The 144,179-nt window shown below is 38.8% G+C and overlaps 7 protein-coding genes, 1 long non-coding RNA gene and 1 pseudogene across 12 annotated transcripts; 7 read left to right on the top strand and 2 right to left on the bottom strand.

The window, feature by feature from the left end:
- Positions 1-5,249: 5,249 nt before the first annotated feature.
- Positions 5,250-7,521, top strand: NTT (C2H2-type zinc finger family protein). Its single transcript, XM_077371275.1, has 2 exons — positions 5,250-5,970; positions 6,987-7,521. The coding sequence occupies exons 1-2, from the start codon at positions 5,437-5,439 to the stop codon at positions 7,419-7,421; spliced, it is 969 nt and encodes a 322-aa protein (XP_077227390.1). The 5' UTR covers positions 5,250-5,436; the 3' UTR covers positions 7,422-7,521.
- Positions 7,522-33,834: 26,313 nt separating this feature from the next.
- LOC143860575 (uncharacterized) lies at positions 33,835-35,622 on the top strand. 2 transcript variants are annotated; one of them, XR_013239754.1, is made up of 3 exons: positions 33,835-34,116; positions 34,667-34,855; positions 35,262-35,622. It is a non-coding gene; the product is annotated as an uncharacterized LOC143860575 (long non-coding RNA). The 2 variants fall into 2 exon arrangements; XR_013239753.1 differs by lacking the exon at positions 35,262-35,622 and having other exon boundaries at positions 34,667-34,976.
- A 3,446-nt stretch (positions 35,623-39,068) lies between these two features.
- Positions 39,069-56,248, top strand: AUG5 (HAUS augmin-like complex subunit). Of its 2 annotated transcripts, none has more exons than XM_077358527.1 (10): positions 39,069-39,990; positions 41,423-41,965; positions 44,025-44,166; positions 48,472-48,648; positions 49,976-50,185; positions 51,177-51,362; positions 51,555-51,714; positions 52,255-52,435; positions 53,628-53,760; positions 55,581-56,248. In XM_077358527.1, exons 1-10 carry the CDS (start codon positions 39,458-39,460, stop codon positions 55,710-55,712), a joined length of 2,397 nt encoding a protein of 798 aa, XP_077214642.1. In that variant the 5' UTR covers positions 39,069-39,457; the 3' UTR covers positions 55,713-56,248. The 2 variants fall into 2 exon arrangements, with proteins under 2 accessions (XP_077214642.1, XP_077214632.1); XM_077358517.1 differs by having other exon boundaries at positions 39,070-39,990; positions 52,249-52,435.
- Positions 56,249-56,924: 676 nt separating this feature from the next.
- LOC143849497 (thylakoid lumenal protein (Mog1/PsbP/DUF1795-like photosystem II reaction center PsbP family protein)) lies at positions 56,925-57,813 on the bottom strand. The gene has a single exon (XM_077358538.1). It carries the CDS (start codon positions 57,754-57,756, stop codon positions 57,058-57,060), a length of 699 nt encoding a protein of 232 aa, XP_077214653.1. The 5' UTR covers positions 57,757-57,813; the 3' UTR covers positions 56,925-57,057.
- Positions 57,814-59,419: 1,606 nt separating this feature from the next.
- On the top strand, positions 59,420-70,797 carry LOC143849500 (Peptidase S41 family protein). The gene is made up of 12 exons (XM_077358549.1): positions 59,420-59,900; positions 60,314-60,395; positions 60,690-60,820; positions 61,625-61,711; positions 65,298-65,376; positions 66,714-66,802; positions 67,729-67,764; positions 67,989-68,108; positions 68,352-68,438; positions 68,529-68,678; positions 69,426-69,533; positions 70,385-70,797. The coding sequence occupies exons 1-12, from the start codon at positions 59,520-59,522 to the stop codon at positions 70,631-70,633; spliced, it is 1,599 nt and encodes a 532-aa protein (XP_077214664.1). The 5' UTR covers positions 59,420-59,519; the 3' UTR covers positions 70,634-70,797.
- A 1,743-nt stretch (positions 70,798-72,540) lies between these two features.
- On the top strand, positions 72,541-75,795 carry G1 (transmembrane protein G1P-related 1). The gene is made up of 4 exons (XM_077371298.1): positions 72,541-72,692; positions 73,606-73,705; positions 73,932-73,999; positions 74,284-75,795. The coding sequence occupies exon 4, from the start codon at positions 74,629-74,631 to the stop codon at positions 75,487-75,489; it is 861 nt and encodes a 286-aa protein (XP_077227413.1). The 5' UTR covers positions 72,541-72,692; positions 73,606-73,705; positions 73,932-73,999; positions 74,284-74,628; the 3' UTR covers positions 75,490-75,795.
- A 6,771-nt stretch (positions 75,796-82,566) lies between these two features.
- LOC143870120 (5S ribosomal RNA) lies at positions 82,567-82,685 on the top strand (annotated as a pseudogene).
- Positions 82,686-102,941: 20,256 nt separating this feature from the next.
- On the bottom strand, positions 102,942-112,396 carry LOC143849508 (serine/threonine-protein kinase Nek6-like). Of its 3 annotated transcripts, none has more exons than XM_077358573.1 (14): positions 112,274-112,396; positions 111,645-111,769; positions 111,473-111,539; positions 109,540-109,605; positions 108,784-108,830; positions 108,338-108,383; positions 108,155-108,235; positions 107,882-107,924; positions 107,729-107,778; positions 105,614-105,695; positions 105,363-105,412; positions 105,174-105,247; positions 104,878-104,929; positions 102,942-104,792 (listed from the first exon to the last, which is right to left on the bottom strand). In XM_077358573.1, the coding sequence occupies exons 2-14, from the start codon at positions 111,761-111,763 to the stop codon at positions 103,434-103,436; spliced, it is 2,136 nt and encodes a 711-aa protein (XP_077214688.1). In that variant the 5' UTR covers positions 111,764-111,769; positions 112,274-112,396; the 3' UTR covers positions 102,942-103,433. The 3 variants fall into 3 exon arrangements, with proteins under 3 accessions (XP_077214688.1, XP_077214673.1, XP_077214681.1); XM_077358558.1 differs by lacking the exon at positions 112,274-112,396 and adding an exon at positions 112,074-112,206; XM_077358566.1 differs by lacking the exon at positions 112,274-112,396 and adding an exon at positions 111,881-112,046.
- An 18,674-nt stretch (positions 112,397-131,070) lies between these two features.
- LOC143860592 (MSF1-like family protein) lies at positions 131,071-132,010 on the top strand. Its single transcript, XM_077371310.1, has one exon. The coding sequence runs from the start codon at positions 131,141-131,143 to the stop codon at positions 131,696-131,698; it is 558 nt and encodes a 185-aa protein (XP_077227425.1). The 5' UTR covers positions 131,071-131,140; the 3' UTR covers positions 131,699-132,010.
- Positions 132,011-144,179: the final 12,169 nt, after the last annotated feature.

Consider the following 144,179-nt stretch of genomic DNA (forward strand, 5'->3'; position numbering starts at 1 on the left):
GTACCAGTAAGCTTTTGATAAGGCGACTCATAACCAAGTTGTTGTTGCGGAAGACGATTAGTTACGCATACGGCCGCGCGTATACACTCCCATGTAACATACTTCGGCACGTCTCAACTAAGTGCCTGTTCTTTCTTTCCGCAACTCCGTTCTGCTGTGGAGTTTCAGGACAAGTGAATTGCCTTTTGATTTTGTGATCTCTTAGATAGGTGGAAAGAAACTGAGAAGTGTATTCTCCACCATTATCGGTTCTCAAACAACCGATCTTAAATCTTGTTTCAGCTTCTACACATGCACGGAAATCTTTGATCTTTTCAAAGACTTCAAATTTCTCCTGTAGAAAATACACCCACACATATCTTGAAAAATCATCAACGAATATAAGAAAATAACAGTTTCCACTTACAGACTTCTGCTTCATTGGACCGCATACTTCAGAGTGAACCAACTCCAATGGTTGTTTTGAGTGAAACTCTGATCGAGGAAAAGGTTGACGGTGTGCTTTTCCAAACTGACATCCAGCACAAACCGTATCTCTCACGTTCTTGAGAAGTGTGACAAGGTTTCGTTTCGCCATAATTTTTAATTTGTCATATGCGACATGAGCAAGACGCGCATGCCACAACTCGGGAGTTTCATTAAGGCGAACTTTATCAACATACGGCGTTCTTGCTGATAGTACGTACATCGAGTCCATCCGCTTCCCACGCATGATCGAATTGCCATAAACATCCACTTTCTCGAACACCTTTACATCATCTGGTCAAAATAGCACATATTTGCCCGCTGATGTGATCTGCGCTACCGATACTAGATTCTTCGTCATACCCGGTACGTGATACACATCTTTGAGGATGCTATTTTCCTCATCACACCGTGAGGTAACCGTCACATCACCCACATTCTTCACAGCATGGACAGAATTATCCGCCGTGACAACCGCATGATTTCCATCATATTTTCGCAACCGCATAAACTTATTTCGATTTCCAGTCATGTGGTGCGAACATCCAGAATCAATCAACCAATCATTCTCGTAGTTAACAGTATTCTTTCCAGAAGAACTTGTTGCGCACACTTGACTTTTCACACTAGGAAATTCTGCAACATTCAGTGCAAAAGAAATCTCCCCCTCAAAGTCATATTTCGTAGCAGTATCTTCCACTGCCACATCACATGCAAATGAAGCTTGCATGTCCCATTCACCACCACCATCATCCTCATTGTCTTTTGATTCGACGATAAAATTCCCATCATCGGTCTCAATTTTAGCTCGACAATTTCTTCTAATATGACTAGGCTTGCCACATCTATAACAATAAAAATCACGTTTTTCTTGTAATTTTTCATTGTTATTAGCCCGATCACCTTTCTTATAGCCATCCTTTGGTTTCTTATTTTTCTGCCACTTCCGCTTGTTATTCACCGCAAGCGCTTCCTCACTTTCTTTCACAGACAATCTGGGCATCTGTCTTACCAACATCTCTTAATTAATCAAGAGATTCTCCAACTCCAGGAGAGACGCTTGCATTGGCCAGCCACGTGTAGCGGTGATATATCCGCTAAACTTGGGCCTCAAGCCGCGGATAATCATTCTCCTCATCCGGCTTTCACTAATCTTAGACTCTTCATCTAATTGAGATATCTCATTACACAAGTTTTTAGCTTTAATAAAATAATCAGAAACAGATAAATTGCCTTGTGTTAATGAGCCGATCTCCTTCTCCAAGAACTGCAACCGTGCATCGTTCGCCCGTGAAAAGAGAGATGAGAGTGCCTCCCACGCTTCTTTCGTAGTTTTCGCTTCTCTAATATGCTCGATCAACTCCTTCTGTATTGACGCCTTCAATACGTACAACACTTTTCTGGCACGGATCTTCCACTTCTGCAGCATATCTACTCCTCCCTCTATTGGTGTTTCGGTGTCGTTGCCATTCACTATCTCCCATAGATCCTGGCCTTCAAGATCGACTCCAAGCACGACTTCCAATAGATGTAATTGGTATTGTTGAGCTTTTCAATCCCCGCCAACATACCAACACTTTCTGCCGTCTCTTCTTCCAACCTCGATATCACCTCGAAGCAACCAAAGAACAAACCGGTATTCCCACTTCGATATCCCCCTCGAAGCAAATCCAAGAACAAAGCGGTATTCCGATCGAACACGTGCTCTGATACCACTTGTAAACTTCTTTGGTTAATCTAGGAAGAAAAAGAATTCACGAGAGAGTTTCTATACACAGAGTTGAAAAATTATGATAAAAACAACTTCAAAACCGTACAAGCATTGTGAAGAAACGTTGAACAGCAACCAAGTTTCACACTAATTCTTCATTCTAAACAATGATAAAATAATAAAGATAAACTTCACTACCTAATTTTTATAAAACCATACTCTTCGACTAGAGACTATAGGTAAACACAATCTGCTCCTATTCGGCTATCCAAGTGGCTTTTAGGTAAAGTATCAAACAAAACAAAAAACTCTAAAGCTAATAGCTATCTAGCTACAATTCAGAACCAAGGACTCTTTAGAGTCGGTGGTGACTCACGTTCACATATTTACTCTCCTATTTTTATTCACATTTATAGTGTTCCTCCAAGATGGACAGGGGGGAACCTTTATAGATGTTTCTACTCTAATATTGGCTACCATGTCCATGTATCTACCTTCTTCACTAAAAATGTGGGTAATTTTAAAGCAAGGGCGTTTGACCTTTGATGTAATATTCTGCTTGACAAGACTAAAAATATGGGAACAAAAAGAATTGAAGTATTATTTGATAAATTCCACAATTTTCAGAGTTCTTTGGGTCATAATGCATTCCTTTCTTTGAATTATGTTTGTTAGTAGATATTGTGTGGCTTGGCCGACCGACAAGAGAAGGATGGTACACGTTTTGAACATAAAAATGTAGGGCCCTCTCTATCCAATGACAATTTTGTACCTTCCATAGCTTTTGTCTTCATATTCAATGAACATCCCAGGTGTTCAGGCAATGCAATCAAACCCCGCCTTCTCCAGTGCCATGTGTGTGTTAAAAAGGTTAACATCCTCTTAACCAGCAGAAGAAAAAGCCAAACTTGTTTAATACCAAACAATTTTAAGAAAATGAATGCAATGAATATATGTGAATGTGATTGATCTCTGGCTATTGTTATTGAGGTGAGTGTCCTTCACTTAAATCATTCGAGTGTGTTGTACAATACTTGCCTCTCTTTGTTTTACTGCTCTTTACTTAAGGGGAGGTGAACAAGCATTGAATGTTGTGAGTCTAGCTAATGACCTACTTTATAACAGGAAGGTTTGAGTGCAATGCTAAGAGAGTAAAGCCTAGACGATGGGCAATCATTCATGCCATCTGTTGGTTTTCCATTTCAAAGAAAATTACCAATCATTCCTATTGTCTTCATGGCCTTTCCACTAAATCCAATTCCTTTTTGGTCCCACTGTCAAGCTACCATCTTATTTCCTTATACCCTCAAATGGGTCCCATCCAAACCCTAAAAAAATTTGCCCAACTAAAATTCTCTCTCTCTCTCTCTCTCTCTCTCTCTCTCTCTCTCTCTCTCTCTCAGGATCGAGGGAGCTTTTGATGGTGAACTTTGGTACTATGAGCAGTAGCTCTAAGAGGAGTGACTTTGGTGCCCACATGGGTCAGTGATACAGCAAAATGTGACTCCCCATTTAAGTTGTTATGTACTTCCTTTTTAAATCTCACCCACGTAGTTCCTACCTCTGCACCAGCTGTATCCATCCCTCCTGCCCTTTCTTTCTTCGGCTGCTCGATCGGCTTAACCCTTTCAGGTAAAACTGAAAAAAGGAGAGAAAATGAAAAATTTTACCCCCCTGTTTTGATACTGGCACTCCTCTGTTTCTCTAACTACTAGCACAAGAATATATCATGAATTAGAATAAGTTTCTTTTATAAAAAAATATTATCATAAGTTAGAATATATATATATATATATATATATATATATATATATATATATATATTTTATAAAAAAATTGTCATAAGTTAAAATAATCCTGATCCTACATTCAATCTAGAACTTGAATGTAGCCTTTTACTCATTTCTTAGCCATCACTGGAAGCCCTTGATCAAATAGTTGTGATAATGAAATGGGTGTGATCTCCTTGTCGTGTCATCTCCATGGTGGGCCCCAGCTAATGAAGGGTCTAGATGACACCGTCGTCGGGTAGCAGGCCCGCATTAGGCCTCTAAATGAATGGTCAGAATTCCAAATCTTCATACTGAAAAATTCTAATCAACGGATCCAATGGTTACAAATCATTCAATCTGAATGGTTAGAATTGTTAAGTTGGAGTATTTTCAGGCTCATATCAGATGGAGGTTCTTCTCATATAATTCTTTATCATTAAAAAAAAGAGTCAGATGGAGGGTCCAGATCATTCTGAATTTAATTGGGTGGAAATTATCATTAAAAAATAAATCAGATGGAGGGTCTAGATCATTGTGAATTTAATTGAGTGGGTCCTGATCATGGCTCTCAAGAAAAAAAGCGTGATTTGTAGTAAGATGCATGAGATGAAAGGAGCCAAGCGGAGCCATAGAAGCGGAGCCAAAGATTGGGGTGGTGACGAAAGGAACAGTATAGTCTGGGAGTCTGGGTTAGAGGGTGCAGTATGTAAGACTTAGAAAAGACAGTGATGATGAGAGGTCTTATTTCAGCTCGTACTGAGCCGAGCCGACCAAAGCACGCCCACCGAAGCAAATGCCGGGATGAATAGACACTGCTTGTATCCCAAGCAAAGGATGGGAAAAAAGTTTTAAAAAACAAAGGTTTTTATATTGTATTGTACACCAACAAAACAAAACCAAACAAATCTCTCTCCCTCGCTCTCTTGTTTGGGAGACAGCCTCCACCCCCAGTATCTGACCTTGTCTTCGGATTTTCTCATTCCTTTTTACTCTTCCTCTCTCCTTTTTACACTCTCTCTCTCTCTCCTCATTTTTCTCTCTATTGGTTGTGGGTTTTGGGCCTCTTCTTTTTGTTTTTCCACACGCTCTCCAACAAGGACGTGGTTCTTTCAAGTCCCAAGATTATCTCATTCTCCATTATCTCCATCCCCACTCCTTATGGCCCTCTCTCTCTCTCTCTCTCACACACACACACACAGATGGCTTTACTTTAGTAGTTTTGAGTTGGCATTTCTTTTCCTCTAACTCTACACTTTTGTGCTTAGTATTTTTCTACTCTCTCACACTCATTTGGGTACCCTTTGCTTTATATTGTTTGATTTCCTAATTTTTTCTCAATTCACACTTTTTGGTGTAGTGATTTCCTTCTCTCTCTCTCTCTAGACTTTATGGGTTTCTTTTTCTTTTATTTTCTTGGTTAGGGTGTATTTTCTACTTGTGTTTCCTCTATATTAAGTCATCTCATTCCCCCATCTCCTACCTCCCACAATGACAGATCCCTACTCCAATTTCTTTCCTGGATGGTTCAACTTCAACCCCCTCTTCCACCACTTTAACTCCAACCCAACCCCTCCCCCTCCCCCTCCTTCTTCCTTCTACAACTTTTACTCAAATACCAATACTACCCCTCTTATTCCCTCCCCACCATCCTCTCCTCCTCTAAGAGAAGCCCTTCCCCTCCTCAGCTTAAGCCCTACAAGACATGAAGAAGAGGACCCTATGGAAGAAGAAGGTGATGATGACAAGAAAAGGGAAAGAGATGAGAGCTTCTACTCTACTGTTGGGGATGAAACTGTGACAGTTGCCCTCCACATAGGGCTCCCTAGCCCAAGTGCTTCTGATCTAGTTTCTAGGGTTTCTTCTACTGAGAAGGATGGAGATGGAGTTATTTCTGGGTATTCAACAAATAGACTCAATAAGGGTCAGTATTGGATCCCTACCCCTTCTCAAATTCTCATTGGTCCAACTCAGTTCTCATGTCCAGTTTGCTTCAAGACCTTCAACAGATATAACAACATGCAGGTATGTTTAATATAAACCATGATCCAAAGCAGCCATTCATTTTAAAAAACATGATCCAAAGCATTCTTAAGAAGAAGAAAACCCTCCTTGTTTCCTTGACTGTGGTCCATCTCGGGCCCCCTGTTTCTCTCTCTTTTTTATTATATATGTGCCATTTCAAAAAAGAAGAAGAAGAAGAAGAAAACCCATTTCTTTCTTTGGTTCACACCCTTCTCTGTTGTTTGGTTTTGATGTTTTAGTGTTAGAGTTTTCTTTTTTAACCTGGTTGATGAGATGGGATTTTTTTAAATATATTTTCAGTTTTTGCATGGCCTGTGTGTTTTGGAAGTTCAACACATCTAGTCCAACTGAGACTTAGACAAATACCCCTTTTTTAATTATGTGATTGAACAACACGGCCAATGTTCCTTAATACTTTTGGTACTTTGAAATTTGTGTTTTATGCATCGGCACTCGTGTAGGACTGAATTTTTTTTTGTTTCTTCCAGGGTTCAGGTGATTTTGAAATAACAGAACTTCTCAATCTGCACTCTAGTCCCTCCTCAGACTCGTCCATATGAAAACTTTACACATGGATTGCTTCCCTGTCTGAATTTTTAGTACCCGTCCTCTCATTTAAGCCAAAAAAAAACATGAAAAATCTTTTATCCAAGAACACTTGTCTTCTTCTTTTTTTTCTTAAAGAAAGAAACCCATTTAGTCGATATATTTCCGGGCATAGCAAGCTTCTTATAGGATTTTTAAGTTGCAAATAATTCCATTCAAATTCAACAACAAACTGTGCCTCTTATCTTTTCTAAAATTTGTATCAAGCTCTTCAATATCAATGGCTAATTTAGCAAATTGAATGATGATTCGAACTTGATTCCAAAACTCCAATGGAACCCCATAATAAAATACTTTCAACAAGACTTATCTAGTATAGTTTTACAAGAACTGATGTTCTTTTTATCAGATTTGGTATTGATTTTTGGTATTTGGATCTTCTTTTTTCTTTCTTTTTTTGGTTATTTCAGATGCATATGTGGGGGCATGGATCTCAATATAGAAAAGGGCCTGAATCTCTAAGGGGCACCCAACCAACTGCCATGCTTAGGCTCCCTTGCTATTGTTGTGCACCAGGATGTAGGAGCAACATAGATCACCCAAGAGCTAAGCCATTGAAGGATTTTAGAACCCTTCAGACTCATTACAAAAGAAAGCATGGGATCAAGCCTTTCATGTGCAGAAAATGTGGCAAGGCCTTCGCGGTAAGGGGTGACTGGAGAACCCATGAGAAGAATTGTGGAAAGCTTTGGTATTGCATATGTGGGTCTGATTTCAAGCACAAGAGATCTCTCAAGGACCACATTAAGGCCTTTGGTAATGGTCACGCCGCTTATGGCGTAGACTGTTTTGAAGAAGACGAAGAACCCGCCTCCGAAATCGAACAAGATGAATCATCGCAATAATTTAGAGTAGAGATTGAATTAGAGTTGGGTCCAAGGTAGTAAATCACCATCTTAAGTCACAACCCTTTTGATATCTGGTAACTTGATGAACTTTTTTTTTTGGGGATGGGGGGGGGGGGGGGGGTGTTGTAAACTAAAATACAACAATATCAATCTCATTTCTTGTAAATCCAGTTTAGTTTCGACTTAGAATTCATGCTGATGGAATATGTATGGATGTCTATGTTTATTTTATTTTTTCTTTTCTTGATGGCATTGTTCTCTTGAATTCTCAACCACTCAGTTCTTAATTAAGTATCTATGGGACTATTAGAGTTTGCAACTATGGACAAGTTTGTAAAACTCTAACCTGTGATTGATGGGTAAATGAAGTAGAGATGGCACAGGGAGATGGCATAGGAGATAGGGAGACTAAAACCAATAGCTATTACGCATTCTATCTTTTTATCTCATTTCAAGGAGTTGAAAGCTTACCAACACTCACAAAAGAGAAAGTAAAGGAGAAAGATGAAAGGTTTTCAAGCCACTAAATTCTATCTTTTAAGCTTCAGTTTATTGTTTTCTTTTTTCCTTTTGTAGCTTAATCACTGAATTTCTCATGTCTAGGTATAGAATGAATACGAAAGGTAAATAGTCGAAGTTAGCAGAATTGTTCTATTTGTAGAGGTGTTTTTAGATGAGTTTCTACCAGCTTTTCCTTTTAGATTATCTGCCTGTGTCACTCCTCAAAGCGTAGGACTACAGTTGATAAAGCCAGGAACAAAACCCACAAGTATATTTCCTTACAAATGTAGTTGGATAAGCTTTTTAGCCTGCAAATACTTCAGCTTTTACTCATACGATGCTTTGCTTTGGATAGTGGTCTTGATGACTTGATGGATGTAACATATGGCATGTGAGATTCACTTTTCATGGAAATCAAATCAATGATTAGTTTGAGAGAGAGAGAGAGAGAGAGAGAGGGAGCAAATGGAAATAAAATTTATGGAAATAAAATTTAAACAGGATGGAAAGGATCTTGGATTGCAGTTTTTGTTCAAAGAATAGAGAGAAATCAGTCAAAGGGGCTTTCGAAAGGTCATTTCAACTACAATCCATCCATCAGTGTACTCGTAAGGAAGTATCAGTGTATGTCGCAAAGAAGCCCACAAACAGTAATTGGGCTCCACAACTCCCTGACTTCCTGACCTCACCCATGTTTTCCTTATTCCTTCCCTTTTTATTGCTCCTCTGGCTTTTCTTTTTTACGTGACAAGCTAAGGACAGCAGAAACAAAAAGAATATCTATCAAAATTTAAAAGTTACAAATTGTTCGTAACAAAGTTACAATTTACTACTGATATTAGTCATCAATATTAATACTAGCATTAGTGTTTTACAATAATATTACTAATAATTTTAGGGTTTTGTTAAGCCACTTGTTAAGGTGCATTGGAAATGTAAATCTACACATTGTTTGAGAAAAAAAGACTCAAAAGCTATGTGAAACTCTTAATACCTATGTAAATTTATTGTAGATTTACATTTTCAATGCACCTTAACAGGGCACTCGTTAACAAAACCTATATATATATATATATATATATATATATATATATATATATATATATATATATATATATATATGAGAAAACGGTTCCTACACATAGGGTTGGGATGATCCTATGGATCTGATTTTTTGTAGACACCCTATCTATGTGAGGGCCTTTAAAATGGATGGCTTGGATCACCCAAACAATGTGAGCCCCACTGTATTTTAAGCTAGTGTGTAGAGAACTCTCTACACATATGTGTAGGAACCGTTTTTTTTTTCTCTCTCTCTCTCTCTCAACCACCAATACATGCCATGAGAAGTTATTAACATATACATTTTATAAAACTATTAAAAACTATGACACAAAAGGAGATTATATGTGCACTCCCTTGTTTTGATATTGGCAGTTATTTTAAACTTTCTCTAGTCTAGCCATACTCACGGCGGTGTTGCCGTTGTAATTGTTATTTGATGTAATTTTTTCAGCCTTATTATTGTCAGGGAGATGATTTCTACACACATTTGCTTTGATATTCTCACCCTTTCTTTACTTGGAACTTCTGAAGTTAGTTGTTGATAATTTGTGGGATGTAATAGCCAATGTTAAAAGTATAAAATAGAGAAAAGAGTGAAAATATTAAAACAAGGGATTTCCATTATCATCTCCCTCCTTTCATTCTATTGTTTGAGACTCAAATCCATGTCCCTCCTGGTCATGTTAAATCTACGACTCTTTTCTCTATTTATTATCAAGCATATAACTATAATAATTCCCGTTTTTAATGGTATGTCACAACAGCTATCATTACAATCAAATTCAACTCTCTCTCTCTCTCTCTCTCTCTCTCTCTCTCTATTGTAATTAGGGTTGTAGTGGAGTTGTGGACATGTAAACTGATATGTACATGTTATGGTGTATGTGATGTAGTTACAAAGTAGTTTTTGTAGGATTATGCATTTTAGATTGTGGGTGTTAGCTATTTATTATGTGTCATGTATTTAGGTATATGGGCTGGTGATGTGGCACACCTTTTGTGTTTGTTTTTAATGGGTTGTATCTTAATGAAAATGTAGAAAATTTGCAACCAAAATAGAAACTTATGTTTCAGGAGAGGTATGGTTCCTCTCGAATCGAACCGTTAGGATGTCCGGTTGCCTCAAATTAAACTCCCCCCTCTCCCCCTCCCCCTCCCCCGCCCTCTCCCTCTTTTCTATCTTTTATTTTATTTATTGTGTTACAACAGATTAGGCACATAACACTTGTTAGAAATAAATTTTCTTATGCTATTGCTATCTTATATGAGGTTTCCTTATTCCCTTTTTTCTATTTTGCTGATTTCTATTTCCATATTTCGCTTCCCTTAATTTCTATATAATGTAGATGTCGTAGGGTATTCAGCAAGGAATAATCAAATTAAGTGCAGTATGCATCTTGGAGGTCGAGGTTCTTCGAATTAACTCATTGGAGGCCTGAGTTTCCTCGAATTAACTCATTCTTTCCCTTTTTCTATCTTCTTCTTCCCCATTTTCTTTTCTGATAGAACGGTGTTCTATCAAGTTGGTATCAGAGCGGTTTACGGGATTGGTATCGAGGATTTGAAGGCGTATTCTATGGCTACAGAAAACAAGAATGGTTCATCATTAGAAGAATAATCCTTGGAAGCAAAGCTGGTAGCTAAGTTGGATGCAAAGATCGATTCGAGATTCCAAGCTTTAGAAGAGAAAAATAATAAAGATGTTTAGAGAATTTCTTTCTCAAAATCTCAATTTTCTTCAGGTGATGGCACCGTCACCTGGCGTGAAGTTAGGAGAGCCTCTAAGTGAAGACTTCAGCGAGAGCACCGTCGTGAAGGCTTACACAATAAAAAAGAAAAGACGCAACAGAAAAAGAAAGAAAGAAATCGGATCGAAGAAAAAGCGAAAAAACTACAAAACAAAGTGGTCAATTATTATCAGTGTTGTAGAGTCAGAAAAAGTCGACGCTGAAAAACTTGTCGCTTCTCTCAACCTTTCCAACGCCAAAGAGAAGATCCTCACGCACAACCATCCATGCATCAAAGCCCCAATCATTCCAAAAAGGTAAAACAAAGAAGCTTTGATGAGTGGCATGATTTGATCAATTTGCAAATAGAGATAGTGACATGGAAAATGGTGACTAATTATAAGACAAAGAAAATGTGAAAAGCAGGAAGAAAGAAAAAAATAAAATGAGAAAAGAGAAGAAATTTGGAAAGTCTTGCGCAAGATCAATCACCAACCTTGGGGACAAGGTTGAAATCAAGGACGGGGGAATGTTAGAAATAAATTTTCTTATGCTATTGCTATCTTATATTAAGTTTCCTTATTCCCTTTTTTTCTATTATGCTGATTTCTATTTTCATATTTTGCTTCCCTTAATTTCTATATAATGTAGATGCCGTATGGCTATTCAGCAAGGAATAATCAAATTAAGTGCAGTATGCATCTTGGAGGTCGAGTTTCCACGAATTAACTCATTGGAGGCCTGAGTTTCCTCGAATTAACTCATTCTTTCCATTTTTTCTATTTTCTTCTTTCCCATTTTCTTTTCTGATAGAACGGTGTTCTATCAACACTAATACATAGCTTTTCTATTATCGCAAATGCAATATCTGATTAACCCTAATTAATCAAGAGGGTTATTACAATATCCATTAATTCCTTCTCTCTAATTAGCTCTAATTAATTAGGGTTAGTCGAATTGTGGAGTTGATAAACTAATACATAACCTCTGTATGATAACAAAGGAAAATGATATGTGGTTAACCCTACTTAATCAATTGGGGCCTCTCTCTCCCTCTCTCTCATGCATTGTGGTCGACTCCTTTTTACATTGGGCATGTTCTTGTCCAATCCGCCTTTTGTCCTTTAAAGTCAAATCAAAACTCATTTGACTCTCCCAAGTTATGATCGAGTCAACAGAGTACTCAGCCGTGTCAACAGAGTATTCAACGGCATCATGCGAGTCGACTAGAATTTGCTTTGGCCGCATTTTTACCAGCATCCACATTTTGAAACAATGTCTAATGTAAAGTACAAACGTGTGCCCATCTCCACCCCCTCATCAACGTTTTGAGCTGAATACCTTTTCTCTTTCCAAGGAGTTCTACTCTATAAATAAAAAATAAAAAATGAAAGGCCAATCTCTGATATTCCATTTCGGACCTAATATATAAAAGAGAGTATTGATGGGCAAGAGTCAATCCTTCGGAAAACACCCTACAAGATCCTGTTGACAATTTCTTACTTTATTTTTAACATGCAGCCATGCAGGTATAGTGGATGGAGGAATGGGAGACTCACAAGACGAATGGCTCACATCCTGACAACAGAATTCATTGTCCCAACTTAAAATCCCAAGACCCCCTTCCTTTTTCTCTTTCATTTTTCTAATAATACTGGTTTTAATATAGTCTAAACTTGTGAAGGAGACCAACCTTTCATCGAAAAAGAATATATTAATGTCTCTTTTCATTCGTATTCCAACACAAGGAGACAACTCTGTCTCCCTTGAGTCGAATCACGAGGCCTTTGTTTTAAGCTTCAAGAAAATTACTTAGCCAGTAAACATGGTATCTTCTCATCTCGAGAGAAAAAATTATCTTTTCATCTCGATGAAGGGTAATTTCTCGGCATTAAATACGTCATCATATCTATTCTATACTGTGTTATTTCCCCACAATACCGCCATCTAATTTATTACAATTTGACCCCATTTGAGCATATTCCCAAAATTCAGCCATTCAAATAGATTTTAAAATTATTGTCCTAGCTAGGATTTCTCCTTAACCATCTAGATTAAAAGTTTGTACCCAAGATCACACTTTCACTAGATTTGAATTCCTAGTTCTCTTTAAATAATTGCTCAGCTTATTTGAGAATGATCTCATTCACTAGATTGCTAATTTAGAACTCTATTGAGTACTTCAAACCTTTTATAACCCATTTGGTTTAGTAGTGAATCTTATTAATATGATTTGAAACCACTTTATTTTGGAGAATCTGTTGGAGATTTTGTCAAAAAAATCTAATGGAATTTTCTTATAATATTAATTATTAAATAATCAATAATAATTAATGAATCAAAATAATGAAATAATTCTTTTTTTTATGAGTACAATAATGAAATAATTCTAGAAAAAAAAAGGTTTAGAAATAGCCTGTATTGAGAGCGGCATGATGAAAAATGCGAACTCTAATCGCCTGTCTCGCCAAAAGAAAGATAAAGTATGAGAAACTGAGAAACCATGGAAATACAATTGTTTTCAGGAAAGAGATGAAGAAGAAAGCAATCCATTTGAGGTTCTCTTTTTTGTGTAGATGATAGTTTTTAGGGATTTGCTAGGGTCCATTGCAAAAGGCATTTAGCAGCTGGTCTGTCGCATGTCACACCAGCTACCTCGTGAGTTGTAGACTAGCCACCTCTTGAGTTGTCTCCATTCACGAGGTGGCTGGTCTGACATGCGACAGACCAGCCACAAAATGCCTTTTGCGATGGACGCTAGCAATTCCCTAGTTTTTATATGAAAGAAGTAAATAATGAAATACTTTTTTTTTTTTTTTTCTAAAAATTTATGAAGAAAGAGAAAGAGGGTGGGAAGTTAGAAATATCTTCATTCTCCCTAGAATCTCTCCATTCCAAAACCTTCTCCTAAAGTTAAAAAAAAAACAACAATTGAATACCTTTAAATTGGTAACTGCTAAAAACAATAAAATCCAATAAAATTTTAAATTAAATACAACAGAATCCACCCAAGGCAGGGAAAGTGGGAGTTAAATAAACCAGACACACACCACCTTTTACAATAAAAAGGAAGGGAAAAGGAAATGCCTAGAGCACACTATTCCATTATCTTCCATGCTATGTGCTTGGTTTGATATTTTCATCTGGTAAAGTTAGAAAGGTTTGGGCGTTTGGAGATTCTCCAAGTTGCAGGTATTGGGTCTATTTGTTGGCGAATATTGGCAGTCTTCAACATGAAGAAAGAAAGCATTTCAAGAGAAAAAAAAAAAAGTGCACTTCTAAGCTTTTTCTAGGTCCGACAAAAAGCTATGTTTGACGTTATTGGGCATGATTCTATGTCTAACTGATCGAATCAAAAGAAAAATAATAATAGAATCAAGGTCTTTCTACGAGTCTTAAGGAAAAACTCAAATGTAAAAGTAAACGAAGAACACAACCCAAAAGCCTAATTTTAAAAATACAAGCATTATTGAGAAGATTGCGTTTTATCTTCATATTTGTGAAGATGTTGACATATACTTTTTGTATACTTGAAAACAATAAAAACCTAAGACCTGTTTGGATTGCAGGAAAAATATTTCTAGTGGAAAAATTTTTCCTAGGAATTTTTTTTTTTTTTACATAATTTAGAGGGAAATGATATGTTATGGCTTATTTAGAGGGATTTTAACATCATGAATTGAAGTTTTCTCTATATAAAACTTGAATTTTCCAAACTTTTCCATAAAACTCCTGCAATTCGATCAGGGCAGAGAGATAACTATATAGTGTGCCTCTTTGAAATCTGTAATCTTCTGAATATAGCTTTGATCATATTTAGTGCTCTGTAATCTAATGAATATACCTTAGATCATATATAGTGTGCCTCTTTGAAATGGATGAATATGTGGTTTATTTATTCTTCCGCTATAGAGCAAAGTATGCACCTGTTTTTAGAGGGCTATAGGAAGTAGTGATCGATCTTGGACAACAAGAAGGTCTCGTGTATTGGGAAGTTGCCTTGTTTCCCACCACTAGTTGCCCAAAATAACTAGGTGGCCTAGTTACAGTGAAAAACAAAAAACCCTCTTCTAGGTTTTTGGGTAAAAATCTATGATAGAAAAGGGGACAACACACGAGTATGTGTGTGGGCATGAGTAAAGAAAGAGTGAGAAAGCGTGAAGGACATAGAAAGAGAGAGAGAGAGGAGAGTTTCCATCTTGGCTTTACTTTTTCTTTTCGTTTTGTGTGTGTGTTGCAGATTAATCCCGTTATAATCCTTTAATTTTGTTTTCTCATAGTGAAAAATCATGTTCTTGCCCATCGACGTAGCATCATGGCTAAAATATCGGTGTTCTTCTTCTAGTTTGCTTTTATTTCTACTTTTCCATTTGTTTGTCCCCATAAACAACAAAGGAATGCTAAACTAAAAGGCATCCTTACAAAAATCAGTCACAAGGGCGTCCTGTTGGATCCACCTAACCAAACTGCATATATAATAGCACTAAAATATGCAATACTAAATGAATAATTAATGCATTTTGATTACGTGGATCTAATGAGGGTGCCCTTGGGGTTAATTAAATACTCCGTTGATTGGCTGCTGAAAATTTAGAGAAGTATTGTTGCATTTAATTGTGTAACAATTAATTAGAAAAAGTGTGATAATAAAAAAAGAGTACATTATTAAAACAAGGGTGTGCAGATATCATTGCCCTAAATAATTATGTACGGTGTAAATGGAGATTCTAAGGGGACCCTCTCAAGATGAGAAGCAATTGAGAAACTGGGGATGTGGACGAGATTAGGGCTGCACCAAAAACGGGCCAAACTAATAAATCGAACTGAACTGGGCCTTTCGGTTTGGTTCGGTTCAGTTCGGTTTTGCTAGGCATTGGTTTGGTCAAACTTTTACCGAACCGATCCCATTGGTTGGGATCGGTTCGGTTGACGGTTTTTGAGTTTTAATTTCGATGGGAAACTATAGACACCCCAGTACCCCTTGCAGACGCCCATTTTTTGCCAACCCCCCCCCCCCCCTCCCGAAAAAAAAAAAAAAAAAAAATCAAAATTGCACGTCCTTTTTTTGTCTTCTTATTAAAGGGCATTTTTGCCATTTTAGGTATTCTAGGGGTAATTTTGTTATTGTAGTCACCCTAAGGATATCAACCCTAGATATAAATGCAGCATAAAAGCCTCATTTTAGGAATAAACTGTGAACCGAATCGAACTAAATCAGTCAAAATTGGTTTGGTTCGGTTATACCCACATCAGTTCGGTTACGGTTTGGATTTTCTCGGTTCAGTTAAAAAAACCTCCCTAAACCGTATCAAATCGAATCGTGTGCAGCCTTTAATAGAGGTGTTCGTTCGATTATAATCGAACTGAATAGACCAAAATTTGATAACCGACATAATTTCGGTTATCAAATTTCGATAACCGAACCAAACTGAAAATTCCAAAAACCGAACCGAATTAAAAAGTTATTCGGTTATAACCGAAAAACCGAATAGTGGGAGAAAAAGAGGAAAAAAGAGAGTAAAATCTCGGTTTGGATCGGAGGGCTAGGATCATCCTATCGAAATGATTTTTTGAGCACAACCTAATTAGGTTGTGATTAATCAAATGGACAGTTTTGATCATCCTACGGAATGACCATATAGCACGTTTTTTGGAAAAATAATGGTTTTTATTCATAATTTCAGTTATTGATTTTTTTTTTTTAAAGATAACCGAACCCGAACCCAAATAGCCGAATTTCCAAAACAAAAAAAAAAAAAACCAAAACCGAACCGAAAAGGAAAAAACATAACTGAACCGACCAAACCAATTCGGTTCGGTTCGGTTATTCGGTTATAACCGAATAATGAACACCCCTAGCCCGTGACGAGATAGGTGTATGTAATTGGTTAACTTGAAAAAGGCAAAAAGAAAAAGAAAAAAAAAGCGACAAGAAATGGAAAAGGAAGCAAGGGCTCCTTTCTTCTTTCTCAATGTACCTTCGTGAACAACAAAAGTCACCTTTGACGTGCCAGATTAATGAACCAAAACAGGTTCATTAATTTAAGGATAGTGATATTGGCACTACCATGTTTTGATAATTGCAGTAACTCATCTTGTCTTTTATTTAAAGCAGCTCTCAAAAGTTATTACTCTTCCCAAAAAGCTATCATGGTAGTGCCAATATCAATAGACTAATTTAATTCTAATACAACCCAAAATCCATATCAAGAAAATAATAGAGACAGAGAGAGAGCTTTAAAAAAGAGAACCTTGTTTCCAGCATCCACAAAGCTGCCCCAGTATTCTTCATCATCATTCAAATAAGCTCCTTTTCCAAAGTTCGAAAGGGATAGATACAGCTCACAAGACTCTGTATAAGATGACATATAGGAAGACACTTTGAAAACGCCCGTGTGGAAAAAAAAACGGAAGTGGGGCTTCCTTTGTCTTTTAGAGGACATTGCTCCAATGGTCGAAGCCCCCCTTCCCCCTTTTTCTTTTCTTTTTTTTTCACAATGCGGATTCCCGTTTTGACGCTTAATAAAGTTGAAAGTTTTTACATAATCTCTTGTTTTTCAAATTCAACTCATTAATATCTCATTTGGATATAAGAGTAACTTAAACTAAGGGCCCGTTTGGTTGCCGAGAAGATTTTGATTTGGATTTCTAACATTTGCAGCCCATTTTGCGTTGTGATTTGGATCCAGATCAAATCCTTCGATTTCCAAATCAACGACTGAGTGAAAAAAATCAGATTTCCAAATATGCTGTGGAAATAAGTGTTGGACAAATTAGATGTTGTCCAGTAGGGTCTGATATATGGCTTGATTGAATCCAGAAATTAGAAATGTAAATAAATCAGTACTTAGCTTTTGTAGAAAACATTTCTGTAAAACAGATCGAGAAGAAGAAAGCTGAGTCGTGCTACTGGTCACTCTCCTTAAGAATCGTATCTGCCTCCTACCGGTGCAAACCGGGATCCGCGAACCGATGCTCCAAGATAAAACAGCCAAAGTTGGCTCCAATCCACGTGCACTCGCTGACTGGTCCACCCAGAATCACCGTAGAACTGTGCTCAGATCAGAACCGAGGAAAGGAAGAAGACAAGCAGAAACTTTGATGTTTTCTGTAAAAACTATATTCTCCAATGATGCTGTTCTCTTCTTTTTATAGATGAGAATATGACTGTTGGAGGATAATTAATCACCATTAAAAGACAAAAACGTTTCTCTCCAACAGTCATATTTGTGACTGTTGAGATTTGAAACGGTTTTGCAATTAAGGGGTGTATCTTTATAAAAAACATGGGGTAAAAAGAAAAACCGTTTTTGGGCAATAAAAATAACCTTTTTTATTTAATACCCAAACCCGGACCCGGACCACGGACCACGGCCACGGCCCGGCGAGGCGAGGCGCGCGCGCGCGCACGTGTGTGTGTGTGATTTACATATGGGCTTGTGCTCTTCTAAAAGCCCAAGACCCAACAAATTCTAAAGCCCCTTGAAGGCTCAAGCCTTTCTCCAACTTTCCATCTTATATGGATGAGAAGAATTTTCTTCCAAAGCGATGTGGGACTATTAATTTGCCTTTGGTTTTGAAAACACACCACAAGCACACTCACCAAGATCTTGGGTTCAAGTCCCCACACATGCAAAAGTCTTTTGCTTTAAAACAAGAGAGGGAAACATAATTTGAATCTTCTCTCTAAATTTTTAAACAAAAAGAAAAAGCATCTTTGACTTTTCAAATTTTTTATTATTATTTTTGTTCAAAAATTCTAACAATCCCCCACAAGATTCAAAATACAGTTGAAAATTGAAAACGGAAGTATCTGAGCACATTAGAAAATAGAGTGGATTCATACCGGTGTCTTTTGGACTTCAACCGATATTTAGGATAAACAGATTACGTTACCGAGTACGGGTAGAGTTAGACTCCTTCAACCTTTCCTCGTGGGTGTAACTGACTAACCTGTTATCCACACTCTACATTCGATTCCTTGGTGATTCATTCACAGTTTTGGAATATTTTGGCCTTGTTCCCCTCTTGGTTCTCATGAATGTTCTAGAGAATTACTCGTTAAATTCTCATAGGAAGCGGCCTTACCTCCACATTCACTTAGGTCAGCCATCAAGTATGCACTGCAAGTAACATACCACCAAATACAGGTTATGATCTGATTAAGAGTCTATAACTCATCCTCTCTCATTTGCAGTGAACACTATCTTTCATCATTTTGCATCTAGGAGTAGGGGGTGATAGTGTTAACAAATCATCCGGTGACTTGTTAGTACCCATTGAACCAAATTCCAGGGATCTCTTTTCACATTGGTTGGGTGTCCATCACTAATGGTTCATGCCACGAGCTTTAACCCCATTCCTTGCGATGTCTCATAAACCACCTTGTTTATTTGTGGCTTTGTCAGAGGATCTGCCAGATTCCTCTCCGACCTTACAAAGTCGAGTGCTATTGTTCCCTCACTCAAGTATTGCTTTACCAAATTATGCCTCAGACGTATATGCCTTCTTTTGCCATTATAGGTCTTACTTTTGGCCTTGGCTAAAGCAGCTTGACTATCACAGTGTAAAGACACTGAGGGAACCGGCCTTGGCCATAAAGGCACATCTGCCATAAAATTCCTGAGCCATTCGGCTTCAGCCCGGACCACGGACCACGGCCCGGCGCGGCGCGGCGAGGCGAGGCGCGCGTGCGCGTGTGTGTGTGATTTACATATGGGCTTGTGTTCTTCTAAAAGCCCAAGACCCAACAAATTCTAAAGCCCCTTGAAGGCTCAAGCCTTTCTCCAACTCTCCATCTTATATGGATGAGAAGAATTTTCTTCCAAAGCGATGTGGGACTATTAATTTGCCTTTGGTTTTGAAAACACACCACAAGCACACTCACCAAGATCTTGGGTTCAAGTCCCCACACATGCAAAAGTCTTTTGCTTTAAAACAAGAGAAGGAAACATAATTTGAATCTTCCCTCCAAATTTTTAAACAAAAAGAAAAAGCATCTTTGACTTTTCAAATCTTTTATTATTATTTTTGTTCAAAATTTCTAACAATAAGTAATCGGAAATCCACATATATATCTGGCAGTTTCCTTCACCCTCTTTGATCCTCAACCTCTCCCCTCCAGTAGGAAGTACCCCCTTCCCCCTGTCTCCCTCAACATGAGCTGGCGGATCTATTCATATTCAAAACTCAATTCCAAATCCAAATACAAAATATGAGTTATCCAAATGGGTCCTAATTTTATTTGCAAGTAAGGGCTAACTTCAATGGCATCCAAAGAGGCCATTATACTGACCATGCTTGGATGGCAAGAAAAATATTTTTAATGGAAATTTTTTTCCTTCCATGATTTAGTGGAAAATGATATGATTAAGATTAATTTAGACAAATATCATCATAAATTGAAGACACTAAATAAAAATTGAATAGGACTGGTTCAAATTATTTTTGTTTTTTGTGGATAAAAAAAAGTACGAAATTTTAGAAATAATTTTCCTTTTCAAACCTTGAAAATTCTGAGAATCCAAACAGGGCCCTAAATTTCTACCAGTTTTCTTATACTATGGAGGTGTACCTGAAATATTATATAATCCACATAGTCCAATCCATTCATCAGGCCCACGATAGATGGACCCTAGCCGCGAAACAACATCAATCGTGCTTAGGATTAGGGTTATCAAGTGACCGAATTAGGGTTATCGACGAACCAGATTAGGATTTGGTCTACCCATATCTAGGTCATGATCAGCTGAACCTTTCCCTCAATGTTTGCTCCAATTATGTTCGGATTCAAACCATCCAGGATCCAACAACAAAATATAAACTATTTTACAATCATTATAAAAATTACGCAAAGTATGTTACAACCTTGTCCAGATCTATTTTAATCATATTGGATCCTGAGCATTTGTCAGGGATATATCAAGGGTGCAACTCGGGTTGGGTTGGGTTGAGGCCAACCCTAACCTGACCCAACCAGAGCCTCGGGTTGAGGATGGTCAACCCGCCTCCAAATCGGGTTGGGTTGGGTTCGGGTTCATCTAGGGCCAAACAGAAAAATACAAGGAAAAAAACATAATTCTAAGAAAATCACGAAAAAAATTAGAGAACGGAGGTGTGGTTGGATCGAGTTGCCAAGGCCTCAACCCTAACCCAACCTGAAATGAAATTGGGTCGGCTTTTCCCAACCCTAACCCAACCCAACCATAGCCAAAATTGGGTAGAGCCCGACCCAAGTTGCACCCCTAGGATGTAAGAATCTTCATTGACAACCCTCATTAGAACGTAAATTCATCTCTCTTTTTTCCATTTTATTTTCCATCGTCTATCTTTAGTCTGGATTTGTTCATATGGTTCATCATAGCAGAACCCACAAATATGAATGATTCAGATCTTTCATGTCTCCCCTAGGTGTACGGTTTTACATTAAGGGCGGAACCTCATCTATCTATTATAATATAGCAGGATGGGGGTTTCACTACGTGGACAGTCCCCCATCCGGCTTTTATCCTACGTGGCATTAGATTTTTTTTTTCCACGGGAACCCTCTTTTCCCAGCCCTTCCACCACATGATTCTCGCCTATTGTTTCGATAGAGAGATGCTGAAAAGATATCTTGAAAATAGAGATTCTCTCCTACAAAATACCTATATTTTGGGTAATTTTCAGGATAATGTTTTTTGGGTCACAACCTAATTACGTTGTGGCCTATTAAATCGACGGTTTGGATCATCCTACCGAATGTGTGGTATGTTACTTTTTTGCAAAATACAGATTTACACGGCCACACATTATATAAAATCTCAAAAAGAGTAGTCATAAAAACAGATAGACAGAGGGTTAGAATCATCCTATGGGATTGATTTTTAAAGCACAACGTAATTACGTTGCGGTGATCCAAATGGATGGTTTGGATCATCCTATGATGTTGGGTGTACCATATTTTTGGAGATTTTACATATGTAAGCTCCCTATGCAAACTATTAGATTCCCTTTTCCCATATATTATATTACACTTAGGGCCAGTTTGGATACCTCCCATTTTGTATTTGGATTTGGAATTGTCCGGTAGCTCATGTAGAGGGAGACAAAGAGGCAAGGGGCTACTTCTTAGTGGAGGGGAGAGGTTGAGGAGCAAAGAGGGTGACGGAAATTGTCAGATCTATGGATTTCCAATTTCTTATTTCCACAGCAAACTTAGAAATCTGATTTTTTTCACTGTCAGCTGCTGAATTAGAAATCTAAGAATTTGATCCGATTCAAATTAGTAATTACAATGCAAAAAGGGCTACAAATGTGAGAAATCCAAATCAAAATCTTCTCCGCATCCAAATAGGCCCTTATAGAAATATTATTTCTCTTCTCAAACTGATATTAACAGCGAGTAAGAGTATTTAAAAAAGTGGTGTCATCGTCACTACAAGAAAATTGGGGACATAATTTCCTCATTAATAAAAAAAAAAATGAAATACACAGCTTGGAACAAGAAACATACTATGGGTCGAAGCTTGGAATTTTCATTCTTTATTTCTTTTTTGTTCATTTGTTACTTAGTTGTACATAGAAACATACTATGCGTAGAAGCTTGCAATTTGCACTCTCTCTCTCTCTCTCTCTCTCTCTCTCTGTTTTCGACCCCTTACTCCACAAGATTTACTGAGCTTGCTTTTGTGCACTATTACCACCTATAGGCATGTATTTCCTTATCAAATGTACCAATAGGCGAAAATAATCTTGCCCATGGGACAATACTAACCGGACAATTTATGTCCTTTAATTAGAGAATTAGAAGGACAACAGTCCAAATTCATCTAAGAATGTATCTATAAATCAAATATTTGGATAGTGTCTTGGCCCATGACCCATCATATAAATGAATGGTTTGGATCACCGAATAGGGGTCCAACCAATAATTTTGAGGGCTTATGTATTTAAAGATTTCCTTGGGGTTAATTTGGTAGGAGAAGAGCTCTACCATTACCTTTGAAGCTCTTTCTTTGTCACTTATAAGATGAAATATTGATTTCTCTGGTTTAGAAAGTTACCAGTGGTTAAAGAGGTAAAAATCTCTTAGACTGACATAAAAGTATAGGAAGGAGGATCTCTCTCGCTCTCTTCTTAGTAAAGAGACCGTGCACTGGGCTTCCTTTCAATCCGGACCGCATTATACGGTTTTCACCCACTTTCTTTTTCTCTCTCTAGACAATTGGGATAAAGCTCATCAAGCCCATGCAGACTAAAGTACTTTTTACACTTTAGCTGATTCTGACGATTTCAATGCAAAGTCCATAAATGATACGACTGCTCTTTCTGGGTTTCTCCTTTACTTCAACTTGAAACTATCGAGTTGGGGGTAGGGTTCCTTCTATATTTTGCATGGCTTAGGGTTGCAAATTTGTAATTTAAGGAGCAAGGACAATTTCAGAAAAAAAAAAGGGTGTAAATAGTAAAGTAAATAGGTTAAAGTTTAAAATGGGATAAATACTTGAATGGCACACCTCTATTTATTTTACACTGTTCAGTTTTTACAAGCTTTTTCAAATTCCAAAAAGCTATTGACCGCAAAGAAATTATATTTCAACCCCATGCCTATGCATTCATTGTGAATTTTGGTAACGAGTGCCCTTACGGCATTGATTAAGCATCATTTAATGAACTTGGGGATCATGAATTCACACGTACTTTGATGAAAAAAATCTCAAAATGGGTGTAAAAGTATAAAAGCATGTGTGAAATATGTTCTCAATGGTCATTAAATGATGCTTACCCAGAGCCCTTAATAACCCGCAATTTTTAGACTCTCTCTTTCTCTCTCTCTCCATATTTGTTGCAGGTAGCTTTAGTGCTTTCAGGGGCCATACTCAATGAGTAGCTTGGTGTAAATGTAACACACACTTTTCCCTTCCCAATAAAGTTCGTCAAAAATATTTTTGCTTCTCTCCTACGGTCGAAGAAAGGCTCCTTTTCTCTTTTGCTTTAATATAAGGGGTGTCTTTATCACCCTCAGCCCTGATCCATCCTCTCATTGAACTCTGAAGACACCTATCATAATGTCTATTTGTCAATGTAGTAAAGAAACCAGTGCACCATGGGGCAGTAAAGAAAATGTAAATGATTAATAAAAGATGAACATATCAAATCAATACATGAGCGAGTAAGGCTTCAGATCGTGAATAGTAATCGAGAAAAGTAATGCAAAATATAAAAACACTTGGGCGATTGGTGGCCTAGGTGGGTTACTCGACCCAGATTGGAGTATGACCACGTGGTCTTAGGCCTTGTGCCACCAATGCCCCCTTGGCCTGGACTCTTAATAAAGATAATGGTAGCGCCTTTCCCATCATCAATTGCATTTGAAATAGTTGGTAAGCACCACGATCCTACAGGTGGTATCAAAGGCAGGTCTCAGGTTTGAGTCCCCTCGGGGTCATTGTGGGGTGGGTGGGTTGGGGTTGGGGGTGGGGGAGGGGGAGGGGGGTTGTTGGCCTAAGCGGGTTACTAGACCTGGATCGGAGTATGGCTACGTGGTCCTAGGCCTCGTGCCAGCAATGCCTCTTAATAAAGATAATGGTAGCGCCTCGCATCAGCAATTTCTTTTGGGATAGTTGGTAAGCGCCACGATCTCATGGGAACCCCATAAAAGCTAGTCCTAGAGGAAATATCACGGATAGCAATCGTATGATGAGAAGGCTCAGACGAAAAAAGAAAGATCTATCTAGAAAGTTGGGAAGATGGTTGTAGGAATTTGAGAATGGTCAATGTTGTTGTTCTTGGTAAGTGGTTAGGGAGATTTGGGGAGAGAAGGGATCATCTCTGGACTAGAGTGATAGAGAGTACGGGACAAGCCTAGGCAATTGGATTTTAGATGATAAATATAGGAGAACTGCTCTGAAGAGACATTTTGAAGACCAAATAAAAATTCCTCAAAGGTACAAGATTAAGAGTTTACAAAGGAGATAGAATCAAACTTTGAATAGATAAGTGGTGTTTTGGGTTCTTCTTAAGGATCTTTTCTCTGACATGCCTGCCATGATACCTAATAAAGAAGTATTGGTTCAAGATTATTTTGAAAGGATGTAAATCCATATTTCTTGGAAGATAAATTTCAGGAGAAATTTCGTTGACAGGGAGGTTGATAGAGTTGCTTAGTTATCAATTTGTTAGAATTCATCTACATAATAAGGCCGCCAGCGATAAAAGGTTTAGGTATAGAGCACGTCTGGCTTCTTCAGTGTAAAGTCTTTCTTCACCCATGTTGCATCTAGTTCTCATATTTATCTCTTATCCAAAGCTTTGAGTGTCCTAATTCCTCCTAGAGTGCGCGCTTTGGGATGGACAACTTTTCATGACAAGATTCTTACAGTGGACTATCTTCGTAACTTTCAAATGTGAATCATGGATCATTGTCCCCTATGTGTGGGGGATGGGGTAGTCATCGATCACTTGCTCATTCACTATCCATTTGTTAGGAACACATTCTTGGAAAAGTTGGGGTGCCATGGATTTTCCCTCGTCGTCTGGGTGATCTTATGGAAAGTTGGAACCTAATATCTTGGCCTTCAAAAGGAAGGATTCATCGGAGAGTGGCGATTCTAGCTACCACATGGATCCTATGGAAGCAGAGGAATGCTAGATTGTTCAAAAGTCTCATCAAATTTCCTCTATTCACCCACACAAGGATCATCTCTATTATAATTTCTTGGGTGAGGTTCCTCCTATAGATGATGACAATTTATAAAGACAAAAAAGAAAAATGGATGTGATCGAAAGAATCAAGGCAAGATGATTTAGAGAATGGTAATTTGATTGAGAGAAAATGCAATGTGATTTAAAGAATTGGGGTCAAAGAGGAACACACATCAGGTGAATCAAAGTTCGAACCAGCAAATAGTGGTCACCATACAAATCAAAATCCAATAGAGAAAAGAAAGCATGGAAACCAAGACAAGGTCAAAGCTCAATATCTTCTATACAGATCAAGATTCCAAAATAAAGGACAACAATCAAGGCCTCATCATCTGATTCAAGACACACACTTGCCTAAATTGTGATTTTATTGTACAATAGCTATTCGTTATACTCCAAATAGGACACTGATTCAAGACACACACTTGCCTCAATTATCCAGGGTATTAGACTGTTGGAGCGCAAAGTGTTCGATAATCTTACAGTGTTAGGAGATTCTTCCCTCAATGTCATCAAATGGAAGGAGGGGCACCCCAGGCTTGTAATTGTTTCTACTCCTATGACTAAATTTGATGAATATGCAGGCAGGAGTCGAGCATAGTATGTTAGGAAATAATCCTAATGGTGGATGTGGCTTTTGCAAGATCGACGGTCAAGATCATTTGGTTAGTTAATTAATTTTGTGAAAAGTCATTAATGAAAAGACTTTATTTGAAAAGGTATAAACGTAAAGAGACGTTTGGGGAGAGGGATCGGCGCGATGAGGAGTCGCATCTCTTCCCACAAACGCTTATAAAAAGGTACTCTTGGGTCCTATTTGCACACAACAAATTCGTTTCCAATCTTTGAGAATCCACGCTTGAAGAGAAAGAAACCGGTCCCCATCACCGACGGTTGTGTAGCGAAGAGAAACTCAGAGAGAAAGAAAAACCCAATTCATGGCTTCCGGTATGATTTTTATCATTTAAATTCAATCCATATTGTTTCTGTGATTTTCTCAATGTTTAATCGCCAAGATCTGTTGCCTCTTACATGTGGTATCAGAGCCACGGTTCTAACGAGAAAATGGCGAGAAAATCTGATTGAAATTTTTTTTTTTTTTTGGGAATTTTTTACATCGCCGGAAAACGGCGTGCCGCCTGAAAACGGTTGCTCTGACCGGTGATTTTCCGGTATGGATGTGAAGTTCGTCGAAAGACGAGTCCAATGCAACAAACGGTGCCTAAATCCGATGTCAAACGAACCCAGAAATTGAAATTGAAATTTGTTGTTTTTTTGGGATTTTCTGAAAATTATAACTGCTGTTGGAGAAGATGATGAATAGTGATGGGCCGATGGGCCGCGCAGGCCCGTTAAGGATCCATCAAGGATCCGCGATTTTTGAAAGGCCCAGTTAACAGATAAGGCCTATAAAACCTGTCTGGGCCCAGCAGACCCAACCCAAATCGGCCCAGGAACCATTTTTGAGCCATTTCTACCATTTTTTGGGGTTTTAGGTCTGGCTAATATTAGTTCTAGGGGTTTGGAACCCTCCTGAACCCATTTTTGGAGTCAGTTTTTTCATATGAGCACTGTATTATATGGTTACAGTGTAAATTCAACAAAATTTGGTTTTATTTGTTTGATTTTGAGTCAAATTATTTTTTGGGTTTTGGGCCGGGTAAATCCGGATTTAGGGGATTTCCACCCCTCTGAACCCAAATTTGATGTCTGTTTTTCATGGAACTTGAAAACGAGTTTTATGTACACATGTTTGTACACTTTGTTCATTATTTTAGTTGTGAATGAACAAAGAATTGTGATTCCGACTGGGAAACGGAATCGCTTAGGATTAGTGGTTTAAATAAATAACAGTGTCGTATATAGTGACACATTATAAACTACAAAACCACTTTAAGTTGCGTCTATTTGTCCAAGAGCAACACTCAGCCCAACGGATGACTGTTGTTTTGCACAAATAGGCGGTGTGAGAGGGCTAGGCCTGGATAACTTGGTTTGGGGTTGCGCTTCTGCCCAACGGTGATGTGTACCTTAAGTATAGAGTTATTTGGCCCTAGTTAGTCTCATGGATGAGAGCCAAATGTGTGTCGTGGCACGGCCCAACGGACGACCCATGATGATACGCTGGTGTCTCCCAAGAATCACATTTATGTGTTTCTGTGATTCTAGGAAATCCAACTGACTTCCCTAAAGATAAATTGACTTAAAAATGGAACCAAATGTGTATCGTGGCATGGCCCAACGGACATCCCACGGTGACACACCGGGTGTTCCATCAAGAACACACTTATGTATTTTGTGTTTCTGTTTACTTTAGTCATTTATTTTAAAGTTTGATTACATTAAATCGTGGATTTTACTGAATAAACTCCTTTTGTGGATTTAAATGGTGTCTTAGATAGTGAGCAAAATTGTAACAGTCTGTCTTTTTCGTCTATAGCATTGAACCCTAGTTCTATCTCTAGTTATTTGTCCGGGATCGAGGTTTTGAGTGGGACTAATTTCGGAAAATGGAAGGATCATATTCACATAGTCTTAGGGTGTTTGGACCTAGATTATGCACTTAGGAATGACAAACCTGAAGTGCCTTCTAATGAAAGTACTGCTGCGGATTTGGCTACCTATGAAAAATGGGAACGGTCAAACCGCATGAGCCTTATGATTATGAAAAGCACGATCTCTACCTCTATCCGAGGAGGCATTCCTGACTCAGAGGAAAATGAGGAATTTACTGCTAGCGAGTACCTACAGGCAGTAGAGGATCAATTTAAGGGATCGTCTAAGGCTCTTGCCAGTACACTGATGATGAAGATGATCACTATGAAGTACAATGGTAGTAGTGGTGTGAGAGAGCACATTATGCGAATGAATGACATGGCCTCTCAGCTAAAGAAAATGAACATGGAGATCTCTGAGGGTTTCATTGTTCATTTTATGATGACATCTCTTCCTGCGCAGTTTACTCCATTTAAAATTAATTACAATACGCAGAAAGAGAAGTGGGAAATGAGTGAACTCATAGCCATGTGTGTTCAAGAAGAAGAGAGGTTGAAGACCGAACAACCTGAAAGTGCTCATTACACCACAGAGGGAACATCGAAGGTCACTTCAAGAAGAAAACCAAAGGAAAGGGCTTTGGGAAAGGCAAGAAGAAGGTAGCAAGTGGTTCGGCTCAGGGCTTGACCGGTGGGATGAAAAGTCGCATTAGGTGCCATTTCTGTAAGAAACTTGGTCACATAAAGAAAGAGTGCTCCAAGTATGAAGAGTGGCTGCATAAGAAAGGTAATAATTCAGTTTTTGTTTGTCATGAATCTTTCCTTGTAGATGCTCTTAGAAATACCTGGTGGATAGATACAGGTTCCACTATTCACATTTCGAATTCCTTGCAGGGATTTCAAGAGAGACGGAGACTCAAGAAAGGGGAGCGAACCATTAAGATGGGAAATGGAGTAGAAGCAGACGTCAAGGCTATTGGCACTTTTCGTCTTGTATTAGATAGTGAAGACACATTTTATGTACCTGCCATGAGCAGAAACCTTATATCTGTATCCAAACTTATTTCCTTTGGATTTGAATTTAAGTTTGGGAATAAAGGTTTTACATTACTCCATGATTCCAATGTTGTTGGTTCTGGTCCTCTTGTGGGCAATCTATATATGATTTATTTAGATAGCTCGTTTGCACATTCTCTGTTATCCATGCATGTTAATGAGGAAATCAGTTACCGTGGCAATAAACGGGGTCGAGTTGATGAAAACTCTTCCAGTTTGTGGCATAAGCGTTTAGGCCACATTTCCATTAGTCGTATGGAAAGACTGGTGAAGGATGGAGTTCTTCCTCCTCTTGACTTTTCTGATTTCGGGATTTGTAGGCAGTGTCTTAAGGGTAAACAAACCAAAACTAGTAAGAAGGGCGCCACTAGGAGTACCGGCCTGTTAGAAGTTATTCACACTGATATATGTGGGCCATTTCCTACTCCTGCCCTAAGTGGCGAGAGATATTTCATTACCTTTATCGATGACTTTTCACGTTTTAGCTACGTCTATCTCATCAAAGAAAAGTCGGAAGCACTGGATACCTTTAAGATCTATAAGGCTGAGATTGAGTTACAACTTGACCGGAAGATTAAGGTTGTGAGGTCCGATAGAGGTGGGGAGTACTATGGCAGATATTCCGATACGGGCCGCAGTCCAGGTGCGTTCGCACTTTACCTACAGGAGAACGGTATTGTCGCTCAGTACACGATGCCAGGTACACCTGAGCAAAATGGTGTTACTGAGAGACGAAAGCGTACTCTTATGGATATGGTGAGGAGCATGATTTGCAATTCACCATTGCCTGAGTCCTTGTGGGGAGAAGCATTGAAAACAGCCGTCCATATCCTAAACCGTGTACCGAGTAAAGCTGTGGCTAAGACCCCTTATGAGTTATGGGCCGGTAAAAAGCCTAAGCTAGGATATTTGCATGTTTGGGGCTGTATGGCTGAAGCCAAAATATATAACCCACAGTTGAGAAAGTTAGACGCTAGGACCATCTCTTGTTACTTCATAGGTTACCCTGAACGGTCTAAGGGTTATAGGTTCTATAGTTCTTCTCATAGCACCCGGATTGTAGAGACTAGATACGCTGTATTCTTAGAGGATGGTGATTTCAGTGGGAGTTCTGTGCCTAGGTCACTTACTTTTGAGGAGAACCGGATATTTGTTCCAATACTGGTAATCCAAGAAATAATAGTGTCGATTCCTCCACCTGAGGATATTGATGCACCAGATGGCACATTGGAGGTTTCGCCCCACATTCCTGATGCTCCAGCAACGATTGTCGCTGAGCAATCTGTGCGTAGGTCACAGAGAGAGAGGAGGTCAGCTATCTCTGATGACTATGTTGTCTATCTAAACGAGTGTGACTACGACGGTGAAATGGATGATGATCTACTTTCATTTGGTCAGGCCATAAATAGCGACCGATCGGCTCAGTGGCTTGAAGCCATGAATGATGAGTTGCTCTCGATGGAAAAGAACCATGTCTGGGAACTCACCGAGTTACCTAAAGGGGTCAAGCCTGTAGGCTGTAAATGGGTCTTCAAGACCAAAAGAGACCCTAAGGGCGGTATTGAAAGATATAAGGCCAGACTAGTCGCTAAGGGGTTCACTTAGAAAGAGGGAATAGACTTCAAAGAGACTTTATCTCCAGTATCAAGGAAAGACTCTTTGAGGATAGTCATGGCTTTGGTAACTCATTATAACTTAAAGTTACACCAGATGGATGTGAAGACTGCTTTTTTAAATGGTGATCTTCATGAAGATGTCTATATGATTCAGCCTGAAGGTTTTAAGGCTGAGAGCGAAGAGCACCTAAGCTGTAGGCTTAAAAAGTCCATTTACGGACTTAAGCAGGCTTCTAGGCAGTGGTATCTGAAATTTCATGAGGTATTGTCTAGTTTTGGGTTCAAGGAAAATACTGTAGATCAATGCATATATCTTAAGGTTAGTGGGAGTCGATTCATCATCCTAGTGTTATATGTTGATGATATACTACTTGCCAGTAGTAACCTAGGCATGCTGAAAGAAACAAAACAATTCCTCTCAAGGAATTTTGATATGAAAGATCTTGGTGAAGCTTCCTATGTTATAGGAATAGAGATTCATCGAGATAGGACTCGAGGATTGCTGGGATTGTCTCAGAAGACCTATATAGAAAAAGTCCTTAAGAGATTCAGCATGGAAAGGTGCTCCCCTAGTCTTGCCCCTATAGTTAAGGGCGATGTATTAAGTCAGTTACAATATCCCAGGAACGCACTGGAACGGGATGAGATGAGACATATTCCTTATGCTTCCGCTGTTGGTAGTCTCATGTATGCTCAGGTCTGTACCCGTCCAGATATTTCATTTGCAGTTGGCATGCTTGGTAGATACCAAAGTGACCCAGGTCTGGATCACTGGAAGGCAGCCAAAAAGGTTATGCGTTACCTGCGAGGGACTTCAGATTACATGCTCGCATTTAGGAGATCGGATAGCCTTGAGGTGACTGGCTATTCTGATTCCGACTTCGCTGGTTGTCGGGACACCCATCGGTCCACTTCTGGTTATATTTTTATGCTTTCAGGAGGACCTATTTCTTGGAGAAGCGTCAAGCAGAGAATGACGGCTTCATCCACTATGGAGGCAGAGTTTATTTCATGTTCGGAGGCTTCGGCTCATGCCTTATGGCTGCGAAATTTTCTTTCAGGGCTTAATTTGATTAATTCTATTGAAAGGCCGCTGAAACTTCTCTGTGATAATTCCGCTGCGGTTTTCTTTTCCAAGAACAACAAGTCTGGAGACTGCTCGAAGCATATAGATCTCAAGTATCTTGTTCTGAGGGAAAGAGTTCAGAATCAGCATGTATCTGTGGAATACATAAGCACCGCACTTATGTTGGCGGATCCCTTCACTAAAGGCTTGTCACCAAAGCTCTTCAGAGAGCATGTAGCGCGCATGGGATTGGTTGACACTTTTGATAGCCTATGATAGTGGGAGTCTGCATTTGGTATTGAGATACACTGTTGTGATCACATTATATTTTATGATTCTGATATATATTATGATTATTTTCTACCGCTCCATTTCGTGCACATTTTGTAAATGGATTGTTAATAAGAGGTAGAATGTGTCTGTATGACTGTTTTGGACCATGTTTACATCTTATGCATGTATACTTTTACATTCATGTTAGTAAGAATTACTAATAATATAATCATGGGGTAGGCTATTGGGTAAAGTTGGTGACCCAATGGTTACATGGTTTATTGTTGGTAGTTTTGCTAAACGGAATGTTGGGTTTATTATCTAACTAATTTAAAGTTATGATCCTTATGTTTGGCTCAAAGATCTTGCTAGCCAAGTGGGAGAATGTTAGGAAATAATCCTAACGGTGGATGTGGCTTTTGCAAGATCGACGGTCAAGATTATTTGGTTAGTTAATTAGTTTTGTGAAAAGTCATTAATGAAAAGACTTTATTTGAAAAGGTATAAACGTAAAGAGACGTTTGGGGAGAGGGATCGGCGCGATGAGGAGTCGCATCTCTTCCCACAAACGCTTATAAAAAGGTACTCTTGGGTCCTATTTGCACACAACAAATTCGTTTTCAATCTTTGAGAATCCACGCTTGAAGAGAAAGAAACCGGTCCCCATCACCGACGGTTGTGTAGCGAAGAGAAACTCAGAGAGAAAGAAAAACCCAATTCATGGCTTCCGGTATGATTTTTATCATTTAAATTCAATCCATATTGTTTCTGTGATTTTCTCAATGTTTAATCGCCATTTAAATTCAATCCATATTGTTTCTGTGATTTTCTCAATGTTTAATCGCCAAGATCCGTTGCCTCTTACATAGTAATCATTGCAAGCAACGAAAAAAGTACTCAATCTAGGCGAGGAGAAAGAAGCAATTCCAATATTCCAATGCCACATGCCAGGCCTTTACAAGGAGAGTTCGAGATGAGGGAAACACACTTCACCTTAAGAGAGATTTACTTAAGATGCAGCTACAACAAATAGGTTTGATCGAAACATTGCTAATACGAGACCACCTACTAAGAAAATATTTTAGGATCGTTGCTTGGCTCTCTCCCAAATATAAAATGATCTCCAATGCATATTTTAGGGAGGCCAATATGACAGGCCAGTTTTATGGCAATCTTAGCTGCCACTTAGAATGATAGTCACTGCTAGACTCGAGAAACTCACTTGTCTAAAACAGTGTAGCTCTTCCCAAGATGCGTATGGCGAAACTCATGTCTGTCCTATCTAGTTAATGTAATACAATTTTTTGCACCCAAAAGATGAACGGTTTGGATCAATCAAAGGCGGGACCCACAGTCTTGCCCTTTTAAGTTTTACACGTGGATAACATATAATTATGGTTTAAAATTTCGGATACCGGTGGGGACCGAAACCGAAAATTTCCGAAATTCATTTTTTTGCTATTGGTCCAAATTTTCGGATTTCAGTCCGAAATTTCGGTTTAATGACATTTTTTTTGATTTTTTTAAAAGTGTTACAAAATTTCGGCCAAAATTTCAGAATTTCAGTCCGAAATTTCGAAATTTAAGTCTGGAATTTGGAACCAAATTACCAAATTTCGGACGGCAAAATCCGAAATTTTGGTTTTTTGTGGGGTCCGAAACGGTTGCCGAAACCAAAATTTTAAACCTTGCATATAATCCCTCAGCAAATCTCTTCCTACCATGGAGGTGTCTAGATGCATGGGAATTTTATCTTGGAAAAGTTTTCCATGAAAAATGAGTTTTCCAGTGTTTGAATAACTCATTTTCTATGAAATTTGTTGTTATCTAAAAAAATTACAGCCCCCACTAGGTTCTGGAATTATTTTTCCATGAAATATCTTTTCAATGAAATTTTTTCATAATTTTGTTTCTCCAGGACAAAATCTAGAGAAAGAAACCCCCAAAATACTGGGTCTCAAATATCTCCTTTTTTCCCTATATCCTTTCCCCAGAAGCAAATTCCCATGGCTATTCTGGTCTATAGCCTTCCCCAAAACCTTCTCTTGAAGGCGTCAAGAATCCAAATGAAATCCTCGAAAAGCATGGACTCAAAACCATCTCCCCACCAAAACCCAATTCAAATGAAGAGATGCCTGAGGTGCAGTACTCTCTATCAAGATAAGGATAATTCCCCTACCACTTGCTTCTTTCATGGCCATACCACTGGTATGTGTACTTCGGAACAATTTCATCTATTGTTTTATATATAGAGAGAGAAAACGACTAGAATTGGGATTGCCCCAAATCGACCAATTAATTGTAGCATGGATCATCTAAAGATTTCCACATCTGCAATTAATCAGAGTGTGGATTTGTGAGGAATTCTTTCTTGGAAAGAAGTGGATGGCCTTCAATCAAAAGCAAGATTGCATCTATCTAGTATGCAGAATGCCATCTAGAATCTTTCTTGATCTCTGTGTATAAGATATTTCATAGCTACACAGAAATTTATATTTATAAGGTATATAATAGTTAAAAGAAAGTTCATATTTGTAAGGTTTTAAATGACCTTGGGATGGCCCTGAGTTTTCCCATTATGCATACAATTGACATAGATAGATAGCTCTAGTGAAGGGAAGGATGCACCAAAATTCTGCATGGTCTTCTTCCAACATCCCAAAGATCACTACACCTCTTAATAGGATTTCAAACTTGCTATCTAATGGATGGGGGATTTAGCAAATGGTTTATAGGCCATGTTTGTGATTGATTGTAGGAGAGAGAGGACTCTTTGCATTGGCACCGCCGCACCAAGGGATTGACGGCGAGTGGAGCGACCGGAGTGGAGTGATTGTCTACAAATGGAATGACAAGGGGAACAGACCAAACACTGGAAGTGCCAATTGGAAGAGAAGGTGGAGTTGTTGTGCTGAGTATGAAGAGAATGCACCGCCTTGTCGACAAGGTTGGCATGTTTCTTATGATGATGGTTTTACTCTTTTCTAGTTCTCTTCTTTTCTTCTTATTGGTACTTTATTTGATTGTTAGGCCATGTTTGGCAACCTTGAAATATCTTTTTCATGAAATATTAACTTACCTGTTGAGAGAGGGAGAGAATTGAGAGGGCATAAGTGAGGAGATGAAACAAATCAGCTGAAAAATAAGGAAAACAAAACCTCTATTTTGAGCAGAGCTTTTCTTTTCCCTGTTTTTCAGCCTCTTCTTACCATCTCCTCAATCATGCCCTCTCAGTTCTCTCCTTGTCCCACCCTCCTTGCCCCTCTCCCACCACTTAATAAGCTAATATTTGATGGAAAAAAAATTCATGGCTGCAAACATGGCCTTAATTACAACGTTTTTGTGGCACTCAGTGGAATCTTTGCAAACTACGTCTGTCAAGAGATTCAAAGGTGCCTTGATTTGAAAGGATGAACAAACAGCCAACTTTTTGTGATCTGACTATATGCCCTCAATCTTTCAACAGAAATCAGAAAGAAAAAAAAAATGTCTAGGTGATCTTTCTGCATACGTATAATACTGAGACATTTCACATAATTCAAAGCACCATAATGACCACTAATTGGGTCAAATTTATACTATCAAGTGGTCTACAGTGTACAAGTGCTTTTGTAGCAGGTATCATAAACATAAGTGGAACATATTATTTTTTCACAATGATATAGAGGATGCTACAAACCATAAATTAGATTAAATGGCCAAATTATACACATTTTGTGCAATGACTAAACTACCTTGATTTTCATGAAGAGAAAATTCCATCATGTCTGTAACTTATGAAAAAAATTTAAATTATCCTGATTTCAAAGATGGACTTGACTATCTGTGAACTCCAAATGAAATGATATTGGTATGTAAAAAAGTGGTTAGGGACTTGTATTCCTTTTGGTTTTAAATTGGTTCTCAAGTACCAATACTACAGGTGCAACCAATAGCATTAGATTCAACATGGAAATATCAGTTTCTTATTTGCACAAAAAGTCCAACTAAGACGAATTCAAATTTATACACTATAGGCATTTCTACTATGGTTTACTACTTCCCAAATCATGAGCATGCCTCTGTCTCTTTAACCAGCTTCTGCACTACAAACACCACGTAAGAACAAATTGTCTGGAATATAAAAAAATAGCAGATCATTAATTAATTTAGAAAAAAAAATCAGAAAATGCTTTCATATCAAGCTTAAGTATGTGCAAATCTATTGAGTAAATAAATACACATGGGTAAGAGTCTAGTTGCGCCAAATTGGATACAATCACCAAGGATTTGAACAAAGTTATAATAGATGAATCAATCTAATTTTGGCACATAGGTAGGGTTGTAAGCCAATAAAGAAAAGCAGCAAAGCCCTGTGATGATACATTCTCAGAATAGCTTGCCATATGTATGTGGCACATGGGGTAGGGCTGTAATCCAATAAGAAAAGCAACAAAGCTCTATGATGATACATGTAAGGAATAGATTGCCATAGGCAGGGGTGATGCCAGAAATTTTGCACAAGGGGGGCAAAAATTATAGTAATTTTTTATCTATCTTAAAATTAAGATGGAAAAAATTTCTATCTAAAATTTTGCACAAGGGGGCAAAAATTATAGTAAATTTTGCACAAAGAAGGGAGATAAAAATGGTAACATTAAAATTTTAAACTTATTTTCTATCTTAGGGATGATTGGAAAGGGGGGCATATTTTTTTAAAAAGGGGTAAGTATAGAAAAATATTAAAAAATAAAGGTATATATATATATTTTCCAAAAAATAAGGGGGGTAATTGTCCCCCTTTCCTTACAAGTGGCATCGCCCCTGGCCATAGGCCCATAAGTATCTCATGGTACTGAGTGAAGATCAAATGTATACTAACATTTCAATGTGCAAACAATTAGTGCATTGAGTAAAAAAGAAATGAGGGATTACTTAAGATGGATATCCATGCTTTGTAAGGCAAAGAAAAGGTCAGCATCTCATTCCATTCCACGGACACCATGTATAGTTATCTAGCCAAATTCCATGTTGGATGTGGGGTACCACCTAATCATCAAGACCAGTAAATGGTTTTTCTATCTCAATCAAAACTTCCAATTTCAGTTTCTTATTGATAGAATCCAAAATTTTTTGCCATTTCAAAATAAAGAAAAAAAGAATCCAACATCTTATGTATCTCATCCCAAAGTAACTCCGACAGCTTAAGCTTTTTGGGTTGGCCATTACATGTGGAATTTTTAATATCATGGAGTTTTGCACCCAAGCAATTGCTCTGGTCAAACAACCAATTAGTGGCAGAGCAATTGCCTGGCTTCAAAACTCCATGATATTAAAAATTCTGCATGTAATGGCCAACCTAAAAGAAGAGCCACATGTGCTTGTAGGCCAACCATAGAAAAGAGGAGCCACACGTGAGGAGTGTTAATAAAGTATAAAAGATTGAATGACTCCTCCAACGGCTTAAGCTTTTGGAGTGATTGGTTGTTTCACATGTACCCCATTCCTGCAAAGAACAAATGAACTACACCAACCTCTCCTTGATCCAACTATATCTGGGTCCTTTTTTTAATCCTTGTGTCTTCCGTCCGCTGCTTACGTTACTTGCATCCTCACATCTATCGGCTTCGGCATCTACCTTTGTCAGTTTCTAAGTCACTGTGCACTATTGATCGCCATAAAGTACCATGCGTAGGGTGGGACAGGAAAGCTAAGACCTGTTTGTTTTGCTTGTTTTCGTTTCATACTATGACAATCGATTGTGAGCCCCCCATCCGATTAGATTTATATTTCGAGTTCAATGATAAAAGGGCATGTGTGTTTTAGGATTGTCCCAAAACAATCACTACAGCAGTGCCGGATACAACAAAATAAGCGTACAATTGACATTTAGAAAAGGGATTTGCTAGCCCATTTCACAGCTGGCTTTTGCACGTGAGAACAGCCACTTCAGATGAATTAAACGAATGAGACAAAAAATGCCAACAAGTCAACGCTGACTTTCCGTGAAATTGGCTAGCTACTCACTCTAGAAAAAAAAGCCATTTCTCGGGATGTTGACATTCACACTAGCATGTTTGGATAATGGTGCGAATTCACCTTGTCATTTCTTTTTATAATCAGCTTCTAGGGAATGTCTACAGCAATGTCATGTTGGGGCTCACCTTTTCAAGAGAGAAGAATAACTTGGGATGAGCTAAATGGATGTGAAGTTTTTTTGCTTATGGGTGCAACTTGAGTCGGGTCGGGTTGAGTTTTTGCTTTAAATGAATCGGAGTTAACCCGAACTCGACCCTAAGGTAAAAGTTCAACCCGAATTCCGAAAAATTGACTCGAGTTGCACCAATTTTGCTACGAGGTGCATGCTCTTTCTTGAAAAGTGAGCTGTGAAATAGCTTTCTGTCAAACTACTTATATAGTTTTCTTAGGGCCTGTTTGGATGCACCGGCTAGCATGTCCTAATAGAGTAGTTGGTAAGTGGTCAACTGATAGAATAGTGGGGGTGGCAAAGCACTAGTGGTAATGATCGTAACCCTCTTTGTGGAGGTTGAAAATGGACCAGAATCGATTCTATGAGTGAATAGCAGAAGTGCTACTTAGCAGTAGAAACTCAGAGAGACAGACAGAGAGGGGACTCTCTCATACCTCCAAACTCCTAGGATGAGAAGTAGGTCCCTTGTTTTTGGCAGGAATAGTTCCAGCCTTTGTTGCCCCTCCTCGGAAGAGTAAGTCTACTTAGCGAACTGGCATGACGCGGATATCGATTGATCAATATGCATCTCGAGAGTTGAGTTGACGGGTGAGACTAAGATCAATTTAGGAGAAGATTTTCTAGGCACCAACTATCTATATCAGGGCCCGACAAATGAAGGGAAGTGATATTTACGCCCCTTTTCATCACCAGGGACACCCAGTGTCAGTGTATCAATGGCAAAAAGAGGGCTCATGTACTTTATGTTAGAAAAATCCAGAGGCTTTGATTGTGCACAGTACACTGGCAAATGGGTGTCCCTGGTGATCAAAGGGGCGTAAATATCATTTCCCATATGAATAGTTTGGATCACCCAAAAAAAATGTGGGCCCCACCGTATTTTTGCATTGCAGGCTCACGCACGGCCGTCCACCATATAAAACCTCTCTTATTAAAGGTTGGGGGTGGGGGTGCGGATTATCATTTGTCCTTCTGAGCAAGGAGAAAATCTCAGCCCTTCACAAAAAAATGAAAGGCCGATCCTATCTCAAGCAAGGTTTTATTTCGGAGTTAGCTTTCCTGCACTAAAGGCGTCTTCAACATCATTTTGTTTCACGCTCTTGTCTGGTTTGAAAGCAATAGAATAGCAATCCCTCTCTATCGAAAAACTAAAAAAAAAAGACATAGATAAAACCCTCGTGATTTCTAGGGTTTTCTAAACGGTTGTTTCTTCGTATTTGTTCAAATTGCTGGAAATGCAGTCATCTAGGGTTTTGTAAACGGTATTTCTCCCTTGAAATCAAAACGAAAATGAGAGATCGTGTTTTCTAGGGTTTTGTAAAGAGTAGTTTCTTAGATCTGTGATTCGGATTTTTGAAAATGCAGTCTTCAGGGAGCTCTGTTCCTCATCCAGAGGCGATCTTAGAGTGGCTTCAAAAGGAAATGGGTTACAGGCCACAAAACCCTTACCTTTCAGCCAATAACTCTCTTCCTTCAATCGAAACACTACGTAAGATCTGCCGTGGGAATATGGTTCCTGTGTGGAAATTTTTGTTGCAGAGAGTTAAATCTGAGAAAACAGTGGAGAAGATTCGGCGGAATATCCACGTTCATGGAAGCAACGATGGGATTTCAGATGCTGTGGTGAAAGATGAGACAAAGATTAGTAAGGGGAAGAGGAAGGAGAAGGATAAGGTGAAATTAGGGTTGGGGTTTGAGAAAGGATTGGGTGTTGAAGGTTCTTCGGAGAGTAGGGAGATTGCTTTGAGGGAGAGGGAATTGGCGGAGAAAGAGGTGGAGAGATTGAGGCATGTTGTTCAGAGGCAGAGGAGGGATTTGAGGGCTAAGATGTTGGAAGCATCAAGGGAGGAAATGGAGCGCAAGCGAATGCTTGATGAGAGGTCTAATTACAGGTAAAATGAAGAAACTTTTTTTTTTTTTTGGGAAATGCCCACATTTGATAGTAACCTGTTGTTGTATACAAATTATTTTTACCATTAGTAGCATTAGCTTTAATTTTGTGATTAGTATGGATATCAACATCAGATGTTTTCACTCTACTGCATGAAACTCTTAATTTTTTTGCTTTTTTCCCAATTTTTTTTTTTTAATATATATTTCCCTTGCACTGTTTTCAGACATATTGTGGTATTGGGTAGCTTGGGTTTGTAGCATTGTAACGTCTGAAGGTGATCCCTGTTCATGTTGAAGATTCAGGGATTTGATTAAATTAGCAACTTATATGTACATGAAATGAAATACTAATGTTTGCACCTTTGATCACGATCTACACTTTGCAAGAACAAAAACACAAACAAAAGTATGGATCTCTCTGCATTTTCTACAATTCAGGATTTTCATTTTCTAATATGTAGGAGAAACCCTTTTGGTTTTTTGAAAACGTAGGCAGCCTATTTTCAAAAATGAAGGAGCCCTTGCAATATTTGAATTTGTGGGAGCTTCCTTGGGCTTTCTACAATGCAGGAAACACCTCTTGCAAATTGGAATCTTCTAAACTGTAGGAAAACAAGAGTATGAAAATCGAAGAGAGAAGATCTAGGATAACATATTGGATAGGTTTTCTCTTCTATGACAGTTTTTCTCCACATGGTATTTTGCTTGGGTGCAAATATAATTGTATAGAAAAATCTTCATTTAGTAAATAATAGGCAACTACTACTTCCATATAGGAAACCACTCAAGATTGGTTTTTAGCTTCAAGCAATCATATATTGTCATTTATCTCTCCATGAACTATCCATATACAAACTAGCCTTTAATTCTCCCAACACTCAATACCCGTGTCGGATTCTGACACTTGTTCCCATACTGATGGAACATAGACATTTTACTAAAGAACTTTGGGACCTTATCAATGAGTAGTTGATGGGAGTGTTTGAGGGTTGCCATTCGTTCGTTTCGCTCAACTAAAGATTGAAAGACACTCCTTTGTGGACTTCATTCTTGGGTGTGCTTGCATGCTTTTGTTTCCTACCTACATTGGTAGTAGAATGAACTGCTTACCCTCCTCAAACTGTCATTGTTATCTAGTCATCATTTCTTGAAGCAATATTAATTTGAAGAGCACTGCACTCCTTTTTTGGCATTGTAGTTTCATTGCTCTCCTCTTTATCTGTTGTTATATTTAATTCAAGTTATTACTTATCTAACATGAAAAACTACTCTGGGGTTATACATACAGCATAGTTATGCCTTATGTTGGTCTACCTTTCAGATTTCTTACGTGGCAGTGATAGTTAAAGAAATTCGAAGCTTACCTGAAGACATGTATTTAATCCATTTAATCCTTCCAACCTTCATTGCATTATTCTTTTTGACATTCAGGCACAAGCAGGCAATGTTGGAGGCTTATTTTCAACAATGCAATGAAGCAGCTAAAATATTTGCAGAGTACCAAAAGCGTCTCCATTACTATGTTAGTCAAGCAAGGGATGCTCAGAGGTCTAGTTCTGGGGTTTCTTTTGATGTAGTTGATGATTTCCATGCAAACAGCGAGAAAGAAGCTGTTTACTCGACGGTTAAGGGCAATAGGTCCTCGGATGATGTCATTCTCATCGAAACCACTCGAGAAAGAAATATTCGGAAGGCATGTGAGACACTTGCCGCGCATATGATTGAAAAAATAAGGAATACCTTCCCAGCTTACGAAGGAACTGGTATTCATGTAGATCCCCAGTTAGAGGCTGCTAAATTGGGCATTGATTTTGATGGGGAAATGCCAGATGATGTTAAGGCTGCTGCCTTAAATGCCCTGAGGAATCCTCCTCAACTACTTCAGGCCGTTACTGCATACACTTCACGAGTGAAAACCTTGATTCATAGGGAAGCAGAGAAAATTGACATCAGAGCTGATGCGGAACTCTTGAGGTGTCTTTTCACTCTCTTTATTATTCTCTGTGTTCTTTTTTCTTTGATATTTTAGTCCTTCATGTAAAGCCACATAAGTAAAAGTAGTTGATTTTATGTATTCATTATTACCATGAGCCTGTATAAAATGCATGCCTGAGATTTTCACCTACAATTTTGTTATTTTGACCACTCATTCTCTGTGTTTGCTTTAATAGAATATTTGATCAATATTGGTCATTTTTCATTACTTTGCAGACCTATAGATCTTGTATCCTGTGTCGGTATGTCACCTTTATCGCATCAAAATCCAATTGAAAAACAGGGACGATTCTATTATTTTCTTCTTTTCTTCACCGTCTACAACCCCCCTTCTTCATCGTTCTATTCTTCCCTTCTTCCTAATCTATCTTCCTCAGTTCTTTGATCTTCTTCTTTTTCTTCATCTCAGCTCACCAGATCAAGCCACAATAAGCCTCTCACCGCTAGCCACAATTATCTTGTTCGGTGCTCCCGCCTCTGGGTTTCTTTCCTTTTTTCCCTTATGCACCTAAGCTAACAGTAGTGGATAAGAGGAGGAAGAGGACTAACCAAGGAAGACAAAAGATCCAAATTCCCTAATCTTGAATATATATACACACACACACACACAGAGAGAGAGAGAGAGAGAGAGAGAGAGAGAGAGAGAGAGAGAGAGAGAGAGAGAGAGAGAGAGAGAGAGAGAGAGATGTTATCAGCACTACTGTATTTTGATGAGGGCACTCCTCACTTTATTAAAAGTACAGTATGGCCCGCACCATAGGATGATCCGAGCCGTCCATTAGATGGGCCACAGCCTAAGTAGGTTGTGCCCCAAAAATCATTTCCATAGGTTGATCCTAACCCTCCGATCTGAATGTTAGAGGGTTGATCCTAACCCTCTATAGATCGGAGGGTTAGGATCAACCTATGGAAATAATTTGTGGGGCACAACCTATTTAGGCTTTGGCCCATTTAATGGACGGTTTGGATCATCTTATGGTGCAGGCCATACAATACTTCTAATAAAGTGAGGAGTGCCCTCATCAAAATACAGTAGTGCTGATAACATTTCTATATATATATATATATATATATATATATATATGGATTTGCTGGGGATTTTCACAGAAAGGCGTTTCACGGCTGGCTGTTGCATGAGAGAGCAGCCACACAGGCTCACTTGTCAGCAGATTTTGTCTTCTTCATTTAATTCATCTTAGGTGGCTGCTCTCTCATGCAACTTCCAGCTGTGAAATTCCTTTCTGCAAAAGTCCCTAGGAAATCCCGTGTGTGTGTGCACATGTGCATGTGTTTAGGGTTTTATCTCCCCATTTCTGATATGGACACACCCTTTCCCTCATTTATTTATTTTAATTTTTAAATGGAAGTATTCCTCTTTGATTAGATTCCCATTTTGTATTTTGTTTTCTCTTTTCTTGCTTCTGTATACTAACCATCTTGGTCAGTTGTTCTCCTCTTTTCTTCTTTGCTAGTATGTTAATTCACTATTCAAATTTTTTAAATGGAAGTATGAAATCCTAGCATTTTGGTCCCACACGCGGATTTTATGGTTAATCTAGATCAATGATCTTGTAGGCCATCACAAATGTTGAAAGCGCATTCATATGTTAGTTAATGTCTAAAAAATATGAACAGTTGATTTTTGTAGGCCTTAATTTTACAGATGCATATAGTCAGGAACATCCATGCACCACCTAAAGTCTGTGCTTTCGGGTGGACCACCCTCCAGGACAAGATTCCCATGGTGGACCTTCTCCGCAGCTGTCATATGTGGATCATTGAAAAAAAAAAATTACTTCTTTTAGTGCCAGTGTTAAATTATGTATATGTGCTATAAATGTTTTGTACGTCGGTGCTTTTATTTTCTAGATTGTGCAGTGGTAGTATGTCTACTTCCATGTATATTCATACTTTTGATTCCGAGTGTTCTTGTTGTATTTTGCTCACTTTAGTTCATAGTTTATGGTGGTTTAGTGAGTACATGCTTTGTGAATTGGTCATGGGTTTATTATCTTCATTTCATTATCTTTTCCTCTAGGTACAAATATGAGAACAACAGAGTAACTGATGCTGCTTCTCCTGATGTGAACTCAAATTTACCATATCAAGTGTATGGTAATGGGAAGATAGGAATAGATGTCTCTACCAAAGGAACTCATAAGCAGCTTCTTGAAAGACAGGTAGGTTTTAGAAAATGGTGGTGTTATGTAACATCCTTCTGACTTGTAATGTATCTCAACTTGGTGCTGATCTTTCAGTTCTATATGCCTCTTTTGCCTTAATTCAAAACCAACCTTACATGCATTTTACAGTGTTCATCCTCCAGTTTGTAAAAGGAATCTTGCTCAAGATGCTGTTAATCTGTTAGGATTTACAGATTATTTTGGAGATTTCGTATCTCTGTTAATCTGTTAGGATTTACAGATTATTTTGGAGATTTCGTATCTTTTCAAATTTAAGTTGTTTGTATTCAGATTTGAGATTCTTACGACTGTAACATTATAGAGGCTTTACATGTCATTCTGACAACGTGTAGATTTGGATAATTATAGATTTTGCCTGCTGATGGACATGAATTGTCATTATATTTTAACATGCTTCAACATGAACATTGTGCAGTCAATAATTTTGGAGCAATAATATGAGTAGTAGACAGTGATATAGAAGCAACAAGGGCTGTGTAAGACTTCGCATGGCTTATCAAACTCGTCCATGCTATTATGGTAATTGATTTTACCGAAAGCTTGATTTCATGCTAGGAAGAAGCATACCGAGATGCCTCATTAGATTTTTGAAACACCTTGAGTGGGAAGTTGGATGTGGTCTCTAGGCTGGTGTGTTTGCCCCCTTAGTGTAGGGATTTGGGAGAGGGATTTGCCGTGATCCAATTTTGAATTGATGTTTTGCTAGTTGGAGTAAAAAGAGGTAGGGGGAGACCGAAAACAACTTGGGTAGAAACAGTGAGGAAAGACTTGATGGCTAGGAACATAACAGAGAAAATGACCTTGGATAGGAGAGAATGGAAGAAAATGATCCATGTGGACGAACCCAACTAGTGTCAGGATTAGACTTAGTCAATTTGAGCCGGGTAGATTCTTTCACCTTCTTCATGAAAATTTCTAAAGGATTCATTAGCCGACCCCAACTAGTTTGGGACAAAGGCTTAGTGGAGTTGAGTTGAGTTTTGCTAGAACTATGAGATCCTACTTCGTTGCATCATCATTAGTGCTCTCTGGCATGATTCCAAAAGCATTTGCTCAGGAACATGGAGCATATTTACTAGCTCTGTTTCTTGGTAGGAGGAAGCAAACGAAGATGCACCATTATGTTTGGGTACTCCTTGAGTGGAAAATCGGGTGTGTGTGTCTAGGCTGGAGTGCTTTTTTCGTTAGTTTAGGACCATGGGAGTGGGATATGCTGTGATGCAATTTTGAACTTACCTTTTGGTAGACCTATGAGAACTCCTTGAGTGGAAAGTCGGGTGTGTGTGTGTCTAGGCTGGAGTGCTTTTTTCGTTAGTTTAGGACCATGGGAGTGGGATATGCTGTGATGCAATTTTGAACTTACCTTTTGTTAGACCTATGCGATCTTACTTCATTGCTTCTGGAATGATTCCAAAATCATTTGCTCAGGGGCATGGGGCTTACACACCAATTCTAGACTGAATTTCCTTCCAATCATCTGAAGCATTGGCCTAGAGTGATTATACTAAAGTTTCACTCTACATATTCGCATGCAAATGTGAGGGACTAAGTGCTCCCATATTTTTCGAATGGTGAATACATTATTAAAGAAAAGAAAGAGGAGAACCTCACGATCGAGATGGAGGCTTGACGATCTGCTTCACTGTTGGCCGACCGAAAGACAACCAAAAAACCTTCTAACCGATCTTGAATTTCCTTAATAAGATCTGCAGATCTCCAAGGATGGAGAGTACTCATCCAACCATCAGATGACATTAAGGGAGTCTCCTTCCATAATAAACATACCCAAATCTCAACTATCTACGAGTCTGATGCCCTACCAAATTGCCCTCACTTCAGCCTCATTAGAACCCTTAGCCCCAATAGGTCTTGAGAATGTCCACATGGTTACTTCCAAGGTTTTGGTTTTGGTCGCCACGGAAATGAAAACGTTTCGATTTCGGTTAGAAAATTTGGTGGAAATCCTATAAAATCACGGACGCATATGCAAATGATAGAATTTTTAGATGAAACCTAAGGATTAAACACAAATACACACTTAGAAACCATCACATTAGCAAGACAGCCATTCATACTGGTTTAACAACATCAAACACCTATTGACATGCGCTATTGCGCATGTATGATAATTCACTACATGCCATATTTCACATTTAATTCATATGAATATTTATATATAATACATACATTACATTTCATATGTAATTCATATAAATTTAATTATATAATGCATATTGATATGCTATATCTTGTTAATACATTTACGGTTTCGGTTTCAGTTTGCATTTCGGTTTCAGTATGTGTTTTGTTGTGGATGGAAACATAAACATTTTGATAGTCTCATGTCAATTTCGGTGGAAATTTAAAACCATGGTAACTCCATCCTCATCCCTAAGAAGGCCCCCACTCCTGCTGGGACAGGGTACCGATGGTCGATCCGTCAAAATTTAGCTTCACCATACCTGAAACTGGGAGCACCAGTCAAAATTTAGCTTCACCATACCTGAAACTTGGAGCACCACCTAGGAATAGGAGCCTCTACCTTTCCTTGCTAAAACAAATCTCCCTCCAACAACGCCTCAGATCTGCACTAGAGGTAAACTTGGAAGCAAGTCAAGGTCTTCAGCCAAGAAATGACTAGCGATAAAATCTTCATGCATGAGTAAGGACCTTTAGCGCGATTTCCGAAGATACATGCGTTCCTCTCATTTCATAAGACCTAGATGGTATCTAACATCACCATCTTCCATAAGATCCTCCCTTTCCTTGGCCAGGGTGCATAAGTCTAGCTATCTAAGAAGTCAGACATCCAGGAAGGAAACGCCTAAGACACCCCAAATCTGTCTAATATACAACTCCAAACAACTCTAGCAATCCTTCAGTGGAGGAGCATATGATCCACCAACTGGCCTCCACTCACAAGGCACAATGATCTACTATTAAGATCGTATGGTTTCATAGATGATCAACTGTCAGGATCTTATCGTGGCCGGTGATCCACCCAAAAGCACAATATCTAGACGGAGCAGGTATGCCCCAGAATTTGAACAAATGTGAAGACGGTGGGCAAGAAACAATTTTGGCGATACAAATAATTGACATTGAAGACCCTGAAGGATTCTAGATCCAAACGTTCTTGTCATAACTCATAACCAGCCTTCTTAATGAAGATAGAATGAAGAATGCCCAAGAGCACCACTACGCGATTGATCTCTCTGTCAAAGAAATGCCGTATGAAATTAACCTTCAAAAAAATCTGCTCCTCAAAACCTTCCAAGAAATCTGCCCCTCTACCCACTCAAAAAAGCTTGAACTAACACATCTTTATCAGAAGCCATAGCAAACTGTCGAGGAAGATATCCATTAACTGTTCTCCTTACTCCCCCCTATCCCACCAAAAGCTGGCCAGATCCCCTTTATAAGCCGTCTAATCCCTCCACACTGTCAGACCACCACTTTCTGTATTTGTCGTCAGAGATTCAGTTACCAAAGGTAGCTCCATACTTACACTCAAGCTTTGATTTGGCCGACACTTCAAATTTATCGCCGACTCAAGTGTCCTGCCGTTTCCAACACAACACGCGTGTCCACACGTGTCGACACTCCTGTGGACAATTTTACTTGTATTGCTGGAACTGTTAGACTTAATGTGGGTGTGTGGACATGTTTTTGTACCGTGTCAAGTGTGACATTCTGTTTTTTTATTGAATATTGTGTTTACCTCATTTATACAACTCGTATCCATGTCGAAACTGGACACACGAATCCATATCCACAAATCATGATTACATATACTTTCTATTCTAGCCATGTCCCTGTTTTAGGGGTTTGCCATGTTCGACACTCCTTGTCCGTGTCTACACACGACACTCGTGTCTGTGTCGACAAATCATAGCTCTCAAGCATACATGTATATGAGGTATTACCACCTTAATAGGGAGTGATCTTGTCCCGCTAATGATACAAGTTCTCACTTCCACGTAGAAAGCCTTTTTTCTATCCTTTCAATGATAGGATTCCATTCATGTACCTATTCTATATACTTTAAACATGCATTTTAATTTTCAAAGTATTTATTAATTACATCTTCGGACTAAAGGTTATGAGTTCACTGCAAAATTTTCTAGTTGTTCCATAAAACCATTTCAAAAAAAAATAAAATCTATTATCTAGGTAGGATTAGTTGTTCCACTTTTAGGATTTATTTTCTCATCGTCTTTTGTTGAAGCAGTTAAGCTATTGTTTGTGCTGAAAGATATCTGATAATTTAATTGCCTGCAGAAAGCACATGTTCAACAGTTTGTGGCCACTGAAGATGCACTCAACAAGGCTGCAGAAGCTAGAAACTTAAGTCAAAAGCTTATAAAACGCCTGCATGGAAGCAGTGATGGAGTCTCATCTAACTCACTTCCTGCCAGCACGACTTCAGAAAATTTGGGCACTCTCAGGCATTTTGAGGTATGTTAGCATTGTTGCGTGGGTACTATCTTCCATTCATATTCATCAAGTCAGTCTTGGAGAGATGTCCTCGTCTTTTATTAATTAATTACATCTGTTTTCAGTTGTGAAGCAGCTATTCTAATAAAGTTTAATGGGAGTATGTGACTCCTAATTTTGGTAGACGTCAATGAGATGCTACGTTTCACAGTCTTGTAACTTGCATTAGCCTTTAGTTTAATTGATTTCAGTTGAAAGTAGTTTGTGGTATTTTTGTGCCAGTCAATTTATGACAACTGTCTTTTGGCTTAATGGCAATGCCCGCTTCCATGGAGATTCTCAGGCCTTTTTCAGAGAGATGGAAGCTCTAAGCTCAAGCTTGTAGAACATTCCTTCTTCCACATCCATAGGGAAGGAAACTTCAAAGGCAACAGTAGTGGATAAAAGTTGAAGTTCTAGCCTGGTGCTGGCTTTTGTTCCTGTTACTTTTGAGCTATGCTATCTCTCAAGAACAGTCATACTTGCCAATAAAGTACTGTCCAGGTTCTTCAATAAGGATTCAGCTAGTTAACTAGGTTATGATTTTGTATTGAGATATATTAGTTGTCTAAGGAAGTTATAAGAAAGATTAGTGTTTACCATTTCAAAAAAAACTAAAGAAGAAGTTATATTAAAAAAATATTCACTACCAATGCCTGAGATGAGCTGTGCTATCTCCTTTTAGATGTTGTATTAGAATTGCTCTCGACTTATACTGCTATTTGGAATCATACTAGTCACTAATATTTGACTGAAATCACTGACAATTTGTGTTTCCTGGGAAGTCCTTGTGCTGTTGCACCCCTCTAATATTTTGTCTTTCATTTCAAAAAAAATAAAAAATTGTGTTTCTCTGAATGCGTGTATATGCATGCGCACATACACACGCACATATGTATATATATGTACATATACATATACATATACATGTAGTATATGTGAGTATATATCTACAAATACGCACGTGTGCACGCACATGCACATGCGTGCACACACACACATACTTGAATCACTGACAATTTCTGTTTTTCTCTGAGCGGGTGTGTACACGTGCGCGCGTGCGCGCGCACGCACACACACACACACACACACACACACATATATATATATATATATATATATATATATATATATATATATATATATATATATATATAGAGAGAGAGAGAGAGAGAGAGAGAGAGAGAGAGAGATGTGTAATATGTGCGTGTGTGTGTATCTACACACATAAAAAGCCATACATAATTTAGGCCCTTGTGTGATCATTAAATACCCATCCTAATGATTCTTCCTCTAATTTCTTCCACAGTTGGATGTTTTGGCTAAGGAAAGAGAAGCAGCTGGATTGAGGGCAAGCTTGAATACATTGACATCTGAAGTACAACGCCTGAATAAATTGTGTGCAGAATGGAAAGAAGCAGAAGACTCTCTGAGGAAAAAGTGGAAAAAGATTGAAGAGTTTGATGCTCGTAGATCAGAACTGGAATCCATCTATACTGCTCTCCTTCGGGCTAACATGGTAAGACATCTCTGCTTCAGGATAATGTTTAATTATGTAAGTTCATATGTGCCAAATATGTTAGGCAAGCTGTGAATGTCATAGTATTTCTTGATGGTTTGATTATATGTACCAGCAAGGTTCTGAAAGTTGGTATCAAATTGTTAATCGTAATAGTGGTTGAATCAAATAGGATTGTAAATCATGATTCATTCAGATTTTTTAATAAAAAAATAGAAAAAAAATCATTACAAATCTGAAATATAGGAAAGTGACTAATAATCCATTTCCCATCCACAACCATTAATTAAGTTGCAATTATGATCATCATCATAAAGATTCCATGGGTCACTAACTAATCAAGTCAATTGACCGATGCATGATGCATACTAAACAATAATAATATAAACAAGAAAACAAGTTACAAATCCATTTCAAACATCAATAATCAATCATCAATATGTTGCATGTCATCGTTGTCTCCCTTCCTAGCATAAGCAACACACTCATCTTCTTCCTCGGATTTTGATGATAAACATATTCTTCTCCACCCTCTTGCTTGTTTTCCTTATCGGTCCAACAATTGAGTTTCCTACAGCATATATTAGTAATTCATTATTTCACCACATAATAAGCATATTTTTTCAACTCATTTGATATTTACATAATAAGCATATTAGAAACTAAAATATAAATAAAAAGAAAAACCTGTGCCTTGATGAGTAGCATAACCTTGGAAATATGCTCATAAAAAAATAACCTTGGAAATATTTTTTTTCCTTTTTTGACAAATAACATAGGACTGAAACAGAAAGGTGTATTTGAATTCAGATATTACTAACTATTCTTTCAAAAAGATATTGTACTACCTATCTTTAGCTAACAAAGATTGCATATATTGAGGATATGGTGCATGGGGTTTGCCTTATTTTTGTTGTATCTTACAAATCCAATCTCAGATTCTTTTCCTTAAACATAAAAAATTCCTTTGCTGATATTAGTTTTCCCGCAGGATGCAGCTGTGTTCTGGGATCAGCAACAATTAGCTGCCCGAGAATATGCTTCGAGCACTATCATTCCAGCATGCGGAGTTGTCGTTGACATATCAACCAGTGCAAAGGATCTCATTGAGAAAGAAGTGTCTGCCTTCTCTCAAAGTCCCGATAATAGCCTTTACATGTTGCCATCAACTCCACAGGTTGGTAAAAGTACAAATAATTTATAGCTATATTATTATTGGCAGTGTAGTTAGACAACTCCTGTCCCTTTTTTTTTCTGTACATGCTGTTCTTCCTGTTATGCTGGATCACACACACACCCACAAACAAACAAAATTCCCATTGGGTGCTAATGGATCTTCAATTCCCATTGTTTTTTTTTGTCTGAACAGGCTCTACTAGAGTCCATGGGTGCTAATGGGTCTTCAGGGCCTGAAGCAGTTGCAGCTGCAGAGAAAAATGCTGCTCTGTTGACTGCAAGAGCTGGGGCCAGAGATCCGTCGGCCATTCCTTCTATATGCCGCGTTTCTGCTGCCCTACAATATCACGCTGGTGAGTTTCTTGTGCCCTAGAGTTGCATGGATCTCCTATTTAAGGTGCATTGTCACAGTTTGATCTACCTCTTGCTATTGTTGGAAAATTCTCCCTGAAGTAAATTTAATAAATAATAATAAAATTACTAAAGTACATTTGATATTTTGGATCGATGTATAATTTAGAGATCTTGTTAAAAATATCCAGATATTTCCGCTACTTTATAACTGAGATCTTGAGAAATATTGTGAAAATCTCATTTTTTTTAAAAATAGATTGAAAAATATCAGTGGATTTCCAGAATTACAGAGATATTTATTACTATTTCTATTGTCTCATTCCATAAACTCAAAATGATATTGCCTCGACATGTATCCACCTTTAGGAAGAATTATTGATTGGTCATTTTGGTTCAGGAGTTCAATTCTTAAATTAGATTTTCCTTTGTTGACTTGGATATAGTGGTGCAGTCAATGCTTTTCTTTTCTTTTTTGATTTTTTTGTTTTGTTTTATGTTTTACCAACTAATTACTCAATATTTATGTTTGGAAGGTTCAGATGCTGGTTTAGCATCAGTGTTAGAGTCTCTGGAATTTTGTTTGAAACTCCGGGGTTCAGAGGCTAGCATTTTGGAGGAATTGTCGAAGGCAATTAATCTGGTTCATATTCGGCAGGATCTTGTTGAAAGTGGTCATGCTTTACTAAATCATGCATACCGTGCACAACAGGAATATGATAGGTAAATCTGTTGTTTCATGTGTCTCTTTCTTACTCTCTGCAAAATAGAATGTATACATATAGTGTAAATGTATCAGCATTTTCAGCAAGCATTATGTTAAAAAAAATGTGCATATTGTTGCAAGGAATTTTCCTCCTAAAGTTGGGAAAGATGGAGCGGGCATTTCAGCATCTTCATGGATTTATTTATTTAACAAAATTAGGAAACTAAGGAAATATTATAATAATATTAATATTCTGTGCTCATTTTGTCATGTAGAAATAATCAATTGTTCTTTAATTCATACTACATGGGCTACATACACATTCTTAGTAAATAAAACCTAAAAATCATGAAGGCATAAATGCACGACAATACTGCATTAAAAAACACAAAAAAACATTTGGAGTAGTTGATTAAGAATAGATAATAAACCTCCCTCAGTGGGTCATTCATCATTCATGTTGAAAATGGAGAAAGTAATTGCATCTAATCAGTCAGCTAGAAATTGCAAAACTGACGATGCACAAACTTGAGAATGGAAAAATGAAATTGGTATGCTTGATCTCAATGGAAATGTAAAATGTTAAAATAAGTGTTCTAGCAGCAACCCAGCAGATCACCTTTTCAATTTTCATTTTTTCCCCTTAAAATACATTCAGAAAAAATAATAGTAACTAACCCAGCTCCCACGCTTTCACCTACATATGGTTTTGCCGCCTACGTATGGTTTTAAGTGTTTTGGGTGAACAAAAAAAGAAGTTATTCAAAATTTAAGCATATGGTTTTATTGATAGGCGTGCACCTTCGAAAAAAGGCCACACCTTGAGAATGAAACTTATGCCTCAGCTCAAAAAGCACATTCCTCACAGATGCAGGCATTACTCCTCTTAGGTGTGCATCAAATCCTTTTTACACTGATCTGAAAAGATATCTAGGGTGCAGACCTGAGATCCAACGGTGAACAGCTGCCCAAAATAAAAACCGCCTGGAAGTCTGAGGACCTTTAGTACCGTACCCTACACCCGAACCAGCAGCCCTCGTGCTCTCCAACCAAATTTTCCTTGGTTGTTAGTAGTTAGTTCTATAAATTTTGATATGCTTTGCATCTACATTGGTCGGTTCATCTTTTAGTTACTATCTTCATTCTCGCTTGATTTATGTGGAGCTACAGATTTTGGAATAAATCAGTTTCAACCATTATATCTTGCAGGACTACTAGTTATTGCTTGAAATTGGCTGTTGAACAAGAAAAGGAGGTCATGGAGAAATGGCTGCCCGAACTTAAGAGTGGAGTTTTGAATGCTCAAAAATGCTTGGAAGATTGCAAGCGTGTTAGAGGCTTGGTAAGTAACTGCATTGTTGTACTTTCTTGGTTCATAAAAGCTGTGCTGCCTGTTGCAAAATTCCTTGATTTTACTTGGTTTTCACAGTCCCACGCTGCCTGAAATTTCTTCTCTTAAATGTCAGTGGCCCCATTTGATGTTTAGTTGTTTATCAATCTGCTTTCTCATTTGAAGTTTTTATAATGAAATTTGAATCTCAAAATTCAAGGGAAGGGTGTGTCCTTCATTTAATTACTATCCTTAAAAGCCCCTACTGGAGCATGAGCAAATATCTTGTCAGATCTTAACATTTAAAGAAATCCCAATTTTTAGTGCTAAGCTCCAGAAATGACACCGATGAAACATTATAATTCAGCTCCCTTGTTTCTTATGCATGCATCCAGGATACGTGGAGCTAAAGTATCCAATTATTGAACAAGGATACTCAAATAAGGGTAAGGGAGCCTCTGGTGCTTCTAATCCATATCCTATTTTACTCTTTTTCTTTTGGTGATTGTATTAAGGTTCAGTACGAAGCAACCACGTCATATTCTTCTATTCTCATTACAGCAGACCCATTTTAAAAATACAAAGAAAAGAACTCGTGGAATTCTTTTGGTCCCATGATATCTTTTACTATAATAAGTTCCCACTGAAACCATTTATGTTCGACTCATGTGCCAAACCAATTTGTGGATAACTAAGTGAATCTTATCAGTTTGATGTGAATCCAGCTCCGATACGGCGATACCAAATTGGTGATACCAAATTGATGTGAATCCATGACATCGAAGAGAAAGAATAGATAATCAAGATAAAAACAAGGAAAATCAAGATCAAGATCAAGAAAAGGGGGGGATAAGAGTAGAAAAGGGGAGCGTTTTATGAACCAAACCAGAAAGGGTAAAGAAGGAAATGAGAAAAAGAAAGGTAAAAAAGAAAGGAAACTAGAAAGAAAGAGATATCAGAAGAAATGGGGGAGATGGAGAAAAGGATGTAACAAGTACGAAGGATAGTGTCGGCTTATAATTCCAACCGAGAGGAGATGAGGGGGAGAGGAGAGGAGAGGAGATGGAGAAGATAAAAGAAAGAAAAATAAGAGTTTAGGATAGAAACTGATCTGATATGAAGCTCAAATCTTTATTTATTCCACCATTGCATAACATCAAAGAAAAGTGCCTTGAGGCTATGTATAGTAAGATAAATAGAAAGTTCTGAAATCTTAAGCAAAGGCCCAACACGTTATGCTCATGAAACACCTCCTATGTGGTGTTGCAGCATTTTAGCTGCTACGATCTTGCAAAGTTTTCTCAAAATATTTATTACATGATATTTGTTAAGGATTTCACAGCTATGATTTTTTCCTTAAAATTTTGTGGTCTCTGGGCATCTGAAGATTTCATAATTTTCAACCCTGACGAAGGCTCAGGATTCAGTTCATTATTTAGACCGCAAATGATAGTCGAGGAACTCTTTATAGAGAGGCTAACAAGAAACTCCTGTTGTCTTGTTGTGGGATCATTATATGATTCTCATCTTTAACTATCTGCATCGTTTGCTGCTCCTTTGCCCGCAACAGAGAAAAACCCAGAATTTGAACAAAATTGTGACTTTCTTAGGATGTTGCTCTGGTGTCGTGTCTAATCTTTTGAATGCTCCTGATTGAAATTCCATAATTTAAATCTTGGTGGTTCTGCATATCCAAAATAGAGTTAGTCATTTGTGGGCTTACAAACAGTTTTTCTCTTCAAGTTAATACTGAAACCTTTTTACCTTCTTACCTAATGTATATTCATGCTGGACTAATACTCTGGTCTCCTTTCAATTATGTGCTTCTACAGGTTGATGAATGGTGGGAGCAACCAGCAGCCACCGCCGTTGACTGGGTAACAGTGGATGGTCAAAATGTTGCTGCTTGGCTCAATCATGTAAAGCAGCTCCAAATGGTGTTTTATGATAAGGAGCTTTTGTGAAAGTTTCAGTGAACATGCCGGAACGTTTCTCTGTACCTTTCCTGCCTTCCAATCTTTTCTTTTCATAGGTGACCTGGGATTGAACCTACGACCCTTCCAGTTGAAGAACAACGCCTTGGCCATTGAGCTAGAGGTTCAATCCCATTCATTTCCAATCTTGCCCAGAGTTTTGTGTTGGTTTGAAGGGTTTCCATATGTACCATGTTGTGGATTGCGTCAGACTCATTGGTTTAGCGCCATGGGATTGGAAGGTGCTGTGGGTGTTTTCCTGAGTTTATGTTCTCATTCATAGAGGTACGCCTCAATTTCCTTCACATCCCTGTATAAAAAAGTTCCTCTGTAAGGGGATTATTTGTAACGTATCCCATCTGTAATTCTTGGGTTTTGGGGTCTGTTTTATAATTCTGTGTCTTCAAGCTTGTGTGATGTCATTCGAGAGCAGTGTTCAACTGTAGAAATGTGTTAGTGCACGGATTTTCTGTTATCATGGTCTTGTTCTGAATCTTCTGATTGGATACAGGTGGAGATTACCATGATTTAATAATGTATTCCACTTTAATTAGACACTTGAATACAGGTGGAGATGACCCAAATCAAATCTGACTCACCGAGTTTAATCCAAATGAAATCGCCTCGAGTGTTGGGCTTTATGCTACACGCTTGGCTCCATGTGAGTCCGAGGACATGTATGGGTTTTAAATCTTGACTATCAACATTGGGTCCAATGTGGCCGACAAGTTGTTCAGAACCATTGATCTAGTGGCAATCATGCATTCCATATGGTCCTGGTCTCGTGATGATAAATTTGCCCCCTTTTCTTTCTCCGCCCACCCCCTCTTTCCATTCCCTGCGGGCAAAACGTTTGCAGCGGATCTTGGAGCATCTCCTCTGCACACCACTCCACTAGGAATCACAAATTTGGAAATAAAAATAAAAATGGGCAGAACAGGAACCCAGCCACTGGGAATTACAAATTTGAAAAAATGGGTCAAAATCACTGCCAATAATGGTTAAAGAACACATACTTACCTGCCAAAAAAAGATAAAGAAGCTTTTCAATCCTTGGGTGTGATGGGTGTCATCACAGCACTGGGATTTTTTGTTCGAAGGTAAAAATTTACAAAATTTTATTCATGAAATGTTTGATAACAAAGTTAATTTAGAAGAATTTAACTAGGGAATAGAAAATGCTATGAAATGGAGCTGATGATGTATACCCATAAGAACCATACTTAATTTCCCAATCTAAAGTATTCCATGTAACAATTTCACCATATCAAACATCACATACAAGAAAAAACCCTCATCTCCCTTATCATTAGTGCAAACTGACAAACAACCCTGTCTAAAAGGAACCTACGGTCTTGAAGGATTCATGAATGTGCTTCAAGGTCTCATGATCCTTATTCCACTCCGGCGTGGGCGCCTTCACAAAGTGAGCATATAGCTTGTTATTAGCACATGTAACTGCGATCAAGCTATGCGCACCGACCCCATCAATCTCATACACATAGTACACTTGTCCTTTCTCATCTTTCTTCTCTTCTGATCGAACTTCGTCCGCCCCAGCAATCAGATCTTGGAGATCCACGTCGGACAAGGCAAGATTATTCAAAACCATATCCATTGGCGCCAATTGTCGAAACCCCGCGAGATAAGTCAAGTACTCTTTTTCGGCCTTCTTCTTTGGATTATAGAATTCACTATCAGTACCATTTGTTCCCTTCTCTACTTTGGACACTAAACGTTCTTTCCAACCATCGGGCACTTCGTAAATATACTCCGCCGAGTCTTTCTTGCTTGCATTTCCGCCATAGCTGCCATAATTGGCGGCACTAGCGGCCGTGCCATAGTATATTTGGAAGGGGTCTGCTAGGGAAGGAGGGGTGGTGGATAGGATTAAAGCGGCGGCAGTGGCGGCAAGGGTGGCGGCAGAGGATTTAGGGGTGATTTGGATTTTAGTTAGAGGTAAATTTAGATGGGTTTTTGGTGGAGTTGGAGAAGAGGTGGAGAAGATGGCTGAAGGAGAGAAAATGGTGGCCATAGGAATGAATTGTGTGTGGGTTTTCTCTTTCCCTATTCTTTTCTTTCTTCATGTTTATTTGATTGGTGCAAAAGTTAGGAGTTTTGTTATCCATATCTTTTGGTATGGATTAGGGGTATTTTGGTCATTTGGTTGATCTCAGACAAATAGAAATGAATGTTAGGAAGAGGAAAGTAGGCAATGAGGGATTTGCTAGGGTCCATTGCAAAAGGCATTTCACGGATGGTCTGTCGCATGTCAGGCCACCCACCCAGAAAATGCATGGATAGAAAAATGGAAGGAAGGCTTGGCTTTGCCTTATTACACATGGCACTTTGTATTGATCTGCTCCGTTGATATGGTGGGTCACCGGCAATAATTCTCATTCTCCCCATGTAAGAGGGGAGGAAAAGAATGAGAACAGTTGCCGAACATGGCCTTAGTTGAAATGGGTTTTAAATCCTTATCTCGATTGTAGGAATTTTCTGAAAATTTATAAAGGAGAAAGTTTTCGAAATTTCCTATATTTTCCTTTGTTTGATTACACATGAAGGATGTGTTTGGCAACGTGTTAATTTTTCCATGGAATATTAGGGGTGAGAAGGGTGGGAGAAGAGACTTGAGAGCCCATGAGTAGAGGATGAGAAAAGGGTAAAAAAATACGGAAAAGTAAATCATATTTTGAACACAAATTTGTTTTTCTTGTTTTTCAGTGTTACCTCACGCTCTCCTCACGCCTTCTTAGGTCTCTCCCCATGCTCTCCTAACGTCCTCTTAATTCTCTCCCTCTCCTGCCCTCTTTTACCATTAAGTAATTTTCCATGGAAAATAAAGTGATGACTGCCAAATATGGCTGAAAAAATAACTTCAACCATAGTTGTTCAAGTTCTATCTCGAGGAATCATCAGAACAATATTTCGCTCTAAATAAACCAACCTTTTAACAGCTCTTTAAATACTAAAAGACAAGATGGTTTGTGTAAATATCAAAATATGGTTGTGCTGCTGATATCATATCCCCAAATATATTGTATTGGGATTTGCTAGTGTCTATTGCGAAAGGCATTTTCCATATGGTATGTCGCATGTCAGACCAGCCACCTTGTGAATAAAGACAAAAGCTGATGAAAAGTGAGCCTGTGTGGCTGGTCTAACATGCGACATACCAACTGTGAAATGCCTTTCGCGATGGACGCTAGCAAATCCCTAATGTACTACTTTTTTTAAACTAATAACTTACTAAACTCAAATATTTCTCTCTGTCTCTCTCTCTCATTTTTCTAACCATGGTTCATGTAGACTATAGAACTATGAAGCTTAAATTGTGTAATCAAAGAGGATCAATGACCTTGATCTAGCACATCAACAGCAAAACAGCAAAACAAGGTGCTCTAGTTATTTCCATACCCTCACCTACCATACACAAGAAAAAACAATCTGATGATCCTGACCGTTTATTCCAGCGGGCAATAATACGGATGAACAAATGTACAAAAAACACATCTATCGGACGGTCCTAATCAACCAATCCGGCTTTTGCAAATAGAGGTCTATTTTAACCGTTCGATTTCACGCCACATTTGTGATAGCGCAATATGCACCACACGCGAGATGTGTTAATGCTCCACGTTTCTTCTTCTCCACTCTTTTTGTCCTATCCAGTATCCACGTGTAACAAAAACCACAAACTGAGACTCAACTGGACCCCACAAGATTCTTCTTCTTCTTCTTATTCTTCTGTTGAAAACCCCAAAACCCTAATAGGGCGGAACTTTCTGCTTTAAAATGGAAGTTCTTTGCCCTAAATTGCAGTTTAATCTCCTGCATTTCCCCTGCAATTATTCAAAAACCGTGCAAAGAGCTTCTCGTCCGTGTAGATTTCCTGACCTAACGCTTCGGATGGGCAAAAAACGGAGAAAATCGATCGATCTTGACACTTGTCGACCTCGGAGCTTCAGAAATTGCTCACAAAAGCAACTATATGAAGAAAACTTCAGATCCATTGGATTTAGGACTTTCGAATTGGATAGAAATTTGATTAGATCGGTTGGAAAAAGCATTTTTAGTTTCGTAGCTGCAGCCGCGGCTGTAATTTCCGTGAATTGTGATTCTCCGGCCCTTGCGGAGGCTCTCACTGTAGCTTTCCCTGTTTCTCGAGATCGGGAGGTGAATTTTAGTTTGTTATTTTAAAATTGTATTTTGAATTGCTGTTGTTCGTGATATTAGCTAGCTATAACTGTAACAGTATCAAAGTTTTATTATACTTTTTATCTAGATTTTTGTTTTATTATTATTCATTACTGGTGTTTGTGAGATCGATAGCTAATGCTTATAGTTTATGCTATATTAAATGGAAAATCGCAAACGAACTTGCTCTAAAAGGTTAGATTTCATTGTAGGGTTCTCTTACTGGGGAAAAGTTTCAATGTCCATGTTGATGTTTTTTTTATATTAAAATGATCTCTCGGGTATTAACATATCAAACTCCTTGATAAAGAATGTTTACATTTAATTTGTTGACTAATTTCAATATGTTATGAAAGGCACTTCTCCTTGATTCTGTGTTTTTCCCCTTCCAGGTAAATACAGTTCAGAGAACTCTTGTTGAGGCTTGGGGCTTGATCCGTGAAACCTTTGTAGATCCAACTTTTAATCACCAAGGTATCATTGGATTACTTTCTCTGGGAACGTGTTAGACTCTTTCCTTTACACTTGGAAAGATTGCCACTGCCATGTAAAAAGGCTTAACTATCAGCTATATTGTGATAGTCCAATTTTGTAATATCTAGATGGATTGTCAATTTACCCCTAGGCTACTTTTAACTTAATACTTTTTTTTTTTTTTTTTTTGCATCCACCAATGGGTAGCAAACCAAAATTCAATAAAGCTATATATTTATCACTCAGAAGGACGAAGAACATAGAAATTTTTTTACAAGAATTCATGTTATACAGATTGGGACTTAAGGCTGCAACAAACAATGGTGGAGATGTTCCCCTTGAGGTCAGCCGATGCTGCATATAACAAAATCAGTGGAATGCTTTCAACTCTTGGAGATCCCTTTACTCGAATTATTAGCCCCAAGGTTCTGCTTCTAAATTGACAATGAAAATGACTGCTATTGAATTTGTTCTAGTATCATTCTTGACCATACATTGAAGTTTATGGTAGATTATTACTTTATTAAAGAACAATTAACACAGCATTTTCATTCTTCATGGGTCCTCGAAGGATCAAATTATATTGGCTATGGCTAGATTTAGACATTCATCTCTGGCGGACAAACTATTGCTTCTTGCTCTCATAAGTGTCAGGGTTTCATGAGGCTCTCTTGTGATTATTCCATGTCCTTCTTTGTGCTTCAGTGAAGTAATTAGGCTATTTATATTAATAGTTCAGCCAAGTCATTGACGCATTCTACTCTTTTTGCTATTCTACCTTGTGTTGACACTTTTTCTAATAGGAAAGAAATGTTTATTACATAGTTGGAATATGTCATGGATAATGTACGGCAAACAAGAAACACAAATGGACATAAGACAATAAAGAACTTAGTTGTATTGTCAAACCGTTTAGTAATGGTTCAAGAAATTAAATTCAAGGGCTATTCTCTTTTTATGCATCTTTTTATCAATCTTATTGTTTTTTATATTTTTTTCTTTTTTCAATTGATGTTGGAGAGTGATGCATCAAATTTCGACTGGATTGTTATGCTCTTTAACACTGTTAATTGCTGTCATTCCTTACCCTTAGCCCATTTACTGACATTTGGGCATCATATTTTATTTTCATGTCATCATGGCGAATTTCTTGCTCAGAATTTAAGGTATTTTCTTAATCGACTCTATGCCTGAATTAGCATGGGCTAAGATTGGTTCTGAACCTGCAGGAATATCAAAGTTTTAGAATTGGAAGTGATGGAAATTTGCAAGGGGTTGGCCTCTATATAAATGTTGAAACCAGCTCTCGGCACTTGGTTAGTGAGACTTTTGAAAAAGTTCCTAATATTTTCCATTCAGCTTCCTGAAATTGAACAAGTTAATTGCTTGTTCTTTTGTTACATATGCAAGTTAATTGGCTTAAGTAGTAAAGGAATCTTGAGATTTACTTATTTTATATTGGACCTGGTTCAGTTTCTGTTACATCTCTTGAAGCTGGGTATTCTCTACTCCCAATATAACAATCCTGCTTTCACAATTGGGACAAAATCAGTTACTTTTTAATTCTAAATTTGTTATGAAAGACCTTGACTGTCACAATGTTTGAATTTGAACTTTCCTTGTTTCTGCAGTCAACTTAGATTCCAATCAGAGTAATTTGGCTACTGATTACTATGTGACCTTATGAAGCATATGCATCCTAAAGCTCACTGTCACCAAAAGAATCTAATGAATAAATAAGCAAGAAGAAACTGAACTTTTTGGGCAATGAAGGAAAGGAAAAGGATAAACCTTCCTTTAGACTTCATAGCAGTAATGCATCCTTTTTCCAGTATGGTTGAGTTTGTTCTTCTTCCATTTGACTAGTGAGAGAATGAAGATTTCTAGAAAAAGTAATACATGAATTTGAAACTTAATTCCAGCAATAATAGTGTACTTTTTTCAGCAAAAACTATTGTTTTGAAACTAGAATTAAAGGATCCCTTACCAGCATCTAGTGAGAGGATGAAAATTTCCAGAAAAGTAATACAGGAATTTGAAGCTTAATTCCGGCAATAATAGTATATTTTTTTCTCAGAAAAAAAACTATTGTATTGAAACCAGAAATAAAAGATCTCTTACCAGCAATTGCCCCCCCCAAAAGTTGAAACTCACACTCCACTTCTCAATCATATGAATAAGAGTTAAGAGATAAAATCAGCAAGTGTGGAGGAAGCTTACTTGATTGGCGGCATCGTACCATCCAAGAAATATGTAGAGCATCACACCAAATAGATTAATATTAAAAAAATAAAAAATAAAAAGATTTTAGAATTACTCCCAATAAGTTGAAATTTCTTCTCCGAAACATCAAAATGGCTCAAGTACAACGAAAAGGCCTTCTCACTCCCTTGTTCAACACACCAACTAACTCTGACCCTTAATCTTAGAGCCACTCAATGTAAAAGAGGTAAAACTCCAAATTTCCTCTTTTTATGGAGACTCTTGAAACCCGTCTTACTATGTTCTTACAACTCAAAACCCAGGAAATTTTATCTACTCTATTTGTAAAACTTTTAAAAGTCGTGCGTTTTAAATTTCTCCTTTTCAAAAGTATAAAAAATTGGTGCAAACCCGGAGGCTCGTGAATACTACCACTCTACCAGGAACCTTAAGAGCTTAATTGAACCAAGTCTTGATATCCTACCATAACCCATGAACAATGAAACAAACAATTAATGGTAAATTTCAGCCAAGTAAATCATGGGATTAGCTTTAAAAGATAAACCATTAATGAGAAATGCTTCTACACCAAATAGTTATTGCATAGATCAACCTAAATAACACAAAAGATGAGAATTGAGGGTTCAAATATAATGAAAGCAACGCTGTTTGGTTCAAGGAAGCAGGATTCTTCCCTGGGCGTGGGGAACCTCGATTCCTAGGTTCTCGAATCCGAAACGGGAATCTTCTCGAATCCCCAAAAATTGGAAATCCCGGTTCGGATTCGTCGGAAACCCGATTCCCACTTCTGGAAATCGCGGTTTATGATTCTCCCGAACCCCGACTCGTACTTTTGGGAACCACGGTTTAATGTTATGTGAAACACGATTTATCGGCGATTCCCTGGAGATTCCATGGCGATGCCCAACTCCCCAGCGATTCCCGACAATTCCCCCGCAATTCCCCGACGACTCCTCGGTGACTCCCTGGCAACTCTCCGGCATCCCAGGAGCGCCCTTCGATTCCCGCTTTCAATTTGCGTTTCGATTCCCGCTTTCGATTTCCGCTCTGGCAACCTTGGTTTGGTTTCTATCCAAAAAAAAAAAGAAAAAAAAAACAAAAGTCTAAGGCCCAAAACTCTGCTAGTAAGTGATATAATTCCTAAAATAGGCTAGGGCAAATTATTTGCAAGGTTCCTGGGTTTCAAAGGAGCAACAGGTTCGAGAAAATGGCTGAAAATAATGGAAAATTCTCACCGAAAAAAACGCAGCAGTCCTTCACCTCAAATCAGTGCTAGCAAAGGGTCCAAGAGAGTGGGGGAACAATCCATGGGCATGGCCTGAAACTCCGGGTAGTAGTAATCCTCCAAAAATAATGTTTATGGGAAGGTTCCAAGGAGGGGTAGGAGAAAAGAAACTAGAAGGGGAAAGAAATAAGAGAGAGAGAGAGAGAGAGAGAGAGAGAGAGAGAGAGAGAGAGAGAGAGAGAGAGAGAGAGAGAGAGAGTAGGGGGAGGGTATGGGGGTGTGAGAAAGAGAATAGGGAGAGGTTATGAGGGTGCGAGAAAAAGAGAGGTGAGAGAGAGATTAGGGAGGGAGCGAGAGAAAGGGAGAGACATGTGGGTGCACGAGAGAAAGAGAGATATGAGGGGGTGTGAGAAAGACAGATAGAGAGGACGATGAGACTCACCAGGATTGTGAGGGAGGAAGAGAAAGAGGAGACGCCATAAGCGCTTTGGAGGGGTCGGCAGCCCACCCACTTGCACGATTCTTCTTCTTTTTTCTTCCAAAATAGGGCATTTCCCCCATATGATCTCTTTTGTATTTCCTTCTTGGTAGGCCCCTTTGCTAGCTCACTTAAATGAGAGTGAAAAGACCGCCATACCTTTACAAAGAAGAAGTTAGTTGCATAAGGACTTAATAGGAAAAACTAACTAAACAAAAATGAAAAGGCAAAGGGGTGTGTGCAAGGGTGGGCCTAGGTGATGTGGACATCCCCACATCTAGGATAATCAAATAATGCTAAATAAGTCCAATAAAACAAAAATAACCAAGTGCAAACATAATAAAGTAATGATCCCACGGTCGGATCACATCAAAAAGACCCCAAAAAACCCCACGCTGCTACTTGGTATTTGGTAGTGCCACTTGTCGACAGCTTAAACAACTTAAGTGCACTTGAATACCCAAACTCCCTGTTCGAAAGAAACCCACTTTTAAACTCCAACTAACATAAGTGAGGGCCTAGCATTCAGTTAATAAACTCAACTGAAAACAAAGTGATCAAATACAATGGAGCTTATTGATACTACTTTCCCTTCTTCTTCCTCTTTTCTTCTTTCAAATTGCTGGTTGCTCTTGCATCAGTCTCTGGGTAAGTCTTTCACCATTTCCTCTAGATAAATCTTTTTGATGCTTGTATCAAGTCAAGTTCTTAAAAAGTTGTGTGGGTAGGTTTTGTTTCTCTAGATTCCAATGGGGTTTAATTTCTAGAAGTTAACATCTAGCTGGTCTTCAGTCTTCCTGACACAGAAATTCACTGGTTCATTGTTTTTTTTTATTATGCATGCATTCACTTATTTTATTACTTCACTTTTATACCTTAGGAACTATCGTATGAAATGTGTGATGGTTACCATATTCTATTGAATTGATTGTTTTATGTTTGATATACATATTTATCATTTCTAACAACATCACAGGTAGTTTTGTCTTGTATTGATGGAAGCCCAGCTGCCCGTGCTGGTATACAAGAAGGGGACGAACTAATTGAAATTGACGGTAGGTTAAAGAACCGACTTCTCTTTATGATCTTTATCCTTTCCTGTAATTTCTTTTGAATCTTCAGACAAATCCTCTAAGCTTTTTCATGACCATTATTTTAACCTATAAGACTAAACTTAGTTTATCTCAGGTTCGATCCCAGCTTACCGATAAAAAGAGAGAGAGAGATTAAGCTTAGTATATAGATGTTTTCTGTTTCTTTGTATCAACTTGTTTGTATGTTTCCATGTTCCTTTGTCGGCATCTACTTTATGTTTCGATAGTAACTTACATCTAATTTAACTAATTTTCTCTTTGTATGTCCCCTCTGTAAAAGTTTATAGTTCTCAAGCTGTTGAAGTAATATATCCTGGTTATTTGGAATATTTTTGTATAAATTAAGAAAAAACTATTTAGCTATAGTTTCAGTAGCTAGAACCCACAAGTTGTAAATTTTGCCAAGTAACATTCTTGTGGAAGCTGTTTTCATTCTAAACTCATGATTAATTAGTTCATCAGTTTATCAATTAATATTCTTTCTCAAGCTTTTATTTCGAAACTTTCTATTTTTTTTAATGGCAAATTACTCTCTTTTCATTAATGTCTTTACACAGTAATTCTGTTGGTATTTGATAATTTTACCTTTTAAGGTATTACAGTCAGTGCACTTGAAACACATGTTTAAGCCTTGGAACTTCCAAAAGAAGAATGCCATTATGCGCTACAAACTTCTATTGTTTTTTCAGTGTCTGTGACTCCGCATCTCAACTCAACTCAACTCAACTAAGCCTTCGACCTTCGTCCCAAACTAGTCAGGGTCGGCTGTCTGTGACCGCATCATGGTTTCAAATTTTGGTTTCGGAATGCGTTTCCTTCCTCACCGAAACCGAAATTTCAAAATTTTCGGCCGAAATCTGACACACCACTAAAAACATTATTTTATTTCGGTCGAAATTTCGGGAAAATATTAAATAATTAAAAAATTGAGATTTTTGGTTAAATTTCCGATGAAATTTTGGGGAAAAAAATGAAATTTCGATCTAAAATTTGAAATTTCGGTCGAAATTTAAAACCAGGCTCTGCATACAACATGTAAAACCACTATATAAAAACTCCCTCTGTCTATGTTGACTCGCTCAAGTCGACTCCCTTTTTACCTTGGCCATGTTCTTGTCTAAGTCCGAGTTACTCCATACAATTCAATTAAAACTCCTTTGACTCACCAATGAAAAATTGACTGCGTCAATCATTGACTCGACCGAGTCAACTCAATTTAACTGTGGCTTCGTTCTCATCTGAGTAAAACAGTATGTTTAAGGTGAGTTTAGTCTTAATTCTAGTCCTTGACATTTCAGGGGAAATGCTTGATGGTGTTGATGGTGAGGCAGCTGCACAAAAGCTTCGAGGGCGTGTTGGAACAACTGTTACAGTAAAACTCCTCAGTGTAATTAGCGCTCCTCTTTCTTCCATGTTATAGAATGGACTGGTGCTCATTACTAATTAGTTACTCTTGTAATGGTTTTCAGTTCTTCAGTGTTAATCCATCAAAGTGGTTAACGTAACACATCAAATAAATTATGAAGCTAATGGCTAATGGAAGAGTTTGATAGTGATTTAATTTTCATATTATCTTTTATTTTTCAAGGTTTACATTATACTGGACTAAATCCATACATTGGTAATTTTCTATGCTATTCGCTGATATATAAAAGTTCCGTCTCATAAGCCAAACAATGGATGGAGCCTTCAGCTGCCATCATATATTGTACACAGAGCTTTCACTTAATGAGACGAAGATTTGTTGATTTTGGCACTAGATTAAAGTCTTCTTTTTGTATCAAATTCTGGATGGTAGTGTTATGGAGATGTTGATGTAGAAGTATCAAAAATGGCTTCCACTGTTTTCTGCATTTATCCAAATTTTATTTGAGTAGCAAGTCCCATTTTGATAACGTCGTTTTTGCAAATCTTATTCTTCTTTTCTTTAGTTTTCCATCTTTCGCTCATTCTTCTTATTTATCTTCTTTATTTCAAGTCATTGTTGCGTACAATTTCATGCTTTTCCCTTACTTTCTTGTGGGAACTAGCAAATAATCCCAGTGTTGTGCCAGTGAATGATCTGTTAACTTAACCAAGATGGACAAGGAACACTAGTATTACCTGAAGAAGTTATACTTGTGATTAGTATTAAGGTCTAACAATACATTGTGAGTGGGAAGGTTTCTTTGGTACGGTAACCTAGTCACTCGAGCTGGAAACTTGAGGGCTGAGGAAATGGTCTTCTCACTTTTATGAGACTGCTAAACCCCATTACATCTGTGCTGCCAGGAGCGCTTTCCTCGTTATCTGACTACTGCTTTTATTTTTCAGGGAAATGATTCTGGAAGTGGTCCTTATATTAGAGAGGTATCTGTTCATTTCTTTTCTCTATTTAAGTTCTTTATCCAGATCTACAATGAATCTTATTCTTGTGACACCATGAAGGAACAAAAATTGTTTTAGATTTGATAAAAAAAAGCCTACTCATGGTCTGTTGAAAACATATGGGATTCACGTTTATATTGGTGTTATTCTTAGCATATGTTTGTATGAAATGATCTAATTTTGGACCATCTGATTTCTGTTTGAAGGTCGAGCTACCTCGTGAGGTTATTAGGCTTTCTCCTTTATCAAGTGCTGTCATCTCCCATCAGGCACCTGATGGTCATCTATCAAAGACTGGCTATGTGAGGCTGTCTGCCTTCTCTCAGGTTCTTACTCTTTAAACTGATTTTATGGGCTTGCATACGCCCCTTTATTAATCTGTAATGTAATTTTTTGCTTACTGGAATTGTCGTTAGTTTTATTCAGTTACAAGGTGACTCTGTCTTTACATGGATAAAGTGAAAGGAACTCAATCATCATTACTACAATAGGCATGATTTGATGAGCATTTAGATATCGTTCCTACTTAAACACGAATAAATGTTTTTTAGTTTTATTGTTTAAACCAGAGTGCTGCCGAAGAGATGGAGAATGCCATTCAAGAAATGGAGGATCAAGGTGTACAGTCGTACATACTGGATTTGCGAAATAATCCGGTCAGTTTATTTTCAGTTATATGACAATTAAGGTCTTAAAAATCACATCTTTACCTTTTTGCAATTGAAACGTTTTTTTTCTTTTTATAGGGGGGCTTGGTTAAAGCTGGGTTGGATGTTGCCCAGATATGGTTGGATGGAGATGAAACTCTTGTTAACACGATTGACCGGAATGGAAATATGTTACCCATCAATATGGTCGATGGGCATGCCTTAACACATGATCCACTTGTTGTACTTGTAAGTTCTATCAGCTGTTGTCACTTCAAGCTTTTAATTGATTGTCGTGGTTGTTGGTGAGTTAATAAGAAAACCTGGAAATAATACAAGTTTTGAGAATCTTTTCTGGCTAAGGTCTCAAACTTGTCTGTTGGCCATTAAAATCTTCTGAGGAGTAATTAAAATAATGGATTTGTCCAAGGTTTTATAATTTTAGTAATAAAATTTTGATTAAAGTATCTAATATGATGTTTGTACTATCAAATAGTTAATATGGAAAAAATAATGTCATGACTTTCTCGGTGGTAGTGAGAGATGATACTTTCACCCCCCTTTGCATTACATGCACGCTCCCCTTATAACGTGATTTGACGTCAAAAAGCGTTAAAGTTGCCCACTTTTCCCGTCAAATCACGTTATAAGGGGAGCGTGCATGTAATGCAGGGGGAGTGAAAATATCATCTCCCTACTTTCTTCCCTTAAATTCATCTCAGATTTTTTTAGGCATTCCTAAAATTGGCCCTCTTCCCTGTAATCTATGTTAGCTATAAATTATACCTCACGATTTTCAAGTAGTTTTTTTTTTTATTCTTTTAATTCTCCATGATTTTTTTGAGTTCTTTTGAGATTTTTCAAGGTTTCAATTCTTCCAAAGTTGTTGGGGTATGGAAAAAGTGACGATCATCTGGCGGGCAAGTCAAAGTGCAGTGTTCTATCGCCCTCCTTACAGTTGCTAATACTCCGTTTGTTTTCTCTGTTGATAACCAGGTGAATGAAGGAAGTGCAAGTGCTAGCGAGATTTTGGCGGGGGCATTACATGATAATGGCCGTGCTATCCTTGTGGGGCACAAAACCTTTGGGAAAGGAAAAATGCAGGTATTTTCATTCAGTATCCCCCAAATGGGTACAGCATGAATTTATCTTCTAATGACTTCACTTAATGGCTACACTTAAAATTGGCATCTCTATTATCCTATTCGAAAGTATCGTAGTCCCTCTGTAATGGAGTTTAGAAACTTGAAACATGATTCTGACTTGGAGAGGGCCAAATAACGACACCACTAGATAGGTTTTTCAAATATTCAAGTGACTTTTTTGAGTTCGGGTCAATTTATAGGTTTTTCAAGTTCTCGACTGACTTGAGTTTTTGAGTCCTTGAGTCAGTTCACTCAAACTGATTTTTCAAGTACTTAGGTTATGTCTTTCAGGCTTAAAAAAAAACTGATTTATGCCTTAAATTGCTTGAAGTTTTGATCAAGTTTTTCTGATCAGCATGTCTTTTGAGTACTTTATCTAGTCGGTAAACACAAATCAGAATGATGAAAGTAAACACAAATCAGAATGATGAAAGTACAAACCGTATTTTGAAAAGTTCTGCTAGAAAAGCTACAAAACATTCACTCATTGTTTGTTAGCTGTATAAGACACTTGCTCTGTTTTTTCCACCATTCTACTCTGTTCTTGTGAATCATGCAAACAGTTAACAGCAGGACTTGAAATGTGACCTTTTGGGTATCTGAGATGAATTAGAGTCATGTCACCCAAAAACAATGACTCAGTTGACCATTTCCTATTAGCATTTCAATCTGCCTGCACCTTGCCTAGCTAACTGTCTAGAGGAAGTTAGCTCTTGTGTTTTGCTCACCAAATTTTCAAGTGTTTTGGCTCGTCTAGGTGTTGGTTAGGCAGTTTTCAATCTCTTGATTCCTTTCTTCTCACAATTTCAGAGTGTTACGGAACTACACGATGGGTCAGCTCTGTTTATAACGGTGGCGAAGTATTTATCGCCTGCCCTTCATGACATTGATCAGGTTGGCATTACGCCAGACGTGCAATGCACGCCCGAAATGCTGACATCACCCAAAGAATCATTCTTTAAGGAGAAGAACATGCTCCCCTCTCTAGAAGCTGATTCTTGTATAATGGTAGCAGAACATGAGCTCGAAATTCGGGAATCCAAGGGAACTGCTTCATGAACGTAGTCAGTTCTTGCTCCTTCAAATCAGTCTATCATGTATGTAATCAATCAGACGTGTAGATGTCAAAAGTAATCTCTGTAACATCATCAATGTATATGCATATATGTGTGTCTTGTGTACTAATCGGGTATTATGAAATATGAATGCAGCAAAGGGCGAAAGGAGTGTGTATGTGTTCTGGTTGTGTTTGTATTATATAAACATTTATTTGAGGAATGATATTTCCACCCTCTTTTCCCCACCCCTTGTGTAAAAATGACTCCATTTCCACCCTCTTTTATTTGTCATTTACAAGAGAAGACCAACAAAGGGGTATAAATATTGGGAAGGAGTGGAAATTTCACCTCTCCCTCTCTTGTTTTGCTTTTTTGTGACTAATTTCTGCCGTCTAGAGCAGATTGCTTACTCTTGTATCTATATATCTACCTATCGATTAGATTGTTCTTTCGATTGAGATGGAATCCAAATCAGGGCGAAAACCTCATAATCAAAATAACTTATTTATGGGCAGTTGGGGATGGGTGGTGCCTTAGAGATGTTGTGTGAGTAGGGGCAGCTAGACATGTTAGGGGTCAACTTGCAGAGATCATGGGTTAAACTCAACAATCCTACTACTGTTTGTTTGGGATTTTGAGAACCAATTGTCAGTCCAAAATTGATTATTTAACTCAAAAGTAAACATAAGGCCCTGTTCGTTTTAGATTATGACAACCGATTGTGAGCCCCAAACCCATTCTTGGAGTGGGTTTGGGGCTCACAATTTGGTTAGGGTTGCAGCTTGGGCTGGGTTTTACCCGCCTGCATCGGCCCGACCCGAAACAACATGGGTCAGGTTTAGAAATCATGGGTCTTGGGTAGGGCCGGGTTTTAAATTGGAAAACCCAACTCAATCTTGGGTAGGGCCGGGTTTAAAGAAAGAAAAAACCCGAAACCCGACCCGAGTCATATGGGTGTACTATGACTTTATGAAATATCTCTTGAATAACATAGCAAATCATTTTCCAATATATTGATACAATTGTTTTCATTGAGGTGATCATTTCTTTTATATGAAAATATAGTGTCCTTAAATTTATACACTTGACGACATAAATTTAGAGATTGTTGGTGTGAAGATTTGTTTTACTTTTCCACAATCTTTAAAATTAGTAATTATCCTATGGTGAAAAATGAAAACCCGACCCGACCCAACCCTAGAAACTATCTTGGGTAGGGCCGGGTTTACAAATCTCGGGCTTTTCTGTAAAAATATTAGACCTGACCTGTCCCAAAATAATTCTCGGGTAGGGTGGGAAAACCCGACTTGCCCGACGTGTGTTGCACCCCTACAATTGGTTGTCACAATCTATGGCCTTACCTTAGGCCCTGTTTGTTTGAGATTTTGACAACCAATTGTGGAGTTCCCAATCGATTATTGGACTGAAAAATGCAGTAAATTTGAGTCCAATAATCGGTTCAGGACTCCACGAACCCAACCCGACCTGATTTGGAGGAGGGTTGGGTTAGGGTTGACCATCCTCAACCCGACACTCGGGTTGGGTCGAGTTAGGGTTGAGGGAATGCTATCTCGGGTTGGGTTAGGGTTGTCCTCAATCCGACCCAACCCAACCCGAGTTGCATTTTAACTATTTATGACTACTTTTCTTACACTAGAAGTTGTTGGCGCAGGTAAAAAAATGAGGCACATATATTCTCAATTTTTATTCTAAAATTGAGTTACCAAAGTGGGAATTAATTAAAATATGATTAACAGTAGGCTTAATTGGGCAATTATTTTTTCGCCCCCACTATAAGATTATGCGCCACACTAGCGTGATCTGACGTCAAAAAGCGTAAAGTCTGGCCACAATTCACGTTAACAAGTGAGCCCATAATCCTACGGGTGGAGGGGGTATTTTCCTACTTTCCTGCTAATGGACCACTAAAACCCTAGAAATGCGAAATCCATGAAATTCACGGACCCTTTTTGAATCTCGCTCCGTCTCTCTCCTCTTCTCTTCACCTTCGATTTTGAAATTCTTCTCCACCTTTCATCTCTATTCTCCATGTCAAAAAGGTGAATTTTTTGCCCTTCTTTTGTTAATTTTTTCTTCATTCTTTTTCAATTTCTGCTTTTCTTTTTCATCTTATTCGTAGTCGATTTTTTCAAGCAAGGTTTTTTTTGTCCGGTTTTCCTTCTTTTCTGTATCTATTTCATGATCCAAACCATTAATCATGTTTTTTTTTTTCCTCATGGATTTCAAGGTCGAGCCGGATTTGCCCGACCCGAGTTACTTAAGTCATAGTATGTATTTTTCTTTTTCTAAAACTTTGTTACTTTAAAAGTGAAAACTTAAAAGTAAAACTCACGCTCGCACGCAATCAGAGGACTCTTTCCATCTTCTGTTCATTTCCCCAACTTTAGCTCTAGGGTTGTCTTCATTCGCGAGGTTGGTCTGACATGCCACAGACCAGCCCCAAAATGTATTTTGCGATGGACGCTAGCAATTCTCTCCAAGGAAACACAGTGTTAGAATATGAATGATCCAACAATTGGATTGGGTTAAGATCTCACTATTGGATCATCTTGGAGGTAGATTAGGTAAGTTGGCTAAATGAAGCAACTAAAATTATCTAGACAATGGATAGAAGAGGCAAGCAAGAGATATTAGAAAGTAGATTTGATTAGGATTCTTTCCCTCCATGAATATCTTGATTTGATTCTATGTTTATCATGTAGGTGCTCTATATAAGCACTAACCTACTCTTTGTAATATATCCAAGTTTTGTGAAATCTTTATATGGATTTTATGGCTATATCTATTTTACGATCCAAAAAAATTCAGACCTTTGGATGTGGATCCAATTGACACCCCTAAAACTGCGAGACCCCGATTATTTTTTTTCATGGAAGACTATTATTTTCCATGAAATTGTTTTCCTTGGAATTGAGGAGGAAAACTCCCATTTTTCCACGTTCTTTTGTGCAGCTTCTGATTTTGAGGCATCGCGCTGACCCGTAAAGCCGATTCCGCGCCTCCCTTTTTCCTTCTCGCCGCACCCGGAAAAAAACCCTTTTTTCCCAACCAGGTACTCTCTCTCTCTCTGGAAAATGCCTGAAACCCTAATTTAAGGAGCTGCGGATAATGGAACTGGGAGATCTTCACGATCTCTCTTCGAATCCATTGAAGTTTTTCTGTTCTATTTCGACTGTCAGAAGCAATTTCAGTAGCTTCTTATTTCTAGATTGAATTTAGGTTTTTTTTTTCTATCGGTTCTGATCGAATCTCTTTTTTGCGATCTTTCCATCTCTCAGGTGTCATTTGGAAGGACGATAAGCTTATCGAAGGTGTTCCTCAGACATTAGAAAAGCTTCGATCGAGGGTATGCGGTTTTCTTTTTTGCTCAATTTAGTGCCGTCTCTTTGTGATTTTCTATTGTAGCGTAGGGTACTGTTAGAATTTGATAAAACACCGTTCTATTAGAAAAGAAAATTGGGAAGAAGATGATAGAAAAGGGAAAGAATGAGTTAATTCGAGGAAACTCCGTTCATGTTTGTTAATAGTTTTTAGTGTCATGTTTTAATTCATGGAATATAATCTTTTGGATGATTGTACTTGATGACTATTCTGCTTTTCTCTGTGTATGGTTTGTTTTTTTTCTTGCAGGAAACCAAGGGTACTTTCTACAACAAATACCCATTCTCCATCTCGAAAGTTGGGGAAGAGACACTTTCAAAGTTCAAAATTAAGCCTTTAAATCTCCTTTTCTTTTTTCCATTTTCTCTCCTTATTACAGTTTCAAAATCCTGAAGAATCTGCTCTTCCCTCCACCCGGCAGGGAAAAGAATCCCTAATCAAGTTTGATTTTTGAGGTTTTCTGCAAAACCATAATCAGCATCTTCTTAGTATCTCTCAACTGAACGTCAATGTCACTGTGATTTCCTTCTCTTCCTAAACTCTTGGGCTTATTTCCAGTTGAATTAGAGGATTTCTTTCTTTTGTCTAATATTCATGGCTTCTAGTTCTAAGCTTTCCATTCGTCTCGGATCCCGATACCTTTCCCGCTTCTCATTCCACACTCGATCCCCAATCCTCGCCTCCGCCTTTATCGAATGTCCTCCACCGATCTCTTCTCCGCTTACTACTTTCTTTTCAACTCCCTCTCTCGAATTCCCCCTCTCATCAAGCGCCGGACTTCGGTACCTTTCGACCGTCCGGCGGCAGCCTGTCCGTTCTCGCAGTGGTGTCGACATCGGCACCAGGGCCCGACAGCTGCAGAACCGCCGCCTTTGGACATACGGCCTTACCTTCAGCTGCATTGCCGGATTCGTTGTCATCGTCTTGAATAATTTCTCAGACCAAATGGTCTTCTATGTCACCCCAACTGAAGCACTCGAGAAATTCGCTTCCAATCCATCAAAAACCCGATTCCGTCTTGGGGGTTTGGTCTTGGAAGGGAGTGTCGTGCAGCCTGCGTCGTCTCCTGTTATGGAATTCGTCGTCACGGATCTTATCACTGATATCATGGTTCAGTATGAGGGATCTCTCCCTGACTTATTCAGGGAAGGGCATTCTGTGGTGGTTGAGGGTTCGGTCCATCCTTTTACGCAGGAGATTAGGGAGGGTCTTGCTTCGTCTGGGAAGGCTGTGTCGGAGAAGGCGAGGAGCGGGGAGTGTTACTTTACTGCAATGGAGGTGCTCGCCAAACATGATGAGAAGTACATGCCGAAGGAGGTTGCCGCTGCGATTGAAAGGAATAAAGCGACGATCAAAGCTGGGTTGGAGGAGAAGTACTTGCCGAAGGAGGTTGGAACTGCGATTGAAAGGAATGAAGTGATGATCAAAGCTGGGTTGGAGGATCAGCGGAGTTGATTTGGGGTATAATTCTATCCTTTTGCAACGTAGGTTTAGAGGAAAAATTGGTTTGATTGGTACATTGATAGTAGGTTTAGAGGCTCAGTTAGTAGTTTTAGGCATGCAATTGCTTGTTGCCTCATGAAGGGAGGGCATGAGTTTACATTTTTGGGGCTTTTTGATTTTCTTAAATTGTTATTGTTGTGTTGCGAGATCAATTCTTTAGCTATCCTCAATTTTGACCCCAGAGCTGGGAGACTAGTTTTATGTTTTATTAATAAGAGGATGCTGATTTAATAAGATTTGATATCTTTTTCATGGTAATGCTGCTGATTTGTGTTCGGATCCGAATCGTATCATTGTGTCGAGAGGAAAGTTGTCAGTGGATTTATGTTGTTGTTAAACTAGATGTAAGGAAAAGCTTTATCATATGATCCAAGAACTTATTTGGTTTAAGTGCAGTGTGATTTTGTGTTTTGCTCTTAATGCAATGTTTCATGTGTAACCTGTACTTCATGGTTTTTATCAATTTTGTTTTCTTGAAATTTTTATTCTGAATTTGTTATGTATATTGCATTCTATGCGGGCATATAAATTAAGATGGTAAGCTCTTTTGTCTATTTGAATTGCTTGAGATTTGGATGCGACATTTTCTTTCAAGTAATTGATGCTTTCAAGTGATTTGACTTGGTTGCTTTGTATGTATTGTATTGGTTTACCTGTTCTGATTACAGCTTATTATCAGGGTCTTGTTTTACTTGCCGGGGCACACTTAATTTGTCTTAGCCCCCATTTATATATGGCAAACTTGTAGGTGTCTCTATAGTTTGGCAACCACTAACTAATCTAGTACCATGATATTTCATTCGGCAAGATGGAGTTGTTGCAGCATTTACTGTCAATGATAATATGCTCACTTGGCTAATGTAGGTAAATATAATCTTCATGTAAGTATCGGTAAGATATATCATAAATTTATAATTGGGACGATTCGGATAATTATTATAGCTTCTATATGTATGCAAGGATGGCAGACTCTGATACTGCACTGGCAAGTCCCTTAGTGCTATGGGTTTATTGTTTTGCTCTACTGATGTTTTCTTCTCACCTACTAATTGTCAGAAACCCGTGCGCATGAATTGTTCCTTTCACTAGGGGTCTCACTTACTAATTCGTAGAGACCCTTGGGCATGAATTGTTCCTTTCACTAGGAGTATGATGTTGTAGGTTTCCTCCTATGCCAAACTACAATGGTACTGTTACTGATAAAAGTGAGATTAATGGAGAAGAGAAAGAGGGAATGCAATTGATGGAAGGAGTCTTAACTATGTTTTATTAATCTTCATTGACCATAATGCTATATATATATATATATATATATATTATAATATAGTTATAATTATATTATATTGTTTTGGAATCCAAAGGTTTTAGACTAAGTAGGACTAAGTCAGAATATACGGAATGCAACTTTAGTAATGTATGGAGGCGGGACGATGATGTGGTAAATATGAGTGGAAAGGAGGTACCTAAGAGGGATATCTTTCGCTATCTTGGTTCATTTTTACATGAGGAAGGAGAGATTGAAGAGGATGTTAACCATAGAATAAGAGTAAGTTGGTTGAAGTGGAAGCTTGCCTCAGGAGTTCTATGCGACCGTAAAATCCCTACCAAGTTGAAGGGTAAGTTTTATAAGACAGCTGTGAGGCCAGCCATGCTATACGGCTCAGAATGTTGGGCCACCGAGAAGCAGCATGTACATAAGATGAGTGTAGCGGAGATGCGAATGCTTAGATGGATGTGCGGCCACACAAGGTTAGATAGAATTAAAAATGAAGACATTCATAAAAAGGTGGGGTTGGCACCAATTGAGGAGAAGATGAGAGAGCACCGCTTAAGATGGTTTGGGCATATCCATCATAGGCCTTTGGATGCTCCGGTGAGAAGAGGCAACTTGTGCCAAATTGATGGAGTAAAAAGAAGTAGGGGCAGATTGAAAGCAACTTGGGTAAAAACAGTGACGAAAGATTTGATAGCTAGGAACATAGCAGAGAACATGACCTTGGATAGGATAGAATGGAAGAAAATGATCCACGTAGAAGAACCCAACTTGAACCAGGATTATAGACAGGCAGATTCCTTTTATCTTCTTCGTGAATTATTTTCTAAAGGATTCATTTAGCCGACCCCAACTAGTTTGGGACAAAGGCTTTGTTGAGTTGAGTTGAGTTGAGTTTATGTGTGTGTGTGTGTGTGTGTGTGTGTGTGTGTGCTTAGTAGAAGCGCAATAGTTTGTGTCTCTATAAAACCGGTCTCCTATTTGTTGAAGACCAGAGTTGCTTTGCATGGGCAAATCCCAACTGGTTGAAACTGTTCTCTTGGAGCATTTGGCTGATCAGACATCCCTGGAACCAATAAGAAGAAGTTTTGCTAGAAGAAGGAGAAAAGCTTTGCCTTCATCCGAAAAGAATAAGGGATTTCTCTAGGTTGGATTCTAGGAAGAAGATGAAGAAGAAAAATAAGCCTGTTTCCGTGATTCATCTCACGCTTGAAGAATAACCCACTTGTTTTGTCTTACAATCAATGTCCTAAAAGCAGACCAAAAAACTGTCTACTTCAATCAAGCTTTTTTTTTTCTCCTGAATGTTAGGGAATCTTATTCAAAGGAAAACGGGGGGAAACCCAGTGACTGAGATGTTCTATACAAGGCAACAAACATCAAGAAACACACAAAGCAGAAAATACAGAGGCCTCAAGGAGGGAGGGAAGAAATAAAAAATCTCAATCCCTTCCTTTGCAACCCCTGATCTGGCCAGTTTATCTTCTGCATCTTCATTAGCAGCTTCTCACATGCGAATTGGAAACGGACAAAGCCCTCCACTCGATCAAAGATCTCCTCAAACCAGTGTGTAAATCTCCATGAGCCACCTAATGACATTTAGGGAGTCACTGACGTAGAGCGCGGCCGGCGGAAGCATCCTTCGTCCTTCGAATCATTTAGATATAGTCTTCTATTATTTGGGTGTTTTTTGCAGGAAATTTAATTCTCGATCTCTACCACGAGAGAGGGGAAGCAAGGACTCGATCAAGCGCAGAAAAAAAGAAAAGAAATCAGGATAGGGATTCTTGCATTCGATAAGAATTAAAAAAGGAAGTAAGCTAGATTCAGCCATTAAAAGAAAAGAAGTAAAGCTAGATTCACTAGCTTGCTATTCTAATTTCACAAGAAAACAAAGAAGGTACAAGAGAAAATTCTCTTCAAATTTCAAATCATCAAGTGCCAAAAATGAGTGTGGACTTTATATAGGACAGCCCGTGCAACTACCTCACCGTATAAAAAATGACCAAAAGGCCCTCACTCGAAAGGAAAAGTATCAAATAAGGACTACAACTAAAGACAAAACACATTAGAACTACACTTAAGCTAGTGCAATCCATATGATGAGCCGATGCACCAGGGATGCTCTGCATCAAACTCCACATCTTGAGAAGAACTCGCCCTCGAGTTTGCATCAGTTCTAGACGGGTAGGTCCTCCTGGATCAAATATAAAGATGACCCACTCTCTCAATATGGCGAATCGTGCATAGAAATCAATCCGCCCCCTCAAATGTCGTAGCTCATGTATAATATCTCTGCAAGAATGGTAGTGTGATGAAATAATAGCTAATGTCATCTCAAGAACCTGTGGACTGTGGTAGAATTGTAGTGGCCTGCCCTGTAAGATAGCTGTAAACTCATCGTAAAGAACATCCATGGCTGGTGTAGAAACCATAGGCAACACCATGTCAATAATCTCTACATTTGTCAAAACATCCTCTTCGACTGTGGCAAAGGGAGTGTGCTCTGCAATATCATCACGCGTGTCTCATTTGCATTCGTGCTCATTATATTCACTGGCTGGTTTTGGCTTTGCATGATCTGCTATATGCTCATCATCTTTATCATCGCCGGCCTCATCATAAAAAACGTAAGGCTCATCACTGGCGTCAACAATGTCATCAATGCCAAGCTCATTAAGATCACTGTGAGGTGGTGAACTAGCCTCGATAATCTCTCCAGAATCTGAATGGCCATGTGAATCCTCAATATCTTCCATAACCTCTTCCTACCCTTCTTTGTCACTAGCCTCATCATCGGCCTCTAGGAGTGGAGAAGGAGATGCATATACCTGTGTCTCAAGTCTCTATATCTGCATGGTGAGGGCATCAAGATCAACCTTCCATTTATGGTGAGCCTCCTGTTCTCAGCAATGCTAGGCCAAGAACTTTTGCCATTAGTCCTCATGGACTCTTTCCTCACATCGTCTCTGATACTATGCCGGAGCATAGATCCATAAGAAGTGATCACTGACCTCCTCCCATCGAAAGAATGGAGGTTTGCCCAAGTCACGACGCTCCCTGGCACCCCGTTACGTCTCTCGATAATTGAAGTCGTAGTATCTGTGATACGCCTTGAGGCCGTTGACCCAATACAAGCACCCAGCCTGATAATCACCATGCTGACATTAGCCAAAGAAGTGAGCAACAAATGGCTCCATAGATGTAAATGTGAACAAGGCTTGTCTTGCTAGTGGCTTCGCGGATTAATTCTTCATAAGCAGATCCAACTCGACTCCATCTTACACCAATAATGTACTGGAATTGGAGGTGCTGAAATTTCAGTTGACAATCCGTCGTCCTGTTGTTGTAGTTCAAAGAAGTCGGGGTGATAAACAGGAATCGGATATAGTGTCTGAAAGCCCTTGATAATTTCAATGCACCTCTATAGTGCAGTGAGCTATCAGTAACTCACCAATGTATAGAAGAAACTGAAAATCCCAATTCATTGAAATAGATGTACTAATTCAGTCCAAATTACGAAGGCAGCAAATGGGCTGAGTTAGTTGCTGAAATTATACCCAAACTCACACTGAAATTAAGTCAATACTATCTTGAACATTTGATTGTACAATATATCTATGATGCAATCTATCAATAACTCACCAATGTTTAGATTAAACTGAAACACCAATTCGTTGAAATAGAGGTACTAATTCAGTCCAAATTATAAAGGCAAATGGGCTGAGCTAGTTGCTGAAATTATATCCAGCCCCCCACTGAAATTCAGTCATACTATCTTGAACATTTGATAGTAAAATATATCTATGATGGTGTTGACCAAGATGGATGCAGCTGCTGGTGGTCTCTCTGCCCTGATCAAGGATTGGAGGAGTGAACGTGGGCTATAATGAAAAACCTCGAGTTTACCTCTGATTTGGCCGACACTCTGAATTTATTGCCGACACGGGTGTCGTGTCGTGTCCGTGTCCACACGTGTCAACACTCCTTTAGACACTTTTAACTGAACTGCTAGAAGTGTCAGTGACTTTATATGTATGTATGTGTATGAGTGTGACACTATTTGTAGATTTTTAGGGGTTGCCATGTTAGATACCTCATATCCGTGTCGAAACTCGGCACGCGAATCCGTGTCCACAAATCATGATTATATGTATATTCTATTTAGGCGTGTCCCCGTTTCTAAATTTTGGGAGTTCGCCATGTCCGACACTCTGTGTCCGTGTCGACACGCGACACTCGTGTCCGTGTTTACAAATCATAGGAGTTTACAAACTTGTAGAATGTTCAGCTAGATTTTTGTTGTGAACTGGTCTGAGTATCGAATTCAGGAAAGAGAGTTCCTTGATAGCAGGGCTGTTTGAATTCCTAAGCAGAATAATTCAGGGCTCGGATCTTTACTCCCGGAAGGACAGCTGATGCAATTCTTCATTCAACCACTCCATAGTAGACTGCTGATGGGCTGCAGGTTGGGTCCAGAGGCTGGTCATAGCTTCCTTGAATTGGAGTTCACTTGCACAATTTGGATCTGCTCAGCTAGTGAAAACCCAAGAGAGGGACATTTTGCTGTAACTTATCTCAGCTTTGGTTGGGTTTTACACTATTTCAAACAGTGGAGCTGAAATGTTGAACAGTGCATCAAGGTGAAAGGCTTTGGATGTTTGGAACTGCACTGTTGGGCAGCAACACATGATTTTCCAACATTCAACAAGGTCTTACTTTGGATGTTAACTGAGTCTAGATGCTGATCCGTCTGGAAGGATTAAGTGATTAACCTCTGATTGAGTTTCAGTTGTGCTGAGAATGACCACCCTGATTCAATCTCTCGACTGCCCTTGACTACAGGAGCGGCAGCTCAATTCAATTTCGTTGTTACTGGCTACTAGAAATTCAGAGAGCAATAATTCTAGGACGTGCTCAGTTCAGCTGCGACGGAAGTTAACTATCAGGTTCTCTAGGGAATGATGGGTGGCTCCTGGATGGGTACCCCACTGTTGATGAAGTTCTAATAACAGTCTTCTATAGAGGACTCAAAGCCAGCATTCAAGGCTGAATTAGAACTCAGCTTGCAGAGCTTTCAACAGAGGACAACTGTGAAAAAGAGTTCTCTGCATGTTCGGGTCTAATTAAAGACTCCTCTTTTGGGAACAAATAGAGAGCTTCAAACCATGGGGTGAACCAAGCAAGAGCGGATCACAAAACGACTGGGAAAAGCTCAAAGGTGAGGCAAAGAATCAGATTTTGTAGGTTGGGATTCAGTTATCCATCAGATCTGAATACAGCGTGGGCTGAGGAATCCGTCAAAAAGTAAAGGTTGCCCCAAACCACACCTTCGACGACGTGCTTCCCCGTCTGTAAATCCTTCATAAGAAAAAAGTTTGGGTAAAAATGAAGTAACAACTAACCTAGATGTTATCTGGGAAGCATGCTAGAACTTTTGTTGAGTGCAAGGGAATGAGTAAACATATGGAATATTGAATGAACCAAACCGAGACGGAACAAAAGTTGTACCAAGTTGTTTATGGGAATGGAAGATCCATTATGCATGATGATAAACTGTGAACCGTAGTGGGGAGAAGAGAAGTCATGGTGGTGATGCCCCATCAACCACCAATGAAGCCTTGGAACTCAAAGAATAGTTAAAGGGAAATCACTCGTGTGATGAGTCAAGGCCATGTGAGAATTTAATAGGGATTCTGCGTTTTGTGTTGCTACTCCGTGAGAGAGAGAAAAGATTGTGGAATGAGATTGAAAACGGGTGCGATCATATCCGCACAAATGCACTAGATCCCATCAGAACTCCGAAGGTAGGTGTGCTTGGGGGAAAGTAGTACTAGGATGGGTGACCTCCTAGGACGTCCTCGTGTTGCACCCGTCACTTTTTAATCGTTCAAAAAAAGAAAGATTGAAAATGGATTTGAATATTTTTGTGTTGAAAAAGGGTTTTGAAGATAAGAGTAGGGAAAGATGAGATTGTGGAGGTTTAAAGGCGTCTAGTTGCTCTTATTTGTTCCAAGTAAGCGGTATGAAATCCAGTTAAGAAGCAGCGGCAAAAGTACCTTCACCTACAGGTCAAGCCTGTCTGTCTGCCTGCTATTGGATTGGATAGGCCGCCCGTATACTTTATGAATAGGAGCAGGCCCGCAAGTCTTCTGGCGACTAATCTCTTCCATCTTCTGGTTTTGAAAGAAAATGAAGATGAGGAGATGAGAAAAATGAACAATTCTTAATGTGATGTCATTTCGTCAGTGGTTGTATTGTCTCAAGATTGTGATCCAGTCAATCAACACTAGTTTTTTGCTTATCGTGTTTGTACAAGGTTTCCTCACTGCATTGTGTTTTTAGTGCTATTCCATGAGGAAGTGAAAGGCCTCTAAGACAATGGTCTTGCCGCTAATCTGAGTATTTGGAACCTTTTGTTGCTTCACTTTGCATTCAACAAGTTATTATTTAACTTTCATGATCAGGCCAGACATTGCAATGAAATTAAAGAAAGATTTTGTTTGGGCACTTTTGGTTGTGGCTCCAAATTAGGGTTTTATCCATTATAAGAAAACTCAAAGATTTTGGTTAGGCACTTTTGGTGGTGGCTCCAAAATTAAGGTTTCTTCATTAAAAGATATCCAATAGCCCAAATAGAATCCTAGTTACAGTACTCATTAGAGAAACCACATGATCGGCAATCTTATGTTTAGTGGTCCTTGCATCCATTTTGAGTCTTCTAGGCCAGTTGCAAGAAGCTCTAAGGTAGAAATGGTAAATTCGCCCGGGAAGTTTGTCTGTGTTTCTTGTCTGAGATCAAACCAAAAATCTCATAGCTTTATGGTGAGTCCTACGTTCCCCTCTACCTTTAAAATCAAACCACTTTCTACTGCTGCTTCATCGAACTCGAACCAGACTTCTCCTATGGTGCAGTGCCACCATGTTATGGAAACTTTGACACACGATTCCAGTGCGTCAAAGTTTTCTAAGAAAAATGTCTTTAATATCTTCTGAGGGGCTTAAATCTTCAAGCCAGTTGCCCTTAACAATCCGGTGGTATATCGTGTGATTAAAACCTCAGAGAGTAAAGACCTTTCCCAGGGCTTCTCCTCTCCGTGAATTGATAATTCAGGTTTTTCTTTTACCATAAATTGGGTCGGGTGCTGGCTGATTCCATTTAAATAGTTCAACCCACACGATTTGGTAGTCCCTTGTGGAAGATTAGATTCTAAAGGTTGGAAGTTGCCAAGGCCCTATATTGTTTGATGGAAGAAAACATGGCTGTTGGTTAGATTTGTTACCTTGGAAAAAAATCAACCAGCTTATCTAAAAGAAAAGTCACAATACTCAACTCAACTAAGCCTTTGTCCCAAACTAGTTCGGGTCAGCTAATGAATCCTTTAGAAAATTTTCATGAAGAAGGTGAAAGTATCTACCCGGCTCAAATTGACCAAGTCTAATCCTAACACTAGTTGGGTTCATCCATGAAGAAGGAAAAGTTTTATAAGACAGCTGTGAGGCAAGCAGCTGTACGGCTTAGAATGTTGGGCCACCACGAGGTAGCATGTGCATAAGATGAGTGTGTCGGAGATGCGAATGCCTAGATGGATGTGCGGCCACACAAGGTTAGATTGAATTAAAAATGAAGACATTCGTAAAAGGGTGGGGTGACACCAATTGAGGAGATGATGAGAGAGCACAGCTTAAGATGGTTTTGGCATATTCAACGTAGGCCTTTGGAAGCTCCAGTGAGAAGAAGTGACTCGTGCTAAGTTGATGGAGTAAAAAGAGGTAGGGGCAGACCGAAAACAGTAAGGAAAGACTTGAGGGCCTGAATGAATCCCAAAGAATTGTTGCTAGGGGGATCTGTTATGGATTTAAACCACCACTGATTGATTAAACCATTCAGTAGAAGTGGCATCATCTGTTATGGATTTAAGCCTCGTTCTTGATTAATCAATATGATATTTGTGGAACTATGTTTATATCTCATTTGCGAATTTGGCACTTGGAAGTTAAGAAATCTGTGAATTGCAAAGGGAAAGAATGGTACCCATGTTTCCACTGCGGATCATCTGCACCATCCAAAGTATGATCCGAATGTACTCTACTATCAGGGCCCCACAAGTTTTGATGGATCTAGTGGCTGCCGCATTGTGCCAATTTATTATTATTATTATTATTTTACATCTGGCTCAGTGGAATACGGTCAGTTCAATCCAAATTAGGGAGACAGAAAATAAATGAGAAGAGGTGAAGATAAAAATTAGGGAATTAATTGAGACAAACAATGACGCTCTATTTTCTTTATTTCTAGGAAAATGATAACGGCACCCCTGTTTTGTTATTAGGACTCTCTCCAGCGGGGAAGTTCTCCAGTCTTTTCAATTTCGTACGAGTAGGACTGTAGAGGTGCCTGGGTTAGGGAGTGGCAAAACCAAATTCCACCGTCCTCACAAAAGCAAAACAATTGCCACCTCATGTCGGAGGATTAGGATCGATCTCTGGGCACCTGGCCCATCTATGATCGGGACCAACATATGAATGGTATGGATCACCCAATTATGTGGGCTCCATTGTAACAAAAATATTATAATATAAGCTATGTGATTGGGCTAAATAATTCATTTGCTAGAACTCGATGTACACTTGCTCCAAAAAATTTCTCCATAAGATGATCCTGACCCTCCAATCTACAGAGGTTCAAAACAGACGACATAGTATGAAAGTCCCCTGCAGATTGTAGGATTAAAATCATCCTATGGAGAAGATTTTTGGGGCATAGCCTATTATTTTGGGGCCAACATATGAATGGTATAGATCACCCAGTATACAAATTCTGGTGTCTAATAGGCTTGCAATTTTCCTTGAACTTGGAAAAATATTTCAATCAATGGATTTTTGTGCAAAAAGGTGGTGACGCTTTACCTTGGAAGCCTCCCATGTAATTTTCTAGGGAATGGTGCTCGGTCTCTCTTTTTTTCTCTTCACTCATAATGACACTCTTGTCTAATAAATGCCTGTCCCCTCTTTATCTCCTCCCTTTTTCCACAAAATTCCAATGGAATTTTTTTTTACTAGCAAGTAGCAACCAAAATGAATTTATATCAAATGCTGGAAAATTCATTTTTCATGGAAATTTTTTTCCTCATGCATCCAAACACCCCTTAGTTTCTTGTTTGATTATGAAATCTACTTTAGCTGGTCGGTTAAAATTTCATAATATCTATTTGAAATGAGATTACATAGGATTAGCTAGAGTTCAATAATCGAGATGAGCTATTGCTAAACAAATGAACTGGAATCAATGTGAACCGTACCTGAGTTGCAGCCCTAGAATTACGCCCTGCTTGTTTTCGATTTAGAAAGCCGATTGTGAGTCCAAAACTGATTATTAAATTTAGGTCTAATAATCAGTTTTGGCCTTACAATCGGTTATTAAAATCGAAAACAGCTTGTATGAATGGGCATCAATTTTTCTCATATTCCATATTATGTTATCATAAAATTGTAAGCCCAGAAGTTTTTAGGAAAAAAATTCATTCAATGGCAATTGGTTAATAATGGGCATTTCTATAAGATAATGACTATGGAGAAAGTAACTTTTATAGTCAATGGTAAAAAGCAATTTTTGGGCTCATGATGCCCATATTTGTGAAATCATACAAATATAAAGGTTTAGTTTTTTATTTTATTTTTTTATACATGACCCCAAATGAGGTTTGAGGGATCAAGGGCCGAGATTAAGATGTTCTCAATTGTGGTTTAAAATCCAAGATAACTGAATCGCATGTGCTGACTCATTTTCCATGGAATATAAACTTCAAGGGTTAAAAAATTTCTCCATTGTTTGGAAAATTACAACTCTGCAAGATCTTGATATTTCTTTTACATGGAATATGTTTTAGGAAATGATTTCAGCACTCCAATGCTTTGATAAACATGCGCTCCCATGTTTGTCACACAGTGTTTAAAGGGCTTTAAGAGCTTTTTGAGTACCGTAATATTCCTCTGAAAGCTTTAAACACTACAAGCTAAACAACAGCCCTTTAAACACTACGGGACAAACATGGGAGCATATGTTTATCAAAACATTGAAGTGCTGAAGTCATTTACCTCGTTTTTTTGGGGGCAGTGACATGCCCCAGGACATATCCAACCAGCCCTACTACAAAACCGGCCTCTCTCTCTCTCTCTCTCTCTCTCTCTCTCTCTCTCTCTCTCTCTTAATGGTGAGATTTCATTAAAAACGGCCACGACCAATATGGTCTCTCTCTCCAACATGAAGGGTTGGTGAGCCCAACAATTAATTTGTTTAAATGTTTGAGCAAGGTAGGCCCCACCCATGTTTTTACCATAGGATGATCCAAACTGTCCATTTGATGGGCCACAACGTAAATAGGCTGCGCTCCAAAATATCATTTCCATTGGATGATCCTAGCCCTCCGATCTACACTGAAGGTTGCTATCATCCCATGGAAATGATTTTTGGGGCACAACCTATTTGCATTGTCGCTCCTCAAATGGATAGTCTGGATCAACCTATGGTGTGGGTCGTACAGTAACATTAACGCCCAATTGGAGGCCCCGCCATATTTTTCAAAATTTTACTGTACGGTCCACAGCATAGGACGATCCAAACCATCCATTTGATAGGCCACAATATAAATAGGTCGTAGCCCATAAATCATTTCCATAGGTTGATCCTAGCCCTCCTATCTGGCGATCTATAGAGGTTTCCATAATATGCAGTTTGTCTTTAGATCAGAGGACTAGGATCATCCTGTGTCGACACAACCTATTTACATATGAGGCCAACCAAATGGACAGTTTTGGATCATACGAATGTGGGCCTTACAGTTCATTTTGAAAAACATGGGTGGGGCCTACCTTACTCAAACATTTAAACAAATTAATTGTTAGTCCCTCCAACCATTCATGTGAGGGAGAAAATATCTCTATTCCTAATTAGGGAAGGGAAGTATGACTGCCTTTTTCTCTTTTTTTTTCTAATTTAAAATCTTTCATCACCTTATACATACTCAAAAGAGTATAAAAAGGGTATCTACTATAAGTAGTTGAAATCAAATAATAAAAACAAGGAAAACAAGTATAACAACTAAAAGAAACAATAATTTTATCATATCAGAATGGAATCCACTACAATCCAATAGAACTTCATCTCATTCCATCCCCATAACAAAACCATAACCCTAATCAGAACATAGATATCATTGATCAAAACATAAACCTTAGTAGCAAACAAACAAAAAATATATATGGCTGCGAAATAAAATCCACTACTGAGAGAGAAGAAGAGCCCCAAGAGACATGACGAGAGACAAGAAGAGCATGGCTCCCGATACCGGCACGCCGAAACCATTGCCGGAATCCGGCCCCGGTGCTGGCGCCGGCGAGGGTGAGGCTTGTGCCGATGCCGAGGCTACCAAAGATAGCACCACCAGGAAGAAGAAGAAGGTTATAGCCCTCCTGGAGAAGCTAACGTGCGCCATTGCTGCAGTATTACAAGAAGAACGCGGAAAGAAAGAGAAGGGGAAGTTTTTTGTGTGTGTGAGAAATCATTAGAGGGCTTACGCCTCTATTTATAAAGTGGAATTTCTATTTTTGGCGTGGACACGTGGAGATCGAGGACATGGTTTTTTAAGTTCTATGTATATATGGCAATTAATTATTAATTATTTTTCCTTCTAGAGCTACGTTTTAAAGATTTGCTAACGGCTCTTTTTTAGGCACAAAAGAATTATGGGATTTGCTAGCATCCATCGCAGAAGGCATTTGACGGGTAGGCTGTTGCATTTGAGACCGGCCACACAGGCTAACTTTTTTGTTTGAAATTTTTTTTCGTAGTTGCCAAAAATGGCTGAATAGTTTCCTACTTTACCTCTTATAATGTAATTTTGTAGCACGCATTTGTCGGCCCCACCTTGGACTGATCTGGACCATCCATTTCGTGTGAGTCGACCCTGGCTCAAAATTACTCAAAGATTATTAATTATGAAAAATCTAGGGCGCTGATACCCCCCTGACGGCTGGCTAACGTTAAACTTTAGGATATGTCACTTTCCCACCATTTGACCGGTCTCTCTCTCTCTCCACACACACAACAGGAACAGTTGGTGGGCCCAACAGAAACTGTTGGTGGAATGGTGGGCCCATCTTTAAACAACGTAGGCCCCGCTCATACCCACGTAGGATAATCCAAACCGTCCATTTGATTGGCCATAAACATAAATAGGTTGTGTCCCAAAATATCATTTCCATAGGCTGATCCTAGCCCTCCGATTTAAACAGAAATTGCATCTTATGCAACCTCTATAGATTGTAGGGTTGTGATCATCCTATGGAAATGATTTTTGGGACACAACCTATTTACATTGTGGCCCATCAAATGAATGGTTTGGATCATTTTATGGAGTTGGTTGTAAAGTAACATTAAGGCCCGTCCACAACATAGGACGATCCAACCCGTCCATGGTTTGAATAATCCTATGGAGTTGGTCGTACAGTAACATTATGGCCCAATCGTAGGCCCCACCGATTTCTTCAAATTGAAGCGTACCGTCCACAACATAGGATGATCCAAGCCGTCCATGGTTTGGATCCTCCTATGGTGTGGTTCGTACAGTAACATTATGGCCCAATTTAGGCCCCACCTATATTTTTGAAAATGAAGTGTACCGTCCAGACCATAGGATGATCCGAGCCGTCCATTTGATGGGCCATAACGTAAATGGGTTGTGCCCCCAAAAGGGTTGGCCCATCAAATGAATGGTTTGGATCATCCTGTGGTCGTACAGTGACATTAAGGCCCGTCCACAACATAGGATGATCCAAGCCGTCCATGGTTTGGATAATCCTATGGAGTTGGTCGTACACTAACATTAAGGCCCAATCGTAGGCCCCACCAATATTTTTCAAATTGAAGCATACCGTCCACAACATAGGATGATCCAAGCCGTCCATGGTTTGGATCATCCTATGGTGTGGTTCGTACCAATTTAGGCCCCACCCGTATTTTTGAAAATGAAGTGTACCGTCCAGACCATAGGATGATCCGAGCCGTCCATTTGATGGGCCACAATGTAAATAGGTTGTGCCCCAAAAATCATTTCCGTAGGATGATCACAACCCTACAATCTATAGAGGTTGCATAAGATGTAGTTTCTATTTAGATCGGAGGTCTAGGATCCGCCTATGGAAAAATATTTTGGGACGCAAGCTATTTACTTTTATGGCCCATCAAATGGACGGTTTGGATTATCCTATGGTGTGGAATGGGCGGGGCCTACGTTGTTCAAAGATGGGCCCACCATTCCACCAATGGTTTCTGTTGGGCCCACCAACTGTTCCTGTTGTGTGTGTGTGGAGAGAGAGAGAGAGAGACCGACCGGTCAAATGGTGGGAATACGTTAACCAGCCGTGAGGGGGGGAGGGGAATATCGGCGCCCAAAATCTATTGAGATACATGCAATCTATATTTTTGACAACTAGACGAACCGCATGGTCCAACCTGATTTGACGAAGCTGGATTTAACATGCACGCTAAGCCTCTCTTAGCTATGTAATATAGGCTACTGATATTGTGACGTGCTCAAGAAAACAAGGAAGAGGGCTCTAATCCATCTAAATTCCCAAAAAAAATCTTGAAAATGACCAAATTAATCTTGTATTTTATGAGACAGTGTCGATTTGTCATATCTGATATGGCAAAGTTTGACCGTTGGATTGGGGTGTGGTAGATTAGCTTATTGGGTAACTAAAGTAGATTGAGAAATTAGGGTTTATGTCATTATCACTTTCCAATCTCACCCTTTCCTGATTTTTATTTGAGCTGTCGCCATGAATAAGACAAAACCTGGTGATAAAAGTGAGCCATTAAAAAGTTACTGGAAATGTATTAGTAGCCAGTAGGGAACGGATCGTTAGCAAGAAATCAATCCGGATTGGATCCGTTGCCCCTCCTCCACTCCAGACGTGGAACACAAATTAGAAAAAACAAAAGACGGGAGGAATTCGTTTATTTAATCACCTTCCAATCTAGTACAATATAATAATATAGAACCATATCTCGCATATGTTTTATTCCCCTAACAAAATCCCATACCAAACCCTAAACCCTGAACCGTATACAGATACATTATTATACTAGGAGAGAAAGGAATGAAATCCCATCCGAATAATGTGAATAAAATCGAACATAGTATAGAAAGAAAAACCAAAATCCGAAACATTCATCCTGCTAATTGAAGAGGAGAGTGAGAACGAGAGAAGAGAAGACGAGGGAGGCCGAAACTGGCACGCCGATACCCGATCCGGTGACCATCGGCGAAGGAGAAGGAGAGATATCGCTCATATCCTGCGCCGAAACCGCGGATGATAAGATGAAAGCCACTAATAAGACGAGTGCAGTAGCCGTTCGGGAGAAGCTAACATGCGCCATGGCTACAACGGAGTCTAAATGGGAGTGAAAAAGGGAGCAAAAGAGAAGGGTTTGTTAGATTTTGCTGTGGGGAATCTCCCATTTTATAGGGAAAAATGAAAGGGCTTCTGTAGTGACGTGGCAGCGACTCTCTTTGTTTTGTTCCGGGTGTGGACAAAAGAGAGATCCACGGTCGGTGGTGGGACTAGCCGTTGGATTTGACACGTGTCGTGCTGACAACGAAAGAAGAAAGATGGTGCGTATGGTTTTGAATTCTCGTGTGATTATAACGTCGGCAATCAAGGCGCGTTTTTTGTTTTCCTAATGGCGGGCCTGATAGTGTTAGGCAGAACGCCCGTATATCACGCAATTGGATGTTCACACTTGATGCAGACAACCTTCCCACAGAAATTATATGGTGTAACGTGCAAGCCCTTATGATTCCGAATTTTTCAAAAAGTACTGTACGGACTACACCGACACAACTAGAATAAGTTGTGCCCAAAATAATCATTTCCGTAGGATGATCCTTGATATATTGAGCTTTCCTTCGGAGGGCTAGGATCACCCTATGGAAATGATTTTTTTGGGGGCACAACCTTCTGTTTCCCGCTTATAAACCTGAGAAATTATATGATGAAGAACCATATGAACACGTGCCCATCATCCCAGGGACGGAGCCAGGAATTTGCTCCGGGGGTGGGGGAGGGCAAAGTCGCAAAGAGGGTTGTTATATCATGTTGAGGCCCACCATTCTACAATTCATGTTTGATAGGTAGGGCCCACCATCTCCCCCTAACCTATGCATAAGGTGGAACCCACATTTTACACCTCAAATTTTGATGTAGTAGGGCCCACTATCCATTGCCCAAGAATATTGGTGAATTAATAAATTCCTAGACCCCCAAGATAATATCCGAGATTTTATATTTTGCGTTCACATAAAGTCAAGCATTTTTCAAAAAATACTATGGGGCCCACTTCATACGTGATCCAAACCGTTCATTTATTGGGCCACAACATAAATAGGTTGCATCATGTAAATCATCACCATAGGATGATCCTAACCATTCAATCTATAGAGGTTTCTATAGCTAGCAATCCCATTATAGATCGGAGGGTTAGGATCATTCTATGGAGATGATGCAGGTGTACAACCTACTTATATCGTGCGCAACAAATGAACAGTTTGGATCATCTTATGAATTGGGCCCTACTTTTTAAAAAATACTTGACTTTACATTTATACAACATATAAAATCTCATAATTAACTAGTAGAGAGTTTTCACATGTATAGTCTAGTATTTTTCAAAAAGTATTGTACAGGCCATGCCATAGGATGATCCAGACCGTCCATTTGATGGGCCACAACGTTAATAGGCTGTGCCTAAAAATTCATTTATATATAGAGGTGTACATCATATTATGTTCCCACAAAAATGAATTTTTGGGCATGACCTATTTTTGTCTTGGCCCATCAAATGGACGGTTTAGATCATCCTGTAGTGCAGCCCGTACAATACAATTTTTCATCCCACCCCTCAGGTTCTGGTCGGTTGCACAATATCACGGCTTTTGTGTTTTTGGCTCTTATGTCCTCAAAATACTTTGTTTGGTTGAATGTAGGGTTTCAGTATACCCATAGTCTACTTACCTTGCCCCCTTTGTGACTCCTCCTTATTGGTAAAGTAGCGCACTAGCAAAATCCAAGTAAAACACTGTCAAATATGTGGTTTTTTACTAGTTGAATCTTGGGATTGATGCTTTTTCTTTCTCTATTTCTCTCTTCTCACTCTACATTGGTAATGACACCCCTGCCGCGTCTACAAGGTTGATTCAACTGAACAAACTCCGTTGGCACACCAAATAGTGGAAAGAACAATGATCTTGCACTATTAAGTAGCGCTTGGCCCAATTTGAGAAAATAAGTAAACAAGCACTAGCCCCTGAATTTGTGGTTTCTAGAAATAGACTGGTGAGAAAGCAAAGGGGCGCTGGTGCAAATATCTCAATGATAATTGGATGGTTAGGATTTCTAGTTCAGGAAAATTTTATCGTGTGGCCATCCAATATGGGACCTAGAAGATGAATGGTTTTGGGTCACCTAAGTCTTAGATCTTCATGTATTTTTGCAGCTAGTATTATTCCTTTGAAAATACTTGTAGGACCTGGGCAGAACACACCCCTAAAAGCTAGCCATTAAGGGGAGGCCTGGCTCTCATTCCCTTATAAGCTGATCCAAATCAATTCACTTTACCGATGTGTGATCTTTGCTTTTGTGAGGAACCCCAACAATCTCCCCCTCCATGAGGAAGCAAACATCTCGCTCCTCCACATGGCGGCAACGTGGGAACTACGAGATCTTCTTCGAGAGATTTTTCAGCCCTCGGAAGCACACCAGGGTTACCACTCCCTGAGCTCTAATACACTCATTGGGATTTTAATCTGGTTGAACAAATCACAATTACAACAATACTAGTGAACACCGCATAGCCCCTCAGAATATATATTCCTTAAAGTTGCCAGAAATTTTATCATTCATCTACACACTCTTGATCCGATGGTTGGATTGCTGATTTGATTTTCGGACGATTGATCCAATTGTATATCCATCCACTGTGGAAAACTAATTCTGAATTTGACTTTTTCTTCCAGAATGTCCTGTTTTCCCATTAAATTAATGTGAGATAATCATATCATTCCCATCAAAATTGCGGAAAGGGAAAAATGTTCCCCAAGAAAAACTTTTACGCCAGAAACGTTTTACTTGCATTCAAAGCAGGGGCTTGAGTGCTTTTTGCCAGCTCCAATACAAGACCCGTTCAAAACGTCGACCTAATTTGATTCCTCAACCTCTCACCACCCTCATTCCATGCACATGCAAACACGTAAAACCCAATTCCCTCTCTCCTAATACATGGATCCACCTCTTCCACAAAAAAACCCAAAACCTAAAACAAAAACTCCAACCATATAAGCCCCAACAAATCTTCCCTATAAATGCCTCCCCACTCTCCTATTCCCTCCTCAGGCCAAAGAAGAAGAAAAAATTCGGATCGTTTTTCACATCTAAGGCGGGTTTAATTTCCGGTGATTATTCTCCTTTCGAGGTTTTCGCCGCTCCCCGCCATGGATATGAGAAAGATCTCTTGCGTAGTCCTCGTGGCAGCGGCCTCAGCGAGCGCAGTCCTCGCTCATGAGGAGAGCTTTGCCCCGGCACCTGCCCCCGGTTTGGCCAGCGGTGCATCCGCGGTTGCACCGGTTGTCGGGCTCGTCGGAGCCTCAATCCTGTCCTTTTTCGCATTTTATTTGCAGTAGCCTCACAAAAAAGAAGGAAGATTCTTAAGAGGGGGGAATAAGAAGCAGAAAAAATGGTGGTGGATTTTGTTAGAAACTCTTATGTTGTGGGTCCTGATAAGTTCATCTCAGTGTTTCTGCTTTGGTTGATAAACATGGGTGCAATAAAGAAGCCTTGTGGTATAAATTATTAAATTTCGTTTCTATAATTAATTATCAATAATTCTGTAATATTATGTTTTGAGGATTCTTATTTACTGTTGAAGTATAAATGATTAAATAATACCAAGGTGACAGCTACCTTAAGCTTTTGGAGTAATTGGTATGAGAGATATTGCCTCATATCAAAACCTAACAACTCCTTGATATTAAAAATCCACGTGTGTTGCCTACCCAAAAGGAAGAAGAGGATCTCATATATTTTAGGGTTTGAAAAATTCATTCGAGGAGTAAGAAGGAGACGAAAGATAAAGTGCTACAATAAAATGTTCGAATTTACCAGATAAACGGATACGGATAATATCTGAATTCGAACAATATCTGCCGGAATCGAATTTGATAATAGATATTAAATATCCGTTGAATTCGAATCCGAATCCGAATTCGGATAGTGTATACCGTAATCGAATTCGGATATAGCCATATCTGATTCGAATTCGATCCGTTTACACCCCTAGTGATGATAAATTTGCACCCCATTTAGGATAAATCGTATCCCTTTAACTTGAATTCATGTGCCCGACTTTAATGCTTTTTCATGTTAAAGGGATGTGAAATATCCAAAAAGGGGTGCAAATTTATCATCACCCTTAGTATTTTGAGTGAATTCCCTTGTTTTTCAGCCTGCTCTTGCTCTCTCCTTAGTCAATCTCTCTCACGTCTTTCCCTCAACATCCTCACAATGGGATAAGTTAATATTCCAAATTCATGGTTGCAAAACATGGCCTTATATTTACATGTTCTTATTTGCATTCACAAATTTGCTAGGGACCATCGCAGAAGAAATTTCCTCTGTCCCATGTCAGACCAGCCACAGGCTCACATTTCAGCAGATTTTGTCATCATGGGACAGACCATCTGCAAAATGCCTTTTGCGATGGTCCCTAGCAAAGCCCTCGCATTCAAATCCCTTATCTGATCCAAAGACCCACATCTCCGACCAGGCTTTCAGAATTCCCACCCTCGTGTGTATCGTCTTTTGTTTCGACGGTTTCAATTAAGTTACTTACTATACCAGCATTCTTGTCCCATGCCATGCATGAGTGAAAAATAAAAGGCACACCCCATCAAAACATGTTGTGTAAAATGGTGGGGCCCACCCCATGCATGGGCTTGGGTGGAGATAGTGGGACCCAGTCATCAAAACATGAGGTAAAATGGTGGGTCCCACTCTGATGTGTGGGTTTGAATGAAGTTGGTGGGACCCACCCTATCAAAAGTGTAAAATGTTGGGCCCCACCCTATGACGGACTTGGGTTGAGATAGTGGACCAAGTCATGGGTGTTAATTGTGGGCCCCACCATACACATGGTTTTGGGTTGAGATGGTGGGTGTTACAATCAAGGTTTTAAATTTCGGTGTCGGGGTTAATTTCGGACCCCACTGAAACCGAAATTTCAGGTGAAATCCCGAAATTTGGTAGTGGGCCTCGAAAGTTCGTTTTTTTGGGCCGAAATTACCAAAATTTCGGTTGAAATTTGGTAAAGGATTAAAAAATTCTTTTTTTTATATTTCGCCGAAATTGATGAAATTTCCGAAATTTCAACCGAAATTTTGTACATTTCGTTAATTTCGGGGGTTTCGGTCTTGACAGAAATCCGAAATCCGAAATTTAAAACCTTGGTTACCATATCCAAACGTAGGTATAAAATGTTGGGCCGTATGTATGGATGTATAGCTAAAACCTGTGTTGTAAAATGATGGGACCCACTGCGTATAAAAAAAATTAAACATTGAAAAATATCTAGTAAAAATTTTCTATGAATAAAGTTTTCCAATAAAAACTTTCCTTGAAAAGAAAACAAATGAAAACGGAAAGAAACTTGGGTAGTACACATTAGAGATTTTATGCAGTGAATGCGCATGCAGATGATTATTGCCTGTACCACCCTTGATATTTGATCCAACAGCATCACAATTTTTAAGATGCTTGTTGCTAGATCAAATATCAAGGGAGGTCACAACGATTCTCTCGTCTTGAAGGCAGTCTTCCACTCGTCTCTAGGATGAATACGTATTTAATGGTAAGTTGGTCGAGCATATCATCGAGCCGAGTAGGAATAGCAAAATCGGTATTTGATGGTAATACGGTTAATGGCTTGGCTATCAACACACATTCACCAAGAATCATCCTTTTTTGGTACCAAAAGAGCTGGAACCGCACAAGGACTAATGCTCTCTCGTATAAATCCACAAGCAATCAAGTCTTCTACTTGCCTCCTAAGTTCCTCGTGTTCTTTTGGAGACATGCGGTAGTGAGCCTTGCTTGGAAGGGTCGCCTCAGGCATTAAGTCAATCTGATATTGGATATCTCTCATAGGTGGCAATCTAGGAGGTTGGTCTATGTATTGCCGGGTCCTTCCTCTCGGATGCCACCACGCGTTGGGGGTTTCAAAAAATATGGGGGTGTTTTTGTGGAGGTGTCTCTGTTTTCCATGAACTTGGGATCAAGATCCGAATTTCATGGAAAAAAGAGTCTCTAAGAGTCGCCACCTCATAAGCATTCACTATAATAATTTCTCATAAACATTATTTATAGTCACACCTGTTAATCCCATTTTACAGCTTGGGTCAAGCTCCTCTCAAATCCCATCATCCGCTTGTAAGGATCCTATCAAAATCTGATTAATTTCTTTCCCGATTAATTAAACTTGTATTTATAATAATATTCTTCCATGGATTCTTACTAACAAGAGCTCACGAGCCACAAGCTGAGTTTGTGCAATTATTAAAACATGGTAGTGCCAATATCAGTAACCTATCAAAAATGATACATATGGAAATTAGCAAAGCGAATGGTCCGGAACATCAATTAGGTAGGGTCCAGTACTTTGCCCGTTTATGTGTTTCCAAGGAAATCATTTTCCACAGGTCTACTATCTTCATAATTCATATGACTCCTTGAGCAGGTTTTCTCAGAGAAAGGAAAATGATTTCTAGCGTTGGACTTGTGATCTCTTGCTTCGGAAATCTTCACAAAAAGTCGCAGCGAGAGGAGACGAAACCAGAACAAAATGGCTGCTCTCTCTCTCTCTCTCTCTCTCTCTCTCTCTCTCTCTCTCTCTCTCTCGTAAGATCACCAATAAACCATTTGGGAGGGCTTCTCTTTCTCCTATTTAATGTTTATTAACGATTTAATCTCTCTAAACCATAACCCTAGCTTATATGTTTCGTTTTCTCAAGAAAATCCGGATTCCACCACTAGTTGCAGGTTTCGAGTAGTATCAGAAGACAAGCCCATAAACCCTAATCGCAGTTTCATCATGTTACGAACCCGAATCCGCAATGTTAGGCAAGCTTTTAAATTTCGACCCACATCCGAAATCTCAGTCCGAAATTTCGGATTTCGGTCGAGAGAAATTGCCTAAAGTCGAAACGTGATACCACAAATGTAACGACACTCGTGTTCATGAAAGAAATCCAAAGACATTTCCCTTAATGCCTTTTACAAGCTTTAAATAAATGTTTACAAACGTGATACTACCATGAAAGTAGGCACAATCCCTCCCAATGAAATAGGCTAGTCACCTAATAAATAGGTAACTTCCTTATCAAATCCCTATCAAATATCAATTACTCCTACTACTAATTATTATCCTATCAACAAGGGCGGAGCCACATATAGCGTGGAGGGAGCCACGCCCCCTCCCCCCATGACTTGCAAAATCCCTTTTATAACTAAAACCAAAAAAGGCTTTTACTCGCATTAATGAAAGAAATCCAAAGACATTTACCGATGTTCATGAACGCCGGTAATAGTAAAGCACACCCCCCCCCCCAGTATTAATTCATGTCTTTGCACTTGCCTATCAAAACAAAAAAAGATTAACACAAAGAAAAACATACGTTGCTAATCTCTAACGCGGCCATGCCTAGGTTGGACCATACAAGCACGTAACATTCCTCCCCCCTTGAAATCAACCTTGTCCCCAAGGGTGGATTATTGACAAAAAAACAAAAAACAATTTATTCTACCGGGATCCCAAATCGTATTGGGCATGATTTTGTTGAGCAACAGATCTGACGTTGGACTTCCACCTTAAAAAACAATGGACGTGATCCTTTGAACTCCACCTTCAAAATATCTTGTGATCAAACAGGAAAAGAAATACGATTTTTCATTGCGGAGCACTGAAGAGATGGAATGATCAAATGGGTCGACAAAATCAAGATGAATCTTTGCTGGTGTTCAACTAAATCACCTTCACCGGCATCCGTTTGTGCATTTTTCAAATTTAGCTCTCTTTCTTCTCTCATTTCCTTGATCAGTGTGCTGATTTTTATCAGGCCTTCTGAAAATTGTCGTTGTTCTTCCATAAATTCTGAAAAAATCTTGCAAAAATCGTCACGCAAGGAATCCCAAATCTCACAACCTATGGCACAGGATTGACGGCTCTGGTACCACTTTGTTACGAACCCGATCCGGTTCCCAACGGATTGATCTTCTTAGAGGGAAGATCGGCCTCTTGATTCACTTCGAGGGAATGATCAATCATCCTTTGTGCACAAGACACGATTGGAAACAATTTTCTTCATTTTTTTCCCTTCAATGCCTTCTACAAGCTTTAAATAAATGTTTAAAAACGTGATACTCCCATGAAAGTAGGCGCAATCCCTCCCAACGAAATAGGCTAGTCACCTAATAAATAGGTAACTTCCTTATCAAATCCCTATCAAATAGCAATTACTCCTACTGCTAATTATTATACTATCAAAACAACAAAATATTAACACAAAGAAAAATATATGTTGCTAATCTGTAACGTGGCCATGCCTATGTGTAACGTGGCCATGCCTAGGTGGGACCTTACAAGCACGTAACACATGTCCTCACTCATCCCCTCTCAATTCCCCCCGTGAGCTAATATTATTCCATGAAATGAAACTAGATAGTTGCCAAACATGACCTTATGATCACTTATTTTCTACAAATTCCTTGTCCATATACATGAGGTGTAAGATGGTGGATCCCACCCTAATGCATATGGTTGAGTAGAGATGGTGGACCCTACCTTATAATAGCATTACGGGCTACAATGGCGGGGCGGCCCCGCCCATAAAAGGTTGAGGTGTAAAATGGTAGGCCCTATCCCATCAATAACATGAGGTGTAAAATGGTGGGTCGCACCCATGCTAAGGCAGTAGACCTGGCAAGAATTGACCCGGACCCGCGGGTCGACCTGGCCCACCCTCAATTTCCGGGTCCGGGTCAACATTTTGTGGCCCGCCCGGCTCGACAAAACTGGGCTGGTCTGGGTGGACCCGCGGGTGCCCGTAGGAGTGAAATAAAGTAGTTTTCCTCAGTTGTCATTTTTTTATACCCAATTTATCAGATGAGTTTCCGGTAATCCAATCTGTAGAGAAACAGAAAAAAGGCGGTTCCTATTCTCAACATGCATTTGGTGGCTTATCACGTTCCAACTACCGAAATTTCAAACAACGAGCTGATTCGATGGCCTTTAGCAATAGAATGTGGGCTGATGATAATGGAGTTAAAGAAACTTTCTCAGATGAGAATATTAATTCCAATATTCCGGTTCCGAAATGTAGAAGTCATTCTCAAGAAGTAGTTTGTTCATTCCACAAGTCAACTTAGGCGCAAGCGATATAATAGAAATTAAATCCAATCAAATCACTTTTTTAACTATTTAACTCAATTGATAAAAAAAAAATCAAATTCCTCTAATAATGACTCTTGACACCGACTCTTCTCATTCCCACATTGGTTTCACCAGATGTTCTCTTAGACGGAGAAATATCCGTAGAGATACAACTAGGGCTACAACTCGGGTCGGGCGGGTCCTAATAACTAGTCCAAAGATAATAAATTGATGCATTACCAAATGAAAATGATTATACTCATAAGAGATAAACAACAAACTATTTAGTGCATTAACTATTTAGTTGAAACTTGAAACCCTAGAGCTAAAGAGGGGAAACGGAAGAAGGAAAGAGTCCCTGTGATGTGTGAGTGGGTGGGTTTTACTTTTAAGTTTTCACTTTTAACGTAATACAGTTTTAGAAAAAAAATACATACTATAATTTAAGTAATTCGGGTCAAGTCGGGTCGGGCCCCTTCAAACCCGGCTCCACCCGAGATTCATGCGGGCTTTTAGATCGTAGACCCGGCTCGACCCGAAACCCGAGAAACATGAACCCAACCCAAGCTATTTTTGGGACGGGTAAAACCCGACCCAAGTTGCAGCCCTAGATACAACAACGTATTGGGCATGAATATGCTAGTCCCTTGGGAATTCTTCAAGCTCTAGCGGATGGGACAAAATTGCTGTTCGAAGAGGATCTTCTCCCATCTAGAGGAGATATTCTTTTATTCAGTATCGGGCCATCCATAGCGGTCATATCAATTCTACTAGGTTATTCAGTAATTCCTTTTGGTTAGCGAAGCCTCCTTCTTCAACACCTACATTCCCTTGTCTGAATTGAAATTTCATTTTCCTTGAAATTTAGGTCGAAATTTAAGGAATATTACCAAAAAAATCTAGATTTTATTTAATATTATCCTAAAATTTCAGCAGAAATTACCGAAATTTCAGGGGTTTGGTCGAAATTTGGTAATAAAATATTACTCCATTTGATTTCGATTGATTTCGTCCGAAATTTCGGCTGAAATTTTGGTTTCAGTGAGGACCAAAATGCATTTCAAAACCGAAACTCAAAACTTTGATGTTAGGTACCTTGCCAATATGCCAAAAGCTCTAGTGATGATGGGACACATTAGACAAGGCCCTTTAAACCTGTACCATACCAGGCTGGGTTCCACCCAGTCTCATGCTTAGGCGGGGCCCACTTAAGACCGTAACATACCACAACACTTCCGCATATGCTGTCCTCGGCCCACTCCATAAGTGCTTTCACTTTGGCCCTCTTTTTCATTTAGCCCTTACCACAGGCCGCCTCTTCCCTTCCATGACTCGAACATGGGACGTGGTGGCTGCTTTGGTACCAAATGTTAGATAACTTACCGATATGCCAAAAGCTAGGTGTCTTTTGATCTCTCTCATTGTCGCTTCCCTTTGATCTTTTTCTACCTGAAGGCTGATCATCTGCTCTGATACCAATTGTTACGAACCTGAGTCAGATCTTCTTAGATGGAAAATCATCCTCTACGAACCTACGTCTGATCATATTAGACGGAAGATCATCCTCTTGACCCACCTTGCTCAAAAACACATTTTCCGAATCAAGTTTCTTTGTCGATTTAAAGAAAAAAGATTATTTACTCGTACCAAATGGGAAACTCACTTGGCAGCCACTTCATGTAAAACTCATACTCAAGCTAATCAAGACACAGACTCCTACACATACCAAACAACTAGAGACCAAGCCCACAAACTACAAAATCTAAACCAATTTATTCCACCCCAATTGAGACTCATATGGGCATAGTAACCGATCAGATCTTACTCATAGGTCAAATCTCAAACGATAGTCCTTGAAAAGGCCACAAACAAACCCAATTCCGGATTTTTTTTCAAACCTTACTTGAATTCTGTCCTGACACGAAGAAAATCTCATAGATCGTAATCTCAGTTTCATCAGATTTTACTCAAGTTTAGCCACTATTATCAAGTCTCATAGGAAGATGGAACAGCAAGCTCAGTTGCAGATTTTAACTCAAACCCTTCAAATTGTTAAGTGTTTGAAACTTTGGATCTTTTCTTCTTGAGAGTCCGTCTTACTTTCCCTGTTTGCATTGCGGGCATGTTAACTGGGTTGGTGTATGCTATATGGTAAAGTGGTCATTTGTTTATGTGATGAAGGATGATATCTAGAACTAGAATGATTTTCCTTCCGCATTTCAACTATAGTTCCTGTATTGTTTTGTTTGATCTTTGAAAATTTGAATATCTGGATAGAGCTCCCTAAGTAGACGGTGTAGCTTCAATGAATCAAACTGGAGCCAAATAGATGTGGATTATCTTGCAGAGGTTGATTTAGTTCAGGATACCTGTGACTCATCGTTCCTCTATGATAATATTGTTTCTTCAGAGGCTATAAGATTGTTAAAGCTTTAGATGGATATGTTCATTGTGTCTACTTAAGCTTTTGGTGCTTATTTGCCACCGATTTGTGTGTAAACTTGCAATCTAAAATGCAACTGGATTGCACACCGAGAGAACCCTGAGTTTATTCTTTTCCCTAGTCAATGTACGGTCCAAACTGAATCTGTTTTTCATTCACTTTTCCAGTGGGTTTGTGTGGTGATATGAATGTTTGTTTCTATGGAAGCTCTGAGTAAGAATGATCTGGAAGCAGTTAAGAAAAGCAGATACAGTAGTTTACCCGGCTGCTCCATTCTTGCTTCCCTTAACAGAGTGGTGCTATGGCTCATATGACAGCAAAAAATGAAGTTAAGGGTAACAAATGAAGTTATTATGTTCCATTTGGAAGGAATTCGGCTCACTGGTGAAATATTGAGGATTTTCTGACTCTGCAGCTCCACTTCCATTGTAAGTCAATTCACTATCCATTTAGGGTCTTAGTTTTACTTTGCATGGGCAAACGGAAAATTCAGTATTAGTGAAAAATAACATATGCTACTTTACAGCAACCCAAAGTATTGGCTGTGACCGAGCTTCGCTACACGGGCACTAGGTAACTCTTCAATTAAGTTGTAGGCACATATGGCTATGGTCCCAACTTTGTGAGTGAGTCTACTAGATTTAGGTCCCCCCTCGAAATTTATGTGTAGACATGAGACTCTTTGTCAACCATATTGCCGTTTCTCTAGATGAAACAGTTTCTTCTCCGAATGGTCTGAGTACACCAGCGAGCTCCTCGAGCCTCTCCTGCTGAAGTAACCGTGCACATAGCTCAAGTAAAGACTCCAGAGCATCAGCCCTTTGCTGGAAGCAGCTCAGATTATCCCAATCGGCATGAGTGTCGTCTCCATGAAGAACGGTGAGTGTACTCACTGATGATGTGTCTTCGGTGGGCCCAGCTATTTCATCCACATCAGTTCTTATCCTTTGCTGGTAACAGCTGAAATTGGCCCTCTTGGAGGAGCCCATTTCGGCTCCACAAAGGAATGCCAGTGTCCTCGTTGATGACATGCAGTCTGTCGGCCCACATATTGCATCCATATTAGTTATTCCCCTTTGATGTGTACAGTTGGGGGTAGGAAAGTTAACTACCCCTTTATCTTCGGCATGCATAGTTGGCATAGTTAGAGAGAGCATGTTTTGAAGGAAACTGCCAATTGGATTTGGAGGTGATATTGCCCTTTCCTGGTAGCTTGGATTAGCACCCTCTGCACCAGCTCCATCAATAATGGGTGGGGCATACAATTTTGCACATTTTCTCTCAACATCAGCCTCTTCCAGTTGTTGGGAACATTTCAGGCTCAGAGTAGGCCCCTCTTTTTCATTGTTCTCAAGAACAATTTGTGTTAGTCCTGACGGGGGTTCAGAGTCAGTGGCTTCCTCGTGTTGGCCGTTATTAGGTTTGCCCCCTTCATCTCTGTCGTGAATTACTGACCCTCCATCAACAACCTCACCTTTCAGGCCTACATCAGGGTCTTTCACTTGCTGTAAAGAGCTGGTGGGATCAACCATCTTGTTCTCTTCATCATCTGTACTGGGAGCAGAAAGTGCTGAAATGTTATTGGCAAGCACACTTTGTGGCTCCACGTCTGCATTTACTTTGATTGGCACAATGATTTCTGACTCTAGTTGGGCATCTTGTCTTGCCCCTCTCCTGCTGTTGCCTTTGTCACCATTTGATCGGCTTCTAGTTGGTTTCTCAGGTGATATTTTTGCGTTCTTTATAGGAAGAAAGGGAGAAGACGGGTTGCGACCAGCATTTTCTGTGATTGGGGCAGTGCTTCCAGACTCTACTTGTGCATCTACTCTTGCCTCACTGCTGCTATTGTCTTTGTCATCATCTGACTGGCCAGAAGATCTGGTTCTGGTTGGTTTCTCCGGTGAATTTTTTGCGTTCTTTATAGGAAGAAGGAAAGGAGATGGGTTGCAACATCCAGCAAGGTATGGCTGCAAATGGGGGTTCCTCAACAGCTCTGAAGCCTAAAATGCACGCTGAATGTATTAGAATTTAGAACGAATTGTGGCTTTCAAACTGATTAGACAGTGTGGGGCTATTTGAACTCACAGTTGGTCGGTGTTCTGGGTTTTTTCTCAGCATGCTCTTGATCAATCGCTTCCTGAAATGCAGAAACAATACCATCCCATCAGTGCTGTGCTAATGCGATCAAATTGATATTTTGATGTTAGATGAGGAAAATAAGGATACAGCATACTATCATAATTTTATCAAAGGGCTGAAGGCTTCTCATCACTTGGGAAAACCCTGATCAAGATTTACCTTTCCATTTTTGAGGTGGATATGAAAACAAATGTGGATCGTTAATCCAATTTTAAATTTCCTTGAAGGACTAATACACTTACAGCATAGAGGAGTAGATGGTGGGAAGTGGAGAAATGGAGGATCTATTTATCTTGCTCACCAATCCAGCCATGTCCTGTTTCGGCGGTAAATGAAATTCATTTTACTTTTGATTTTATGAATAACTAAAAAGGATGCTTCCTTTGTGGCTGGAGTGGAGAGGTGAAAATAGAGCGCAAGCTAAGACTTACAGGAGCTCTGAATGCTGGCCGGTGCGCAGCAATTTCGAACATACAGCAACCTGGAACTCATTAAAAAGAAAAGAGAAAGAGAAAAAAGGGGTATATTGTCAGATAATAATTGAGACACAAAATATGAATGTGTGGTGTTACCAGTACTATTAAGTTATCTCTATCTTTATGAATTTAAAGATGTCATGGCTAAAATAGTACTGAATGTGCATGATTTCTTCCCTAGAATAAAGTACGTCACTGTGTCTCACCTAGAGACCAAATATCTGATTTGTAGCCATAAGGGATGTCTGCAAGGAGCTCAGGACACATGTAGTTGGGAGTGCCTACAATCTATAGAAGATGGAGATTATAAATAGGTTGATATAAGCAGCATAGCTCAGATAAGCATTACTAATTCAACATAAGTACCCAACCTTAGAGCTTCTACATAAGTATTTATAGTGGATAAAAATATCTTGACTGGCACAATTCAGCGTAGTGACGAAACTCTGCTCTGCTCAAGTATCACCCTAATAGAACAATGTTCATCCTTGAAAATTCTGAATCTCTTGACCAATCAGACTGTATACATATTTTCTTTGTAGTTTAATTTTCTGGTTTTTTCTTTTGTTTTTTGAATGGTAATTTTCTGGTTCCATTTAACTTATTTCTATCAATATATTTTTAAAATGGAAGATTATGGGGAAAATATTGTTTTGGACCTTGTCATATGCTTGTGTTGAAGATTTGGATACGGGGAAGTGTGGTGCATGGTTCAGGACGCAGAACTCTCATGTTCCTAAGCGATTAATTGACCATTTGATTACCTGTGGAGTTGGAAGACACTGTGCTGTTGTTGTCGTTTTTTTTTTTTTTCCTAAGGTAAGCTGGGATCGAACCTGCGACCTCAAGGTTAACACTGTGTTTTTTTGTTTTTGAAAGGTAACGATTATTTTATTCCATAATTGAAAAGGGGACAAGATGTCCCACAGGGAGTACAAGAAAAACAGAGGCCACAATGGCCCAGTTACAGAGTTAACCTGCCATCCGGTAAGAGGAATCACGTCGGGGAGATATCAACCCCTTCCTTAGTGAGGATATCAGCTTGAGAGTTCGCTGATCTTCGCCGATGCCCTATCTGAGAGAACACCTCGTTGTTCTCTCATTGGTTTTAAGCAAGGATGTAAAATGCTGAGGTGAGTATTTCTGAGATGCCTGCTATCAGGCCTTTTGCTCTCGAGTCTTTGATGCAGGGTGTGGATTCATTGCAACTTCCTCATAAAAAAGAGAAACACCAGAAATGAAGTCTTTTAGCTACCTCACTGTGAGGACAAGGTTGATCAAGTGATTCAACTGAGGCAATGTCTTCTGTGGGCTTTGATTTAAGAGGCACTTGATCCAACTGACCTTCGGAGGGAGACCTCTAGTTTCTAAATCTGAGGAGAAGTTGAGAACACCACGTATTAGGATGTCATTAGGGAAGGGTTGCCCCAAATCTTGCATGAATTGAGGTTGGTGTTCTGGAAGGAACTGAGGCAATTATATTTTTTCCCAAGTATTCTTTGGATGTGTCTAGGCCATAAGATGGAGGACAGGAAAAAGTTAAAATGAGGACATGTGATGCCTACTCGGTCTAACCCCTGAATTCAGTCATGTGTGATGGGCTCTTGAGCTCAATGAAGAGTACATGGCCTTGATGCTTGTATACTCTTAAAAGCATCAAGTAACTTTGGTTGAAGCGATGAAAACCATTGAGTATCAGCAACTCAATAAAGTAAGAAGAGAGCGGCGGAGCTTTGTCATTTTTTATATTTGATTGGAACACTTACTGGTGGAGAGAACTGGGTTACAAAATTTCAGTGTGTTTGACAGCAAGAAACATCATTGAGAAGTTATTTTCTAGATGATCTCTGGAAAGCTCTGCAGTGTTATGGTTGGCCAATATGAGGGCAATGTCTTGATTTCTAAGTTCCCTTCTCTTTGTGAGCTATAGGTTGCAGTACAACCAATCACAACTGGCTAGGGAACTCTCTCTAACTTCACCAGACCTATTCTTGTGCTATTGATGACAATGGCTATTCTATGTCTGAAAGTTCTGCTCTGTGCTGAGCCATTCTTTCTGACCTTGCCAAAATAGTGTCTTGTCCATGTTTGAATTTGAAAATGTGTGACATGAGCTTTTTCAAAGTGGAATCACCCTTAAATACTCAGCCTTGCAGGATCAATGGTATGTCTAATTAAAGGCATTGCCACAATGGTGGGAAACCAACGAATCATAGCTGTTGGATCATGTATGTTCGGTTTCTCCTAAAGGGTGTTATTAACCATTTTTCTAGATCAGCATATTCTTTTAGCTGAACAGCAACAACAACAATAATCCATACCGAATTGGCGAGATCATCCGTATTGAGTAATTTCGCAAGACCGAAGTCTCCTGCATTCCATTGAAGGAAGTGCTGTTAAGAAAATAATGGAAGCGAAATCTTTGAATTGCTAATACATGTTTACTGTCTGTGGGAGATGATGAACTTTCTTACCAAGTCGGATGTCGTTGTCCTTTGTGAGGAATATGTTGGAGCACTGTAATCAAATCCAAACTGAGTTAAAACACTGGGTACTCAAAAACTTTCCTAGTTGAATTAGCTCAGTTCTCTAGAAACTTAAAATAAGTTGGAGTAATTGTGAAATTGATCTGAATACTTGAAATTTGAAAACTTGAATAACTCAGAGAACCCATTTGAGTACTAGATCAGAACCACGGTTCTTCTTTGTTGTAAATGATCTTATATTAATATATAAAAGAGAAGTACCTTAAGATCTCTATGGAGAACGCGGTTGGAGTGGAGGTAATCCACGGCTAGCAGCAGTTGGGTCAGCCATTTGCAGAGCTTCTGGAGGTGGTGAACAGAATAACCATGCACACCCAGTGCACATTAGTACTTGCTGGTACATATAGAGGGACTTAATTTTGTGTCTATTTCATGACTTCTTACCTCCTCCGGAAAGAAACCTCCTCTCGCCTTCTTTATCATCTCAGCTCTGAGTTGCAAACGGAGAAAAAATGTAAGCTATATTCTTGCAGTGAAATGAGTTGCACCATGATCCTGTGTATTTAACTGAACATCAAATTACATGCTCATGGATATTGACTGTACCCAAATCATGCACCCATTGGAGAATCTAACCCTGTTTGTTTTGGCTCTTGAGAATTGATTTGAGTTCAAAACTGATTATTAGACTCAAAATTAAACTCAGTTTGAGTCCAATAATCGATTAGTGTGATTTTTAGGTTATGACCCATCCAAATGGTGGGCTCAGTCCACCAAGTGCACCTGACGTTGGTTGAGAACGTTTATACCCCAAATATATAGTTTATTTACATGGGATCATTACTCTAGTAAGTTTAAATTACAAAAAAAAAATCTACAGCTTGACTTACATGTCTCCTCCTTCACAGTAGTTGGTCACAATGCATACAAAAGAGCCCTGCAAACAAAAGGTAACACACATTTTGTTAAGTGACTTGAAGCATAGAGCATTGTGGTGCATGCTGTGGTGTTTCCACTGACACTATCCTAAGCACCTGGTGTGCTGCAAAACAACTAATAACTCCAAAAGCTTAAGCTGTTAGAGTAGGTGTTATTTAATAATTTATTTTTCAACACTCCCCCTCACTTTTGGCCCCTCTTTTTTGGGTTGGCCGTTCATGTGGCACAACCCTGGACCTGCAGTAAGACATTAGCTCTGGTACCATTTTTTTATTTGGGGGTGGGAAAGCTGGGGTTTGGCGGGGACCCCTACCGGTTTAGTAGAAAAAATAGCTCCGGACCATGTGAAACCAAGGTTTTAAATTTCAGTTTCGGTACTTAAAAAAAAATGGCATTTTCTCGAAATTTCAGACTGAAATTACCGAAATTTGAAATTTCACCAAATTTCGGTTTCGGTCCCCACCAAAATCCGAAATTTCGGTCGAAATTTAAAACCATGTGTGAAACAACCAATTGCTAGAGTTAGTTATAGTTCAAAGGGATGATCAAGCTGTAGAATTTCCACAACCAGTCCCTCCAGATATACAATCTAGATCAACTTGACATCACATGAGTGGTCCAACCAATGAATCTCATTGGGCCCCATTCCTAAATAAATCTCATTAAACTAGTATTAGCCCTTTGATCAATATAGCTTTTGAACTGACCTTTTCCACCCATGCGTCTTTATACTCCACTATATATGGGTTCCTTAGCTTTGCAATCAAGGCCATCTGCAAACAAGAAAAATACTTTTCGAATTTACATCTATAAGATATTTAATAGCTGGGATTTGCTTGGGATCATTGCAGAAGGCATTTCGTGGATGGGCTTGCATGTGAGAGCAGCCACCTCAGGTGAATTAAATGAATAAGACAAAATCTGAGCCCCTGTGGCTGCTCTCACCTGCAACAGCCCATTCGCGAAATGCCTTCTGTAATGGTCCCTAGCAAATTCCTTAATTGCTATAGAGAAATTTACATGTATTGATTTTTAATAGCTTTCAAAATTATATTTATAAGCTATTTAATAATTAATTTTTTTTTTTATTTGTAAGCTTTTAAATAACTTCTTAGGTTACTCAAGTTTTTCAACTTGTAAAAATGGCGCTTCACATGTGAGAGAGGAGGAGGAAGGGAGAGCTATACGTTAGCCAGATCGGGCATGCTTGTGCAAGAGGCACCACCCTTGATATTTGATCCAACAGAAGCCCCTTTTTCATCTTTTTAAGGGGCTGCTGTTGGATCAAATATCCAAGGCGGCTCCCTCTTATATGAGAATGCCCGATGGGGCACCATATAATTTCTTTGCTTTATATATGGTATAGATAAGAAATTTAATAACAATTAGTGTATATAGTAGGGCTACACAAAAAACCGGCCAAACCGATAAACCGACTGAACCGGGCCTTTCGGTTCGGTTTGGTTTGGTTCGGTCACGGTTTAGAATTTTGCCAAACCGATCCCATTGGTTCGGTTCACGGTTTTAGATTTTTATACCGAAAATTAACCGAACCGAACCGAGAAATGGAGGAAAAGACTTACTGATTTTGTGTCATTATCAAATCTAAGGTGAGTTATTTCATTTGCAAAGAGAAGAGGGGTGATTTAAACAAGGGAGGTGTGTCTATATCAATTCCTTGTATTTAAAAGTAAAGAATACATTCACCCCTTTCCCTTATACCCCCTTAGAAGTGTAAAAAGAATAGTCCTAAATACTTAGAGGGGGTGTCCAAAAGAAGAAAAGGAGGGGGGCATATAATACTTAGGGTTTGAGAGGGAGGGATCTCTTCATTTTTTGTTTCGTGAGAGAGAGAGAGAGAGAGAGAGAGAGAGAGAGAGAGAGAGAGAGAGAGAGAGAGAGAGAGCTTACTTAGAGAGCTTGTTTGTCTCTTTGCACACTGTTGATGGTCGATTCGAATAGATAAACCTTTTTTTTTTTTTTTTGGATAGATAAATGTATAACTACTTGATTTGGATTTGTACCCGATAAACCGTGAACCAAACCGAACCGAACCGGTCAAAATCGGTTTGGTTTGGTTCGGTGATACCCCCGATCGGTTTGGCTATGGTTTGGATTTTCTCCAAACCGATCTGATTGGTTCGGTTAAAAAAACTCCCTAAACCGAACCGTGTGCAGCCCTAGTATATAGGTAGCTATTTATTGTTTTAAATAACGTGAGGCGTGTACATTACACTAAGCTTTCCCTTTATAAAAAGGATCTAACGAAAGTGCATTTATAATGGCACAGGAAAATATAAAATTAAATGGATAGTAAATGCACTTTGGTTAGATTTCCCAATGAGGACACCCTTTTAGCTGGTTTTTTGAGTAAAAAGTAGTTTTTAGCAAAACAAAATCATGATTTTGAAAAATTTTATTTTATTTTGGATAGGTAAGCTGGGATTGAACCCTGACCCCTAAGTAAAAGAGCAATGTCTTGACCATTGAGCTAGAGGCCAAACCAAGCCTTTACTATTGAGCTAGAGGCTCAATACCATGATTTTGGAATTGATTTCCATTTACTCACGTTAAAACTAAAACCACTTCTATTTAATCGATTCGGAAATCACCCTTGCCATAAATGAGAAAGGAAAATACCTCTTGATGTGCCGTACGTTTAAGTTTCTCAGTTTGCTTGGCCAAGCGGATCTTCTTCAAAACATACCTGGTAGATATATTCAAAAAAGGAAAAAAAAATTAAAGGAAGAGAGACATAATTGCAGAGAAAAATCAATTCTGAGAAGCTAAAGAAGTGATTTCAAGAACTCACTTCTTTTTCTCGGTTTTATGAAGAACAAGAATTGCAGCTCCAAAAGCTCCTCTCCCGATCTGCTCAATCACTTCATATTCCTCCATCTTCGACCTCATTTCCTCCTTTCTACTCTCCATCTTTTCCTTCAAAACAAAAAAAATGAACAATGTAAAAACAGAGAATCAAAATTTCACCTTTAAATCCATCACAATAAATGAATTCCTGGTAAAAAGAATGACGACTGAAAAATTTACCCAAGAATCATGCCAGAAACATGAAGGAGCTTCAGATCATTAAATTCTTCATACATACAATTAATTTCTCCTCAGAAAACCACAGATCTGATCGATCTAAGCTTTAAATTCAGTAAATATGAAGAAAGCAACAGAGGTTACTAATCTTAGAATGAGAATCTGATAAAAGAATCAACGATCTGAGAAAATTTACCTGTTTAAAGATTACAGAGGAAACAGAGAGCGATTTTTAGAAGGAAATGTTTCTGAAATTCGTAGGTGGAGAGGAAACATTTTCAAATGAAAAAAAGTAAAGCTTACTGGAAAAGGATTTTGAATAAAAAAAGGTGGGAAACTAAAAGCAAAAGCAAACGTTAAAAGGCAAAAAACAACTTAGAGGACCAGTAAAGGTACCTTTGCTTGTGTTTTCAGTTTTCTCAGATATCATTACATTAAAAATTTCCGGCATTTTTAACCGGATCCATTGCCGGAGTTTCATTTTCCGGCGAAGGTCAGTAGTCGCCATCATCAACCGAAAGTTCCACCTGCCAAATCCGATGAGATCTTCCATTTTCAACGGCAAGGATTTGCCGGGAAATTTTTGGATTCATTGAGGAATTTAATTCCCGATTGTTTTCCCGCCAACTTTTCTGGCATTGAAGGTGAGATGTCATTTTCTCTTTGCCTTTCCTTAATTAGGTGAAAGAAATAGGGAAATGTTATCAGCACTACTCTATTTTGATGTATTTTGATGGTCACACTCCTCACTTTATTGAAAGTACGGTATGGCCCGCACCATAGGATGATCCAAACCATCCATTAGATGGACCACAGCCTAAATAGGTTGTGTCCCAAAAATCATTTCCATAGGTTGATACCAACCCTCCGATCTGAATGTTAGGGTTAGGCTCAACCTACAGAAATATTTTAATTTTTGGGACACAACCTATTTAGGCTGTCGCCCATCTAATGGACGGTTTGGATCATCCTATGGTGCGGGCCATACCGTTCTTTGAATAAAGTGAGGAGTGCGATCACCAAAATACAGTCGTGCTGATAACATTTCCCAAATATGTTCATCTGAAGGAATATATTTTAACAGAGCAGAAAATTCAGATTTCTTCAACATCTCACCAGACTTTCTTTCTCTGCTTTTTGTTCTTTAGATCTATATATATATTTTTTTAACAGAGCAGAACTCGCAGCCTCTTTTTTTATCCTAGAAATGGAAAAAAACAATTTCTCCATTTTCCCAAGGATTTGATTGTTTGGGGGAACAGGGTGAAGCAGATTTAGGGTTAGAGTTTGATCTCGAGGAGAATTTTAGTTAATGTTATCTTAGCTTTGGTTCATATATTAATTAATTCTACTTGCACAGATGAGGTTGATTTTGCTTTTATTTTATGATAATTTTGAAAGAATCCCCATATGAATGAACAATATCAATTGCTTGGACTTGCATTTTACATAGACAGTTCAGGAAAATACAGATTTTCTGTTTCTAAGGTTGTCTATCTTCCTTAGTCTGAAAATTAGTTTCCAAATGAAACGAGAAATAACAGATTTTCTGTTTCTAAGGTTGTCTGCATCAATCAGTATGTGTGGAGTAACCATCTTATCCTTTTGCCATTCTTTTTTACATCACAGTCGTCGGGTGGGTTTGGATGGACATCAAATATTTGCATTAATAAATCAGCATTGTCCATTTCAAAAAAAATAAATCAGCATTGTGTGAACCTGAGTGGCCACTGCTCTGTTTTGGGTTTCTTTCATTGCAACCTTCATGACAGCACACATGGAGGTTGTTTTGGGTGTGAGGACGCCCAAACGCGCCCATAGTTCTGGTAGCCAAGTGGTGGGTAATGCGCAAATGGTAGAAAATTCTCTGAATTGAAAGCCATCTACTCCAACTAAATGTCTTACATATTACTGAGTTGATTTCAATCAGTAAAATCTCTTTCCATCTAGATTTTATGAGGCAAAGCTATTCCTTATTTGCCTACCCAGTACTTAGGGTGGTAAAAACTGCAGAAGTGTCATCGTTGGTCGATGACCCATATCTAAAGACAAGAGCCATCCAGTGATTCATGAGTTGAGGAAAAGCCAGAGAATGAGGTAAGCTACAAGATGATAGACCTCCTGGATCACAGCAAACATGGGCGGAGCCAGGAATTTACACTTGGGGGGGATCTGGCCACCCCCATGATCTATGTGCCTCCACCCCTGCACCTGTACGGTGCAGTACTCTAGGGATCTCTTGTATGTTCTTTTCTTGGTTGTTGAGTTTGTCTTCAAGGGTATATTGTCCCTGGTTGTTCTTCCCTTTCTCTTAAGTATTGTACTAAAGATTGGGTAGTGATCTTGGTCCCTCCATTGTATCATCTTTCTTTTTTAATATACTGGTAGGATTCGCCTAACCCCAGGTTACCCATCCAAAAAAAAAACTGTCATTGTTGCAACATGATTTTAGTTTCTTACACCAAGGACTATGTTTGTCTTTGAGTCTTCTGGGTTGAATCGAAGTTTCAACGTTCTTCACTCTGGGTTCCTTAAAACTGAAGAAACCCTTGACTGGCTAACAAAAATGACCAGTACCAGATCGTGGATACATGTACAGATAAACTATGGAAAAAAGTACGACAAAATAATGGCCTCGTAAGTAAAGATCATCTTCCATGTGTAATGTATTGGCTTCTTGATATGCTTATAGTCGAACTTATGTGTTATTGGTGAAGTCTGATCTCAGTCTAATCTGGAAAGTACTGTAGTACACTTTTCCCCGACTGCGGTCGTCCCGCTCGCCGCTGGGAGGGCCGGGGGTTGCAGGGGGCGGGGGCTCGGGGGCGGTAGCCTCCAGCCCAAAAATTTTAAGGTATTTTTATACTGGGAGTAGTTTTGTACTTTCATGAATTAGGGTTTTTCCCTTTATTGTAACGCGTCTCTGAACGCAAGGGTGTGATATCAGAAGCCACCCAAGAGAGAGTTGTGAGGGTTTTGTAATCTCTTCTTCAAAATAGTGGAATCGTTGGCTTGTCGCTCTACGTGGACGTAGCCCATACCAAACCGGTTGGGTGAACCACGTAAATATGTGTGTTCTGTTTGTGTGATTTTTCGTTTATCTTTTGCATCGTTATTGCGCTGCATTGTTAACTCCTAACATTATACATATGCCCATAGTATTTACCTTCTTTTCTTGAGTAAAAATATTTGGGTGGTTCCTAGTTTTTAGAAGGTTTGTTAGTCATTTCTTTGAAAGCCATAGATGTATATTGTCAAGAAAGTGCCGAAGCATATCACAGAGCCGAGACAGAACTATACCACCACAACAGCCTTGGTACTAGAACAGTGAACGAGTTAAAAGGAGTGAGGTAGTCGGTCCTATGGTCATCTGAAAGTGCTTGCTTTAGTTATTTGGCTTCTACTTCAGTTACAACTTCCAAGATTTGTTGACCTTTGAGTTTCTCATTCTCATGGTATGTTGGTTTCCATGAAAGAAACATCCGTCTCTGCTAGCAAAAATTACTAGGAACCAAAACTGGGAATGCTAGTATGGTGTTCTTGCCTTCTAGTTTTATCTTTCTATGTAGTAGCTATCACTAGGCAAACAACTGAACTTGGGTGCCCACGGGTTAATAAATAAAATTTTAAATTGCTCAAAAATAATGATAATGGTGAACGGCTTTTGAATCTGAGCATATTCTTTCTCTGTCAAACATATTTGATCGTCCTGTTCAAAATGTGCAAGACCTAAGGTCACAGGGTAATTTTTCCTTTGTTTTTTCTACTCATTACTCTGTCTTTGAGATTATTATATTTATTAACCCAAATAGGGCATAGAGCCTAAAATTCAATATTGTAACTGCAGGGTTGCATCTTTGTCTTATATTCATTGATTTGCAGATACTCAAAAGTTAATTTACTGCCAAATCGTAGAGAACCTTGCATTTATTTTAATTTATTTTATTTTGGATAGGTAAACTGGGATCGAACCCTCGACCTCAAGATGAAAGAACAGTCTTCACCAACTGTGCTAGAGGCTCAACCCCTTAGCTCATCAAACAAGTGCGCCAAACTCGTGTTTCACCCCTGTATCTTTTTTTTTATATGAGCTTGAAATCTGTTTCTTTGCCATTGGTTTGCTCATAGGTCACCAGTATTTTTTAATCATTTGAGTCCTTTGCTTTCCCTATCTAGTGTGTCTCAAGCATAGCGATGATGGTTTTCATACTTAAACGTATCATCTTTCTTTTTATTTAATAAACCGGTAGGGGTCCCCCCAAACCCTAGAGGCAAGGATGTCAGTATAGCTAGAGCCCACAGACTTGGTGAAGAGAGAGTAATCAGAAACGGATTGACGGAAACCTGCAGCCTTAGGAGCATGAGATAAAGTGGAGAACCAATTCCAGGAGGCTTGTTTGAGTCCATAGAGGGATTTATGAAGTCGACATACTCGGGTCTCCCCCTTTCGGCTAAATCCAGGTGGTAGTCGCATATAGACTTCCTCATGTAAATCTCCATGGAGAAAGGCATTGCCAACATCTAATTGATGGAGATGCCAACCACGAATAGCCATTGTAGCAAGAAGACAACGCACTGTTACTACTTTGGCAACATGTGCAAATGTATCAGTATAGTCTAAGCCTTCTTGTTGAGTATATCCCTTCGCCACTTTGAAACTACCAGTAACTCCAAAAGCTTAAGCTGTTGGAGAAGGCGTTATTTTTTCTTTTTTACTTTAACACTCCCCCTCACGTGTGGCCCCTTTTTCTTTGGGTTGGCCAACACGTGGCACACGTGGCCCCACTTTTGGGTTGACCATTGCATGTCGATCTTTTACAACAAGGAGGTTTGAACTCACAACCTTTGCTCTGATACCATGTGAAATTGGCAGTAACTCCAAAAGCTTAAGTTGCTGGAGAAGGTGTTATTTTTTTCTTTTATACTTTAACAGCCACCAATCTTGCTTTATAACGATTAGTTGTGTCATCTGTTCTACGTTTGATCTTATAGACCCATTTGCACCCAATTGGAGTTTTACTAGGTGGAAGAGGTTGTAAAGACCGAGTTCAATTCTTTCCGAAGCTTTGATTTCGACTTCCATGGCAGATATGATCAAAGATGTGGTAGTGAATACATGTCGAAGGCAGCCTCTCGGAGCAAAGAGATGGTGATGGGTAGATGGTGGTAGAGAAAACATAATCTTGAAGCTGAGAAGGCTGAGTGCGAGGTCGAGAGGAACGACATGGGGGAGGTGGGGGAGAAGTTGGAATTAGGGATGGTACAAGTGGTAATGGATCAAGGCAGTGTCGTGGTGTTTGGAGGATGGGACGGTGGGGTTTCTATGTCGTACATAGGTAAGAGTGGGACAACATGGTGATCATTGTGGGCAGTAGAGGAATGGTTTTGGAAAGGAAAGACGTGTTCATAAAATGAGACATCACGACTTGTAAAAATTTTCTTGGACTCAAGATAAAAAGACAAGATACCCCTTATGAGCGTATGGGTAGCCAACAAACAAGCAACAAATAGCTCTTGTTCAAATTTACGTCGACCTGGTTCAAATTTACGTCGACCTGGTTCGTGGTTGTGGGCAAAGCATAGACAACCTCAAAGATACGCAAGTGGCCATAAGATGGTTTAGAATGAAACAAAAGCTCATGAGGTGATTTATCATTTAAAAGAGGGGCGAGAAGTCGGTTTATAGGATACGCAGTAGTGAGAATGCACTTGCCTCAAAAGGAAATCGGCAAGTGAGCTTGCAAACGTAAGGCACATGCCACTTCGAGGAGGTGCCTGTGTTAATTATGTCCGGCAACCCCATTCTGTTGGGGTCTGCCGACGCATGTACGCTGGTGTATGATGCCATGCTGAGAAAAGAAAGATTGCATGCAATGAGACAAGAAATTAGTTCCATTGTCAGTACGGGTTTGTTGGACTTTGCATTGGAATTGGGTCTTAACCATATTTAAAAAAAGGAAACCAAAGTATGGTAAGTTTTAAATTTATGATGCATTAGATAAATGTATACATATCGAGAGCATGTAGATCCGCCCCTGAGTACCCTCCCCAAATATCACAATGAATAAGCATAAATGGCTCAAGACATGTTTTATTACTCAAGGAAAACGGTAGTCGTGTTTGTTTGGCAATATGACAACCATCACAATGATCATTTACAAAAGTTAAACTACTAGGAATGTCATAGACGTAGTAAAGCCCATCGCGCATTTCACCCACTCTAATCAGTTTCTTCGTTGACAGGTTCTGGACGACATAAAAAGAAGAAGAGAAGGTGATAGCACAATTTAATGATTTAGTTAGTTTGCTGACATATAATAAATTGAAGGGAAAGGATGGTACATGTAAAACATGTTGTAGGGTGACATCTGGACCTAAGGTTGATGAGCCTTGATGGGTGATAGGAGGAAGATGTCCATTGGGTAGTTTGACTGGCTTGGAATGAGAGACGGGAAAGACATGGGAGATATTAGATAACGAAGAGGTCATATGGCCAGAGGCTCTGCTATCAATTATCCATGATGTAGAATGAACATTGCAAGCAAAGGAAGAAGCATCAGCATAAGCAGAAGAGCAAGTAGTAGTGCCTATTAAATTGGCGGTGGTGATGGAAGTGTTACTGTCAAGCCATGAAAGGTATTGTTGATATTGCTTTGCATTGATAAATGGCAGTGGAGGAGCTCCAATGGGTGCTGTAGGAGTCGTGCCAGAAGAGGAAACATCAATAGCATAATTTAAAAAAGAGGAACCCAACTAAATAGGTTCTGACTGGTTCGATCCTCGACTTTGTCCATTGCGACAAGGACATGGTTCATATCCTAGCGGATATCCGTTTAGAGGCCAACAAATCTCTTTAGTAAGTGATCGAGGACATTGCAGTGATCACAGAATGGCCGGTGGCATCCTCGTCCAATAGTTCCACTAGAAGTTCAATTTGGTTGTGGTCGAGGAAAAGTTACAGTAGAGTTGGATGGTCTGCCAGCTGCAATGCCTGCTATGTCTTGAGTTGGTGAAATGACGTGAACCTCTTTTTGTTGTTCCTCTTGTAATGCAAGTAATATGCTATGTTAACAACATCCGGTAAGGGATCCATGGTAACTATTGGAGAACGGATCCCAGCAAAGCTCTCTGAAAGCCGATTAAAAATTGTTATACTCGTTCTTGTTGTTGGGCACTGTTGAGGGCATGTTGCTCACCACATGTACAATCCATGACAGATTTATTTCATGGGGCCCCCATCTCGTAGGATCTTCAAACTCATGTAGTATACAGCTAAGAACTGCGTCCGTGGTTGGCTATGGAACGCGTAAGGTAGAATATTTTTGCTAGAACCATCGACAAACCCTATTTTATTTTTTGCATAGTGTACCATTATCATTGCACGACACCAAGTGGGATAGTTATCACCATTCAAGGGTGTTGAGACTAGTATTGTACCTACATTATCTGAAGGATGCAGGTAAAATGGAGAAGATGGATCAACGGGTGTGAAGGTTCCGGAAATAGTGACATTAGTGAGACCGGACATGTTTTCGCTAGAAGTGGGAGGGTGACGGTTGACATTAAAGACGGACGAATTAGCGGCCATAAGAGTGACAGAGACAAACAATTAAATGATCAAGAAAACGAGCTAAGACTACGGACTTCTGCAAGGGCAAATTGCAGTGTGAGAGGAGGAAGAGGCCACAATGATGAGTGGCTGTAATCCCAGTGGAGTCGCCAGCCTGTGGACCCCGATTCTGAGGGAGGTGAGGGAACGAGCCTCCAACGGCCTCTAAGATCTCCACATGTGAATGAGAGCTCTACTAAGGAACTCTCGAAAGAGTGCCCCTCACCTCATAAGTGGCGATGTATATGAGATACCTCTTGATCTGGAAACAAAAGCCTCGAAACCAAGATACCTGAAACAAAGCAGAGTCGCCAGCCTGTGGACCCCGATCCCGAGGGAGGTGAGGGACGAGCCCCCAGTCGGCCTCTGAGATCTCCACATGTGAAGGAGAGCTCTGCCAAAGAACTCTCGAAAGAGTGCCTCTCACAGCATGAGTGGCGATATATATGAGATACCTCTTGATCCGGAGACAAAAGCTTCGAAACCAAGACGTACCTAAAATGACACGAGTCACCATCCATGGATAGGCCATGGAACCAAAAAAAATGCTCTGTGCAATAGATAAATACATAGTAGATTTTTAGTTATGTGGCCGTATTCCACGAATGGCAACTCTGAGTTATTTTAGGTACGTCTCGGTTTCGGGCTCATCCCCGAATCAAGAGGTATATCACATACATCGCCACTCATGCTGTGAGGGGCACTCTTTCAAAAGTTCCTTGGTAGAGCTCTCATTCACATGTGGAGATCTTAGAGGCCAACTGGGGGCTCGTTTCCTCAACTCCCTCGGGATCGGGGTCCACAATTCCGTAAAACTCCACTATGCCGTGAGGCTTGGGAGAGATATATTTATATACAAAACATATACAATTGATTGCATCAATGGAAATTCGTTGATTTAGGATACAAATTTACAGCACAATCAACAAATACGGAATCCTCAATCAATCAACATGCTGTAAGATTATTATTATGGGATAACTCTTCTCTCAGCTCATTTGCAATCCAATATATATATAGGGAATCTTTTCTAACAACACATTTAGTAATCTAATGTATATATGAACAAATGCCATTTTGGTTGAAGGAAGCAATCGTGTGTATTGCCATTTTGGTTGAAGGGAAAAAATCATGTGTCTTGATTCTCGTAATAAATATTTGCCTATGGCCCATCTACAATGGGACCCACCACTTGATTGGTTCTGAACTATTGATCAAAATATTGTGGCACATAGATGATAAAGGTTAGAAAGATCCATAATCATAAATCAAAATCTAGATTTCCATGTATGATATGGCATTGAGCCATTGTCCTCATCCAATTAGAGTAGAAGTTATGCTATATATGGCTAGATTTGTGTATTTTATTTGTACTTTTCTCGAGGCTACTATAATACCAACCTCTTGGCTACCTTGTTGGTAAAGGTCTTAGACTTTATACCCTTAGGTCGTAGTTTCGAGGATTGGTATCCCAAGAAATCTCAACACAACAACGAGAGAGGTATTTCAAAATACCTCCGTTCTTATTATTTTTTTGTTGCTATTGTCAGATACAGATACCGTGTGTGCGCAAATATACTAACTAACAACCCCCTAAAGCACTAGATTGATTCCCAATCGGTCTAGATGTTTACCCGAAGAAGATAGATATATCTATGCATGGCAGCTAGTTCTCGGACCCGATTTGCTTGCCTAGGAGAGTAATGTCTGACGATTTCATTCATTTTATGCAAACCTTGTCTTTTTGGCTGTTGACCCTATTTTTGCCGACTTCTCATATTTAGCAGAAGAGTACGTGCCTTACGTTTAGGGCGCTCGCGCTAGCCAGGAAGCAGCAAGCAACGGCTTCAAAGCCCCCCTATCACGTAAGGGCGTTTAAAGGGTTTTTGGGATGAGTTTTCCTGCTCTTTCCCCCCTTCCTCCATGTTCTTGTGGTGCATTAAAATCCTTGATTGAATATCAACAACGTGAGAAGACCATGCAATTTTTAATGGGATTAAAAGACTCCTACAGTGCCATTCGTGGACAGATCTTGCTCATGCATCATCTACCCTCGGTTAATAAGGCTCTTTCTAAATAAGCTTTGAATAAAAAGAAAAACAAGAATAAGATGGCAACAAAGACTTACTCAACATTCAAAATTCGAACATTTTTAACATTTTCTTTCTTCTAATTTTCTACTGACTAAATACGGATAAAAACGATATTAAAGCCTTCTCAGATGAGATTCGAAAGCTTATATTTTAAGGGAAATGATAATTTCACGCCTTAATGATTGTCTTTTTCTAAAAATTGCAACATTTTACCTCTTTTTATTAGGGGTTTCAATTGACCCGAAAGGTCTATAGATCAAAAGGATCCGTGTTACAAACCCGAATCGGTTCGAAACGTGGTTGATCTACAAGATTAGAAAGATTCATAATCATAAATCAAAATCCAGTTTTTCATATATGATATGACATTGAGCCATTGTCCTCGTCAAATTAGAATAGAATAGAAGTTATGCTATATATGGCTAGATTTGTGTATTTTATCTTTAATTTTCTCGAGGCTACTATAGCACCAACCTCTTGGCTACCTTGTCGGTAAAGGTCTTAGACTTTATGCCCTCAGGTCGTAGTTTCGAGGATTGGTATCCCAAGAAATCTCAACACAACAACGTGAGAGGTATTTCAAAATACCTCAATTTTTATTATTTTTTTGTTGCTAAATAAGCTTTGAATAAAAAGAAAAATATGAATAAAATGGCAACAAGACTTACTCAGCATTCAAAATTCAAACATTTTAACATTTTCTTTCTTCTATTTTTCTACTGACTAAATACGGATAAGAAACGATATTAAAGCCTTCTCAAATGAGAATCAAAAGCTTATATTTTATGGGAAATGATATTTCCACCCCTTGATGATTGTCTTTTTCTAAAAATTGTAGCATTTTACCTCTTTTTAGTAGGGGTTTCAATTGACCCTAAAGGTCTATAGATCAAAAGGATCCATGTTACAAACCCGAATTGGTTCGAAACATGGTTGATCTACAAGATTAGAAAGATCCACAATCATAAATCGAAATCTAGCTTTCCATGTATGATATGACATTGAGCCATAGTCCTCGTCCAATTAGAATAGAAGTTATGCTTTATATGGCTAGATTTGTGTATTTAATTTTTAACTTTCTCGAGGCTACTATAACACCAACCTCTTGTCTACCTTGTCGGTAAAGATCTTAAACTTCATGCTCTCAGGCCATAGTTTCGATGATTGGTATCCCAAGAAATCTCAACACAACAACGAGAGAGGTATTTTAAAATACCTCTATTTTTATTATTTTTTTGTTTCTAAATAAGCTTTGAATAAAAAGAAAAATAAGAATAAGATGGCAACAACGACTTACTCAGCATTCGAAAGTCAAACATTTTTAAAATTTTCTTTCTTCTATTTTTCTATTGACTAAATACGGATAAGAAATGATATTAAAGCCTTCTCAGATGACATTCAAAAGTTTATATTTTATGGGAAATAATATTTCCACCCCTTAATGGTTGACTTTCTTCTAAAAATTGCAGCATTTTACCTCATTTTATTTGGGGTTTCAATTGACCCGAAGGTCTATATATCAAAAGGATCCATGTTACAAACCCGAATCGGTTCGATATATAGTTGATCTTCAAGATTAGAAAGATCCATAATCATAAATCAAAATCCAGTTTTCCATATATGATATGATATCGAGCCATTGTCCTCGTCTAATTAGAATAAAAGTTATGCTATATATGGCTAGATTTGAGTATTTAATTTTTAATTTTCTCGTGGCTACTATTAACACCAACCTCTTGGCTACCTTATCAGTAAAGGTCAAAGACTTTATGCCCTCAGGTCGTAGTTTCGAGGATTGGTATCCCAAGAAATCACAGCACAACAACAAGAGTGGTATTTCAAAATTTTTTGTTGCTAAAAAGGCTTTGAATAAAAAGAAAAATAAGAATAAGATGGCAACAAAGACTTACTCAAAATTCAAACATTTTTAACATTTTCTTTCTTCTACTTTTCTACTGACTAAATAATGATAAGAACTGATATTAGAGCCTTCTCAGATAAGATTCAAAAGATTATGTTTTATGGCAAATGACATTTCCAACCCTTAATGATTGTCTTTTTCTAAAAATTGCAGGATTTTTGCTCTTTTTATTAGGGGTTTCAATAGACCCAGAAGGTCTATAGATCAAAAGGATCCGTGTTACAAACCTGAATCGGTTCGAAACGTGGTTGATCTTAAAGATTAGAAAGATCTATAATCATAAATCAAAATCCAGTTTTCCATATATGATATGACATTGAGCTGTTGTCCTCGCCTAATTAGAATAGAAGTTATGCTATATATGGCAAGATTTGTGTATTTTATTTTTAATTTTCTCGTAGCTACTATTAACACCAACCTCTTGGCTAACTTGTTGGTAAAGGTCAAAGACTTTATGCCCTCAGGTCGTAGTTTCGAGGATTGGTATCCCAAGAAATCTCAGCACAACAACGAGAGAGGTATTTCAAAATACCTCCATTTTTATTTTATTTTTGTTGCAAAATAAGCTTTGAATAAAATGAAAAATAAGAATAAGATGGCAACAAAGACTTACTCATTATTCAAACTTCAAACTTTTTTAACATTTTCTTTTATTTTTCTACTGACTAAATACGGATAAGAAACGATATTAAAGCCTTCTCAGATGAGATTCAAAAGCTTATATTTTAAGGGAAATAATATTTCCACCGCTTAATGATTGTCTTTTTTCTAAAAATTGCAGCATTTTACCTCTTTTTATTAGGGGTTTCAATTGACCAAGAAGGTCTATAGATCAAAGGGATCCGTGTTACAAACCCAAATCGGTTCGAAACTTGGTTGATCTTCAAAATTAGAAAGATCCATAATCAAAAATCAAAATCCAGTTTTCCATGTATGATATGACATTGAGCCATTGTCCTCGTCCAATTAGAATAGAAGTTATGCAATATATGGCTAGATTTGTGTATTTTAATTTTAACTTTCTCGAGGCCACTATAACACCAACCTCTAAGCTACCTTGTCGGTAAAGGTCTTAGTCTTTATGCCCTTAGGTCATAGTTTCGATATTGGTATCCTAAGAAATCTCAACACAACAACGAGAGAGGTATATCAAAATACCACCATTTTTATTATTTTTGTATGGTAAATAAGCTTTGAATAAAATGAAAAATAAGTATAAGATGGCAACAAAGACTTGCTCAGCATTCAAAATTCAAACATTTTTAACTTTTTTTTTCTTCTATTTTTCCATTGACTAAATACGGATAAGAAACAATATTAAAGCCTTCTCAGATGACGTTCAAAAGCTTATATTTTATGGGAAATAATATTTCCACCCCTTAATGGTTGACTTTTTCTAAAAATTGCTGCATTTTACCCCTTTTTATTAGGGGTTTCAATTGACCCGAAGGTCTATATATCTAAAGGATCCGTGTTACAAACCTGAATCGGTTCAAAACGTGGTTGATCTTCAAGATTAGAAAGATCCATAATCATAATCCAGTTTTCCATATATGATATGACATTGAGCCATTGTCCTCTTCCAATTAGAATAAAAGTTATGCTATATATGGCTAGATTTTTTAATTTTATTTTTAATTTTCTCGTAGCTACTATTAACAACACCTCTTGTCTACCTTGTCAGTAAAGGTCAAAGACTTTATGCCCCAGGTCGTAGTTTCGAGGATTGGTATCCCAAGAAATCTTAGCACAACAATGAGAGAGGTATTTCAAAATACCTCCATTTTTATTATTTTTTGTTGCTAAATAAGCTTTGAATAAAAAGAAAAATAAGAATAAGATGGCAACAAAGACTTACTCTGCATTCAAAATTCAAACATTTTTAACATTTTATTTCTTCTATCAGATTAGATTCAAAAGCTTATATTTTATGGGAAATGATATTTCCAACCCTTAATGATTGTCTTTTCCTAAAAATTGTAGCATTTTAGCTCCTTTTATTAAGTGTTTCAATATACCCGGAAGGTCTATAGATCAAAAGGATCTGTGTTACAAACCCGAATCGGTTCGAAATGTGGTTGATCTTCAAGATTAGAAAGATCCATAATCATAAATCAAAATCTAGTTTTTCATATATGATATGACATTGAGCCATTGTCCTCGTCCAATTAGAGTAGAAGTTATGCTATATATGGCTAGATTTGTGTATTTTATCTTTAATTTTCTCAAGGCTATTATGGCACCAACCTCTTGGCTACCTTGTCGGTAAAGGTCTTAGACTTTATGCCCTCAGGTCGTAGTTTCGAGGATTGGTATCCCAAGAAATCGCAACACAACAACATGAGAGGTATTTCAAAATACCTCAATTTTTATTTTATTTTTTTGTTGCTAAATAAGCTTGGAATAAAAAGAAAAATATGAATAAGATGGCAACAAAGACTTACTCAGCATTCAAAATTCAAACATTTTTAAATTTTCTTTCTTCTAATTTTCTACTGACTAAATACGTATAAGAAATGATATGATGCTTTCTCACATGAGATTCAAAAGCTTAAATTTAAGGGAAATGATATTTCCTCCCCTTAATGATTGACTCTTTTTCTAAAAATTGCAGCATTTTACCTATTTTTATTAGGGTTTTCAATTGACCCATAATGTCTATAGATCAAAAGGATTCTTGTTACAAACCCAAATCGGTTCAAAACGTGGTTGATCTTCAAAATTAGAAAGATCCATAATCATAAATCAAAATCCAGTTTTCCATGTATGATATGACATTGAGCCATTGTCTTCGTCCAATTAGAATAGACGTTATGGAATATATGGCTAGCTAGATTTGTGTATTTTATTTTAAATTTTCTCGAGGCTACTATAACACCAACCTTTAGACTACCTTGTCGGTAAAGGTCTTAGACTTTATACCCTCAAGTCGTAGTTTCGAGGATTGGTATCCCAATAAATCTCAACACAACAACGGGAGAGGTATTTCAAAATACCTCCAGTTTTATTATTTTTTTGTTGCTAAATAAGCTTTGAATAAAAGAAAAATAAGAATAAGATGGCAACAAAGACTTTCAGCATTCAAAATTCAATCATTTTTAACATTTTCTTTCTTCTATTTTTCTACTAACTAAATACGGATAAGAAACGATATTAAAGCCTTCTCAGATGAGATTCAACAGCTTATATTTTATGGGAAGTGATATTTCCACCCCTTAATGTTTGTCTTTTTCTAAAAATTGCAGCATTTCACCTCTTTTTATTAGGGGTTTCAATTGACCCAGAAGGTCTATAGATCAAAAGGATCCGTGTTACAAACCCAAATCGGTTCGAAACGTGGTTGATCTTCTTACATGGAAGATCGACCTCTTGTTCCACTTCGAGGGAAGGATCAATCCTCTTTTGTGCAGAAAGACACACTTTTTTAACAATTTTCTTCATTCCTTCAAAAAAGTTGCGTACATGTTATTTATAGAAACTCTCTAGCTTGATAATCCTTATCTCTAAGACTCCTATACATTCCAAACAACTACAAAGGAAACCCTACCAATTAATAAAATCTAAAGTAATTTATTCCACAAGTGGGTCCCATTTAGACACATAACAATCCCCCCGCCTTGAAATCAATCTCGTCCTCAAGGTTGGAGATTGCAGGCCAATTTGTAAAAAATCAAATCTTGCTCATTTTTTGGATTTCTTTTTCTGTCTCCCTCCTTTTCCTTCTTCTCTTTATCTTGCAATTAGTCATCATTTCGCTTGTCACCACCGAGGGTCACGGCAGTTCCATCTTCAAACGGATCTCATCGTGTTATTTATCAAAGCTCTTTTGTCATGCTTTCTTAAAATGATTGAGATTTTGATGTACGGATGATCGATGATGAGGATCTTCTCGATAGTGCTAGACGGTTTGAGAGGAACGGTCAATTTTCCGACAGCAAACTCGTTGAATTCGACAACACTGAAAGTCATTGATGTCTTTCTTTCTTGTATTTTTCTTTTCTTCTATTTGCTTTCTTTCTCCCTTATTCTTTTCTCATCTTTTTCTGTTTCGCTGTTTCTTTTTCATCGTGCAAGACTTCTCGATCGCCGTACTGATTTTGTTCAAGCCTTCCGCAAACCGACGATGTTCTTCCATCAATTTCAAAACAAGCGCATTTATATTTCGAAAATCATCATGCATGGAATCCAAAATCTGCGAAGTTGTAGCCATGGTGCAGGATCAACCGCTCTGATACCAATTGTTACGAACCCGAATCGGTTCGTAGCATGATTGATATGCTTAGAGGGAAAATCGACCTCTTTATTCACTTTGAGGGAGGGATCAATCCTCCTTTGTGAACAAAGACACACTTTATGTAACAATTTTCTTCATTCCTTTAAAAAAGCTGGGTACATACATAGAAAATCCCTAATCTAAATACTCCTTATCTCTAAGACTCCTACACATCCCAAACAACTACAAAGCAAATCATACTAGTTGATAAAGGGGGATGATTTTTTCGCACCCCTTGTAGGATAAATCACACCCCTTTTAATGTGATTTGACGTCAAAAGGCATTGAAGTCTGCCCACAATTCACGTTAAAAGGGGTGCGTATTATCCTACAGGGATTGCGAAAAAATCTTCTCCCTTAGTAAAAGCTAAACTAATTTATTCCACCATTAGTGGGTCCCATTTAGGCACGTAACAAGCCGACCGTTATTGGGTAGACTGATTTGGGCACAGGAGTTGATCTGATTGTATCCATTGGGTCCATATCCTAAGGTTCAAAATTTTGACAAGGACAATAAGCAGGAAAATGAAATGTATCCATTGGGCCCATATCCTCGGTGGGGACTATTTTTAGGCATTGGATTACTATTGTCAACGAAAGAAGGGACACCCAAATCATTACACCAAGATGGGATCCACCTCGGTAGGATGGTTTAAATTAAATTTTGATGGCAGTTCGATTGGAAACCGGGGTAGGGTGGGAATCAGGGGGATTATTAGGGATGACGAGGGACAGACCATAATGACCTACTCTGGCCCGGTGAGGATCTGCGACTCAAGCGAGGCTGAGGCTAAGGCGTTATTATTTGGTTTGCAATTGTATGTGAAGAACAACCTTGGACCGTTCATTGTGGAAGGAGATTCGGCGAATACTATCGCTTGGGCCCTCAGTCGCTGCTGTGGACCTTGGCAAATTCATACCACTATTGATGCGATTCGGGATTTGGTTCAAGCCTTCCACCCTCAGATACAGCATCAGAGACGCTCGACAAACTCCATAGCTGACGAGTTAGCAAATGGGGGAGTCAACATCCCTTCTACTCTCATCACTATCGGGCATAGGGCTGGTAACGGGATGTAACTAACTCTAAATGTTGAGGTCACTATTGTTGCTATTACAACTGTGGGACATCTTGACCTGTTAATGTAATCCGATTATAAATCATTAATATAACTGTCACTTTTAAAAAAATGAAATGTTGTTTGTCTTTTTGAGTAGGGTTCTTAAGTGTTACAAAAATACACCCATAAATAGACATAAATGTACAAAAATGAAGGGGGGTTTCATACATTAGTGCCCCATTCGGATCTAGGAAGTGCCGTGGGATTTTGTGGCTATGTGTCTAATTAGAATAGAAGTTATGCTTTGGCTAGATGTGGGTATTCTATTTTTGTATTGCTTAAGGTTAATATGAGACCAACCTCATGGCTACCTTGTTAGTAAAAGGTCTTGGTTTTCGACCTTTAGACTGTGGCTTCTAGGATCGGTCCCCAAAGAAATCCCTTCACAACCAACACCAATAAGGTATTTCAAAATACCTTTCTTTTTATTTTTTGTTGAACATTTTCTTTCTTCCATTTTCTACTGAAAAAATACGGATAATTAAGAAAAGATGTTAAAGGCTTCTAGTGAGAAACTCAAAAGCTTATTTTTTTGGTGAAATGACATTTCCACCCGCTATTGTTTGTATTTTTTCTAAAAATTGCAGCATTTTCACCTATTTTTATTAATTAGAAGGTGTCAATGGATTAGAAGGTCTGTAGATCAAAAGGATCCGAACGTTATTGGGTAGGATTTGGGCACAACAGTTGGATCTGATTGTATCCTTTGGGCCCATATCCTAAGGTTCAAAATTTTTATGAATCATGAGCAAGGCCTAGTTGCAAAACAAAATCCAATGGAGCTTCCTATAGTCGAATGGAGGGTGTCAATGTATAAAAATTCTTCAAATTTTCATTCATTTATGTCCATTTTGCCAAGAGATTTTCATAATTTAAGATGGCATTTTGTAAGATTTAGATGAAGTGCTACGTGGCTTGGGGTAAGGGACTTGGGTGATGAACAATATCTATGTTTAATACCTTATATTCAATGTTGACACCATCAATATTAAGTATTAGGGCGCCAACACTATGTTTATTATCAAAGAAGTACAGATCCTTAACATGGGGTGTTGGATAAATTTATGAAACCAAACATGAGAAAATGTAAACCGAGATGTTTTATTCTTATTTTATGTTAAAACAAATGGGAGCTAAGAAAAATTGACGATATAAATAAACCAAATCAAACTCTAACAGCATATAAGAGTATAAGACTACCCTAATGAACCGTCTATGTTTCGAAGTTTTGTATCACCGACGCAAACTAAGCTAAACGATGAAGCCGGTAACAAAGCTTTGAACTAAGGCCCTGTTTGGATTGGAGGAAAAATATTTCTTGAAGAAAATGTTTTCCTACAAGAATTTTTTTTTTTATTCCTAGGGATTAGAGGGAAATGATATGGTTATGGGTTATTTAGAGGGGAGAAATTTTATGGTGCCTCAGCGTGAAGTCCAGTGTAGGTGGGGCGACAAAAGTAGGTTGCTGTTGAATCAAGTATCAAGGCACTAAGTCCTACACTGGACTTTACGCTCGGACACCATATAAAATATAGATAGATGAATATCATTATAAATTTATAAATTAAAAGTCCTGCTAGATAAAACTTGAATTGAGGTTATTCAAATTATCTTGTTTTCACGGGTAATCAATCAATGAAGAAGCATGAAATTTTGGAAAAGTTAATTATTCTAGTTTGGGATTTGCTAGGGTCCATTGCAAAAAGGCATTTCGCGGAGCCCTCTGTTGTACGAGAGAGCAGCCACCGCATGAATAATGACAAAATCTGTTGGAAAGTGAGCCTACGTGGACCACCCATGGATAATGACAAAATCTGTAGGATAGTGAGCCTATGTGGCTGCTCTCTCATGCAACATACGGTTCCGCGAAATGCCTTTTGGGATGGACGCCTGCAACATAGGGTTTCCGCAGAATGCCTTTTGCAATGACCCCTTCTGGTTTATACGAGGTCCGAGGATATGGAACATTGGTTCAAGCCATCCATTTGTGGGACCCACAAACCATCACAAAACTTTCAACTAAGGTGGGGGCCACTAAGCAAGCGGTTAGATTGCAGGTCCCACCACAGGCATGACCGCAGACCGCATGTGTCATGACCATTACAGGGTCACTTTGGTAATTTCACTCGTAATTCTATAAAAGTAAAAAGTCGCCTTTCTTCCCTTTTCTTCTCCCATTTTCTCATCCCTCTGGAACAAAGAACGAAAAAAAATCGAAGGAAAAAAAAATCCAGAAAGAAAGAAAAATGGTGAGAGCATACACACAGGAGTACGTATACAAGCACCCATGGGAGAGGGTAACCTCCGCATGCTGGCGCAAGTTTACAGATCCTGATAACGTGCGCACCCTCTCCCACATCCTAGAGGTAGACACCTTAAACCGAAGGCTCGATTCTCAGACCGGCCGGTTATACACGACCCGGTCCATCACCGTCCACGCTCCTGGCCCTTGGTTCATCCGAAAAATCATCGGCCAAGATATCTGCCACTGCGTGGAATCAACGGTCGTAGATGCCCGATCTCGATCTATGGAGCTCACAACTCGCAACGTGAGTCTAAGGAAGTTTCTAGAAGTAGAAGAACGGTGTTGGTATAATCCACACCCGGAGAATCCGGGGGAGTGGACGGAGTTCAGGCAAGAAACGAGTATTCGGATAAAGCCGTTATCGGCGTTGGCGTCTATGGCGGAGAAAATTGAGCAGCGATGCGCGGAGAGGTTTTTGCAGAATAGTGTTAAAGGGAGAGAGGTCATGGAGAGGATTTGTAAGTATCTCGAAGCTGAATCTGGGGGGATCTTGAATTAGGGTTTTGAATCGAGTGGGTCTTGGGGTTTTTTTTGTTTTTGTTTTTCTGTGTGTTTTGTTAATTAGGGTTTGGTGACAAGGTTTATATGGGGGAAAGGAATTAAATGGAAGGGATTAAAGAAGGTTGATTTTTGTTTAGTGTAGATTGATTTAGGGATTGGGATTGGATTGTGTGCAATTTTGATCTGATAAATCCAATTTGACTATATTGTTTTGTGTTTTTTTTTTTCCTTTTCGATTTTGAAAACATGATGTATTAGGTAGCTTGTGGATAAGAGAAAATAGGGTTATTGGAAGCTGGATTTTGCTAAATTGAGAAATTAAGGCTTGAGATTCATTGGACTTACTGCAATTTTGATGTGACAATTACAGTTTGGATTTGTCATTGAAATCAAGGGTTGATAAATACTGTTTGGATGTGTCGTCTTGTGTTATTTTCTTATCCATTTTTGAGAATGTAATGTATTATGTTGGTAATGGATACAAAAAATAGGTTCTATGGAATGTGTTATTTCGATTTGCAGAAAGTAGTAAATTGAGAAATCAAGGTTTGGGAGCCAATTGGACTAGATGCGATTTTGATGTGATGAATATAGTTTGATGGCATCATATTGTTTTATTTCCATAGTTGGTTAAGGCTTCTTAGCTCGCTTCGGAAGCTAAATTCTTCTCTCTTCCCAAATTTAGGAAAAGTGTGTTTCCCACACTTTACCTCTTAATTAAGAGGACGCTATCTATTTGGTTGATTATTTTTTTCCTAAAAGGGCCGTTTGATAACATCGATGGAATATATTTGAAGAAATAATGTATTTTTTTTTTAACTGGAATTAGAGTGGTTTGAAAAATATTGTATTTAAACTTAAAAACTCATCTTAAGTTTGAAATAAGAGTTCATCTCACCTCCTACACAACTTAGTGCATCACCCTGAAAATCAGCCATTCACAAAAAAGTGAATGGCTGATTTTCAGGCAATCCACTAAGTCGTGAGGCAGGTGAAAAAGCCTCTTGAAATGATACCTATGTGTATCTTTTGCCAAAAAATTAAACATTAAATGTACCTGAACAAAAAAGGTAAAACATAAATCCCTAAAATTTATAGCCCTAATTAGCCTCGAAGTCATTTTTACTACCTACAACCCCTAACCTACATTAACCCTTCATTCCCAACCTACTAGAATTTTATCTCATTCTATACTATTCTTGTTTGCTTCTGATGAGGCTTATTATATGCTACATGTTGATTTTTGATGATGCATCGTACATAATTTCTCTTTATTTTCTTCAGAACTTTTCGCTTCCACTTTCTTTTTTAGATCGCTCGCATCTCGCACTGGCTTGCGACTCTTACAGTTATGGTTTATTTATTTATTTTTATTTTGAGATTGTGATATATTCGGATGCTTGTGCCTAAATGGGACCACTTGTGGTTGAATAAATTAGTTTGGATTTTATTATGGGAGATGATTTTTTCGCACTCCCTGTAGGATAACACACAGCCCTTTTAAATTGAATTGTGGGCAGACTTCAACGCCTTTTGATGTCAAATCATGTTAAAAGGGGTGCGATTTATCCTATAGGGGATGCGAAAAAATCATCCCCCTTTATTAATTGGTAGGATTTGCTTTGTAGTTGTTTGGGATGCGTAGGAGTCTTAGAGATAAGGATTATTTAGATTAGGGATTTTCTATAAATAACATGTATCCAGCTTTTTTGAAGGAATGAAGAAAATTGTTATAGAAAGTGTGTCTTTGTACACAAAGGAGGATTGATCCTTCCCTCCCTCGAAGTGAATAAAGAGGTCGATTTTCCCTCTAAGCAGATCAATCATGTTACGAACTAATTCGGGTTCATAACAATTAGTATCAGAGCGGTCGATCTTGCGTCATGGGCACAACTTCGCAGATTTTGGATTCCATGAGTGATGATCTTCGGAAGATCAATGCGGTTGTTTTGAAATTGATGGAAGAACACTGGCAATTTGCGGAAGGCTTGGACAAAATCAGCATGGCGATCGAGAAATCTTGCACGATGAAAAAGAAATGGTGGAGCAGAAAAAGAGGAGAAAAGAAGAAGGAAGAAAGAAAGCAAATAGAAGAAAAGAATAATACAAAAAAGAAAGGCATCAATGATTTTCAGTATTATCGAGTTCGACGAGTTCGCCGTTGGAAAATCCACCGTTCCTCTCAAACGGTTCGACGCCATCGAGAAAATTCTCATTATCGATCATTCGTGCATCAAAATCTCAATCATTTCAACAATGCATGGCAAAAGAGCTTAGATAAATAGCACGATGAGATCTGTTTGAAGATGGAACTGCAACGACCCTTGGCGATGACATTCGAAATGATGATTAATCTCAAGATAAAGAGAAAAAAAGGAGGGAGATAGAAAAAGACTTTCGAAAAATGCGTAGTCTGATTTTTCACCAATTGGTTTGCAATATCCAACCTTGAGGACAAGGTTGATTTCTAGGCGAGTGGATTGTTATGTGCCTAAATGGGACTACTTGTGGTCGAAAATTATTTTAGATTTTATTAATTTGTAGGATTTTGCTTTGTAGTTGTTTGGAATGTGTAGGAGTCTTAGAGATAAGGATTATCAAGATTAGGGATTTTCTATAAATAACATGTACACAGCTTTTTTCAAGGAATGAAGAAAATTGTTATAGGAAGTGTCTTTGTGCACAAAGGAGGATTGATCCTTCCCTCGAAGTGGATCAAGAGGTTGATCTTCCCTCTAAGAAGATCAACCACGTTACAAACCGATTCGGGTTCATAACACGGATCCTTTTGATCTATAGACCTTCGGGGTCCATTGAGACCCCTAATAAAAAGAGGTGAAAATGCTATAATTTTTAGAAAAAAGACAAACATTAAGGGGTGGAAATATCATTTCCCATAAAATATAATTTTTTGATCCATGTAGACGAACCCAACTAGTGTCAGAAGTAGACTTAGTCAATTTGAGCCGGGTAGATCCTTTCACCTTCTTCATGAAAATTTTCTAAAGGATTCATTAGCTGACCCAGCTAGTTTCGGACAAAGGCTTAGTTGAGTTGAGTTGAGTATCTGAGAAGGCCTTAATATTGTTTGTTATCCTTATTTAGTCAGTAGAAAAATCGAAGAAAGAAAATGTTAAAAAGTTTGAATTTTGAACGTTGAGTAAGTCTTCGTTGCCATCTTATTCTTCTTTTTCTTTTTATTCAAAGCTTATTTAGCAACATAAAAAATAAAAAGAAAGGTATTTTGAAATACATTTTGCTTCGTTTTGTTGGGATACCAAGCCTCGAAGCTACGACCTGAGGGCATAAAGTCTAAGACCTTTTACAAACAAGGCGGCCAAGAGGTTGATGTTATAGTCGAGCAAATTAAAAATAAAATACACAAATCTAGCCATATATAGCATAACTTCTATTCTAATTAGACGAGGACAATGGCTCAATGTCATATCATACATGAAAAATTGGATTTTGATTTATGATTATGGATCTTTCTAATCTTTACATCCATATGCCACACTATTTTGATCGACAGTTCAGAACCAATCAAGTGGTGGGTCCCATTGTAGATGGGGCATAGGCAAATATTTATTACGAGAATCACTACACGTGATTCTTCCCTTCAAACCAAAATGGCAATCAACCCAAATGGCAATCAACCCAAATGGCATTTGTACGTATATACATTAGATTACTAAATGGGTTGTCAAAAAAGATTCCCTATATATATTGGATTGCTAAATGGGCCGACAGAAGACTTTTAGTATTCTTACAGCATGTTGATTGATTGAGGATTCCATATTTGTTGATTGCCCTATAAATTTGTATCCTAAATTAACGAGATTGCCATTGATGCAATCAACTGTAAATGTTTTGTATATAAATATTCTCTCCCAAGCCTCAGGGCATAGTGGAGTTTTTCACAGTAAACGTTATTTTACGTGGTATCAGAGCCACTTGCCCTTGTGCCCTCTTCTTCCTCTTACACTGCAATTCGCCCTTGCAGAAGTCCGGGTTCATGGCTCATGTTCTTGGTCATTCAATTGTTTGTCTCCGTCATTCTCATGGCCGCTTATTCGTCCGTATCTGATGTCAACCGTCACCCTCCCACTTCTAGCGAGAACACGTTCGGTCTCACCAATGTCACTATTTCTGGAACCTTCACACCCATTGATCCATGTTCTCCATTTTACCTGCATTCTTCAGATAATGAAGGTACAATACTAGTCTCAACGCCATTGAATGGTGATAATTATCCCACTTGGCGTCGTGCCATGAGAATGGCACACTATGCAAAAGATAAAGGTGAGATTTGATTGTTTTCCCGCCAACTTTTCTGGCATTGAAGGTGAGATGTCCTTTTCTCTAAAAAAAATTCTGCCTTTCCTTATTTAGGTGACAGAAATGTATTCATTTGAAGGAAATTATTTTAACAGAGCAGAAAAATCAGATTTCTTCAACATCTCAGCAAACTTTCTTTCTCTGCTTCGTGTTCTTTAGATCCATACATTTTTATTTTTAGTTTTATTTAGCTAGTTTTTACTTGACGGTGATTATGAAATGAGAGGTCTTCTCTAAAAACAATTTCTCCATTTTCCCAGGGATTTGATTGTTTGGGGAACAGGGTGAAGCAGATTTAGGGTTAGAGTTTGATCTCAAGGAGATGTTTAGTCAATGTTATCTTAGCTTTGGTTCAGAGATTCATTTATTCTACTTGCATAGATGAGGTTGATTTTGCTTTTATTTTATAATAATTTTGAAAGAAACCCCGTTTGAATGAACAATAGCAATTGATTGGACTTGCATTTACATAGACAATTCAGGAAATAACAGATTTTCGGTTTCTAAGGTTGTCTATCTTCCGGAGTCTGAAAATTAGTGTTCACATGAAACGAGAAATAACAGATTTTCTGTTTGTAAGGTTGTTTACATCAATCAGTATGTGTAGAGTAACCATCTTATCCTTTTGCCATTCTTTTTTACATCACAGTCATCAGGTGGGTTTGGATGGACATCAAATATTTGCATTTATAAATCAGCATTGTGTGTACTGGAGTAACTTCTGCTTTGTTTTGGCATTCTTTCATTGCAACCTTCATGACAGCACACATGGAGGTTGTTTTGGGTGTGAGGACACCCAAACGTGCCCATAGTTCTCGTAGGTGAGACTTGAATAGTAGAAACTTCTCTGAATTGAAAGCCATCCACTCCAACTAAATCCCTTAAGGCCACTATACATTTAGGGGCCTTAGTTTTACTTTGCATGGGCAAACGGAAAATTCAGTATTAGTGAAAAATAACATAAGGTTCTTTACAGCAACCCAAAGTATCGGCCGTGACCGAGCTTCACTACACAGGCACTAGGTAACTCTTCAATTAAGGTGTAGGCAGAATACAAAGGAATGCCAGTGTCCTCGTTGATGACATGAAGTCTGTTGGCCCACATATTGCATCCATATTAGTTTTTCCTCAGTTGGGAGTAGGAAAGTTAACTATTCTTCGGCATGAATAGTTGCCATAGTTAGAGAAAGCATGTTTTGAAGGACACCCATTGGATTTGGAGGTGATATTGCCCTTTCCTGGTAGCTTGGATTAGCACCCTCTGCACCAGCTCCATCAATAATGGGTGGGGCATACATTTTTGCACCTTCCCTCTCAACATCAGCCTCTTCCAGTTGTTGGGAACATTTCAGGCTCAGAGTAGGCCCCTCTTTTTCATTGTTCTGAAGAACAATTGGTGTTAGTCCTGAGAGGGGTTCAGAGTCTGTGGCTTCCTCGTGTTGGACGTTATTAGGTTTGCCCCCCTCATCTCTGTCGTGAATCACTGACCCTCCATCAACAACCTCACCTTTCAGGCCTACATCAGGGTCTTTCACTTGCTGTAAAGAGCTGGTGGGATCAACCATCTTGTTCTCTTCATCATCTGTACCGGGAGCAGAAAGTGCTGAAATGTTATTGGCAAGCACACTTTGTGTCTCCACGTCTGCATTTTCTTTGATTGGCACAGTGATTTCTGACTCTAGTTGGGCATCTTGTCTTGCCCCACCACTGCTGTTGCCTGTCATCATTTGATCGGCTTCTAGTTGGTTTCTCGGGTGATATGTTTGCGTTCTTTATAGGAAGAAAGGGAGGAGACGGGTTGCGACCAGCATTTTCTGTGATTGGGGAAGTGCTTCCAGACGACCAGCATAATGGTTTAACAACATCTAACACATAGTGACGGTTGGTTTCTCCGGTGAATGTTTTGCGCTCTTTATAGGAAGAAGGAAAGGAGATGGGTTGCAACATCCAGAAAGGTATGGCTGTGGGGGTTCCTCAACATCTCGTTCTAAATTCTAATACATACAGCGTACTGTGTTTTTAGGATTCTTGCAGTATTAGTTGTTTTGAATTCTTTACTCTCGAACTCGTGGTATTATCTTAGACATCTTATTCGCTCATTGATTGCCTGTTATTTTATTGTTCAAAATACTTATGTTTCTCTTGTAATTGATGATTTACCAAACCTAGTAAGTTAGATAGCACAATTTTTATACATGGAAATTTACATACCATGGTACAATGCGCGTCCACTTTTTTTTGGCTCTTTCTCAATTTTTATCTGAAATATCCTCTAAATCTTAGCTTGCTATGATATAGACAAGAATATTTGAATTATATTTGTCTATAGTCTTTATTCAGATGAGCCTGGGTGAATCTGACATGTGGGGAGTTGAATTGGCCTGATCTTAGGCTTAAAAAAAAGGGCTGCCCAGTGCACGAGGCTCCCACTGTTGCGGGGTCTGGGGAGGGCTAGATGCACGCATTTTTTTTCAGGCCTCTAGGGTGGACCAGTGCACGAGGCTTAGGTATAACCAAGGGTTGAATTGGCCTGATCTTAGGCTTAGTCTTTTTTTTTCTTTTTTGAAAATGTTAGGCTTAGAGTTAACTTGCAGTTTTATTATTTTAAGGATGTTGTATTTTGTCTAAGGTTGGAAGCATGGTCGTTGACAGAACGAGCACGTGTTATATGAATGCTTGCAAGTTTTTATGACAATCAAAATTGTCTATTTAGTGATATGAACTATGAAGGCCTCTAGACTTATAAGGAAGCCTTTAACAAGAAATACAAGATTGTCTTGAAAAACTTGTCTCAGAATATGAAGATTGAGAGGATCAATGTGTTCCCCTCCTAGAATGAGTGTCGTTGGTAGCACTCACTAACTTTTGACAGTCAGTGGTGGCTTTACAAATTTGTGTCCAGTTAGTGGCTCCAGTTATATACTTATATTTGAGTACCATTCAGTTGGTGGCACAGTTGGTTTTTTCAGGCCTCTAGGTATTAGAGATTTGAATGAGGTGGTACCACTTTGACAGCTCCTTTTTTTTTCGAAAGATTCCTCTTTGACATCTCTTACAGCTTAAGTTATCAAATGGGTGATTAAGTGTGGGATGTAAATATGGACATTGACATATCTAAGGAATAGATCTCGGGCATTTGTAAAGATTTGAAGTTTTGTCATGTTCATTAGAAGCTAATAGGGAGACAGATGCTTTTTCTTAGGATAAAATCTCTAGACTATCCCTCTCTAATTGGGATTCATCTAGTTGTTACTTGTTAGTATACTTGGTTTGTAATATTTCTTTCTTCTTATTAATAAATTCATTTACAGTAAAAAAAAAGATAACCGAGGGTTGGATGTCTACATTTACTTTTGTGTGGCATGATATGAGATCCCAAGGATTTGGATTCTGCTTTTCTAATTGGCCTTCACCTCGTTAGCTGTTGCTTTTTTTTCCCATATTATCCTTCCAAGGAAGAGTCTTTCAACATACTTAAGCTGGGCTTGACTTCATGCTGGCCTCAAACATTTAATGGGCTTTATCAGTTGAAAGTAAAGAATGCAATGTAGACCCCCTATTAGCTCCCAATGTGGTAAAATAATAATTGGGGGGGAGTAGTGTAAATCAGAACTTAGGTGTTTGATGCACTGTCGTCACTTGTGGTTGCCATTACCGTGTATTTGTTTGAGCTTTGAGTTGGCTTCTAGATTCAATCCCTTGTCAGACCTATCAAATTCTCTTAAAGAAAGACGCAGTGGGAGGTACCATTAAAAAAAACGATGCAGTAGCGGATCTTCTATATATCTGGATATCTAGCCATATGCATAATTGTATGTTAAAACTTGAGTTAGCCTATCATCTGATGAACATATAAGGATATCACAAGGCCTGTATTGTTAGCTTGGTTTTTGTTGTTATTAATAGGCGGAAGAAGGATTGAGATAGAAGATATTGTTTGTTGATATTTGCTTTTGAGTAATAATTTAGATTAAGGAGTTGAGTTTTTATGAGAATGCAATGTAAAGATTGGGATATAAATTTTGACTTCCTTGAGTTCAGCTTCATTTTGTAAATTTCTTGTTATTCAAGAGCCCCCTTAGCAATAAGAACACAAGCGCCAAGGAATAGTTTCTCATTTCTTATCTTGGGTTGCCCTTGGGGTATGATATCCCCTCCAAGAAGTAATGGAATCCTATTATTGAGAGGATGGAGTGTAAGCTTGCCGAGTAGAAAAGAATAGCATTTGTCTTTGGTAGGAAGAATAAAAAATAAGTCGGCTCTGTCCTACCTTTCCATATATTTTGTGCCATTATTTAAAGTTTGAAGACGGTTGCTAGTTGTATTGAGAAGTTTCAGAGGGATTTCCTTTGGGAAGGAAGGGGAGAAAAGAAGAGGCTGAAGCATTTGGTTAGGTCATAGGTGATTCGAAAAATTGATCTGATATCATGGATTAGAACGAAGATGGAAGTTCCATATAACTCTGGCGACATCCTGAGAAACTGGAATGCAATCATCTGGGAGAAAATTAAAGGAAAAAATACTCCGAAGTGGAAACCTCCCCTGGGAGGATGGTATAAACTGAATTTTAACGGTTGTTCTCTTGGCAACCATGGTAAGGCGGGTATTGGGGGAGTTATCCAGGACTCCAACGAGGGGATTCAGATGTCTTATTCGGGACCGGCAGGGATATGCGATGCTAATGAGGCAGAGGTAAGAGCAATCCTCTTTGGACTTCGATGGTACTCGGAGCACAACTTAGGGCCACTCATCGTAGAAGGTGATTATTCAAATATGATTATGCGGGCCTCGGCTAATTCCAAATGTCCATGACAGATTCAAGTATTAATTGAGGAACTTAGGGATCTCGTTCACGAAATTAAGCCAACATTAGACATGGGAGGAGGTCGGCTAATGAGCTGGCAGATCGGCTGGCGAAAGAGGGCACCTTGATGGAAGAGATGGTCATCCACACGGCCCCTTACCAAATGGACATTTGAACTACAGTGCTTGTCTTTGTATTTCTCTGATGTAAATCCTGTGGATCTGGGATGGTCTAGAGACGCCTCGTCCCTTGCTTTGTAATCTTTTTGGGAGCAGTCAATTTTTTTTTTAAAAAAAGAAGCATTTGGTTAGGTGGGTCACTGTTTGTATCTGGAAGGAGGTTTTGGGTCTTGGCTGTGGTCATCTTGTTAATCATAATGCCACATTTCTTGACAAATGGCTTGGCGATTTGGCAAAGAGAGACAAGACTTATGGAGGAGAATTATAGTGGGTAACTATGGGGAGGGTTGGAGCGGGTGAGCAGTGAGAAAAGTGCCTAGGAGTAGAAGATCGGGGGTTTGGAAGTGTATTTTTATCATTATTAGGAGGGTGTCCCTTGCTTTGTAATCTTTTTGGGAGCAATAAAAGTCAAATTTTTTTATTTTTTTTAAAGAAACATTTGGTTAGGTGGGTCACTGTTTTTATCTGGAAGGAGGTTTTGGGTCTTGACCGTGGTCATCTTGTTAATCATAATGCCACCGTTCTTGACAAATGGCTTGGCGATTTGGCAAAGAGAGACAAGACTTATGGAGGAGGGGTAACTATGGGGAGGGTTGGAGCGGGTGAGAAGTGAGAAAAGTGCCTAGGAGTAGAAGATCGGGGGTTTGAAGTGTATTTTTATCATTATTAGGAGTCGTTCAAGTCGAGGATTAGGTAGACTGGGAGGGGCAATGGGGTAAGGTTTTGGGAAAATGTGCAGTTAGGAAATGGTCCTCTTAATGAAACTTTAAGGAGCCTTAATAGGTTAGCTAGAGACAAAGGGGCAGTGATGTTGTCTTGTTATGAGAAGGTGGGGGTCAAATAGTTTGGGGATGCATTTTATTTCGAAATCTAAAGGGCAATGAATTTATTTGTTTACTAACCTTATGTTGGAAAGCTGCTACATCCACAGGTGATAAGTAATAAATGGGTCTCATTATTGAACCCAAGCGGCTCATCGGTTAAATCTGTCTTTTTTCTAGAAAAATATGATTAGATTGTTATGCAGACGTGGCTTTAATCTGAGCTTATCCCTGTATTCTTTGCCAAAATTATGAAGGAAACGGTGGATCATTTACTGGTGCATTTTTTTCCTGTCCAGAAAGGTTTGAAACCGGCTGCTGCACTGGTTTGGAATGACTTTGGTTGTATCTAACTTAAGTTCTGATCTCTACGTCTAGTGGAAGTGCATGCACCTTTGCTTGTTGGGAAGAAGTTTATGTAAGAAAGTTTTCTTCACTATTATCTGGTTCATTTGAAAAGAAATGAATGGATCTTTGAAGAGGAGTCGCTTCCAGCAAGTTATTATGGAAGATCAAGGTGTGCATATAATAAACCGGGTCTGGTCTCTCAAAAATTTTAGAGGGGTTTTCTTCCAAGTTTTTTATTTGCAGGTGGGCTTAAGGTTATTTGAGGTAACATTCCCAAAAATGAAATTTTTTTGCTACATGGAAATCATCTCCCCCCCCGACACACACACACACAGACACCCGCACGCACACCGAGATGTTGAGGTCATAGTCGCCTAGCCTTTTTTCTGGGCCCATTGATCTTGCCAAAACTGATGAAGTTGAGATTAAAACCATCCTTATGGGGTTAATGATCTTCAAGAGGAGCATGGCTAATGCACTTATTAATGAGGGATGCTAACACTGATGACGTTGAGATATGGGGTTGAAGATCTTCAAGATGAGCATGGCTAGTGTTATTATTGCTGAGGGAGACTCTTCTAACGCAATATCTTGTGCTAATGGGAGAAGTTCATGTCCTTGGCGCTTTGCCTAGTTCATTGATGAGATTGTCGACGTTTGTAAGGACAAATTTGTTTCTATGTCCTGTATTCCTAGGTGCACAAACGATTTAGCAAATAGCTTGGTTAAATCAGGAGTGCATAGAGAGTTGCTTTATGAGGAGAAACTTGTCCCTGTTCTAATTTGTTTCTTTCTTCTCTTTAAGACATTAATTATCTTTAAAAAAAACTCCAAAGGCTTGTCCATGATCTAGAGTACACCTCTTGATATACCCCATGATTCTATTCACGGCTTCTAGATGTTCTTCTCTGGGATCCTGTAAGAACTTGACATACCTGATTTTCGGCATAGGTAATATTATTTCTGAGAGTGAAATATTGTAGGGCTTCAACCATACTTTAATAGATTGCGTGTGCTAACTGTTTCGTATTTCATCACCTAGATCTTACTGACAAGATCGGTGGCATAATTCCTTTGCAACAATTCCATCTCTTTATTCGATGTATCTCTATGTGTAGGAAATAATGCAATTTGTGAAAGCTTTCTTTTGGGGTATTCTTCAGTCTTTGAATTTCTTGATTATCACTTCCGGTAATTATTACATTGATATATAAAGTAAGCCAAGGGTCATACCAGATGATGTATGCCAAGTGAACAATGTGTTATTTGCTATTCTTCTCTTGCACGCCCTGTGTAGTGAGGGTTTGATTTATCCTATCAAACTATGCCTGTGGATCTTGTTTTAGCACATAAAATCACTTTATTGAGTCTACAATCATAACTTTCTGTGTTTGCTACTTCAAACCCTTCAAATTGTTCCATATATACTTCTTTTAGACTACCATGCAGAAAAGAATTTTTTGACATCCATTTGTTAGGATGGGCCTTACCTGTGCCGTTTTGACCTCTGGGCTAAAGGCCTCCTCACAATACAGACCATGCCACTGATTATATTCTTTTGCTACTGACCTGGCCTTATACCCATCCGCCAATGTTTCAAAGCTCAAACTCATTCTCTAGCAAGAACTCAGACAAGGTAAAAGGGAGTGAATCAAAGAGAGTTCTAATTGACATAGTAGGGCAAAACAAAGACAGATGAGTAGGAGAAAGCAGAGAAGATGAGAACTCTACAAAGGTAAAACGGAGTTGTGTTAGGTACCTTACCAATACGCCAAAAGCTCCAGAGCTGATGGAATGTATTAGGCAAGGCCCTTTAAACCTGTCCCATACCAGGCTGGCCCCTACCCAGTCCCATACATAGGCGGGCCTCACTAAGGACCGTAACAAGTTGACTTGGGCTAGTTGACGATTGGCTTTGGGAGTTTTTAAATAATGATATCCACTGTCATTTGCCTATTTTTTTACCTTATACACCCACTTGGATTCTAG

The sequence above is a fragment of the Tasmannia lanceolata genome, unplaced genomic scaffold (assembly GCF_043159265.1).
Source record: "Tasmannia lanceolata isolate RefF3 unplaced genomic scaffold, GAP_Taslan_0.1 ptg000003l, whole genome shotgun sequence".
Lineage (NCBI taxonomy): Eukaryota > Viridiplantae > Streptophyta > Magnoliopsida > Canellales > Winteraceae > Tasmannia > Tasmannia lanceolata.

Bases quoted from the DNA above. Each gene is read 5' to 3' on its own strand.
- NTT (XM_077371275.1), top strand. From the start codon at position 5,437: ATGACAGATCCCTACTCCAATTTCTTTCCTGGATGGTTCAACTTCAAC. The intron at 5,971-6,986 runs GTATGTTTAATA...TGGTTATTTCAG, and splicing joins ACAGATATAACAACATGCAG to ATGCATATGTGGGGGCATGG.
- AUG5 (XM_077358517.1), top strand. From the start codon at position 39,458: ATGCAGTCTTCAGGGAGCTCTGTTCCTCATCCAGAGGCGATCTTAGAG. The intron at 44,167-48,471 runs GTAGGTTTTAGA...AATTGCCTGCAG, and splicing joins AGCAGCTTCTTGAAAGACAG to AAAGCACATGTTCAACAGTT. The intron at 52,436-53,627 runs GTAAATCTGTTG...TATATCTTGCAG, and splicing joins GCACAACAGGAATATGATAG to GACTACTAGTTATTGCTTGA.
- LOC143849497 (XM_077358538.1), bottom strand. From the start codon at position 57,756: ATGGCCACCATTTTCTCTCCTTCAGCCATCTTCTCCACCTCTTCTCCA.
- LOC143849500 (XM_077358549.1), top strand. From the start codon at position 59,520: ATGGAAGTTCTTTGCCCTAAATTGCAGTTTAATCTCCTGCATTTCCCC. The intron at 60,821-61,624 runs GTTCTGCTTCTA...CTGAACCTGCAG, and splicing joins CTCGAATTATTAGCCCCAAG to GAATATCAAAGTTTTAGAAT. The intron at 61,712-65,297 runs GTTAGTGAGACT...ACAACATCACAG, and splicing joins AAACCAGCTCTCGGCACTTG to GTAGTTTTGTCTTGTATTGA.
- G1 (XM_077371298.1), top strand. From the start codon at position 74,629: ATGGCTTCTAGTTCTAAGCTTTCCATTCGTCTCGGATCCCGATACCTT.
- LOC143849508 (XM_077358573.1), bottom strand. From the start codon at position 111,763: ATGGAGAGTAGAAAGGAGGAAATGAGGTCGAAGATGGAGGAATATGAA. The intron at 108,384-108,783 runs GTAAGTCAAGCT...TTTGCAACTCAG, and splicing joins TACTGTGAAGGAGGAGACAT to AGCTGAGATGATAAAGAAGG. The intron at 105,696-107,728 runs GTATGGATTATT...CATCTTCTATAG, and splicing joins CGGATGATCTCGCCAATTCG to ATTGTAGGCACTCCCAACTA.
- LOC143860592 (XM_077371310.1), top strand. From the start codon at position 131,141: ATGGTGAGAGCATACACACAGGAGTACGTATACAAGCACCCATGGGAG.